We start from the raw sequence: 144179 nt of genomic DNA, 5'->3' as shown, positions 1-144179 counted from the left end.
CCCACAACATAATTTAATATCCACTTGGGGGAGCAGTTAAACGGTTTATTATGAACAATCAAAGCTGACTTTCAAACAAATGTTTTGGCATCCTTACTCCAGTCACACAATCCTTCAGAAATCATTTTAACAATCTTATTTTCTACCAAAAATAAAAACCCATTTATTATTATCATCATTATTGTTATTATTATTATTATTATTATTATTGTTGTTGTTGAAAAGAGCTGAGAATATTTTTCAGGTTTTTTTAGGGGGAATAAATTGAAAGAACTGCATTGTTTTTACATTTGTTAGAGTTATCTCTATTTGTCACATTTATATTATTTACATCAAGCTTTTGAATGGTATAGTATTGTATACTGTTATTGAAACTTCATAATGTTTCACTTGATTATACATTTAGTCAGGAATTATAGTTTGGAAAAAGTATTTGGAAAAAGTCTTAACTAGTAAAATGTTTACACGTTATATGAAAACTAGTACAAATAAATAAAAAGAGACTTACTCATGTTTATGATCTCTGCTGAATAAAGTGCTTCATTCTTTTTTCTGAGGAAATCCATTTCTCAAATTCCTCAACCACATCACATCTTTTTGGAGTGATTTATGTCTTATTCCTCTCATCGCGAAGCAAACAGTAAAATAAAATAAAAACTTGAAGAACAGTCCGGCTGCTCTTTCTTCTGTTATGGGCGTATTCAAGCCGCGCGCTTCAGTTTGAATCTGAATAGCGCGTTAAGCGTGGGGGCGTGGCCACATTAGATATAATGAGCGGAGATATGAAAAATAGACATCGCGTTGTTTTCATATGGATTACTTTATCTCAGAATATTTGTTTTCGGCAGCACTTGTTTAGTTTAAAAGTAGACATTTCAGGCTTTCTATAGATATCTCTCTCATGTCTCTTTGTTGAGTATTCACGGAGTTACAGTTCCTTTTAGTGACTTGTTTGTACATGACGATCAGCGGAGACAAAGACTGCAGACAGCCCACCTTGTTTGTTATCTTTATTTTATAAGTGCACAAAGTTTTTTTGTTATTATGTCTGTATCCAAAAAAAAACTAAACCCTTTACAGATTCGATTGATGTATTGCTCTTATCTGTACGATTAAAACTGAGAGTGTAATTTAAGTTCTTTTCGGGGTTATCAGGAGAAAATGACTCAAAACGCATATATGCGTTAATCGACTCGAAAGGGTTAAGCAAACACTGATCTCCGTGATGGTGGCACTAATAAAACATCATCATCTGATCCTCCGTAACGCACAATAATGGCAGGTGTTCATCACTAATGCACAATCATCATTTAATTAGTCTCTTAATTATCTCATTGACTTTAACTCTTTGAGGACTTGGTATTTAACTTGAGACTCATTTGTGACTTGAAAGGTATGACTCGGTTCCTCCTCTGGTGAAATCAGCTGCTGAGTTCATGGGTGGAACAAAAACATGGCAGGTATTTTACTTTCTGACCCCTGGACTTTACACCTCTGTCTGTAATATATCTGCTTGTTTTACACTTGTTGGCCACCAGGTGGTATTGTGAGCAAATTAAGTTTCCAGAAATTAACCCTTTTGTGAACCACTTGGCTGAAAACCTTAATGCTTCATGAGGCTTCATCATTTAATTAGTCTCTTAATTATCTCATTGACTTTAACTATTTGATGACTTGGGATTTGACTTGAGACTCGTTTGTGACTTGAAAGGAATGACTTGGTTCCTCCTCTGGTGAAAGCAGCTGCTGAGTTCATGGGTGGAACAAAAATATGGCAGGACTTTTACTCCATTCTGGTCCCTGGATTACCCACCTCTGGTCCTTGTTAACCATAAAACCCATGTATGTATTCTGTTTGTTTCCCTGCAGAATGATGATCTCAGTGCAAACAGTTATACAGCTCTTGACCCCAGGTCCAGATCTTCTGATCAGTACAACATACTCACAGTAAGTGAAACATTAAAAACTGCACATGCATTCAAAAACCTTAAACTATATTCAGAGGTGGAGAGTCCAGGGGTCAGAAAGTAAAAGTCCTGCCACATTTTTGCTCCACCCATGAACTCAGCAGCTGATTTCACCAGAGGAGGAAACAAGTCATTCCTTTCAAGTCACAAACTAGTCTCAACTCAAATCCCAAGTCCTCAAAGAGTTAAAGTCAATGAGATAATTAAGAGACTAATTAAATGATGATTGTGCATTGGTGATGAACACCTGATGTTATTGTGCATTACAGAGGATCAGATGCTGATGTTTTATTGGTTAAAATGATGCCACCATCATGGAGATCAGTGTTTGCTTCATTTGGGCTCTTGACCTTTGGTTTCTTATGTTAGATATTTCTCTGTAAAAGTACATGTGCTGTGCAGAAAACCGTTACTAGCTGGTTTTACATGATTAAGTAATTATTAGGCATCAGCCTGTTTATTTCCAAAACAATTTTATGTATTTATTATTTACAAATGTTCAGTTTTTATATAACCCACCTTGTGGAACCGTTGGTTAAATCACTATAGTGAATACATTTCCTAATGTATGTAATAAATATACATTTTTGAAGTCGTTTCCTAATAAGACACACAGACATCATGACCCAGCATATGAATCTCAACAATGGTGACAATCAACAAAACGCTTCAAGCTGAAGTGCATGCTGGGTAACACCATAGTAAAAACTCCAATTATGCACTGTAGCATGAATAATTATTGTAACCACTGTTGAGGATCATATGATAAGTGCTCATGTCTGAAATCCCGAGCCTGTAAAAAATTTACAATACTGTTTGTTTAATAGGACTTTTTTTGTAGTTCAGTAATTGCTGAACATAATTTAACGAACCAAAGAGAGACACCTTCATGAAGTTAATTAAAATGTTTTAGATGAAAAAAGGGCAATTAAATGTTCTACTTCAAGCTTTTAATTCAGCAATGTGTTAACGTTTACTACGTAACACAACCGCAAGTGTTTAAAAGTGAATTACTTTGAATTATTAAAAGGGCCAAGAGCCCAACTAAAGCAAACACTGATCTCCATTATGGTGGACTCACCACAATTATGGGGACAAAGTTTTTTTTTTTTTTTTTCTTTTTTTTTTTCTCAGTTGATTTCATCCAAGGCTGTGCTTAGAGTCAATTGTAGTTCTTGTGTTTCTCTTTTCTTCAGTGATGTTGATTGTTAACAGCAGGTGTTCATCACTAATGCAGAATTATCATTTAATTAGTCACTTAATTATCTCATTGACTTTAACTCTTTGAGGACTTGGGATTTAACTTGAGACTTGTTTGTGACTTGAAAGGAATGACTTGATTCATCCTCTGGTGAAATCAGCTGCTGGTTTCATGGGTGGAATAAACATATGGCAGGACTTTTACTTTCTGACCCCTGGACTCTCCACCTCTGACTATATTCATATGATATAATTAATAATAAATATCTTTTTTTACATAGTCCCCCCTTCCCATACCTGCTGTTCACCAGCTGGGCTCTTCTTAATATGAGAATCAGTCAGTAAGTACTGTATAAGATCCTCAAGTTATTTTAATATCATCATCAATAAAGAAGAAACTGTCATCACTACTAGTAAATAATACTGAACAGCATTTTCATTCAGTTAGACCAGCAAGACCAGAAGAGTAATTTTACTATTAGTAAATACATTTATTTCTGTGCAAGTTTTTAACTTGTCTCATTCCTGTTGCAGCCACACAGCAAGCTGGCATGGTAAGATTAAGCCCAAGTTAAAAAAAAAAAAAAAACTACTCCACTTTTGTGGCATCACAGGACTCCACATCTCCTGATGAAAATGAATGACATTATGTATTCCCATTCTGAAGTGTAATTTCTCATAGCATTTGTATGAATTATGTTCAGCAGTGTTGAAGCAATGTTTCAATTAAGTTATATGTTTTATTGTTGAGAAGAAATTATCTAATTTGCTGTGAGCTGTTGCAAGAAGATTACATACACTGTATTTGTGGCAGTAGATTGACTGTAATGTCCCTTTATTTCCTTTTTTAAATAGAACATAACATGCTCAAAAATGCTCAATTTCCAGCATTCACTTTTGAATATTTGCTTAGCGTGCATATCAATTGTGTCAAAATTTATATGTTTATATGTAAAAGATATAAATAAGAACTTAATTTACAAATAAAACCTAATAATGTATTTAGTATGAACTATATATTTAAATGTCAGGAAATAGAAAAACAAATATATTTATACCCCACATAGCAACATTGTTTAGGCCCAGATCCGGCCCACATCTGGCACCCATGGAAAGATGATCTGGCCCACATGTAGCGTGGAATTATGGCACTTGGGTGGACCGCTCCTGTTTGCCAGATTTGAGCCACAAGCAGGCCATAGCAATGCCACATGTCAGCCAAGAGTAAAGCAATTAACCAGAAATGGACTTTATCTGAGCCACAAAATCTGTGTATATTAAATATGGAGTAATTTCAGCCTTAATAAGCCTGTTAACAAGCAGAATCACTGAAGGAAAGAATAGAACAGAAAAAGAGATGAGCAGAAACACAAGAACTACAACTGACTTCAGCCACAACCTTAGATGAAATCAACTGAAGATAAAAGAAGACATTAAATCGCTCAAGATCTCAGCAGAGGAGGATTAAACAACTCCACAAACAGCTTTACCAGCTTCACTTATTACTAACCAGACTGACTTTATTTATATTAGTCTATCTACTAATCTACAAAAGATTTTATTGAGAATTAACAGGTTTAATGTGTGTCACCATAACAGTGATTAGTGTTTCCATTAGTTGGGCTCTTAACTCTTATTATATATTTTGTCTTTTTTGAATGTGTTTTTGTTAATCACATTAGCAGCTTCAAAGAAAGCTAGAGTAACATGCTATCAAGTGACGGCTGTTATCTGTTGATGGTTTTATAATCATCATGAAGCTCACTGATGTTTTTTTTATCTAACAATTATGTTGTTCCAATGATACATCCATATTACAAACCCTGTGTTTCTGCCGCATGAAATCCAGCAGTATTATAACAATCAGTTAAAATCTTTTAGCAAACATGAGCTTTAAAAAAAAAAAAACCTTAAACTACTCTACCACACACAGATATAAACCATCAGCACATGTATCTCATTAATGGTGACAATCAAAAATCAAGTTTACTCAACAAGATGTGGCACTGAATAAAATGGCCGATTTTGTCAAATACGGTGTCAAATTTCATGTAACCTTCCCTGCACCAGATAGCAGACATGTAATACTTCATCTCTGACTGAAAAAAACGTCATGCTCCTATACAAAATCTTCGAGCTAGAGCGCATTGAATCAGTGCGAATAAAAGCGGAGCTTGTGTAAGAGTGAGCCATTTTATCTGACCAATATTGTCAACGTCAGCGAGTATTGGCATTAGATTATTATTATTATCATTATTATTATCTAATGGCATCAATAAAGCTTCAATAAAGCCCCAATGAGGTGTTGGGACTTCTATTCGCGGACACTGATTCTGAAGGGAATCTGCATTCAGAAGATGACGGTGATACTGAAAGTGAAAGTATAGCCACCAAGCACAGATGGTGAATCCTTTGCCCAATGTAAATAAATGGTCCTTTGCCAAATATCAGAGGTTTGAACAATGTTTGCCGGGGTCGGAGTGTTCATCGCGAAATTAGCAGGCGTGTTATTGTTGCGGGGACGAGGCGGGAGATTTTTACCGCACTAGACATGTATATTTGTCTTCTGACCGCACCTCTCCGCAATCGCGGACACAGTATTGTAGTGGAGACATTGTCTAATGCCACTGGGTATGTTAGACGAGGTTGAAGTATTCATAGGACAGTTAGGAGGCAAGGTGGAGAGTAGCAATGACACTGACAGTAGTCCGAGATGTGCACAATCGGCGCATGCATGAGCAGAGGCAATGTGACACGGGGCATAGCTTTTGAACTAAACAGGTCTTGTCTACTTGTGTTTGTGTGTCATACGAATAATATATACGTGCCCCATACATGGAACCAGAGTGCCTGCTGCATGTAGTAAATTGAAAATCCCAACTGCTACATACATTCGGTTTGTTTCTACCATTTATTAGTAATGATTTACACAGTTTGTTTACTACTTACTATTTACCTGAGCATTCAGTATTGTGCAATATAGCACACAGAAGGTGAGAGACATTTTTTTGGGGAAAGAAGTGATGCATTTTATCATTTAACCCCTTTACGTGCAAACATCGCCGACGGCCCCAGTTTATTATTGTTTCACTTTCACAGCACATTAAACATCACTGTCTTACTTCATCTGGACAAACTGTGCATCAATTGAAAGTTTAAAGACTCTAGTTTCGATATTTGACCAATATTTTGATAAAACATTGTTGCAGTGACAGATATTTAGTGATTTATGTCAGAAGTGCAAAATAATAAATCCGTATTATGCCACATTTTGAATAGAAATTCACCACTCACTCAAATTCAGTCACGTCAGCAGCGGTTTATTTGTGTTCACATAGACTCACTGAACAGCGTCAATAAGGATTTATAGACAAAAGATGCATATCTGCAGAGATATATGGATATATTTACTGATGTTTACTTCATATTTCTTCAGACAGAATCGTCATTTCTATTCATTTTCCACGGATTTACGCGATCTGATGATAAACAGCCTCTCCCAGCGATCTGTGTGTGCGTGCAGTGGTCACAGCTCGTGCTGTGTGTCACTCAGACTCTGATTGGGCCTTCCCAGTGTCAATCTTAGAGTTTCATATATGGACACCGCCACATCGTGTCACATGCTTCCTGCACACTTCCTGGTAGTTATCTGGCCAAAACAACACCGAAACACCTCTGTACACACGAAATATCCAAATAATAAACCCGCGATTACGATAGTAAAGCTTGGTATGAGATTTTCTTGAGATCTGGGGCGTTTTTATAAAAAAAATCGAAAATGTACATGGGAAATGCTAACTTGTGCAGCGATGAAAAAGGCTACAAATAATATATTTTTACAACAGTAAACGACCAAATTCCACCCCTGATCACTAAAGGAAGTTATTATAAACACTCGATCGGGGTTTAAAGTGAGTTTTGAGTAAAAGTGTACTAATAATTTCATAAATTGTCTGATGTAGCTTGATGCTAACGTTAGCTACAATGCTACTAATAGCAGGTGCTTTTCTTCTTCATAATGCATTTTTGTCTCAATAATTCACGTAAGGTCGTAAGAAAATGTTTTGTTGTATTTTTATAGTAAGACTTTTGATAAATAAGGGATAAATGCAAAGAGAGACTGAAGTGAGATCGCTGCTTTGTTGCTTTGTAAAGCCTGAAAAACCACAATCAATGCTAATAAAGGTGGAATAAAAACAAAAGAATAATGATAAAAGAATAATGCGGATAATGTGTCATACCTGGCGGAGGTGTGAAAGACTCGTTTGGTGAGAACAATAGAATCATGAATGGGGAGTTTTGCAAAGCCAACACACACACAAAATACACAGAAGAGTTTACATGTGAGATCTTACAGGGATGACAAGGGCCATAAATCAATCTGATTAGCCTTCTCTAAAAACACACATGACATGGCCTTAGAAAATATTTCATAAAATTCACAGTTTTACAGATTCGATTATGACATTTTTTATGAAGTTTTGGAAGACTTGTGGCCTTAGCTACACTGTGTTTTCAAACTCATTTCCTACATCAGCATTTTTTAAAATACATTTAAAACATATGTTTTTAATATTTTTATTTTTGTTTTTATGTTTGAGCTTATATATCTCTATTATCATAACAGTCTGAGTGATTCTGATTCCTGAACAGTAAACTTTAAAGTGTCAGCTTTGTGAACAAAGGTTGATTTTGTATCTAGTCAGAAAGAATCATGAGCAGAAACCTTTTTATTTAGGGAATGTAATTTTGGTCTCCATGCCAAAAAAGGGGGGTTACTAGTAAGGGGTTAAACATGTGACTTTTCATGAAAATTCTATAATTCAAGATGACCACCCCCATATGACGTCATAATATGCAAATTAGCTGGGAAAATAAAATCCCTACATAAACATTGGGTCATCCTTAATATTTTTAAGATATAGCCTTTTGAAATTAAGATGTCAAAATCGAATGTTTTAGGAAAAAACCTCTGGCACCTAAAGGGTTAAGAGTGCAACTAATGGAAACACTAATCACTGTTATGGTGACACACATTAGATTTAAACCTCTTAATTCTCAATAAAAACTTTTGTAGATGTCTAACAGAAATAAAGTCAGTCTGGTTAGTAACAAGTGAAGTTGGTAAAGCTGTTTGTGGAGTTGTTTAATCCTCCTCTGGTGAGATCTCCAGAGATTTAATGTCTTCTTTTATCTTCAATTGATTTAATCTAAGGTTGTGGCTGAAGTCAGTTGTAGTTCTTTTGTTTCTGCTCATCTCTTTTTCTGTTTTCTTCTTTCCTTTGGTGATTCTGCTTGTTAACAGGCTTATTAAGGCTGAAATTACTTCATATTTAATATACACATATTTTGTGGCTCAGATAAGGTCCCAAGTGCCATCATTCCACACTGCATGTGGGCCAGATCATCTTTCCACGGGTGCCAGATGTGGGCCGTATCTGGGCGGACACAATGTTGCTATGTGGGCTCTGTCAAGCTCTTGAAGTTTGCAGATGACACCACACTCTTCGGCCTCATTCAGGATGGTGACGAGTCTGCTTACAGACAGGAGGCTAAAGAGCTGGCTGTCTGGTGCAGTCTTAACACACTGGAGCTCAAGTCACATTTATTTATATAGCACTTTAAAAAAAAGACAGCACTGTAACCTAAGTGGAGTCATTCAAGACCTGAAGTGTGACAATCATATAAACTCCATTGTGAAAAAGTTCCAGCAGAGGTTGTACTTCCTTCGCCAGCTGAGGAAGTTCAACCTGCTACAGGAGGTTTGCACACATCATACCTGTACATCATAATTGTCTATATTATATTTTGTTTGTGCTGTTTTGTTCATTGTCTATTTTGTCTATTTTTATATGATTCTTACTATTATCTGTGTCCTGTCATTCTATTGCACTGTGGAGCTTCTGTCACTAAAACAATTCCTTGTTTGTGTAAACATACCTGGCAATAAAAGCTCATTCTGATTCTGATTCTTAGATTCTGACTTAGTCTTGTCAATGCTGAAGAAAACGACAGCCCTATGTTATTGCCTCTTTTTATTTGTAATAATTGCGTATGGTTGTCTGAAATCTTAATCCCATGCAAATCGTCCATGTCCATAATTTGTAAGTAAAAATAAGTAAAAATTCCCACACAAATGACCTACCATATTTCACCAAACACCATCTTGTTTGGTCTAGTTGTATTTAAAGATTGACATGACAAGTTATTGCAGCACAAAACCATGAAATGTGTCAAAAAATCTGAAAAAGACCAACTGAAAAAGACCAACTGACCAAGATCAACTTTTATGAGGCTGCCCTTAAAAATGAAGGGAAATCAGTTGGAAGGAAAATAAAAAATAACTTGTCACCATAATTGTGGTCAGTATTTGCTTCATTTGGGCTCTTGAGCCTTTTATCGGTTTTGACAAGCTTGCTTCTAAACAAATGCATTAGTGTTTTACAACAAGCATTTGAGCAATGCAGAAACAAACTAATAAATAACATAAGCTTTTGATGCTTGTTTGTTCATGGTTCAACAGCATTACTATTAAAAAAAGTGATATTTTATTATACTTTTTCACTGTAATACTTCAATATTAAGAGGAAAAGAAAACTGCTTAGGATTATTCATTAAGCCATGATCATTTATCATATGATCCTCAGCAGTGGTGACAAATAATTATACATAATGCAGTGCATTATGGGAGTTTTTCATGTATTGCAACATGAAGCATTTTGTTGATTGTCACCATTGCAGGGATTCATATGCTGGTTCTTGATATCTGTGTGTGTCTAAAAAGCACTGGAGTTCCGTTTTTTTATGTGTTACACAGATTTAAAATATATTCACTGTAAACGTTGAAGTACCTTTTTTGTGTGCTGCAGTTCCACTGGGACAATTGTTCAAACTCAAAAAAAACACACTATTCTCAATATAATCACCAGCTCATTATGCCTATACGTTTATTGTATACCACTGATCTCTCGTCTCTACAGCATCACACATAGGGCTACAGAGAGAGAGCTAGCACAACCAATCCAAACACTGATCTCCATGATGGTGGCATCATTTTAACCAATAAAACATCAACATCTGATCCTCTGTAATTCTCAATAATAGCAGGTGTTCATCACTAATGCACAATCATCATTTAATTAGTTACTTAATTATCTCATTAACTTTAACTCTTTGAGGACTGGGATTTGACTTGAGACTCGTTTGTGACTTCAAAGGAATGACTTGATTCCTCCTCTGCTGAAATCAGCTGCTGAGTTCATGGGTGGAATAAACATATGGCAGGATTTTAACTTTCTGGCCCCTGGAATGTCCACCTCTGACTGAGAGAGAGTTGACAACCTTGCTGTCTCTCACAAGGTTCACATGAACAAGAGAATGACAAAAATGTATCAGTGTTATGTTTTTTTTTTTTTTTTTTACTACCGGTAAAAACTACACAGCAAAATCTCCAGTATTAATTTAACACTCTGAGTGTGGACTCATAGAAACTCTGAAGCAGTGTTAAAGTTAATGAGATAATTAAGAAGTTAATTGAGTTATGATTGACCATTATTGAAGACACCTGATGTTAACAAGCAGAATCACCAAACAAGAAAATCACAATCTGTGTGTCACCATTATAGTGGTGCCCGTAGAACCCCCAAAATCTGGATTCGGTTCATCCCTAATAGTTTTAGAAGAAAATGTTTAGAAAATGAATGAAGATTTAGACATTCAGATGAAGTAGCTGTTATGCTTTCAGAAGTAGAATGCCTACTTCTGTTTCATTAGCATGTTTTAAAGTTGTTGATATTTATTACCAGATTGCTATTAATTAGTCAAAAATTATAAAATGTGCAATAAAGCAATTATTTACTTGGTTCACTGACAACATGCAGATATAATTTTGATTACATTATATGGACTGATGTAAGGTTTCTCATAGTTTAACTTCAGTTTTATGATTTTAGTCTAATGGCATCATTGTGATGATGGCCTTGTTTCCACTATCTGCAGAAGGTGAAGTGTCATAACCATGTTCTATGTTCTTGAGAGTGTAAAAACCACAGTGCTGCTTTCATCCTGATTATTTGTAGTGCTGTCACTGGTCATGAGTGTTGGTGAAACAGGTAAGTAGCTTTATTATCTTTCTTCAGATTAATTATCATCACATATATTTAGTGTATTTGTGGTATAGGCTAGATGTCTTACAGGGATTTTCTCGCAAACTCTAAGGTTCAAGGTCAAAAGTCCAAGTGGTCTTATATGTTGGTTACAAACACTTAGCTCAGAACTATCTTAAATATAAATATCTGTTTAAATTCTGATATCAAAGTGAAAATTCTAGTATCACTTTGTGCTTCAGTTGAGTTGAGTAAAATGTAAAAGCTTGAATTGTGTGTCAATGTGTGTTCTCTTAATATGTTTTCAATTAACTGTGTCTTTTTAACCATGAAAATGTTTCTTTAAGTAAATGTTACTTTAAAAATACATTTTTTGAGACAACATCCTGCTGAATAATATATGATTCTCCAGGAGACCAGGGAGTAAATTTAGCTGCTTTTAAAACTCTCTTTGTCTTTAAGACATTTACCATAAACAGCATAAACCAGTGTTTAAAATTCAAGCTGGTCTTCAGCAAGATTGTTTTATATATATATATATATATATTTTTTTTTTATCTTAGGTCAAGCATAATGAAATTATTATTATTATTATTATTATTATTATGTATTCTTGTTCTTTCTTCTTCGTGTTTTTTTTTTTTTTTTGTGTGTGTGTGTGTGTGGCATGTTTTGTTTGTTGGTCTAAAAAAATGATTGCAAATGTTGATAATGACCAGTGAACAAAGAAAAATTAATATGTGCATGTTTTTTTCTTGTGTTTAAGGCAAAGATCACATTTTATTTTCTACATAAACATTGGGTCATCCTTAATATTTTTAAGATATAGCCTTTTGAAATTAAGATGTCAAAATCGAATGTTTTAGGAGAAAACCTCTGGCACCTAAAGGGTTAAGAGTGCAACTAATGGAAACACTAATCACTGTTATGGTGACACACATTAGATTTAAACCTCTTAATTCTCAATAAAAACTTTTGTAGATGTCTAACAGAAATCAAGTCAGTCTGGTTAGTAATAAGTGAAGCTGGTAAAGCTGTTTGTGGAGTTGTTTAATCCTCCTCTGCTGAGATCTTGAGAGATTTAATGTCTTCTTTTACCTTCAATTGATTTCATCTAAGGTTGTGGCTGAAGTCAGTTGTAGTTCTTGTGTTTCTGCTCATCTCTTTTTCTGTTATCTTCTTTCCTTCAGTGATTCTGCTTGTTAACAGGCTTATTAAAGCTGAAATTACTTCATATTTAATATATACACAGATTTTGTAGCTCAGATAGGGGTCCATTTCTGGTTAATTTCTTTACTCTGGCTGACATGTGGCATTGCTATGGCATGCTTGTGGCTCAAATCTGGCAAACAGGAGAGGTCCGCCCAAGTGCCATCATTCCAAGCTGCATGTGGGCCAGATCATCTTTCCACGGGTGCCAGATGTGGGCCGGATCTGGGCCGAAACAATGTTGCTATGTGGGAGGTGACTTTGATGAAGTTTCACTCTTCTTCTGTGCATTATATTGAATAATAATCAGTGTATGAGAGCAGCACTAGATATAATGTGTGTGTTGTGTTCAGATCTTCAGGTGGAGTCTCCTGAGACAGTGACAGAGGGAGATTCAGTCCGTCTGACATGTAAAAGCAGCTGCGCTCTGACTGACAGAGCAACATTCATCTGGTACAGAAACTCACAGCCATTAACTGAGAGAAGAGACAAAAACAATCAACTCCAGCTGCAGTCAGTCAGAAGAGAGGATGCAGGCAGATACAGCTGTGGTGTACAGGAACACACTTACATCTCTCCTGCTGTTCAGCTCAATGTCACCTGTGAGTACAGATTCATTAGTTTTATGTATTTTATGTAACTTATGTTTATATTTGAAAACATCATGTTTGTTCTCTTTAGATCCACCAAAGAATGTCACAGTATCCATCAGTCCGTCTGGTGAAATAGTGGAGGGAGATTCAATGACTCTGAGCTGCAGCAGCGACTCAAACCCTCCTGCTCTGAACTTCAGATGGTTTAAAGGAGGAACGTTTGTAGGATCTGGAAGAATCTACAACATCTCAAAGATCAGCTCTGATCACAGTGGAGAATACAAGTGCAAGTCCAGAAACAAACATGGATATAAATACTCTGATGCTGTGACTTTAAACATAATGTGTAAGTTAATGATGCTTCATTGACTGGTATCAAACAGATTAGTGGGTCAACAATTTTAAAACATGAATGTAACTCTTCATATGTCTGTTTTAGATGCACCCAGGAATGTCTCAGTGTTCATAAATGGATCTGCTGAAATAGTGGAGGGAGATTCAGTGACTCTGATCTGCAGCAGTGATTCAACCCCTCCTGCTCTGAACTTCATCTGGTTTAAGGAGAATCAAAGCACCTCTGTTGGATCTGGACAGAGTTTCAGTGCACTACAGAGTGGACGCTTCTACTGTGAAGCTCACAATCAACACGGATCTCAGAGATCAGATGCTATTACTGTCACTGTTAAAGGTAGAGCAGCTCATTTAGTTGCATCACTCCAACACTCAAGTGAAGCAAATTAATCTGTTCACGTATTCTTTTTTTTGTCTCTGTTGTAGGAAGTCTGATGATGTTGTACATATCCGTTGTAGTGATTTGTGGAGCTGCAGTTATCATCACAATGTTGCTGATTTGGTAAGACACGTAATATTTGATTGCAGGTACTTAACCTCATTTATAACCATAAGTAAGTAAAAATAAATAACAATAAAATAAAAAAGTAGTTGGAAAGCTTTCAACAAATGTAACATTTATTGGAAGATTTGTTTTTCCGTCTTAGAAATAAAATGAGAATAATTTAAAGGCTGACAAATTAAATATTATCTTATCCTAGAAATGCATTTAAGTCCAATATTGTTCTTTATTCATTCTGTACTCTTTTATGTTACATTTATTCTTGTTAAGGAGAAGCATCGTAAAAAATGGAAAAGACAAACTCAAAACTAAGGTGAGCAAAATGATTTTATCAATAGTCTCATCAGTAAAACTGAAACAATGAATCTCAATTAATGAAATCTTCAAGCAAAAAAAAAAAAAAAGGTGATAAAATAAAATATAAAAGCATATACTTATTAATTATGCATGACCTTCAGTAAACTGTGAATTATCCTACTGGGCAAAGTTACGTCCAGTGGACGTCCACTGAGGAGGCAAAATGAAAGTTTTTAAAACTTTTTTTTTTAAACTGAAAGTGTTCTGTATGTCCAATATAGACGTTCATGGAACCTCTGCACAAGGTTAAAAACTAGTTCAACTGTGGTCAGTGGTCAGTTTTCATTTAAATGATTATTTATACATAATTTATACTGTTTTTGGATCAAATAAATAGTTTAAAATGTGAACACAGAACAGCGTTATTAGTCTTAGAATGTTTAATTACTTTGGCACCAATAGCCTCGTGGGCAACATGCAGACATGTAGAACCATTATGCTTCAGGTTTCCTGAGTTCTAGTCCCAGTTTGTGGACCCTCCTGATCCTCTGCACTTTCACATGGTTTCCTGTCCACTTACAGTCACACCGAAATAAAAGCATAAAATGCTTACAAAAGCAAAATTTAAGTATAAATCCTCTGACAAGAACTGATCGGTGAAAAATTGTGATATTATCTAGATCATGATGACAATCAGACATGTCCTTCAGCTGAAAAAGTACTTTGATCCGAAGAAGTTGAATGTTTAAAAGTGAAATTAATCTGCTCGTGAAGAAAGTGAACATTGAACAAAACTGAGCTCTGATCTAGATAATTATGATGATCCGACAAGTCCCTCAACCACATTACTCTTGCAGGGACCTGGAAATGATTTTGGTGTTCTCTGACAATCTGCATAATGAGCTGCACTTGTTCGTCTGTCAATGAGAGGAGACCATTGCACTCTTGGATAAATGCAATATCTCTTTCTTACATTTGCATTGGCCCAGGTACCAGGATGTTCATTTAGGAAGTTCTGTCAGAGATCTAGAATACATTTGCGAGTGTTCTGCCATTGTCGTGACATGTTGCCAAGTATGGTAAACCATATTTAGAATTTGTACACAAACACACACACGCGCGCGCGCACGCGCGCACGCACGCACGCACGCACGCACGCACACACCTGTTTGTTTTTGTGAAAAATGGTTTTTATACTGTAGAAACTGTATATTCTATCGCCATTCACTAACCCTACCCCTAAACCTAACCCTCACAGGAAACTTTGTGCATTTGTACTTTCTCAAAAAAACTAATTCTGTATGATTTATAAGTGTTTTGAAAAATGGGGACATGGCTTATGTCCTCATAAGTCACCCTCTCCTTGTAATACCTGTGTCATACCCATGTCATTATACAGAGTTGTGTCCTGATATGTCACAAAAACATGCCCACACACACACACACAGTGAACAAAATGAATAGTAGACAGCCATTTCATATAGCAGGTAGATGTTTATTATTGTTGTTTTATTGCCCTAAAAAAGTATTCTTGTAAAACTGGGGTTGAACCATGATATCACAAGGACTATGGACTACTTAATGATGTTCTTACTATGTTTCTGGGTCTGGGAACATGTCAATTGCATTGCACTCTCTATGGAGGGTCAGAAATCTCTCAGATTTTATAAACAATATCTACATTTGTTCTTAAGATGAATGGAGGTCTTACGGGTTTGGAATGATATGAAAGTTAATAATGATAATTGATGACAGAATACATTTTTGGGTGAACAACACTTTAATGTTCAGACTGTATTTCTGTGCCAAATGTAAAAACTTTTGCACAAGTGGTTATTTGTTCTGCCACATTTTTAAGAGAGCGGAAGAAGAACACCAACTTATAAAATAGGTGCCCAAGCACCTTCGCATTGATTGGATTACAGTTATTGACTCGTACTACAAGTGATAAGACGGACCCTAACAAAACACAAAACTAAAGATAAACCAGATAGGAAGGATAACATGTTTTCTCTTGCTGTTGGCTGTCCAGTGCACTTGTTATCACTTTCACTAACACCAAAGCAGGTGAAGCTGAGTTACAATCACTTCTGCTTTCTAATTGGACAGACTGACTTCCCATGAGTTTAATTGACTTAGTGTTAAACTGTGATGATTAAGTGTTCCCTTTAATTTTGAGCAGTGTAGTATGAGTCTGAATGCAGTTGTGAGTTGTTTATTAGGTTACTTGTTTAGTATCTACTAATGTCTCCCTTTCTTCAATGTCAAAGATGAATCGTTCCAGACCTGATGATGACCGATATAAAGTATCTGATGTTGAGACGATTAAAGATATGTACAGAGGTGGAGAGTCCAGGGGTCAGAAAGTAAAAGTCCTGCCATATGTTTATTCCACCCATGAACCCAGCAGCTGATTTCACCAGAGGAGGAATCAAGTCATTCCTTTCAAGTCACAAACAAGTCTCAAGTTAAATCCCAAGTCCTCAAAGAGTTAAAGTCAATGAGATAATTAAGTGACTAATTAAATGATAATTCTGCATTAGTGATGAACACCTGCTGTTAACAATCAACATCACTGAAGAAAAGAGAAACACAAGAACTACAATTGACTTTAAGCACAGCCTTGGATGAAATCAACTGGAAGAAAAAAAAAAAAAAAAAAAAAAAACTTTGTCCCCATAATTGTGGTGAGTCCACCATCATGGAGATCAGTGTTTGCTTTAGTTGGGCTCTTGACCCTTTTAATTATTCAAAGTAATTTGCTTTTAAACACTTGCGGTTGTGTTACGTAGTAAACATTAACACATTGCTGAATTAAAAGCTTGAAGTAGAACATTTAATTGCCCTTTTTTCATCTAAAACATTTTAATTAACTTCATGAAGGTGTCTCTTTGGTTTCTTAAATTATGTTCAGCAATTACTGAACTACAAAAAAAGTCCTATTAAACAAATATTATTGTAATGCTTAAATATTGGGGGAAAAAATTTTTATAGGCTCAGGATTTTAGACATGAGCACTTATCATATGATCCTCAACAGTGGTTACAATAATTATTCATGCTACAGTGCATGATGGGAGTTTTTACTATGGTGTTACCCAGCATGCACTTCAGCTTGAAGCGTTTTGTTGATTGTCACCATTGTTGAGATTCATATGCTGGGTCATGATGTCTGTGCGTCTTATTAGGAAAAGATTTCAAAAATGTATATTTATTACATACATTAGGAAATGTATTCATTATAGTGATTAAACCAACGGTTCCACAAGGTAGGTTATTTAAAAACTGAACATTTGTTAATAACAATATTTTGGAAATAAACAGGCTGATGCCTAATAATTACTTCATCATGTAAAACCAGCTAGTAACGGTTTTCTGCACAGCACTGATCGCACTTTTTTATAACAGCACATGTACTTTTACAGAGAAATATCTAACATAAGAAACCAAAGGTCAAGAGCCCAACTGAAGCAAACACTGATCTCCATGATGGTGGCATAATTTTAACCAATAAAACATCAGCATCTGATCCTCTGTAACGCACAATAACAGCAGGTGTTCATCACCAATGCACAATCATCATTTAATTAGTCTCTTAATTATCTCATTGACTTTAACTCTTTGAGGACTTGGGATTTGAGTTGAGACTAGTTTGTGACTTGAAAGGAATGACTTGTTTCCTCCTCTGGTGAAATCAGCTGCTGAGTTCATGGGTGGAGCAAAAATGTGGCAGGACTTTTACTTTCTGACCCCTGGAGTATCCACCTCTGGATATGTATGAGAATGTAAGTTATTGATAGCTAATCCATTGGTGTGGATGCTAATCTGGTTATTGTTATAAATATCATTATAGTTAACAATCATTGGTAATTTTTTATTCAGTTTGGTCTCTTTTCTGTTTTTTCTTCAATGTCAAAGATAAATCATTCAAGACCTGATGATGACCGATATAAAGTATCTGATGTTGAGATGACTGAAGTTCTGTATGAGAATGTAAGTTATCATTATCTAGTCCATTGGTGTCAATGCTAATATGGTTATTGTTATAGATATCATTATAGTTAACAATCATTGGTAAATTTTTGATTCAGTTTTCCCTCTGTTTTTTTCTTCAATGGGACAGTTGAATCATTCAAGACCTGATGATGACAGATATAATGTATCTGATGCTGAGATGACTGAAGATGTGTATGAGAATGTAAGTTATTGTAAGCTGTGGACACTAATTGGCACTAATAACCGTTGATCAATTTTTGATTCAGTTTTCTCTCTATTCTGTTATTTCTTTAATGGCAAAGATGAATCATTTGAGACCTCATGATGATATACTTAAAGATAATGACATTGAGTCGACTGAACCTGTGTTTGAGAATGTAATGGTAAGCGATTTCACTCTTGATATCAATTGTCTACTGACTAAGTATATGATGCACCAATATAATTCACTGTTTAAGATCAAGTAATCTAGTGAAGTTATTTTATACTGACAAGAAATTTTAAGTGTATTATTAATAATGTAGTAATTTACTTTCTTTCAGAGTAGCAGGCCGTAGTGTTTGGGACACTTGGCAAAACATCTTATATACTTTTTTTTTTCTGTCTCTCTGTGTGTGGAACCCTTATTGATTGACAGTAGTGTCTTGATTTACATGAATGAATTTAGCAGTTTACCCTTCGCAAAAAGCTTGATTAACAGGACCAGTCATAACGCCAAATCCAGTTTTGTCTGACAAACGAATAAGACAGGAGGGTAGATTCACTTTGGTGAAAATTGTGTGTATTGACATCTTTCTGGAGTTGAAAAAAAATATGTTCTGATGTTCATTCATGTTTATTTTGTGCTATAAGTAAATATGAAAAGATTATCGGTACACATGCTGCTTGAACTGTGGCAAAAAAATCTGTTACGGCACATTAAAGGCCCAAAAAATGGTATTTATTGTTTAAATCACTTAAAAATGTAAAATGTAAAATTTGATAGCTGAGCCTTTGTTTCATACCAGAAGTAAACAGCTTTGTCTTGTCTGTCGGCGTGTAGTCAATTCCATTTTTGTCCTGCAATGTATTTTTCACTGCAAGAGAACATGTAGTGTTAGAGCAGCATGGCTTGTCAGACATAGCAACAGTAACTAAGGAGGACCAATTGGTTTTATCCATAATGATTCACAAATGATGAGCATTAAAGATACTGTAATTTTATTTGACTGTACTACATTTAAATTCAATCTGAATTATGAAAACAATCTTAATTTATAACAAAAATAATATAAACATGTATGATCTCATTGTATGTATATCTTTAAAGAATATACTATATACAGTGCATTGCCTTTCTATTAAACTGTACTGTCATACTGCAACTTGTTTCCAGTCTTTCCTATGTATTTACATGCATTTGATCAGCAGAAGTTCTCAGTTGAAACACTGAATCATTTTACAAAGCAATTTGTTTAGTTGATTAATTTCAGAAAAGTTCCTTTCTCATGTCAGTGGTCTTGTCACAATGAATAGAAAAACCAAGCGTTTTTAAGGGATAGTTCACCCAAAAATCATAATTATGTCATTAATAACTCACCCTCGTTCCAAACCAGTGAGACCTCCATTTATCTTCGGAACACAGTTTAAGATATTTAAGATTTAGTCTGAGAGCTCTCAGTCCCTCCATTGAAACTGTGTGAATGGTATACTGTCCATGTCCAGAAAGGTAAGAAAAACATCATCAAAGTAGTACATGTGACATCAAAGGGTCAATTTGAATATTTTGAAGCATCGAAAATACATTTTGTTCCAAAAATAGCAAAAACTACAACTTCCGTGTCTGTTTTGAGAGAGTTCAAAACAAAGCAGTTTGTGATATCTGGTTTGCGAACGAATCATTCGATGTAACCAGATCTTCTTGAACCAGTTCACCAAATCGAACAGAATCATTTTAAATGGTTCGCGTCTTCAATACGCATTAATCCACAAATGACTTAAGCTCTTAACTTTTTTTAATGTGGCTGACACTCCCTCTGAGTTCAAACAAACCAATATCCTGGAGTAATTCATTTACTCAAACAGTACACTGACTGAACTGCTGTGAAGAGAGAATAGAAGATGAACACCGAGCCGAGCAAGATAACAAACAAAAGACTGACTCGTCCTCGGGTCAAGAAACGTTTCTGTCAGACGTGTCCGATTCGAGAACCGAGGAGCTGATGATACTGCGCATGTGTGATTCAGTTTGAAGCAGACTGACACAAAGAGTGTCTGAACCGAATTGATTCTTTTGGTGATTGATTCTGAACTGATTCTATGCTAATGTTATGAGCCCAGGCAAACTGAAGGCTGAATCAAGGGCAATCATCGCCAATGACGGCAATTACGTTGAGCGCAAAAGAACCGGTGAACTGTTTTCTTCAACCGGTTTATTGAATCGAACTGTCCGAAAGAACTACTGGTGATCCTTAAAATCAATGCAACCGGTTGTTGACTCGTGAACAAGTCAATGTTTTGTTCATTATCTGGCTCGGCTCGGTGTTCATCTTCAGTTCTCTCTTCACAGCAGTTCAGTCAGTGTACTGTTTGAGTACATGAATTACTCCGGGATACTGGTTTGTTTGAACTCAGAGGCAGTGTCAGCCACATTAAAAAAGTTAACAGCTTTTCATGTGTGTCTTTTGTGGATTAATGCGTATTGGAGACGCGAACCCTATAAAACGATTCAGTTCGATTTGCTGAACTGGTTAAAAAATATCCGGTTACATCGAATGATTCGTTCGCTAACTGGATATCACAAACTGGTTTGTTTTGAACTCATAGTTTTTGCTATTTTTAGACCAAAATTTATTTTTGATGTTTAAAAAAATTCTGACCCTCTGATGTCACATGGACTATTTTGATGATGTTTTTCTGACCTTTCTTGACATGGACAGTATACCGTACACACAGTTTCAATGGAGGGACTGAGAGCTTTTGGACTAAATCTAAAATATCTTAAAATCTGTTCCGAAGATAAATGGAGGTCTTACTGGTTTGGAACAACATGAGGGTGAGTTATTAATGACATAATTTAGATTTTGGGGTGAACTATTCCTTTAACTCCCTCTCACAGGCACCATAGTTTTGCCCCTACTGGTCGAAAAAGCAACTGCATGTTCAAAAATATAATTGAAAACTAAAGAGCAAAAAGTTGATGCGGAAGCAGGAAAATTAGAATAAACGAATAATGAAGCTGATAATAGAGATGGCTGACTATGACATGATTAATCTGGAGCTGCAAGCATTAACAGATGACCTAGAATCGTAGAAATTTAAAGCTCCAGCCAAAAGAAGAGTTTCAAATATATGTCTTTGATCACACATATTGTTCTCCCATAGCTATAGGTGTTGTTGTTGTTTTTTTGTGGTTTGAAGTTGCTATGTGCTTTGCTTGTTCAGAAAATAGAAAAAGGTAGATGATGCATTTTGCAACAAACTTGCAGAATGGAAACTCTACCTAGCTGTGCTGTTTTTGCTATTCTAACATGCAGGTGTGACCTTGTGGTTAACAAGGCATACTCGCATGCTTGAAAGGTGCTATAGATAGTTTTTATATGACCAGTTATGTGTGGCTAACCCTGCAATTTTTCCACTCTGAACTTTTGACACTCTGTATGGACTCTGATGAAGGTGATGTACGATGTGTGTATGAATACATGTGGTTACCAAATAAGAAGTAATGCAGGGGGGGTTTCATGCAAATTATATGTAAGAGCTATAAAAGTCCCAAGAGTGTTGAGTTCGTGGCCGTAGTCTGTGGTGAAAATTTTTAATCAAATTAATCAGAATTTTCAGTGGATTAATCAGGATTAATCACTATTTGAAATTACACCTGAATCCTAACCATTTTTTTTTCTGAAATGCATACCAAAAGATAAATAACAGGACACAGTTACATAATTTTCATGTATTGATTCATCAATATGTGGTTCTTTTTTCTGAATTTCAAAAGTTTAACATTTACTTAGATCAAATTTACCTGAGCACTATATCAAACCATGCCATTTAACTACAGATATTGTAAGAGTTTTAGGTGAACCGGTGGTTAAATATAGCCACATATCTATGAAATTATGCATAGAGAAACTCGAAAGAATGAACTCAGAAACACAAACATGCGCCACCATCACATAAGCAGCACTCTGGGCACTCTTGTTTTTGGGAGGTGTTCATTTGCTCTGCCACAATACTTTAGGATCGATATTTTCACGTTCTGAAGGCTTCAAGTGCCAGTAAAACCAAGTAAAAATGCATATGCTTTTCCAAACAGCTGTAATTTTCGCTGCATTGCATGTAGGCGTTCTGCGCATGCGCAGTGTGAAACACAGGATGCTATAACAGGAAGAAGCTCCAGCGTATCAACTACCAAAGTCGTCTCTGTTTATCGAGCTTGGCATGAATGTATGTGAGAGTAACTGGGGTAAAACCTTAAGCTTCTTCTGTGTTTCGTCGCGGCGCTCGCCGCAGTTTTTTACTTGTGAATTCAGAGATCGACGAGACTTGAATAATTTGTCACACTGCGCATGCGTGAAATGCGTAAAAAAATTTGACGTAATTAACAACAAACAACTAATTTACATTGTTAGCGCGCTATTTTTGACAGCCCTATTTATGAGTTATTGTCTATTACTAAAACTTTATTACCTGCCATGAATATTTCTACTAAGCTTTAAGGGGATACTCCACCGTGTTTTCATATAAAACTATGTTTTTCCCTTAACTAAGACGAGTTGATACATACCTATCTCGTCTCAGTGCGTGCACTCAATCGCTTTGGCGCGGGGTGACACTTTGAAAGCACTTAGCTTAGCCCATTCATTCAATATTGGCCAAGCAGAGAAGCTACCAAACACCTCCACGTTTTCCCTATTTAAATACAGTTACTCGCGTAGTGTAACTCGACCTAGGACGGTAACACAAAACAAAACGTTGCGCTTTTCTAAGCGTGTAAAATGGATAACTATATTGTGTGGCGGAATACCATGGCAAGTGCTTGTAAGCACTTCGTCTTGGCGCAGTAATATCTTCACTAGAGGGAGCCGGGGCCGGTGAGAGGATTTTTTCTGAGGTGGATCTGGATACTGACCCACTTGAGTGGTGGAAGCAGCATCAGCCCAACTTCACAAGACTCCGTCGTCTGGCAAGAAAATACCTGGCCATTCCAGCAACTAGCGCCCCATCGGAGAGGGTCTTTAGTGTGGGTGGTGGTATTGTCACCTGTAACCAAGCTTGCCTCAAGCCTGCTTTTGTTGATAGGCTCATTTTCCTTGCAAGGAATGTTTAAAATGCAATTACATTTTTTATGGCGAATGGTGTTACTGTTTACATGTTCAATTCAACTAAGAGTTACCTCAGGATTTTTTGTTGTTTATTATACAGTATAAATAATTTGGATGTTTAACAATCTTTGTTGCACACTGCACATTGACTTTTCAGTTAGATAAAGGGTTTGCCTTTGCAATTTCATGTTGATGCACTTTAATTAAATATGATAAATATATATTTTTTTAAATATATGTACAGTTTGCAATTATTTTGTTTTAAATGGGGGCGGGGGGAAAAAAATCAAATCGAATCGTAAATCGAGTTTTTTATAAAAAAAAATTGCAGATTTTTTAGGGGGAAAAATCGCCCAGCCCTAGGTCCCTGACACATCACTTAATCCTCCACGTGTCATCTTTCAACGTAACCTACGCACACCCTCACCCTCCCGGCAATCTGCAATGGTTTCATCTTCACTTCCTTCCCCTAAACTGTTAGCATCCTATTCCATCTAATCTCCTTCAAGCAATTTCTCCTGCAATTGCACCTGCACTCACTCACATCATCAACACATCCCTCCACACTGGTGTTTTTCCCTCATCATTTAGACAGGCTCGTATAACTCCACTACTTAAGAAACCCACCTTCAACCCATCTCTTTAAGAGATCTACAGACCAGTTTCCCTTCTTCCTTTCATTGCAAAAAAACACTTGAACGAGCTGTGTTCAACCAAGTCTCTACATTTCTCACACACAACAACCTCCTTGACAGCAACCAATCTGGCTTCAGAAGTGGACATTCAACTGAGACTGCCTTGCTCTAAGTTGTTGAAGCTCTAAGACTGGCAAGAGAAGAATCCAAATCTTCAGTACTTATCCTGCTTGATCTGTCCGCTGCTTTTGACACGTTTAACCACCAGAGGGCATCTCAGGAACCACACTTCAATGGTTTGAGTCTTACATATCAGATAGGTCCTTCAAAGTATCTTGGAGAGGTGAGGTGTCCAAGTCACAACATCTAGTTTAGTGATATCCGGTTCGTGAACGAATCACTCGATGTAACCGGATCTTCTTGAACCAGTTGACCAAATTGAACTGAGTCGTTTGAAACGGTTCGCATCTCCAGTAAGCATTAATCCACAAATGACTTAAGCTGTTAACTGTTTTAATGTGGCTGACACTCCCTCTGAGTTCAAACAAACCAATATCCCGGAGTAATTCATTTACTCAAACAGTACACTGACTGAACTGCTGTGAAGAGAGAACTGAAGATGAACACCGAGCCGAGCCAGATAACGAACAAAAGATTGACTTGTTCTCGAGTCAAGAACAGGTAGCATCGGTTGTCGTATCACCAGTAGTGATGGGAAGTTCGGTTCTTTTCGGCGAACCGGTTCTTTTGTATGAGGTTCCATGTGCGCCAAAATTATGTTGACATGCTGTGTGTCTATGCTATGTGTCGTCTCAACTTACTCCTGTCATCTGTCCTTTTCGTTTGACTGTGTCGTCTTGCGTGTCAATGGTGCATGTGTCATGACTATGTGTTTTTTCATTCTGTTGTTACTATGCGTCGTTTCCCTCTGTCGTTACTATGTGTCGTCTTCCATGTCTATGCTATGCGTTGTTTCCCTCTGTCATTACTATGTGTTGTCTTCCATGTCTATGCTATGCATCGTTTCCCTCTGTCGTTACTATGTGTCGACATGGAAGACGACACGTACTAGTACAGTGTACATTTTAGGAGATCCTCAGACCTCAGTCATTAAATGAAAAGGCGTCATGCCTCAGACTAAAAGGATTCAGTCATCGGACAAAACGGCATCGCGCCTCTGACTGAAAAGCTTTAGGTCTCAGGAAAAACGAAGTCAGGTGTCAGGTCTCATACAATTAGGCAACACACAAAACTGAATCAGGTGGAGTATCGTGATCTGGCTATATATATATACATAGGGCCTGAAATTAACACCCGACCACGCGCCAAATGCGGGTGAATTTTGCAATTGGCGTGTAAAACTGTCAATCTACCTGCCACATTGGCGGGTAGCCAATGAGAATTGAGTGATTAATTAGTTGTTATTTTTTGCGTCTGTTGTTTTTTTTTTTTTTTAAGTCCGCCATTTCGTTGGATTTTAGCTCAAAATGTGGCGGCACATTACTGGGGTAAAGAGGCCAGCTGAAACGAACAACCAACAAAAAGATGAGGATGAGTCAAAGAAAAGTAAAAGACAACGTTTTAATTCAAAGTGGACAATTGGCGACAATGGCAAGGTTCATGAGTGGCTGATTTATGACAGCAGTACAGACGAAATCTACTGCAGTGACTGCCGTATGTATGGCTCAGAGAAAGCGAAGTCAAATCCTTTTGTAATCGGGACTAAAAACTTAAAATTAGAAGCAATTAAGGACCACGAGTCATCAAAAAGCCACCTACACACAATAAGTTGCAAAATAGCAAAGACTGCGCTTCCGGAGGAGACCGCTGTGGTCAAGGCACTGACGTCCATGAAAGCAGCGCAGTTTGAGAGGATGCAACTCCTGTTTCGGAAGGAAAAGCTAGTTGCTTGTGGGACAGATGGAGCGGCCGTTATGACAGGATCCAAGACAGGAGTTGTCAGCAGGCTTCGTGGGGAAAGGACGTACATTTTAGGAGTCCACTGCATGGCACACCGCCTTGAGTTGGCATTTAAAGATGTAATGAAGACCAACAGTCATTGTAGGAAAGTTGAGGACCTCTTGACTGGCCTGTTCACCCTTTATCACAGGAGCCCACTGAACAGAGCCAAATTAAAGGACAGTTTCTCAGTGCTAGGGATAAAACCACTGATGCCCACCAGAGTAGGAGGTACAAGGTGGGTGACTCACCTATTGAGGGCCTTGGACCATTTCTTAAGGGGGTTTAAGGGGATTGTTCAGCACCTTGAGCAGGTAAGTAGTAGCTTATATGTAATGTTATATATTATTTATCTGTCAACATTTTGATTTTAACATGTCAAATGCAGTTCTTCCATTTCCAGTTTAATTAATTTTGTTCTTGTTTTCTAAAGATGCAGTCACCAGACGATGAAGGGGTAAATGCTGCTCAACAGAGCAAGGCACGAGGGTTCTACAAGCTGGTGACAGATGGAGATGCTCTTAAGTTCAGCAGTTTCCTGCATGATACATTGAATCATCTTAGCAACCTGTCAGTGAAATTGCAGCAGTCATGCTTAACAGTAGCTGACGTCCACAGTTGCCTGACTTCCACCCAGGCTGTGATCCTCAAATATAAATATGGGTAATATAATTATATTATGATTATATGATTTAATAATTATATTTATTACTGTTTATAGTTTAAAAAGTGTTTTTAATCTTTGCTTCAGCTTGAAAAGTGGTTTTCTCATTCCTAAAACCTAGTCCAATTTTACCTCCTAATATGTGACTTCCCTCTTGTCATGACTCTGTCTTGACACACATGTATTAAATTAATTTATTCTGATAAAGGCAAAACGCTCTTTACTCACATAGCATGTATCCAATGAACCACTCATTGTGATTTTATTGTAATGATTAAAACTGTAAAGTCTTGATGTACAAATCCTTTTGAAAAAAGTAAACTAAAACTTAAAACTTTGACTACAGACCTGGACCGATGCTGAGGAAGGTGTTGGATTCCAACACTTACATGGGTGTTAACCTGAGACATAATGACACCAGCCACATGATGGCTAACAAAGACAAACTTCTGGACAAGCTGTCCGACAGCATGGACAACAGATTTGGGGATGTGGGGTCTGGAATCCTGAGCGATACAAAGATAGTTAGCTTCCAACAATGGCCTGATCCAGAAAACAGTGCAGGTTAGCATCTCAAAGCAACTTGCAATAACTTAATGTACAATTTTTTTCTAATGCCAGAGAGCAGTATGATTTTCTATTATTAAAGAACACAACTTTAAAAATGGTCAAAATGTTAACCTCAAAACAACATACACTTCTACTACAAACTTTTAAAATAATCTTTTTATATAATTTCAGACTTTGGTGATTCAGAAGTGGACAGGCTCACAAGTCACTTCAAGCCGATATTGATCTCTTCTGGAGTTGATGTCGATCTGATTGCAGACCAGTGGACCATCATCAAGTCCTGCCTCTACAAGGAGCCACAGACACTGGAGAAAATCACCTGGGCTGAAGTTAATAGGATGCTGAGGGAGACATGCCCTGACTTCCTGGACCTTGTGGATCTGGTGTTATGCATGCCTGCATCAACAGCAGACTGTGAGCGTGGGTTTAATGTAATGAAGATGGTGAAGTCTGATTGGCGGTCCAGTCTCAAATGTGAGACACTGTCTGACCTGCTCTTTGTCCATCTGTCCTCCCCCTCAATCAAAGACTTTGACCCTAGCACAGCAGTTGAGATGTGGCATGCCAGCAGCATACGGTCAAGGAGACCAGACCTCATGCAAGATGCAGCTGCAGCAGGGGTGGAGGAAGAGGAGTGCATCTGCTCCTTTTTTGTGGACTCAGATTAGCAGCAGTCAGTATATATGACTATGACATATGAATATGTAGTGTGACACAGCCAATCAATTAATTAAAAAGGTTCAAAAAAATTATAGTCTAAGAGTTAATATTACTTATAATGATTTTGTTAATAACTGTGGTCAAAAATTAAAATGACTGATGCCTTGGAGCAGCGCACACACTCGCAAAGCTTGACCGTTAGTAACTACTCGAGCATGCATTAACCATAATGCATACAAAGACTTTGCAAGTATGACGTAAATTTTAGGATTACAATATTTCGTGGACCTACTACTTTCTATGACCTAATCTATGTTGCATGTAAAAATAAAATATGTAATGTAATAATTAGGGTTGAGCCTGAAGCCCAATACCTTATTCGGAATGGCACGGATAATGGCTTCAAAACAAATAACGGACAAGAAATAATTCTGCCTGAATACTCGGCTGAAGCTGGCACAGTCCAGAGTTTGCTAGATAACAGCTGAGCCAGGGGATCAGCGCAATATTATAAAACAGACCTCTAAAGTCATGAGTGTGAAGTGAATGAATGTAAACTTTATGAATGAAAAGAGCACAAATCAAACTCCCTCTCCGTGCGTCTCTCAGAAATCTGAGCTTTGCAAGAGTAATTTCACCTATAATAATGCATCATATACATTATATTATTTGTATATATTTAAAAGGCAATGATTTAAACCTTAGGCTACGATATGATTGGTACTGATCTGGTTTGTTCCAGTGATGATACCATACCTTTTGTGGTATTTTCACCGTTGCTGGTGACCATGTTCCAACACTTTTACTTTCTTTGGTAAATGAAACTGTGTCTGTGATTTTAATTTAAATGTCATCAAAGTGCCACAAAAAGCAGCACAAATGATTGGTGAGTGATCCAGTCTTCTGAAATAACTGACTGCTTTGTGTGAAGAACATCTTGGTCAAAGTTAGGTGATTAGAGTTATGGTTAAATTATGACGTTATACTCTTCCATTGTCCTCAACTATCATTAAAGATGTTTTTTTATTTTTTATTTTCATTATTATTATTTTTATAGACACACGATGTTTGCATGCTTAAGTCACACACTTTAACTTCCTTCAACATATTCTGAGAACTGCTTTAGGTTGAGGCCCTGATGTGTAAGACAGACCACATTTTTTTCTCAGTTCCTTTATAGACCGTTTCATCAGGCGCATGCACCTGGCCCTAAGTTAACTTACTGTCTGTGTCGTGTATATCGGTCTGGCTGCGGTGCCTTCTACAAACGCAGTTAAAGTAGACTGAAGCTGGGCTCAGGTGGTTGTGATGTGGGATGTGTTTCACATACATTTATTTATTTGAGACTCGCCATGATTTTAAAACTGATCGATTTTCCAAAAGGCTTCATTGAATAAATGTGAGCACGTACTGCACGTTTAATAATAATAATAATAATTCCTTAAATTTATAGGTTTAAATATCAAAATGAGGAACAGGTGTTTTTATATCACTGTATTTCTGAAGGAAGACTTGCATGTTATATGCCTGATAACGCAGCGTTTGTGAGCGTAGCTCTGCTTTGTTTACAGCTGTTACTGGGGAAACCTCTATTTCTATCCTCTATTTTATCTCCTGCTGGCAAATAATGATTTTGCATTTTCATTTTCATTTTCAGTCTACTGGAAGTTAAGTTAGGGCCACAAAAGCACGCATGCGCAGTAACGTTTATTTATGTTGTTACCGTTGAAACCGTCTATAGCGCTTATGGTATGCATGTTTGCTGAGACTCAAGTGCACTGAGAGTGTCAGATCACACGCAATCTGAGTCCTTTCTTCTTCCAGGTGATTGTACTGCTGAGGAATTGCATGGGTTACAAAATGTTACAAAATAAAATGATGTTAATGATTTTCTCAGTTGATTATAAAATTCAGAAGCTCCTCTATCATGTCAATAGTTTTATTATAATCAATCAATAAAACAGCTATTATATAGACTTTCCTGAGATATTGGTTCAAAGAAGTGTGTTTTGTACAATTTTACCAACTTTTTTATATGTAAGACTTAATTACAAGCACCACAATTACAAAATTTTGTCATCTGATACATAGAACTCCTGAACAGACGTTTCTATGTTTATTTTAAAATAAAGCTCTGTCAACGCTTGCATTTTTACAACATTATAAATTAGTCAGAAGTTACACACACACACACACACACACACACATGTTTGTTTTTGTGAAAAGTGGGGACATCCCATAGGCGTAATGGTTTTTATACTGTAGAAACTGTATATTCTATCGCCCTTCACCAACCCTACCCCTAAACCTAACCCTCACAGGAAACTTTGTGCATTTTTACTTTCTCAAAAAAACGTATTCTGTATGATTTATAAGTGTTTTGAAAAATGGGGACATGGGTTATGTCCTCATAAGTCACCCTCTCCTTGTAATACCTGTGTCATACCCATGTCATTATACAGAGTTGTGTCCTGATTTGTCACAAAAACATGCCCACACACATACACACACACACACACACACACTTGTGGTCTTCACACCCGCTTGAACACTTGGGCCAAATACAGGAAACATGTCATGCAAGTAAGTGTAAGTGTACTGTGGGTATCTTTAGAGCAACTAAACTAACATAGATGACTTAATATAAAAAATAATAATAATAATTAAATAAATAGGAAGGAGCTGTTCATCAGCATGTTTTAAAGCTGTTCCTTTTTTAACTACGAAATTACTATTAATTAGGCATAGGTTTGAAAACATTATTTGGCCTGATGCAAGGTTTCTCATTTTAAGGACTGATGTAATATTTAACTTCTGTTTTATGCCTTTAGTCTAATAGCATCACTGTGATGATGGCCAATTGTTGCAAGAAGGTGAAGTGTCCTAACCACATATTAAAATATAATATGTGTGCATCACGTGAGAATGTGAAAACCACGGTGCTGCTTTCATCCTGATCATTTGTAGTGCTATCACTGGTCATGAGTGTTGGTGAAACAGGTAAGAGCTTCTTTTATTATCTTTCTTCAGATTTATTATCATCACATATCTTTTGTGTGTTTGTGTTAAAGGATATAACTCACTCTAAGGTTTAACGTCAAAAGGCAAAGTGATTTTGTATTAAACACCTATAGTTTAGAACTTTCTTAAATTTAAATATTTTTGCTGTTGTTTATTTTTTTGGTTTGTTTGTGTGTTTGTAAACTCTGACATCAAAGCAAAACTTCCATTATCCCTGTGTTGTAACTTCTGTTGGGTTTCATAAGAACACAGCAGAACCGGAGTGACTTCCATTAAGACATTAGTTAAGTATGTAATGAATCTAGATCAAAACTGAAAGCTTGAACTGTGGTTTTATGACAGTGAGAACTCTTAATATGTTTTTAACAGTAAAAAAATATAAAAAAAGAAAAAGGAGAAGCTGTCACAGATATGGAGTTTGGTGATATGGACACAATGCGCGCGTGTGTGTGTGTGTATATATATATATATATTGTGACATGCGTCCCGAGCGCTCGTCAGCGTCGCCCTGGCAACACACCGGAATCACCGGCACGAGCTCATCACGGGCTGAGCGGTCGCACCTGCAGCTGATCAAGCAGTGCCTACTTAGGCAGAGGAGGAAGACAGAGTGGTGAGGAATGTCTCCTGACAAAGACGCTAACCCTTACCTCCTCTTTTCCAGAGAGCAGCGTGTGACCGTCAGCCCCCACCAAGGAGAGCACCGCACGGGATCCACCACTCAGGACACAGCGAGCACGAGGGACTTAAAGCGCCACGGAGAGCACCGCCTTCACCCAGAGCACTTTTATTTAATAAATCCACCCTTCGGGGACTTTTCTCTTCCATCGGTTGTCGTGTAGTTCCTCACCCCGCCACACTGGTGGAGAATGCGGGCAAGAGTGTGAGCTGGACACCGACAACCGACCCCTGAGGAGACCCTTAAAGCCACCCGTTTGTTTTTTTTTCTGTTTCCTTTTTGTTCCCCCTGTCATTTGTTCTGCTCTGTTTTCACAGGCGGCCGCTCCTCCCCCGGCATGGAAGAACTGCTGAAGCACCTCACCGAGGTGAGCATCCGCCAGCAACAGATAGTGGAGCACATGGCCTCGCGTCAAGGAGACGCCGAACGTGAGCTCGCCGCCCTCCGCGCCGCCGCCCACCGCACGCCGCTGCCTGACCCCCGTGTCCAAGCCGTCCAGCTGATGCCAAAAATGACGTCACATGACGACGTGGAGATGTATCTTCGGATGTTTGAGGCCACCGCAGTCCGGGAGGCGTGGCCAGAGGACGAGTGGGCCCGTCTCCTTGCGCCGCTGCTGACCGGGGAAGCGCAGCGGGCGTATTTCACCATGACGGCCGAGAGAAGCCGGGACTATGGAGAGGTGAAGAAGGAGATCCTAGGCCGAGTAGGCCTGTCCCCAATCTGTGCGGCGCAGCAGTTCCATGACTGGGAATATCGAGCTCGACAGCCCGCTCGCGCCCAGGCGGCCGAACTATCCCGGTTGGCCCAACATTGGCTGTTGGCCGGGGGTCCCTCCGCACACCAGGTAGCTGAGCGTGTGGTGATCGACCGACTCCTCCGCGCCCTTCCCCGCGCGTTGAGGCAGGCGGCTGGCATGAGGAATCCCACCGATCTCGACGGGCTCGTGGAGGCCATTGAGCTGGCGGAGGCCGCCCAACACCGGGAGATAGGGGAGCGAGCGCCGCCTTTTCCCCGAAGGGTGGTCCAGGAGCGACGCTCGCCGGAGGGCACCCAGCGACCCGTGAGCAGGCCTGCGGTTCCCGGCCCCCAGGACGAGCCAATGCCCACCGAGCCGCCGCGTTCCCCAGGACGGACATGGCTAGCAGGCTGTTCAGTCCACGGTCCAGCGCCGAAGGCACCACGGGCCAGGGTGCGCATCAACGGCCGGCCATTCGTCGCCGTCCTCGACTCGGGCAGCGGGGTAAGCCTGATACAACCGACTGTCCTTCCACCCCGAACAGGTTCCAGGGCCCGGCTGGCGATAACGTGCGTGCACGGGGATACCAGGCAGGTGCCGGCCCGGAGAGTGACCATCACCGCGACACCTGGTTCCTGGCCCGTCGAAGTGGGAATCTTAAGGAACCTACCGGTACCCGTTCTCCTCGGCCGGGATTGGCCGGGGTTCGATCAGCTCCTCACCTCCAGCACACAGCCTGCTAGCCCGGCCGGGAACCGCCGACGCCGGAGGCCAGCAAGGCGCCCTCGACGAGGCCCCGCGCTGCTAACGTCAGACAGCCCTCGAGGAGGTGAGTCCCCCGCCCAAAACTCTAACCTGTACTTCGATGTCTTCCAGCAGATAGCGGGAGGGGGGACGCTCGCCAAAGAGCAGCGTGGGGACGAGCGCCTCAAGCATTGCTGGTCTCAAGTGCGGGTGGCGGAAGGGGAGGATCTACAACCGGCTCCCCACCCCACACCCCACTTCATCATCCAAAACGGCCTGCTCTATTATGTCGGCCAGCGGAGGGGGGAGGAAAAGACGCTGTTGGTGGTACCGCGGAGCAAAGTCCCGGCGGTCTTGGAACTCGCCCACGCCCACCCGATGGCTGGCCACCTCGGCGCCCACAACACTGTGCAACGGATCCGGGACCGCTTCCACTGGCCAGGACTGGAGGCGGATGTCAAGCGGTACTGCCAAGCGTGCCCGACGTGCCAACGGACCTCGCCACATACTCCTCCCCCTAGCCCGCTGATCCCGCTGCCGATCATTGAGGTGCCCTTCGAGCGCATCGGGATGGACCTGGTGGGGCCGCTGCCGAAGTCCGCCCGGGGGCAGGAACACATCCTGGTGATCGTGGATTACGCCACCCGCTACCCAGAGGCCATTCCCCTCCGCAAGGCCACCGCCAAAAACATCGCACAGGAGCTCTTCCTACTGAGTAGTCGGGTTGGCCTGCCAGCGGAGATCCTGACCGACCAGGGCACCCCTTTCATGTCCCGGATCATGGCTGACCTCTGTAAACTCCTCAAAGTCCGACAGATCCGGACCAGCGTATACCACCCGCAAACCGATGGGCTCGTGGAACGCTTCAACCAGACCCTGAAACAGATGCTGCGGCGTGTCGTGGCCGAGGACCGACGCGACTGGGACCAGATGATCCCGTATGTGCTGTTCGGGATCCGGGAGGTGCCCCAGGCATCCACCGGCTTCACGCCCTTCGAGCTCCTCTTCGGCCGCCAACCCCGAGGGCTCCTAGATGTCGCCCGGGAAGCCTGGGAACAACAGCCTGCGGTATGTCGGACCACCGTCGAGCACGTCAAGGCCATGAGGGAGCGGATCGACAGGGTCATGCCATTGGTCCGGGAGCATCTGACCAAGGCCCAGCAAGACCAGCAGCGCCTCTTCAATCGGGCTGCCCAACCCCGGGAGTTCCAGCCGGGAGATCACGTCATGGTGCTGGTCCCCACCTCAGCCTGTAAGTTCCTGGCCCGCTGGCAGGGCCCGTATACGGTCACCGAACGGGTGGGACCCGTCACCTACAAAGTGCGCCAACCTGGCCGTCGAAGGGAAGAGCAGCTCTATCATATAAACCTGTTGAAGCGCTGGGTGGGGACCGGGCCCCAGCTCTCGGCCCTCGCCGCCACCTCTCCCGTGGTTGTGGACATGGATCCCCACCTCTCCGCAGCCCAGAAGACGGAACTGCAGCACCTGGTCGGTCAGTTCTCGGATGTGTTCTCCCCTCTGCCAGGGCGGACGACCGTCATCCAGCACGAAATCCGAACACCACCAGGAGTCATCGTCCGGCAGCGGCCCTATCGTGTCCCGGAGGCTCGGCGACACGCAATCGAGACAGAGGTACAGGAGATGTTGAAGCTAGGGGTAATTGAGCCCTCGCGGAGTCCATGGTCCAGCCCCATCGTCATGGTCCCGAAGCCCGACGGCACCCTACGGTTCTGCAACGACTTCCGCCGCCTAAATGAGGTCTCTGAATTCGATGGCTATCCCATGCCCCGCGTCGATGAGCTCCTGGATCGACTAGGAAGGGCCCGGTTCATATCAACTCTCGACCTCACAAAAGGGTATTGGCAAGTTCCCCTATCCAAGGATGCCAAGCCTAAGACGGCCTTCTCGACCCCCAGTGGCCACTGGCAGTACCGGGTCCTTCCCTTCGGCCTGCACGGGGCCCCCGCCACATTCCAGAGGCTCATGGATGTCCTGCTGAGGCCCCATATGGCCTACGCCGCGGCCTACATCGACGACGTGGTCATCCATTCAGAGACCTGGGGGGAACATTTAGAGCGGCTCCGGAGGGTGCTGCTGGACCTCCGCCGGGCGGGGCTCACCGCCAACCCCCGGAAATGTCACCTGGCTCTCTCCGAAGCCAAGTACCTGGGCTTCTGCGTGGGACGTGGCCTCATCCGCCCCCAGGAAAAGAAGGTGACAGCTATCCTCTCGGCACCGCGGCCCTCTACCAAGACCCAGGTACGAGCCTTTTTGGGGTTGGCAGGATACTACCGGTGTTTTATCCCTAACTTCTCCTCCTTAGCCTCTCCCCTGACAGATCTGACCAGGAAGGGGCAACCGGAGAAGATAGCCTGGAATCTGGAAGCGGAAGAGGCATTCCAGCAGGTGAAGTCAGCCCTCACCACGGAGCCAGTCCTGCGAGCCCCCGACTTCAACTGCCCCTTCCTGGTACAAACCGACGCCTCGGACACCGGGTTGGGAGCCGTTCTCTCCCAGGTCCAGGACGGCGAGGAACACCCGGTGATCTTTATTAGCCGGAAGCTGACCCCGACCGAACAACGGTATGCCGCCGTGGAGAAGGAAGCGCTGGCCGTCAAGTGGGCAGTCCTGGAGCTCCGCTATTACCTCCTCGGACGCCGGTTCACCCTGCTGACAGATCATGCGCCACTACAGTGGATGGCCCGCGCAAAGGACACCAACCCCAGGGTAACCCGCTGGTTCCTTGCGCTCCAGGACTTCCACTTCACCATACAACATCGGGCGGGGACGGCCAACGCCAACGCGGACGGTCTCTCCAGGATAGGGGCAGCTTTCGCAGGTCTGTCAGGCTCCACTCCCCACCCTCCCCATATCTCCCCATTGTACCGCAGGCGCAGGTCGACGCTTAGGGGGGGGGAGTGTGACATGCGTCCCGAGCGCTCGTCAGCGTCGCCCTGGCAACACACCGGAATCACCGGCACGAGCTCATCACGGGCTGAGCGGTCGCACCTGCAGCTGATCAAGCAGTGCCTACTTAGGCAGAGGAGGAAGACAGAGTGGTGAGGAATGTCTCCTGACAAAGACGCTAACCCTTACCTCCTCTTTTCCAGAGAGCAGCGTGTGACCGTCAGCCCCCACCAAGGAGAGCACCGCACGGGATCCACCACTCAGGACACAGCGAGCACGAGGGACTTAAAGCGCCACGGAGAGCACCGCCTTCACCCAGAGCACTTTTATTTAATAAATCCACCCTTCGGGGACTTTTCTCTTCCATCGGTTGTCGTGTAGTTCCTCACCCCGCCACAATATATATATATATATATATATATATATATATATATATATATATATATATATATAATATTTTGTGGTGGGCATAGACTAATTTTAATATAGATTAATCTCACTGTAGTCTTGGAATTAATCTAGATTAAAATGCATTACAAACTGCTTGAGAAAGCTGTAAACGAATTCCACATTGCACAAGGTGCAAATAACCTTACGCCTTTTTCACACATACTGTACTCCGTCTGCAGTGCGTATGCGTTGCATACTTTTTTACGCACCCATGTTAACGGATTCCAGCGTTCACACGGTTGCGGTCTGTCAGTGCGTTCCAGCAGTGATCGTTCAAGTACCGAGTAGCGGACTGCAAACGTGTCCTGTGTGAAAGCACAATGAGTATGAGTCGGTGCTTCAGCACCACATACGAAACACACACGAACTCCATACGCACTGCAGATGGATTATGTGTGAAACAGGCGTGCGTCTTGTCGAGGAAGCTTCTTTAAAAAAAATAAGAATAATTTCCCTGAATCAAACCAGGCGGCTTCAGCTGCATCCATGTTAGCATATCACGTTTGATGTGGTAATTTCACAGTAGGCATACACACAGGCTCGAAGACTCATTCTCGCTCCCTACAGTGTAATTCGGCATACATCCACGCTAAAATTTCAAGGTCAAAGTCATCATAGCTTGCCTAGTATAGACCCAGCTCTCAACACAACTTTGAGAATAGATTAACGGCGATATTATTTTTATCGCCTGATAAGAATCTCCCGTTAACGCAACATGTTAACGCCGATAACAGCCCACCACTAATACATATATAGAATCTGGCAGCTTAGTGAGTAATCTAAATACTGCTGCGGTTTAAACTATATTTGTCTTTAAAACTTAATTTGTTTAAAAATCAAGCTGGTCTTCAGCTGGAAAGACATTTAATTTTGGTCAAACTTTATAAAGTAAATTATTTTATTATATTTATCTGATTTTATTTTTTTTTGGTGGTGGGGTGCGGGAGATTGCATGCAATGGCATGTATCACATGTTGGTCTAAGAGAACTGACCAGTGAGTAGGAAACAAAAAATAAATGTGTTTTTGTCTCATGTATGTGGCCGTGTGAACCTTCACACTATGACAAAGACTCCAGCACAGCCATACATCTAACAGGGGTTCTTTATTTCCGACTGAGTTAAGAGAAAACACAGCATTAAATGACTGTGAAATTTCCCCCTGCGTAGTATATTATAATAAACCAAGTTTACAAGAAATATAAAAAGAGATCAAATTAACACAAGCTCCAAATGCACTGTAAATATTTTGTTACAATGGCCTATTCAGTTTAAAGACAAATAAATAAAACAAATAAAACAGTAGCCCAACTATTGAACACTCCCTTTGGGTGAAATTCGGCTGATTAGAAAGGGTTAATACACATTTCTCCTTAAATCACATTCCTTCTCAAGATTATAAAGATCCCAAATCAACAGAGAAAATAAATGAAAACACACAAAAATAGCCCTGTATGAAATATACCCCTATAAAACAACGGTAGTGGCCTTTGGATGCTATTTCTGTGACACGCTGTAACATGAAACGAGGCGCTGACACACGTGTATCTGTTCTCCCCTGCTCAATCTCCGCCACATTAGATATGCATATATCCACCCGGAAATATCTTGCAGACAGACACCAAATACATGATGCACAAGGTGGTAAGCAAAACACAAGCAGGACTTTCCCCCCTTCCTTAAGAAAGGCTGATGTTTGCTTTTAATCTTATGCACAACTGCTCATGTGCTCAGCTGCAGACAGCTATGAACAAGCACAACCCACACATGTAGTACACTCTTCCTCTGTGTGCACTCTACTATGCATCACGTAAACACGAGTAACCCCTCGTGGCGGGTAGGTATGAATGGAGAATATTATGCCCCGGTTACATGTATAAGGAAAAGAAATGCTGGCATTTTATCCTCTCTCTGTATTTGTTGTACAGTGTTGAGAATGGTAGTAAAATAAAGACAGAGAGAGAATAAAATGCCAGCATTTGTCTGTTGATTTGCACTGAACAGGAAGAAGAAGGTGAGATCCTGCAAGCTTAACAGTTTAACCACAGAGTGTTAAACACTGAGTCTGACTAAACCTCAACAGACATCAGCATCTAGACTGACAATGATAATTATATTGTTCTATAAAAATTACAAATGAAGATAACTTTAAAATGATCTTCGAATATATAAATCATGAATGAAACTGGTTCATGACAGCTTAAATATGCCAGTGTTGATTTTTTTTTTTTTTTTTGTAGGCATGCTATGCTGATGTCAATCAGAATGGCTCCTCCTCTTTCTCTGATCTTTCTGATCTTGATTCACGGTGAGTCTCTGCAACACTTTAGAAACACTGAAGCATTTCCCCACCATCTTTCAGCTGCTGATATTTTGTTCACTATATGAATTCTGTGTTTCAGGGGTTTCTAGTGCTGAATGGGGTGTGAGTTACATACATCCACACATCTGTGCACTAAAGCACTCAGCAGTGATAATGAGCTGCACTTATACATACCCTGCTGGATATGAGATCAGGAAAGTGTTCTGGACTAAAAACCATGTAAAGGTTGGTAAAGAGTATCCAGATCTGTCTGAGGATCCTGAATACAGTCAGAGGCTTCAGTATTTGGGAGATGAACAGAAGAACTGCACCATCAGACTGAGTCACGTGACACAGAAGGATTCACACATGTACTGTTTCAGATTCACAACTAATGTAACAGATGGAAAATGGAAAGGTTATCCAGGAGTGACTCTTACTGTCACAGGTACATTTGATGAAGTTCAGAGTGCGAATTACCCCACCATAATTGAGGGGTACTGCTCCTTCACTTCTTCTATGACCATCATTACATTACTCCTATATTACTTTTTAGTTACTTTCAAGAAAATAACTACAAAGTAGAACTTAAAATTCTAAAATGACAAAATAGTCAATGGTAACATCTCTTCGACGACATACTCTGCCACAAGTTCAAGTGGAATGATGGCAGGCCGAGAGAAATGTAATTTCTGCTGCTTTGGCTTATCACTCTCATCCTCTGTTATTTTTCTCTTCTCAGCAAGTGTAACTTAGTGGTCGCATGGTACCGTTCGAGATTTTTTTTTTTCAATTTCTAGTGCTATTTCGCGACGTCGATGGTTTTACAAAAAGGTTGCATTTGATTATTACGTTTTTTTTGTCCTTATCTCTGACAAATTCAAAGTAATGAGCATACGTCCACCTCGTGAATGTACAGTCGTCTTCTGCCATCTTCATTAGCCGCTTTTCCACTGGCAAGCGCGACTCGCAAGCACAGCAGGGGCAGAAATCATGCCTCGCGCCACTCCTGTAAAACCCGCCTTCACTGTCACGCAATAACAAAATTACACCAACAAGAGGGAGATTAATGAAATCTTGCGGTCTCGCAAAGGTTTTTTTTTTTTTTTTTTTAACACAAGCTTTGCTGAAAATGTACTGAGTAAAATATTACTGAAAATTAATTAGTAATGCCTTACACTACTGCGTTACTGGAAAAAGTAATAAATTACTGTAATGCATTACTTTTGTAACCCGTTACTCCCAGCACTGATGACCATCATGGTCCACTACCATATGAATCCCCACCGTGATCGGCAAGTGCAACATGTGTTGTGCAACACACATACAAGGTCTAAACATGTGACGAACTGATAATCAGTAGGGATTTATTATACAGTATATGAGAGGGTTGGGTCTTACCTCCATAAGACCTGCTTACTCTTTTAACACCCAAAAAGTGCTTGATGTCTGTATGCCCTTTCCTTTTCCTCATATTGTCTCTGTGAATAAAATCAAATCTTATTTTCATTAAGAAAGTATTAGGGTTCTCAGATGAAATTTCATTTATCGAACTAAAAATATGAAATAATAGAATGTAAAAACAATTCTAACCAATTAAAAACAAATTCAAATACTAGCATGTAACGTTACCATTTAGCCTAGGCTACTTGGCTCTTTTTATGTCTCCACAGGTTTCACTGATGTTATGTTTGTTTTTAAATTCAGTTTAGTTTTAATTAGTTTTTAAAGTGGGGCTCAATTGCTTCTCGGGTCGACATTAACACACTGACAAAATTATATTCAGAATGTAAAATATTTTTCATACCACTTTTTAATGTGTGATTGTGTAAAGGTGTTCACGAGGTAGAGATACCAACTTTTCGCGAACTTGCTTTCAACGTCGAACAAACACACGTTCTCAAGGAGACGCGGTGTGCACGTAGGGAAGGGGCTGTGTGTGTGTATGTGCCCGTGCGCGTGAGTGACAGAGAGATGGAGGGAGAAGAGGGAAAGGAACGTTGCGTGTTTTAAATAGCGTTAAAAAAATTAAGACCATGACAAAGATGAAAACTAAGGACATTTACTATATAATTTTATTTTTTTAATTTATTTTAGTTAGTTTTGGCAAATATACATTACAGTATTAGTTAGTTTTCCAATGTGTGGTGTTTTTTTTTTTTTTTTTTTTTTGTAATAGATATGCCTGGTCTTTATTTCAGTTAACGATAATGTTTTTATCTGATACTTCTGTCCCTGTAATTCGAACTATGATGAGGTTTCACTCTATGTAATCTGTATAATTTATATAAATAACCAGTGTATGACAGCAGCACTAGATATAATGTGTGAGTTGTGTTCAGATCTTCAGGTGGAGTCTCCTGAGACACTGAAAGAGGGAGATTCAGTCCGTATAACATGTAAAAGCAGCTGCGCTCTGACTGACAGAGCAACATTCATCTGGTACAGAAACTCACAGCCATTAACTGAGAGAAGAGACAGAAACAATCAACTCCTGCTGCAGTCAGTCAGAAGAGAGGATGCAGGCAGATACAGCTGTGGTGTACAGGGACACACTTACATCTCTCCTGCTGTTCAGCTCAGTGTCACCTGTGAGTACAGATTCATTAGTTCTCTTTAATAACTTATGTTTATGTTTGAAACAGGTCATGTTTGTTCTCTTTAGATCCACCAAAGAGTGTCTCAGTGTCCTTCAGTCCGTCTGGTGTAATAGTGGAGGGAAATTCAGTGACTCTGATCTGCAGCAGTGATTCAAACCCTCCTGCAGAAATCAGCTGGTTTAAAGGAGGAACGTTTGTAGGATCTGGAAGAATATACAGAATCTTAAACATCAGCTCTAATCACAGTGGAGAATACAAGTGCAAATCCAGAAATAAACATGGAGATAAATACTCTGAAACTGTGACTTTAAATGTCATGTGTGAGTTAATGGCGGTTCAGTAACATTTATTTATTTATTTATTTATTTTTAATTGCTAATTTTATGAATGTTCTAGATCCTCCCAGGAATGTTTCAGTGTTCATAAATGGATCTGCTGAAATAGTGGAAGGAGATTCAGTGACTCTGATCTGCAGCAGTGATTCAAACCCTCCTGCTCTGAACTTCAGCTGGTTTCAGGAGAGTCAAAGCTCCTCTGTTGGATCTGGACAGAGTTTCAGTGCACTACAGAGTGGACGCTTCTTCTGTGAGGCTCACAATCAACACGGATCTCAGAGATCAGATGCTGTTACTGTCACTGTTAAAGGTAGAGCATCTAATTTACTCTTTCTAAAGTGAAGCAAATGGATCTGTTCAGGTGTTTTAGTCTCGTCTCTGTTGCAGGACGTCTGGTGATATTGTACATATCCATTGGAGTGGTTTGTGGAGCTTTAGTTATCATCACAGTGCTGATAATTTGGTAAGATGTGTGCAGTATTTGATTGACGGTACTTAACCTCATTTATAACCCTTAGTAAAATAAAAAATGAAGTTAGTTTAGCTTTCTACAAATCTTTGAAATAAAATGTGAATAATGCTCCACATAGTTGACCAAAGAAATATGATCCCATCATAGAAATGCATTTCCTGTATTGTGAGTCAAATATTGTTATAATACAATACAGTAATTTTGTACTCTTTTATTTAACACATTTGTTGCCTTTAAGGAGAAGCAGGGGGAAAAGGATAAAAGACAATCTTGAAACTCAGGTGAGCAAATTTACTTCAATTGTCAATAGTCTCATTACTAAATGAACTGCACTGCTCAAAAAAAAAAAAAAAAACAATAAAAAAAAACACCTGTGTGTGTGTGTGTGTGTGTGTGTGTGTGTGTGTGTGTGTGTATATATATATATATATATATATATATATATATATATATATATATATATATATATATATATAAATATATATATATATATATATATTTATTAGGGGTGTAACGGTACGTGTATTCGTACCGGACCGTTTCGGTCTATATGTACACAAATACATATTAATAATATGTACACAAATACATATTAATTCATGACACTTTGATGTTTGAAAGTCTATAGGTTGACATAAATTCAGAAATAAATGTAATTTAAAAAATAAATGTCCTTTATCAGTAGGCTTTATATTTATGCTCAACATGAAGTATAGATATTGTTGTCTTGAAGACAAGAGCCTGGTCTGTTGGCTGTCTCCCTCTATGTCACCTACAGCAGCAGCATGCTGGGATTGGTAATGCTGCACTGTAATCATAGTTATTTATTTATATTTTTCATTATATTTTATTATATGATATTGGTTTGAGACTGAGAGTATTTTATTAAGTGGAGAACTAGCAGTATTTTATTTCTTATTCTTTTTTTTATTTTATATATATTTTATTAAAATTAAAAAAAAAAAAAGTGTATAGTAATAACCAACCTGAAGTTTAATGTTTGCATTTCTTTCCCTTACTGTACCGAAAATGAACCGAACCGTGACTTTAAAACCGAGGTACGTACCGAACCATGATTTTTGCGTACCGTTACACCCCTAATAGCTGGTGTGTACTTGTATTGTGAGCTCATCATGTGACCATTTCACTGAGGAACAGGATATAGTATGTTCCCCTGGTGACCTATATTTGAACTGGCTCTCAACCTGCTCAACATTTTGAATTCACTATAAGCTCACATAGTATCAAAGTATGAGATTTGTGTGATGTCACTGTGTTCATGCATGATCTCACGTGTTGACTGGATTTTATTAAAAAAACTAGCAATTGTTCATATCTCCAGTTCACTAGATGGTGCTGTCATGAACCTATGCAGGTACCCTCAGGTCACTGTTGTTATAAAAGACACCAGGGGTGCTTTTCAGTATACCTCCTCATTTCCTCGCTCCTCCATTCTATGACCTGGAAACCAGTTCAGCTCAGCCATATTTTAGGACATCTTAAAGGGTTAGTTCATCGAAAAAAATCTGAATTATGTTATTAATAACTTACCCTCATGTTGTTCCAAACCCGTGAGACCTCTGTTTATGTTTGGAACACTGTTTAAGATATTTTAGATTTAGTCCGAGAGCTCTCAGTCCCAGCTCTCAGTTATCTGGCTCGGCTCGGTGTTCATCTTCAGTTCTCTCTTCACTGCAGTTCAGTCAATGTACTGTTTGAGTAAATAAATTACTCTGGGATATTGGTTTGTTTGAACTCAGAGGGAGCGTCAGCCACATTAAAAAAGTTAACAGCTTAAGTCATTTGTGGATTAATGCGTATTGGAGACGAGAACCATTTAAAACGATTCAGTTCGATTTGGTGAACTGGTTCAAAAAGATCTGGTTACATCGAATGATTCGTTCGTGAACCGAATATCACAAACTGCTTTGTTTTGAACTCTCTCACAACAGACACAGAAAAGAAGACGATGCTGAATAAAGTAGTAGTTTTTGCTATTTTTGGACCAAAATGTAATTTCGATGCTTCAAAAAATTCTAACTCACCCTCTGATGTCACATGGACTACTTTGAAGATGTTTTTCTTACCTTTCTGGACATGGACAGTAGACCGTACACACAGCTTCAATGGAGGGACTGAGAGCTTTTGGACTAAATCTAAAATATTTTAAACTGTGTTCTCAAGATAAACTGAGGTCTCACGGGTTTGGAACAATATGAGGGTCTGTTATTAATAACATAATTTAGATTTTTTTGATGAACTAACCCTTTAATTATCTAATAGCACTGTGAAGAGGCGAGAATCAAGGAGTGAGGAGGCTTCCTGAGGAGTCATGAGGCAGGATACACAGTTGTTTCCTATGCTGAAGTCTTTTTTCGGCGAAAAAAAACCCTGATGCACATATGAATTCATCTCCCCCTTCACATGTGTCATAATAATGTGCATTTATATTTTACCTTTGCAATTTAAATAAACCATCAAAATCGTATATTTCAACAGGGCATATTGCTTCATTGATAATTATTATGAATGTCTTAAATAACAAACTTTAACAACATAAGGGCAGATCACTTTAGCGCAGCTGATGATGCTCTGATGTCAAGAAAATGTCAATGTTCTTCCTTTGATTCCTCCATCCCCATTTCCTTTTCTTGCATCCTTCCCTCATATCCTAAGGGTGGGTTGAGCTAAGACAAGGAAAGTTAGTGAGGAAAGGAAATGAAGATGAACAATTAAGAAATGAGAAGCACCGCAAGTTTGGTTTAAATACACTAAAGCATTGCAGGGATATAGTCTTGTGTTAATTTGGCCATGCTCTCCATCAAATTTGTTCAAGTTATTCAACTCTGGCTTGATTAACCAATTTGCATTCTTTTTTTTATTTTTGGCAGCATTGCTTGAATATGAGCTGAGCCAATTTAGGTAAAATCTGACAAAACTTGTAGGACAAGTTTGAAAAATCTGATTTTTCGAATAAATCTAAGTTGTGAAAAAATCTTGAAGCAAAAAAAAAAGGAAAATAATGGTATGCATTCAACTCCGCATGAGCCATGGAATCGGAAGGAAAAAATTGCTTCTAAACTGTTTTTTTTTTTTTTTTTTTTTTTTTTTTTTTGCATAAACATCAGTGCAAATTCGAGCTGTTGGTGGCACTAGAGCAGCGGTTCTCAATTCCATTGCTCACGCCCCACTGCTCTGCATATTTTGCACATCTTTCTTTGTTAACACACCTGATTCAGATAATCAGCTCATTAGAATTGAGCTCCGTGCATGAACTGTGTTCCCATTGTTCATTGTTCCCTACTCCCTGAGCAGGGGAAATCTGTTGAAGTCTACTTCACTTCTGAACATTTATTCACTGATTTGTGTTGTGCAGCATCTTTACACAAGGACAGCTGTGACATCATATACCTCTATAAATCAATACAATATGAATTTACATCTCGCACACTTCCTAGAAATGTTTAATGTTCTAGGAACGTTTTCAGCAGCTAGTTTTATTTTAGTTCCCATAATGTTCTACTAAAAGTTTGGATAACATTCTCTAAAAACATTCTAAAAATGTCTATTGATAACATTGTTACAACATTATTCTCTAACATTCTAATAAAGCTTCCCATCACACTAGATGTGGACTGACATGGCTCAGAAGTCAAATGTTGGTTGAAAGTTAAAACCCAACTTCTGTTTGGTGTCAAACTCTAGCGTAAATACTCAAAAAAAAAAAAGTATTACCAACTTCACTTATTATAAACAAAATTTATTTCTGTCATAAATGTAAAATGATTCATGCCGCAGTGCATTCTGGGTGACATGAATGAGTTTTGTGTGATGTACCCAGAATACATTGCAGCATGAAGCATGTCACCATTTTTGAGATTCATACACTGAATCCTGATGTTTGTGTGACAAAATAAAAAAAAGTGTATATTTTTTCAAAGCATTGAAGTAATCTGCTTTAAATTCAGCTTTGTCTCAGGCTGTTTAGCCGTTAAGTTGCTTTAATAAATAATATGTAAGTAACACTGTACATTAGATTTGGTGAAAAGGATAAACAGACCACATGTGTGATGATGTGTTACTCATCAGCAAGCAACCAGCACCATCAAACAACATGTTATCTTGCCACAACAAAGATTCCAGCAGCTAAAGAACAACACTGATAAGTCAAGTATCAAATTGCACAACTAAAGCCAACACTTACCACCATTATGGTGACATTAAACTAAACTATTACTTTAAACAAGGCAAGGCAAGGCAAGGCATCTGCTTGAATCTTAATTAGAATGTTAGGGGATAATGTTCTAATAATGATAATAATAAACATTTTTGGAATGTTTTTGGAGAACGTTATCCTATCTTTTGAGAGAACGTTCTGGGAACAAAAATAAAACTACCCACTAAAAACATTGTTAGAACAATCATGGTAATGTTCTGAGAACATTTTTAGAACACAAAAATTCTAGCTGTGAATGCACTTTGATTGGAACATATAAGTTTGCTTCGAACTGGAATCATGGCAGAATATCCTGTGATATCCACTTCGCAGGGCACTTGCGTTCGAATAGAACAAATGTCTTAAGCACTAAGAGAAATGTTCAAAATGTGCAGAGCAGTGGGGCACGAGGACTGGAATTTAGAACCACTGCACTAGAGAGTTTAAGTTAGAGACTACAAAATTGCTATGGTTAATCTTCAGCTGTCCTCTATCTCTCTACTTGAGTAAAAGTCTTAAAGTATATGATATTTATTTTATGCATTTAGTAGACGCAATTTATTTTATTTAGAACTGTTCCCTCTCATCCTGCCAGACTTTACTGGTTCTGCTTCCAGCCCTGGCATCTCATTTCTGTTGGGACCTCGATACTTTACTCCAGCTCCTCTCTGCACGCTAAACGTTCTCTTTCAGGAGTTCAATGGGCCTTCAACATTGTGTTCCCAATGACACTCCGATTGTTGTGACATTTTGATACTGCATCCCCAATGACGCTCTGATTGGTGTGACTTTGACACTGCATCACAGGTACCCGCTGATGTGCTCTTGGTGTGATCCTTCATTTTGTTTTCCCTGTTTGCCCAGTGAGGGCGTAATAAAAACATTATGCTTATTTAACTGCTTGATTGAGTCCGAGATTCCGGATTCTCCATTTGTTTTTCTTTTCTAGTCATATTTGATCTTGTGAGATCTTATGTCACTGTGAAATTGTTCCTACAATCAGCAAATGTGTGATTTTTCAGTCTGCTCAATTTGTCTAGTGCGCGCATTCAGAAGATTACTTGGCATTTGTGGTGGGAGGAGCAAACGACAGACACAGTGGGTCTGCTGTCAGGCCTCAGAGTGGCTTTTATTAACAGAAAATAAACAAAAAGAGGGAATAAAAGTGTCCACAGGGGGAGAGTGTACAAAACAACAGGGAATCTGGTGTCCATGTTGTGCTGTGGGGTTCGTGTAGGAAGGGCAGTGTTCATGGAGGAAGGGTCCAGGTAAGTGGTGGAGTCTGGTGGCCGCACGCGCTCCCCTCTTCTGTTCGGGGCGCAAGGGGCAGCAGCTTCGTTTAGCGGCTTCATTCTCCTCACTGGCCGCGAGGCTTGCACGGGATAGACGGCATGACCTCCTGGGCTGATGGCCATGTAAAGGGGTGCGGTTCTCATCCGGACCGCGGGTCCAGCCGTTCACATCTCACGGGTGGCACGGGAGTCCCTCAGCGCACCCTTCCTGGACCCATAAGGACTCCAGTGTGCATAGATGGGGAAGAGACTGGTCTCCCGAGGAGAGGCACGTTGGTCTTTTCAACAGCGGCGGTCATGATGCTCCATTTCCATCAGGTGTGCCCCATCACACTCCGCAAGCCCTGGATGGGGTGCCGATGATAATTAGGGGTGAGACAATTGACTCGTCACACCTTACTAAGGCTAAAAATTGGTTGAAACTGTCTTCATATCTGTAGTCTCCCATGGCTTTAAAATGGGTTAAGATTTGAATATCATCTAGTGCGTGCCCAGCGTAATTAGACAGATTGACATCCCTGAAGTTTTACTGACTTGGTGTTATACTGTGGTTTCAGGAATTCACGCTTACACACAGTATAATTAGCTGAAGTATGATAATGTGTATCTGGCGTGCTGTCCGGGGAAGGGCTCAAAGCTCGGTAATAGCCAGAAACTAGAGAACCCCAAAATGAACTCGAAGAGAGGAGTTGGGGTGGGTGGAGGTGTCATGAGTCTGGGCCCTGCATTTTGTCCTCTCTCCACCAGAGGTCGACATCTCCCTGACTCCATTCCCAAAACTCTACAAAGCTGATCACATACTCACACACACACACACACACACAGATGTTCTCCATTGTCACAGAGCATATATTCTCCTCTCACTCACAATTGTGCCTGGCTGTATTAATTGTGTATTTGTATTTTGAGTGTTACTTGTATTTCTTGGTTTATGCTTGTGATCTAGTCGGGCTGGAATCGTTCCTTAATTTGTTTTGCCTTGTTGGCCTTTTCAGTTTATTAAAGAGTTATTTTCCTGCACTTGGAACCAGACCCTGTTTTTTCCACGGCGCTCACTTAACGCAGTAGAAGAGATGTTGCTAAACCGTCAATGGATAAGTCAGCTGTATTTATACTATGGTGTTGATTAACTTGATTGTGCTTCACCGGTTTTGATTAGGCTGACACGCTCCTCCCAAACCTTGTTAAAAAAAACATCAAGTGTTCCCTTCATTTTTGAGCAGTGTAGTATCTAACACACTGAAAGTCCTAATGCATTTGTGAGTTGTTTATTAGCAATGGTTACATATTTAATCTTTACTAATATGTCTGCTTCTTCAAAGTCAAAGATGGATCATTCCAGACCTGAGGATGACAGATACAAAGCATCTGATGTTGATACGACTGAACGTTTGTATGAGAATGTCATAGTAAGTTATCATTATAGTCAGTTCATTGGTGTGGACACAAATAAGGTTATTGTTATAGATGATATTATAGTTATCAACTATTTGTCATTGTTTTCTCTATTCTCTCTCTTTTCCATCTTTAATGGCAAAGATTAATTATTCCAGAGCTCATGATGACAGACTTAACGACTATGATGTTGAGTCGACTGAACCTGTGTATGAGAATGTAATGGTAAGTGATTTCACTCTTGATATCAAACGTCTACTGACTAAGTATATGGTGCACAGCATACAATTCACTGTTTAAGATCAAGTTATTCAAGTCCTTTTATACTGACCAGAAATTTGAAGTGTATAATTTAGTCATGAAGTTATTCACAAAATCACTTTCTTTCTTTTAGCGTGACAGGCCATAGTGTTTGGGACGTGTGGCAAAACATTTTACAGCCTTTTTCTGTTTCTCTGTGGGAGCAGCCTGAATGATTGACAGTGTCTTGATTTACAGAAATGAATTTAGAAACGGTTTCTATCACAGAGTGACTTACAAATGATAAGCCTTACGTGCTGAAATTTTATTTGACTGTATTTTAAGCATAAACCTATTATTATACGAATTAGAATGAAAACCATCTTAAATTACAACACAAAAACTACATATGAAACTAATATAATCATGTAAGGTCTCATTGGATGTTAAATTTAACATCTAACATTTTATGTAAAATTTGCCTTTTCTGTGTTTTTAAAGATATTGTATATTGCATTTTTATTAAAGTGTATTGTCATAACGCAGGTTGTGTCTTTACTTTTTATTTACAAGTGTTTGACCAGCAGAGGTCCTCTGCAGGCTGTGTTCAGAACAGTGAATCATTTTACAAAGCAAATGATTCAGTTGATTTAAATGTGGTGAGAGGTGTCAGGCACTGGAGGCAATTGTGTGAAACACAAAAAATTATACTAACATTTGATTATGCCACCCGGTATATACCAGGAACTACCAGCCCCAGAGCAGGGGGCTCACAGGTTCGTTCCCAAAAAGGGGTGAGCAGACAGACATATAGTAGTTTTATTCAAACACAAAAAAAAAAAAAAAAATGTAAACCATGATTACATTAATAGTAAGGGCGCAAATTTCACATGATCACAAAGAAACGCTTTACAAAAATTAAATAAAAGAAATACAAAAAAAAAAGACAAATACAAAAGAAAGCCTAAGGAGGGAGATGGCCTGCTGTAACCCTCAATTCACACACCACACTTAATACCCACACACACCCACTCTAGTGACATCAGTACAAAGAAACACGGCACTCAACGTGAACACCTTTAGACAGCAGCTAAAACCTTCCTGTACACACTTCCCCCCTCACGCTGTTTACGAAAAAAAAAAAAGAAAAAAAAGAACAAACAATAAACACTAACGATTAGCTGGTACTATCTAGCCCCGAATACACAAACAAATCTCACCTTGTAACTCAAAATTAATTTAAACCTAAATAAATTACATTACATTCAATACACACAAAAATAAGCACAAGGAAAAAAAATATGTAACTATGTTGGCAGTTACATGGTTAGGGACTTGGACTAGTTACCTAAAGGTCGCCAGTTCGAGTCTCTGTGCTGGCAGGAGTTGTAGTTGGAGGGGAGTGAATGAACAGCACTCTCTTCCGCCCTCAGTACCCATGACTGAAGTGCCCTTGAGCAAGGCACTGAACCCCCAGTTGCTCCCCAGGCACTGGATATATAGTTGCCCACTGCTCCTGGTGTGTATTCACTCCTCACTGCTGTGAGTGTGTGCACTTGGATGGGTTAAATGCAGAGCACCAATTCCAAGTATGGGTTACCATACTTGGCAAATGTCATGATTTTCACTTTCAATATAAATTACAATTTGCAGCGAGAGAAAAACAGAATCAAAAGAATGAAAAAAGGGCCACGATTGCCACACACTCGAAGCAAGCCAGCAAGAAAACAGCTTCCAAAACGCTTCCACTTTTGTTCTTACTCTTCGGCGAGCAGTCATCCGGGCCCGTAGATATAAAACACACAGTTCACTTGTACAAAATGATGACCGGAATAAGACCAGGCAAGGCAGCAGTGCGTTAAATCAACAGACGCGCACCTCATCCCATAATATAGAGCTGAAACCCTTGATCATGTTACTTAACCTGTCAAACATGTCAATCACGTGTTTTGTTGTGAAACATAGTTTGCAGACAGGACAGAGTTGTCAGTGATTGTTCCTCTTGAAAAGTCATGCAATATGTAACCCTCTGTCCATCATGCAGAGTGATCACAGCAGTGTCTGAACGATACCCCAGATAGTCATGCAGTCTGAAAGGAGCTGTGATCTGACTAAGAAAATCAAGCAGTGTGAACTCTGCATAAGGTACCTCACAAAACTGATTTTGGACAAACTAATGAGGCAATAGTTTAATGATCTACAAAAAAAGAGAGAAATCATTGGTGACAAAGTGAATTTTTAATTAGTACAATACTAATTTCTCACTGGAAATGACTTAAAAAGTGGTAAAAGTTTGTCAAAATGTACATTTTGCACACCCTGTATGTGAAGTGCTGGGAGTGTTTCAGGAAACTCCTGATATATATCGACTTGATGTGGGGCACCAAAGGGTAACCTGACACATCTGTTTGAACTGTGAAAAAGGGAATAAAAAAAAGTGGCACATTGATTGTTCATATATATATTTTTTTTTTCAAAGGCCCGTTCGGAGAGCGAGGAGTGAGGAGCTGCGCTAATGTTGTTTTGTTTGTGAAAACCTTTAGTTTAGAGATTTCAGATATGCATATAAAAACAAAGTTTTTCAGGAGTTTTTAAGGGCTATTTCACCCCAAAATTAAAATTATGTCATTAATATCTCACCCTTATGTTGTTCCAAACCCGCTAGACCTTAGTTCACCATCGGAAAACATCGGAAAAAAGATATCTGAGAGCTCTCTGACCACACATAGACAGCAATTGCCCTAACTTTTTTTAAATCCTAGAAAATTAATGGTCAGAGAGCTCTCTGATTTCATCAAAACTATCTTAATTTGTGTTTTTTTTAGATAAACGAAGATCTTACGAGTTTGGAACAACATGAGGGTGAGAAATTAATGACAGAAATTTTATTTTGGGGTAAACTAACCCTTTAAAAGTTTAACACTTTTTTTTCTTTCTTTAGATAGTTGTGTTTTCTAAAGTTGTAAATGTACAAGTCCTAATAGTCATGTTTAAATTATTATTAAACATGGCTTAATAAAGTAAAGCATAAACTACTGATTTCTGTTGATTGAATACCTTTACCATTTAGTGGATTACATGGAATGTTTGTATTTAGAAGGAGTGTCAGCCACATTAAAAAAGTTAACAGCTTAAGTCATTTGTGGACTAATGCGTATTAAAGACGAGAACCGTTTAAAACGATTCAGTTTGATTTGGTGAACTGGTTCAGGAAGATCCGGTTACATCGAGTGATTCGTTCGCGAACCGGATATCACAAACTGCTTTGTTTTGAACTCTCTCACAATAGACACGGAAGAGAAGACAACGCTGAATAAAGTCATTGTTTTTGCTATTTTTGGTGCTTTGATGCTTCAAAAAATTCTAACTGACCCTCTGATGTCACATGGACTACTTTGATGATGCTTTTCTTACCTTTCTGGACATGGACAGTATACCGTACACACAGTTTCAATGGAGGGACTGAGAGCTCTCAGACTAAATCTAAAATATCTTAAACTGTGTTCTGAAGATAAATGGAGGTCTTACGGGTTTGGAACGACATTAGGGTGAGTTATTAATGACATAATTTAGATTTTTGGGTGAACTATCCCTTTAACCTCTATATAATCTGCAACATTTCAGAACAGTATATTTGATAATAGCATGGACTGCTCTGTTACTAAATTGTCTTATACTGTATAAATTCACCTTGTTTCAAGTATTTCTTTTGTATTTACAGGCGTTTGACCAGCAGATGTCTTCAAACTGCCCTGTCCAAAAAAAGAAAACTTTTGAGAACAAATTGATTTGAATGTGCAGAATTGTTTTCACATCACTACTGTTATCATAATAAAATAATAAAACCAAAAGAGTCAAGACTGAACAAAAACAAAGGAGTGAAGATCTTTTTTTTTATCCATACCTGACCACTTGTATCAAGTTTGAACCTGACCATTTCTGTAATCTACAGTACGCATTACCTACATCTCCAATCACCTGTGAGCAGAATAGGATTAAGGAGAAAAACACAAGAGCTTGAAGGGAGAGCTGTATCATAACCACATTATGCATACGTGGTCTTATGGAAGTATGGGCTCATAAAATATATTTCAACCTAATGAGGATTTGTATATACTGTACTACACATAGCAAGGTTTATTATTATTATTATTATATAAATAAACAGAAAACAGAATAGAAAAAGAATAGAGCAAGTCTGTGTAAGAGGCCTTTTTATTAATAGTATAATAAATAAAAAAAAGATTAGAAAGGTAGTGTTATTTTGTTGTTGTTGTTTTGGTTTTAAGAAAACAAGTAGCAAATGAATAGAATCCAAGTCTAAAAAAAAAAAAGTTGTCTAAAGAATAAAATTAGAGTATTAGAATAAAGAGTGCTAGAGTTATAAGGCCAAATAAAGGAAAAAGAGAATAAAAAAATAAGTATAGGCCTTCTTGTTTTAATTATAGCCTTTGATAAATATAAAAAAATTACCTTACTGTAAAGTCATCCCACTCCACTATTATGTCTCCTACTACCATAGACTGGATTGCAGTGTCACATGCCTTCATGCTGAACATTGATGAAAAAAAAAGAAGATCCCAAAGTCATGTTTTCGTGAAAATAATTGCCCACCTCTGAATGTTCTTCAGCCAAACAGATTCAAGCATTCAACAGCCCTGTAGTATATAAATGTAACGCACAATGATCATGGTTTTGACTCTGTATGCTATATAAATAAATTTGATTCACTGACCAGTCAAACTGTGATTGACTGATAAATACCAATTTTGACAGAATTGTTGTTACTTCTTTTGTTCCTCTGCTTGTGTGGGCAGGACTCAAGAAAGAGGAAGAAACATTTGACTAATCATTTTAAAATAAACAATGTAAAGCACGAGAAATATGTCAGTTGAATGCTTGCTGGAGATCAGACACACCGCAACACAGTAAGAGTCAGTCTGCTTAATATATGAATATATAGTCTGATGAATGCTGTTTTGAAGAACAATTATAAATATTTTCAAAGTTCAAGCTTTATGTTTTTGAGGCTAAAAATGGTGTGTTTCTCATGATGTGTGTGTTCTTTTGTAGTGATATTAGTCAGAATGGCTTCTCCTCTTCGTCTGGTGTTTCTGCTTGTGATTCACAGTGAGTTGCTCCTGTTGGACAATTGATAAACAGTATGATGTTGCTAATGAAAAAAAACTTTCTTTATGACTTCACTTAATTGGGGGTCTGCAAATCATACGAGTGTTTTTTTTTTTTTTTTTTTTTTGGTATTAATCAAAAATGCAATATCATGCAAACTTCAGAATCAGAGCTGAAACAAAACAAAAAAAGCCTGAAGTTGGCCTAAAATAATTGTAGTTTATGAATGCATAAAGTTTTGAGACAACATGAGGACGTATTACAGAATAATTTTGGGGCGAAGTCCCTTTAATGTGTGTTTCAGGAGTTTCTGGCCAGTATTGGGGTGTGTGTTACCGTCCTTCACACATCTGTGCACTAAAGGGATCAACAGTGACAGTCTACTGCAATTATACATACCCTACTGCACTGAAAAAAGTAATAAGTAAATTTACTTAATTTTTATTTGGCAAGTCTTTGCACAAGCATTTTTCAAGTTAATTTAACACATTTGGAAATTAAGTAAATCTACTTAACTAAGTTAAGTAAATAATAAGTACATTTTATTGAGTAAAATTTAATTAAATAATATTAAATTAATTCATTTAGCAGACACTTTTATCCAAAGCAACTTACAGTGCATTCAGGCTAACAATTTTCACCTATCATGTGTTCCTGGGGAATCGAACCCCCCAACCTTGCACTTGCTAATGCAATGTTCTACCACTGAGCTACAGGAACACTTCAAGATCTTGTGAAAAATAAGTGAAAATTTCACTTACTTACTTTTTTATTTTGGAAAAGTTTTTACAAAGAACCTGAAACAGATATTCTAGAAATTTCTAAATGTAAAATATTTTTTTTTTTTTCTAAACAGTTTTATCAAATGAGGGTAAATAAGTCTCTCACTTCTGTCCCTTTAAACCAGTTTACAGCAAAGACAGCACGAAGGACTGGATGCACATGATAAATATTCTGCAATTAAGAAAACAGACAAAAGAAATAGCACTGTAAAATCCAATAAGTAAACTTTACTCAAACCGTTTGAGTAAATGGATTGCCTTGATTTAAACCATGTAAGTTTTAAAACTTTGCATTTAAGTAATTTAGTGATTAACTAAGTGCTGATTGAGAATTAGTGATGAACAGCTGTTAACAAACAGAATCACTGAAGAAAAGAGAAACACAAGAACTACTACAACTGACTTCAGACACAGACTTAGATGAAATCAACTGAAATAAAATACATGAAATCTCTCAAGATCTGATTAAACAACCCCACAAACAGCATCACCAGCTCCACTTATTAATAACCAGACTGACTTTATTTCTGTCAGACGTCTACAGAAGATCTTATTGAGAATGAACTAAGGTTTAGATGTTGATTTATTGTTTCATTTGAAGTAACCATGTTAGAGATCAGTGTTTGCTTTAGTTGGGCTCTTGACCCTTGACTTCTGTCTTAGTCTTTTCTCTGGCTGTTATAACCATGTGTTTCTAAAACATATTTGTTATAACTCAAAAGCCCAGAAGAAATGCCATCAGGTGTTAACCTGTATCTAGGTGTAGATTGTTATACTTTATATTGGTGAATGAGGGGGTGAATGGGAAAGTGCGTGGTTTACATCAGCTGTTGAATTTGTAGAAAGGTTATGAGAGGATTCCAGTTTTTTTTTAAAGGCAGATATATTGTTCTTTTTATGAGCTATGGTTTTTTCTGTCAAAATGAATTATGTGATTAAGTTAGTCCAATGGGAAAAATTACAAGAAGACTTTGTACTTCCAAGATGGATTGTTCTAAAAAGTTTGCTTGTTCTGTGGTTAATGAGGGAAGGTCCAGATTGTTAAGAAAAGAGTCAATTTCAGATTGTAGAGGTTGGGTGCCGTTAGTGTACAAAGAACTGTAGAAATGGCGAAAAGAGTTATTGATTTATTGAGGATCCTGCGTAGTTTTGCCTGAAGTGTCCAAAATAGATGGGATAAGTGATTTTTGTATTGTAACATGTTTGCCAAATACTTGCCTGCTTTATTGCTGAGGTGAAACTGATCATATTTGAGTTGCTCTATACAGAACTGTGTTTTTTTGTTTATGATACTATCTAATTGAGTCCTAAGTTGCTTGAGTTCAGTTTGTACTTCTTCAGATGGGGCGGTAAACTGTGGATTGCTAAGCAGTTTTATTTTCTGCTCAAGAGTGTTTTCCAATTGCTGTTGCTGTTTTTTCTTGTGTGATGAATATGATATAATTATGCCTCTCATGACTGCTTTGCCCGATTCCCAAAGTGTTGATGGTGAGATTTCTGGAGAGTCGTTCCTCTCCAGAAAGGATGCCCACTCTCTTCTTATAAGGGTGGTAAAATTGGGGTCTTCTAGTAGAGAATTGTTAAGGCGCCATCTTGTAGAGATTTTATTTTGTGCTGGGATGTTTAATGTTAAAGATACAGGGGCATGGTCACTGATAATAATTGAATGGATAGTATTTTCTAATATCTGTTGAATTAAGGAGTTGCTAACCAAAAAAAATATATATTCTAGAGGAAGAATGCTAGGCTGAAGAGGCATATGAATATTCTCTTAGCAGTGAGTTTCTTGCTCTCCAACTATCGCCAAGGCCATAATCCATCATGTATTGTTTAATTACTTCTGATGAGTGACAAGTTCGTCTGTTACTGTGATTATGTGTACGGTCAAATGATGGGTTGAGAACAGTATTGAAATCTCCGGCTACTATGAGATTTGTGGAATTGTACAGTAGAGGGAAGAGATTATAAAAGAAAGATGGGTCATCATTGTTTGAAGCGTAAATGTTTGCTAGCGTAAAAGTTAAGTGATTGATTGATATATTGATGATAATAAATCTACCATCTGGATCTGAAATTGAGGAATTAAGAGTGAAGCTGATGCTTTTATTTATCAAGATAGAAACGCCTCTTTGCTTGCTATTAAATGTAGATGAGAATATTTTGTCGAATTGTTTGAAATGGAGATGTTGTAGTTCTGTATCCGTTAAGTGTGTTTCTTTTAAGAAGCAAATATCTGTCCTTAATTTAACGAGGTGGTTAATTACTTTAATTTTTTTTAGGGGTGGTGTGAAAGCCACATACATTCCATGTTATCAGTTTAAGTGTTTGCATGATTAAATATAAATACTAATAGTATATAAGATGTGCTATTTGTACCTAAGATAGGTACCCATGATATGTAGTAGGAGGGGGAGGGGGAGGGGTGAGAGTAGTTTCCAGGCTTGCTGACTGGCTCGTTCGAACAGACACAAAGCATAGATGTACAGAACACAAATATAAACGCTGGTATACACATAAATAGACAGGACACATACACAAATAGCCGACATACACTATGTGGGAGACATAGAGAATGGCGAGTAACATGAAAAAAAAAAAAAAAAAAACTAGGAGATAATAACACAATGCATGTGTTGCTGGATGCAGATATGGCGTTGTGGGAATAGAAGAGAATAAAGAGGAGAAGAGAAAAAAAAAAAGAGAAAAAAAGAAAGAAAAAAAAGAAGAAGAGACATCAGGGTCTATAATCAGAGTTCAGTAATAACTATTGGCATGATGAATGATATATGTAACAGGTTATGGCAGTATGGCTATAAAGAATGCATTTGGAACAGTCAGTGTTAAAATGGAAAGTGAAAGTTTAGGTAGGATACAGCCACGTAGTGATGTTTGGATCACGGTAGAGTGTTCCATCCACGTAAAGTTTGTCTACCGATAATGTAGCTCGCTTTCCTTCTTCGCGGAAACGCTTCATCATCTGGACTAGTTTTCGTCTGCGATCTTGAGTTTGTTTGGGGAACTGATCGTACATCCCATACGTGGTGTTCTTCAGTTGATTTCCTCTGCTTTTAACGAGTTCTTTGTGCTTATATTTTTCAAATTTAACGATTATTGGAGGTGGTTTTTTGGGGTCTTTGGATGGAAGACGATGAACTCGGTGGAAAGTTATTTCCTCAACTGTTGCTGCAGGCAGTTTGAGCGAGTCGTGCATGAACTCTCGTATTGCCTTCTCTGGATCATCTGATGTGTTTTGTGGAGGTATGTTTATTCCAGAAAATATGAGATTATCACGCATGCTCCGGCACTGGATGTCCAATATGGTTTCTTGCATAATTTGATTTTCTTTGGTGAGTTTTGTGACTTGAGTGGAGAGGTGTGATGCGTTTTTTTTTTTAGTTCGATGTTATCTAGCATTAGAATTTTGATTTGATATTGGGGAAAATTCGAGACTAGCTTTCAGATCACGGATGTCTATATGGAGAAGTTCTAGTATGGCAAGTTTGGAGTTTCAGTGGATGAATCCCATTTGCGTATTTTCCTGTTTGGTTCTGACATAATGTCCAGATTATAGAAATAGCTGTCAATGAAGTTGAACAGGTTATCCGGGTCTTGACAAGATTGGTTATCCAGTATGGTGAAGGTTGTTTTGATAAATGAGTGAAGTTGATAGTAATCCAGTGTTTGCGTTGCGTTGCGTTCAGAGCGCTGCCATGTTGCTTCTCACCCACAGTCTCGCGATAGTCTCAGTCTCGACTCATACCTCCTCAGTCAGATCTCAGAGACTTATTTACCCTCATTTGATAAAACTGTTTTGAAAAAAAATATTTTACATGTAGAAATTTCTAGAATATCTGTTTCGGGTTTTTTTGTTAGTGTAAAAACTTTTCCAAAATAAAAAAGTAAGTAAGTGAAATTTTCACTTATTTTTCACAAGATCTTGAAGTGTTCCTGTAGCTCAGTGGTAGAACATTGCATTAGCAAGTGCAAGGTTGGGGGTTCGATTCCCCGGGAACACATGATAGGTGAAAATTGTTAGCCTGAATGCATTGTAAGTTGCTTTGGATAAAAGTGTCTGCTAAATGCATTAATTTAATATTATTTAATTAAATTTTACTCAATAAAATGTACATATTATTTACTTAACTTAGTTAAGTAGATTTAATTAATTTCCAAATGTGTTAAATTTACTTGAAAAATGCTTGTGCAAAAACTTTACTTATTACTTTTTTCAGTGTGGATATCGGATCAGGAAAGTGTTCTGGACCAAAACAAATGAATATGAAGACTCATATGAAGCTGAGTATACAGATCTGTCTGAGGACCCTGAATACAGTCAGAGGCTTCAGTATTTGGGAGATAAACAGCAGAACTGCACCATCAGACTGAGTCATGTGACACAGAAGGATTCACAAAATTACTATTTCAGATTCATCACTAATAAACATCGTGAGGAATTGTTTGGTAATCCAGGAGTGTCTCTTACTGTCACAGGTGACTTTGATGAGGTTTCACTCTTCTTCTGTGCATTATGTTGAATAATAATCAGTGTATGACAGCAGCACTAGATATAATGTGTGTGTTGTGTTCAGATCTTCAGGTGGAGTCTCCTGAGACAGTGACAGAGGGAGATTCAGTCCGTCTGACATGTAACAGCAGCTGCGCTCTGACTGACAGAGCAACATTCATCTGGTACAGAAACTCACAGCCATTAACTGAGAGAAGAGACAGAAACAATCAACTCCTGCTGCAGTCAGTCAGAAGAGAGGATGCAGGCAGATACAGCTGTGGTGTGCAGGGACACACTTACATCTCTCCTGCTGTTCAGCTCAATGTCACCTGTGAGTACAGATTCAGTCACTTTGTCTTTCTTTCTTTCTTTCTTTTTAATTTGTAGAGTTTGTGTCTGTAACTAAACTTAAATGTTGACTGTTTAAGATCCTCCAAAGTGTGTCTCAGTGTCCATCAGTCCATCTGGTGAAATAGTGGAGGGAGATTCAGTGACTCTGATCTGCAGCAGTGATTCAAACCCTCCTGCAGAAATCAGCTGGTTTAAAGGAAGAACATTTGTAGGATCTGGAAAAATCTACAGCATCTTAAAGATCAGCTCTGATCACAGTGGAGAATACAAGTGCAAGTCCAGTAATGAACATGGAGAGAAACACTCTGATGCTGTGACTTTAAACGTCATGTGTGAGTTAATGATGCTTCAATAAATATGTATTTAATCCTCTAAAAATTGTCATCCCAAATCTGTTGTTACTGATAATGAACCTGCATCAGATGCTCCAAAGAGTGTCTCAGTGTCCATCATTCAGTTTGGTCAGATTTTGGAAGGAGATTCAGTCACTCTGATCTGCAGCAGTGATTCAAACCCTCCTGCTCTGAACTTCAGCTGGTTTAAGGAGAATCAAATCTCCTCTGTTGGATCTGGACATAGTTTCAGTGCACTACAGAGTGGACACTTCTACTGTGAAGCTCACAATCAACACGGATCTCAGAGATCAGATGCTGTTACTGTCACAGGTGAAGGTTTGATTAAAGGGGTCATAAGGCGTTGCTAAAAATAACATTGTTTTGTGTGTTTGGTGTAATGCAATGTGTTTATGCCATTTAAGGTTCCAAAACAAATGATTTTCCACATACTGTACATCATTGTTGCTCCTTAATGCCCCACCTTTCTGAAACTTGATTTTTACAAGGCTCATCGTTCTGAAAAGCGAGGTGTGCTCCAATTGACCAGCTATCCAGTGCATTGTGATTGGCTGAATGCCTCAAGCGTGTGATGGAAATGTTACACCCCTTACCATACTGTGATGCTGTGTCCCAGTGCGAGGAGACAAATCCGATGAAACCCATTATAAACAAGCCATTTGTTGCACCAAGTGGGGACATAATTACTGATTACAATGACTTATACTGTCTTTTTATGCATTGCGTTGTTTATCATGCTGCGTAAATATAAAACTCTGTCTGCATTTGTGATCCAAGAAGCAACAAACAACAATCGCTACCCTACACTGCTCAAAACTCACATTTGAATCATCAGTCACAAATTATTTAAATATGAAAACATACTTACAGGCTGTGAGTCAGAACAGACGGAATTGTAGTCTACTCTCCAGGTTCAAGAAACAGTCCTCTGTAAAATGTGTTGCACACACATGAATATTTGGTTTGAACTGATCTGGAACAGTGTTGTAAATACAACTTAACCAATGCTTTCTAGTTGTGTCCTCTTTTGGAAGCCCGAACAAAGTAGTTTTGCTTTCACAACAAAACATAGCATCTCCACGACAACAATACTACAGAGAATCAAAGTTACTCCTTTACATGAATATTTAAGCAACGTTATGCAAATCTATCCACATAGTGATGTAGTGGGGGTGTGTTTAAACAAGGTGTTTTAGGAGGGTGTGGACGAGTCTTAACTTTTCTAAATAATATCTCTTTAGGTTTGAGACTTTAGTCTTTGCAACTTTAGTGATCTTATCTATTCACAAACAGCTTCTAACACTCTCAAGAGAAATGTAAACTTAAAATCGCATCATATGTTTTCTTTAACACACTACTGTGTCTTCACATCATTCATCAGTTTGTTAATTATGACGATCTTCCTCTTTCAGTTCATCATGGTGCTGCTGGGAATCTAGTGTTTGTGATCACATTGACATCTGGAGGAGTGTTTATCATCATCATTATAATATTTATAATGTAAATAACACAATGAGGAGTATATAAACATTATTTACTTTCAAACTAATGCAGAAGGATATTTGATTACTAATTATATATATGAAACGATTAACTGTTTGTTCCTTTTTTGACAGTCAGAGGAAAAAGATGAACAGAAGATCTGCTGTACACGAGTATGTGGTGAGATGATTAATGCACCACACACACACACACACACACACACACACAAATATATAAATAAATAAACAAATAAATAAATGTAAAACAATATAAATTATATTTCATATAATTATATATAAATTATATTTCTTTATTTGTATAAAGATGTGTGTATTATCTCTCTTTACCTGTAGAACATTGATCCCAGTAAAAGCACATATATGACTCTAGATATCAAGTCCAGTTCTTCTGATGTGTACAACACACTCACAGTAAGTAAAATCTCAAAAACTACAGCACAAAACCCGAACCCAAATAACTCCCCCTATCCCTAATTTGGGATAAATAGATTAGAAGTGAGGAGTTGGGGTGGAGGAGGGATGCCAAAAAACTGTCGTGGGACAGGAGGTAGGAAGACTGGATATATATACGCTTGTGGAGCATAGCCCGAACCCAAATAACTCCCCAAAAGAAGCTTAAACCCACAGGACATCAGCCAGAGAGCTAAATTTAGTTGCCCCCCAAAATATGTGTGTTGGGAAGAGAGCCCGAGCAGTGTTCGACGAGAGCTGCGGCTCGCAACGTCTTACCGGCGAGCCCTCCGTGCCGCTTATGAGAGGAGCACGGTGCCAGATATCAAGAAATGATGGACTCTTGCTGCCTCCGAAGGGAGCTGCGGCTCTGCTGCATCGGAAGGGAGAGTCCCTCTTGCGGCTGAGTACGAGGCGCGGTTTGTTGCATCTGATGGAGGCGACTGAAGGGAGCAAGCGGCTGTACCCCATCGGGAGGGACATCCCTGGCCGCCATCAAGTATGCAACATAACTTGGACGGGGGGTTCACACTGCGACCGAAGGGAGCCGTGGGTCTGCTGCACCAGAAGGGAGAGCCCTGTCAGATGCTGAATAGGCAATGAGATTCGATCCGCGGTTTGGCGCGTCGGATGAAGGGCTCCTAATGCAACCGAAGGGAGCCAGCGGCTGTACCCCATCGGGAGGGAGATCCCTAGCCACCATTGAGCATGCAACATAACTCAGATGGGGGGTTCACACTGCACCCGAAGGGAGCTGTGGGTCTGCTGCACTGGAAGAGGAGCCCTAGTCCGATGCTGAGAAGGCAAAGAGACGTGACTGTTGGAGGGACTCCCGCTGAATCCGAAGGGAGCTGCGGCTCTGCTGCACTGGAAGGGGGAGTCCCCAATTGCGGGTTTATGTGAGGCACGTTTTTTTTGCCTCGGAGGGTTCTCCCAGCCTCTGTAGGGGGTTCACAACTCTGCAGCGGGAGTGCTGCCCCGGAGGGGAGAGCCCTGATTGACGATAACTGGAATGCTACTGTTGGAGGGATTCTTGCTGCGTCCGAAGGGAGCTGCGGCTCTGCTGCACCGGAAAGGCGAGTCCTCCTTACTATGTGAGGCATGGCTTGATGCGTCTGATGGAGGGCTCTCACTGCGACCGAAGGGAGCCAGCAGCTCTGTTCCACCGTGAGGGAAAACCCTGTCTGCCCTTGAGCATGCAACATAACTCAGATGGGGGGGGTCTGCTGCACCGGAAAGGAGAGCCCCGTCAGATGCAGAAAAGGCAAGAAGATTCGAGGCATGGTTTGATGCATCGGATGTAGGGCTCCTGCTGCGACTGAAGGGAGCCGTGGGTCTGCTGCACCGGAAAGGAGAGCCCCGTCAGATGCAGAAAAGGCAAGAAGATTCGAGGCATGGTTTGATGCATCGGATGTAGGGCTCCTGCTGCGACCGAAGGGAGCCAGTGGCTCTGTTCCCCCGGGAGGGAGATCCCTGTCCGCCATTGAGCATGCAACATAACTCAGACGGGGGGGTTCACCCTGCGACCGAAGGGAGCCGTGTGTCTGCTGCACCGGTAGGGGAGCCCCGTCCGATGCGGAGTAGGCAAGAAAACGCGACTGATGGAGGGACTCTCGCTGCATCCGAAGGGAGCTGTGGCTTTGCTGCACCGGAAGGGAGAGTCCCCCTTGCGACTGTATACGAGGCGTAATTTGATGCATCGGATGGAGGGCTGTCACGACGACCGAAGGGGGCCTGTGGCTCTGCTGCACCGGGAGGGAGAGCCCTGTCCGATGCTGAAATAGGCAAGGAGATTGTAACGATGGCTGGAGGGCCCTTACTTTGGCCGAAGAAACGATAACTGAGAGGCTTCGATTAATCAAGTACACAACATGATATAAGGAGGAATTTATTTATTTCTTTTTTAATTAATCAAAATGGGTAATTGCACTTACATCAAATTCACGATATGGACTAATATCTCTAAATATTAAGCTGGAACAGTCTATTTAAATGTAAATCCTGCATGTTCTGTGTGTCTCTGTTAATGAATCGAGCAGAAGCGCGACTTCCTTTATCACACACGCTGAAGCGCGCGTGACGCTCGCAGTAATTTCTGCGTCTGCGGTCTCACTAAATAAGGACTTGAACACATGAACAACATCTCCAGAACTGCTCTGACAGTCAGTTCAAGAGCATTTGACCATTTGATTTAAGTAAAACTAGCGTCACATCACATACACAGAATTGAAAAAGTACATCAACCCATCGAAATAAAAATCCGGTGTCCTGACATTTTTTTCTACATGTCAGATTTACTGTGCATGCGCACATCAATATAATAAAACAAAAACACATTTTATCCTATTACTCGATGGAATTTTTTTTTTTTTTTTTTTTTTTAAGAATACTCGATTACTTATATATTTTTAAACCAAAGTCGTTGATGAAGGGAGGGTCCAGCACAAATTTAGATTGAGCGTTCCGGAGTTGGACATAAAAGCGAGCCTGATGAAGTTGAATTGGAGAATGGACATAAAATTATTATTATTATTATTATTATTTTTATTTTTTATTTTTTTTTTATTTTTTTTTTGAGTCTCCTGCTTGAGCGAGAACTGCTGCAACAGTAGGGAAGGATGGAAAGGGCTCCTGCGGGAGCAGACACTGCTGCGGCAGTGGTGAAATATAGGTAGAAGCTCTTGCGGGAGCAGACACTGCTGCGGCAGTGGTGAAATATAGGTAGAGGCTCCTGCGGGAGCAGACACTGCTGCGGCAGTGGTGAAATATAGGTAGAGGCTCCTGCGGGAGCAGACACTGCTGCGGGAGTGGTGAAATATACGTAGAGGCTCCTGCGGGAGCGGACACTGCTTTGGCAGTGAGGAAAAAACAGAAAATGCTCCTGCGGGAGCGGACAATGCTGCGGCGGTGGGGAGATACAGAGAAGGCTCCTGCGGAAGGATGGCTGAAGTGAGGATTGACCATACAGATAGATAGGGCATGTTAGGAGAGTTAGCTATGGTAGATAAGGAGTTTTATTGAAAGGGGATGGGCTGGCGTTAGAGGGGTTGGCTGAAGAGGGTTCGAGATCAGCTGCTGTAGCTGTGGTTCGTGGGAAGGGGCTGGGGTGTGTGATGTCTTGAAGAACCTGTGCCTGCACTGCTAGCAGAGGCAGCCTTATGTTAATGGCTGCTACATGAGCTGGAGAACGCTGAAAAGAAAAGGGGGTTAGATGTAACAGGATGGAAATACTGGGATGTGCAGGCCCGTGTTGCAAGTAAAAGTAGCTTCATGCTTGCTTCGGCTGCTGTAGTTGTTGGCTGATTTGACAATTGATCAAACCTTGACTGAATTAATACAATCCTGTTGGAAAATTCAAGCCGTTTCTAAAGATATTTACTTTGCATGCTTTTCATATTACAGTCCTAAAAAGACAATAGAAAATTTACTCACACAGGCTGTTCTGCAGCCAAACACGATGCAGTTGCATTATTATTATTTTTTTTAATTCTGAGTAATCATGCCAGTAAATGGTGAAATATGTCCCTAAATAATTGATCCTGCCAGAATAATTGCATGAAACTTATGTCTGTATCATCTCAGTGAGGTTTAAACAAGCACAGTAAAGCAAATGTAATGTCTTTAGACATTTCGGTGTGGATGAAAAGTGGCATCGTCATCCGACAGAGTTAAGTCATAACATCTTCATAAACGCGTTCTATATATAAAGTATATTTAAATTGTTCAGATGATCAAAGCACGAGGTTTTCTTGCATAATTAGCATTTTAATAGTTTGGTCAGACAGTTCATATATTGGTCTATATTCACGTTCATATATTGGTCTATATTCACGTTCTTAAATCGGGGATTAAACGTGGAATTATCTTTTGTATGCTAAATATGTTAACAGTCATATGTGCAAAGTACCTATAACTGCACTTCACATTTTGCAAGATTGACATGCTAAATAGCCAACTGACCCGGTTTACTCAATTTTGTTAAGATAAGATATGTACCAGTTCATTGCGTTTACGAACGACATGTATCTGTTTAATCACCTCGACATGTATACCAGTTTAGTCTTTTCGTTCTCAAATGAGAGCTCTCGATCTCTTTGAGACTCATATGAAACTTGCTCATTGTGGATGACAACTCTGGAAAATTCTTCATAGATGAGTATAAACTGAGAACGATTCTTTCGCCTAAAAGATTTATTCAAAAAGCGATTCTTTCATGAACGACATATCACTACAACGCACAGTCTTCGCCGCTAGTGGAGGTAGCATCGAACTGCGCCACGGCCATATGGATATATATACACTTGTGTGCCAAATTGGATGATTATCTGATCGTGCTTCTCCCAAACTTTGTTAATAAAACCACATATTGTGAGTAGTGAATAGGAAACAAAACAAAAATAAATTAATTTGTTTTTATCTTACTTATAAGGAAAAGAAATGCTGGCATTTTACAGTATTGAGAATGATAGTAAAAAAGAGATAGAGAGAGAATAAAATGTCAGTATTTGTCTATTAATTTGCACTGGGCAGAAAGAGCAAGGTGGGATCAGACAAAGTGTGTTTCTAAACCAGTCACACTGAGTCTGACTAAACAAAAAACAACAGCAACTAGATTGACAGTGATAATTATATTGTTCTTTAAAAATTACAAATGAAGATAACTTTAAAATAAAATGACCTTCAAAGAAATAGATAAATAAAACTGGTTCATTACAGCTTAAATATGCCTCTATTGATTTTTTGTTGTTGTAGGCATGCTATGCTGCTGTCAGTCAGAATGGCTCCTCCACTTACTCTGATCTTTCTGACCTTGATTCATGGTGAGTCTCTGTAACACTTTAGAAACACTTAAGATAATGCATTTCCCCACCAACTTTCAGCTGCTCATATTTTGTGAACTTTATGAATTCTGTGTTTCAGGGGTTTCTAGTGCTGATTGGGGTGTGAATTACAGACATTCACACATCTGTGCACTAAAGCACTCAGCAGTGATAATGAGATGCACTTATACATACCCTACTGGATATGAGATCAGGGACGTGTTCTGGACCAAAAATCCTGTAAAGGTTGAAAAGCTTCCAGATCTGTCTGAGGACCCTGAATACAGTCAGAGGCTTCAGTATCTGGGAGATAAACAGAATAACTGCACCATCAGATTGAGTCATGTGACACAGAAGGATTCACAGATGTACTATTTCAGATTCACAACTAATGTAACAGATGGAAAATGGGTCGGTGATCCAGGAGTGACTCTTACTGTCACAGGTGAAGTTTCCCTCTTCTTCTGTGTATTATGTTGGATAAGAATCAGTGTATGACAGCAGCACTAGATATGTGTGTTGTGTTCAGATCTTCAGGTGGAGTCTCCTGAGACAGTGACAGAGGGAGATTCAGTCCGTCTGACATGTAAAAGCAGCTGCACTCTGACTGACAGAGCAACATTCATCTGGTACAGAAACTCACAGCCATTAACTGAAAAAAGAGACAGAAAAAATCAACTCCTGCTGCAGTCAGTCAGAAGAGAGGATGCAGGCAGATACAGCTGTGCTCTACAGGAACACACTTACATCTCTCCTGCTGTTCAGCTCAGTGTTACGTGTGAGTAGGGACTCATTAGTATATTAATTGTTGAGTTTATGTTTGGGGGAAAAATTTATAATAACTTTTGTCTTTTTTAGATCCACCAAAGAGTGTCTCAGTGTCCATCAGTCCATCTGGTGAAATAGTGGAGGGAGATTCAGTGACTCTGATCTGCAGCAGTTATTCAAATCCTCCTGCAGAAATGAGCTGGTTTAAAGGAGGAACGTTTGTAGGATCTGGAAGAATCTACAGCATCTCAAAGATCAGCTCTAATCACAGTGGAGAATACAAGTGCAAGTCCAGCAATAAACATGGAGAGAAATATTCCGATACTGTGACTTTAAATGTCATGTGTGAGTTAATGATGCTTCAATAAATGTGCTATTCAATCCTCTAAAAATTGTGTGTCATCCCAAATCTATTGTTACTGATAATGGTACTGTGTCTGTATTTTTCTGCATTAGACCCTCCAAAGAGTGCCTCAGTGTCCATCATTCAGTTTGGTCAGTTTTTGGAAGGATATTCAGTGACGCTGATCTGCAGCAGTGACTCAAACCCTCCTGCTCTGAACTTCAGCTGGTTTAAGGAGAATCAAATCTCATCTGTTGGATCTGGACAGAGTTTCATTGCACTACAGAGTGAACGCTTCTACTGTGAGGCTCACAATCAACACGGATCTCAGAGATCAGATGCTGTTACGGTCACAGGTGAAGGTTTAATTAAAGGGGTCATATGTCATTGCTAAAAATAACATTATTGTATTTGGTGTAATGCAATGTGTGTATGTGGTTTAAGGTTCGAAAACACACTATTTTCCTACGCATTAATGTATATCATTGTTGCTCCTCAATGCCCCACCTTCCTGAAAACTTGATTTTTACAAGGCTCATCGTTCTGAAAAGCGAGGTGTGCTCAAATTGACCAGCTATCCAGTGCATTGTGATTGGCTGAATGCCTCAAGCGTGTGATGGAAATGTTATGTCCCTTACCATACTGTGATGCTGTGTCCCAGTGCGAGGAGACAAAACCAATTAAACCCATTAAAAACAAGGCATTTGTTGCATCCAGTGGGGACATAATTACTAATTATAATGACTTTTACTGTCTTTTTACACATTGCGTTGTGTAATGTGCTGTGTAAACATAAAACTCTGTCTGCATTTGTGATCTGAGCAGCGACAAACAACAAGTGTTACTCCACACTGCTCAAAACTCACATTTGAATCATCAGTCACAAATTATTTAAATATGGAAACAAACTTACAGGCTGTGAGTCAGAACAGACAGAATTGTAGTCTAAACTGTAAAAAAATTCACTTTATTTACTCAATAAAATTGTTTCAAATTGTATATCCAATATTGATTACATTTAACACATTAGAATTAATTAGAAATAATCAAATTAGATGCTTACAAGCAAACATTCAAAATGAGTAGAATTACATGAAAAAAATAAGTACAATTTACACAAAAAGTGTATTTATATTACACTTTTTATATATAGTTTATAGTTATTTAAAAACTGAACATATGTTAAAATAAATATAACTGTTTTGGAAATAAACAGACTGATACCTAATAATTACTTCATCATATAAAACCAGCTAGTAGCAGTTTTCTGCACAGCACTAATTGCACTACTTCATAACAGCACATGTACCTTTACAGAGAAACATCTGACACAAGAAGCCAAAGGTCAAGAGCCCAACTGAAGCAAACACTGATCTCCATGATGGTGATATCATTTTAACCAATGAAACATTGACATCTGATCCTCTGTAATTTCCAATAACAGCAGGTGTTCATCACTAATGCACAATAATAATTTAATTAGTATCTTAAGTATCTCATTGACTTTAACTCTTTGATGACTTGGGATTTGACATGAGACTCGTTTTTGACCTGAAAGGGATGACTTGGTTCCTCTGATGAAATCAGATTCTGAGTTCATGGGTGGAACAAAAGTATGGCAGGAATTTTACTTTCTGACGCCTGGACATTACACCTCTGTCTGTAATATATCTTCTTGTTTTACACTCATTGACCACCAGGTGGTATTGTGAGCAAATGAAGTTTCCAGAAATTAACCCTTTTGTGAACCACTTGGCTAAAAAATCTTAATGCTTCATGAGGCTTCATCTTGCCATCACTACTCTTCATCAAAGTGATTTCGCCATCATATGGACAACGTTTAAAGCATAACCAATAATTTAAAAAAAAAAAAAAAATATATATATATATATATATATATATATATATATATATATATATATATATATATATATATATACAAATGGAAGGTTGTAAATTAACTAATTACCCTAGCCCAGTGGTGTCACATCATGTGACAAAAAAATGAACAACCCGAAGACCCGAAAATTGAACTGATCAATTCTCTTTCCGGCTCAATACTGCATTGGCTTTAGCGTATGGGTCATTCACGTGATTAAGGAATGACTCAAACCGAAAAGACTCATGAAATGAACTAATCAATTCTTTTTCCGGCTCAGACTGCATTGGGTTAGCGTATGGGGCTGTCACATGATTAAGGAACGAGTCAAAAACCCGATGGACCCGAACTGTGAACTAATCAATTATCTTTCCTGCAGCATTGGCTGCATCTGAAAACTGAATAATACTGCCTTCGGAGGACGCATTCCAAGGTAGGAAGGCATCAAGGCACGTCCGAATTAAAAATTAGCTTCACTTCCTGTCTCCTGAGATGCCTTCATCTGGCCGATTTCTGAAGTCATCATAGATGTATCCTTCGCTGCCTTTAATATCCCCAAATCCTGTGCGTTCCATTCCGTGAGAGTTAAGCCAAAAAATAAAACTGGCGTCTGAAAGTTGCGTTCAGTGGTCAGTTTGTGTGTAAATGTATGTTGCTGATCAACGTTTTTCACTTGTTATGCCATTTCTAGCGATAAATTAATATTGCAGTAATGAAATATACACCTAGTTATCACCAAAGCTCTCTATATTTTACTGTAGATCATTAAACCATTACGCTTCCTCAGAAGCCTGTCCGAAATCCGTTTCATGAGGTGCCTTTGTGCAAAAAATGCTGCCTGCAAAGTCATTGCCTGATTAGACAGCAAGGAAGCAAGTCACCTGCCTAAGTTTTCGGATGCAGCCCTTGTGTTTAGCGTATGGGGCTGTCACGTGATAAAGGAACAAGTCAAAAACCCGATAGACCCAAACTGTGAACTAATCAATTCTCTCTCCGGCTCAAGACAGCATTGACTGACACATGTGAATTACTATTTGCTGAACATAACCTATAGAACATTGTGCATGCGCGACTGAACAAATCAACCCCCGAGACGAATCGTTCTTTCCGAGTCTCATAATGAATGAATCGTTCAAGAACGACACATCACTAGAAGAGATGTTAAGGTGGTGTTTGTTTTGGTTTTACATAATTATCGTTTGACCTGAGTGTTATAAACACAGCCTGTTCTCTGAGATAAATTAAGATTTATTAAAGCAGCCCCTGTAATTCAACAATAGAACACCTGGAATTTTATGTAAAACCAAGAGTTTAAGAACTCTGACCTTAAACTGTACAACCCCAGAATGTCTGTTGTAGGTAAGACACAACCAACTCAGAAATTCAGATCAAATAATGTCAAAACAAACAAACACCACCTGATCTTACTTTTTATTAGCTTGTTTAGAATTTTAAGGGTCAAGAGCCCAACTACAGCAAACACTGACCACAATAATGGTAATTAGATTATTCTCCTTCAGTGATTCTATTTGTTAACATCAGGTTTCTTCAAAACCTCTGTTTTGGGGGCTTGAAAACATAACCTTTTGAACACAATGGCTTTATCATCTTCATTTAATCAACAAAAACATGAATTTGTGAATTACATTTTTGCACTGTGTTTCTTAGTCACCAACTACTGGCCTGGTATGCATAACATAGTATTCATTAGAATAGTGTTTCGTTTCCTTTTCTCAAATAATATATATATTTTTTAATTGTACCTTTATTTTTTTGTGCTATTTGACTCATTTTGAATGGTTAAACATCTCATTTGATTAATTCTAATGAATTATAATGTATTAAATCTATTTTATTAATAATATTGCTTGTAATCTGTTGCCACAATTGTATTAATTAAATATAGTATATTATTTTTAACAGTATACTTCAACTACGCACACATTTCCTATCATGTATGCCTATGAAAGAAAATCGAACCAATCAGAGTAGGTATGTGGTGGGTTGACGTGCAACTCCGCCTCTATATGCAGGCTGCAGCCAGGTGCTTCTCGTCTTGTCTAACATAACCAATATTTTTGTATACATTTTACTTATTTTCTTTCTTCATGTTATTTTACTCATTTTGAATGATTGCTTTTAAGCATCTCATTTGATTAATTCTAATTAATTCTAATGTGTTAAATTGAATTAATAATATTGCTTGTAATCTGTTGCCACAATTTTATTGAGCAAATATAGAGTATCACTTTTTACAGTGTATACTCTCCAGGTTCAGGAAACAGTCCTCTGTAAAATGTGCTCCACACACACATGTATATTTGATTTGAACTGTTCAGGAACAGTGTTGTAAATACAACTTAACCAATGCTTTCTAGTTGTGTCCTCTTTTGGAAGCCTAAACCAAGTTTCACTTTCATAACGAAACACAGCATTTCCACGACAACAATACTACAGAGAATCAAAGTTACTCCTTCTTTACGTAAATATTTGGGCAATGTTATGCAAATCTACCCACACAGTGATGTAGAAATGTGGGGCGTGAGGCATTTTAGGATAGCATGGACAAGTCTTAAATTTATAAAGAATATCTCTTTGGGTTTTTGACTTTAGTCTTTGCAACTTTAGGGATCTTATGTATTCACAAACAGCTTCTAACACTCGCAAGAGAAATGAAAACTTAAAATCATATAATATGACTCCTTTAACACACTCATGTATCTTCACATCTTTCATCAGTTTGTTAATTATTGATGATCTTCCTCTTTCAGTTCATCATGGTGCTGCTGGGAATCTAGTGTTTGTGATCACAGTGGCATCTGGATGAGTATTCATCATCATCATTATAATATGTATAATGTAAATAACATAATGAGGAGTATATAAACATTATTTACTTTCAAACTAATGCAGAAGGATATTTGATTACAAATTATATATTTATGAAACCATTAACTGTTTGTTTCCTTTATGACAGTCAGAGGAAAAGCATGAACAGAAAATTTGCTGTACACGAGTATGAGGTGAGATGATTAATGCACCACACACACACACACACACACATACACACTCACCAAAATAAAAAATAAAAAAACAATATGTATATATATTCTCCCTCATTCCGTGTAGAACAATGATCCCAGTATAAGCACATATATGACTCTAGATCTCAAGTCCAGTTCTTCTGATGTGTACAACACACTCACAGTAAGTAAAATCTCAAAAACTACAGCACAATCATGCATGTGCAAAATAATTTGTGCATTAAAAAGTGATTTAATCTATTAAATAATCAATTTGTCCTTCACATAGTCTGTCCATCCCAGAGCTGCTGTTCATCAGTTGGGCTCTTCTGAATATCAGAATCAGACAGTAAGTATACGATCCAGAGGTCTTCTCAATTTATCATCAGTAGTCAATGGATATTAAATAGTATTTTCATTTTGTTCTATTATGGATTATATGAGTTATTGGTATTTGTGCTGCAGCAGTATGTCTTTAATACTTACAGGCAGAGAATCAGTGTATATATATTTCCAGTATCTAGTTGCTTTACTTACTTCCAGTGTGCAAGAGAAACTTTTAGAAATCTCTTGAAAACACTATTTTGGAGGTTTTGAAACAAAAATGGTGTTTATACATTTATCTGGATCAATGTAGACATAGTCTGAGGCTGTCAACACCAGACGTGAGAAAGCATTTTTTATTTATTTAAATGTATTATTTTTTTTCAGTGTTGGGAAATCATTGGAATCACATTTGATAAATGTGCGGTGCTGTAGAGCTGAGGAAAACACTGTAATGTCAAGATGACATTAAATCAAAATACGATACATTCAGTTCCTTGTTCTGACTCTTGTTCATTTATTTAACAGGTATGCAGCAGCAACCAAAACATCCTGTATTAACTGTATTAGTCACACACAACACTGACAGGAATTTCACAGTTCATGCATTACCATAAATACTATAATACTCTCCGACTGTCATTACAAACACAGGCATAGTTTTGAAGATTCTGATTAGTGACATATGTTGAGACACTGTCAGTGGGCTCTGATTCATTGCAGAGGTTGGTATTCTGGATGGGGTTATTTCCTGTGCCACCCACCTCTACTGCCCACTAGATCCTGTCAGTTCTCTTTTGCCAGTAAACTGAAGTTTAAAATAAAATATCTCAAGGGTGTTTAAGAATAAGATATCCATCTGTGGTCAAAGTGATGAAAATATAATCTTACTCAATACATGTTTCAAATTCTTCTGAAAATGTTTCCAGGAAGAAATGATGGACAATGTAAAACATCATCAACAACAACAACAACAAAAACTATTGTATTTTTGTTTTATTTATACCTGAACATCTCTTCTATGCAAAAACAAGTGAAACTGTGAAAATGCCCTACTAGGCTTAATGCAAAAAAAAAAATAAAAAAATCCATGAATCACTGATTAATCTTTTTTTTTTTTTAAGCATTTTGGGTTTATTATAAATAAATTCCATTGGATCATGGTATGATGTCTATATTTTCTTGTGTGGGCAGCACCCACGAAATAGGAAGAAACATTTCAGTCTGCATGGGCATCAGAGGTGTAAAGTCCAGAGGTCAGAAAGTAAAATTCCTGCCATATTTTTGTTCCAGTCATGAACTCAGCATCTGATTCATCAGAGAGGAACCAAGTCATACCTTTCAAGTCAGAAACGAGTCTCAAGTTAAATCCCAAGTCCTAAAAGAGTTAAAGTTAATGAGATAATTAAGTGACTAATTAAATGATGATTGTGCAGTAGTGATAAACACCTGCTGTTATTTAGAATTACAGATGATCAGATGATTTATTGGTTAAAATTATGCCACCATCATGGAGATCAGTGTTTGCTTCAGTTGGGCTCTTGACCCTTTTAATAATATTAACTAATTTGCTGTTAAGCATTTGCGATTGTGTTACATAGTAAACATTAACACACTGCTGAATAGAAAACTTGAGATAGCAAATTAATTTATCTTAATTTATTCTAAAACATTGAAATGCACATCATGAAAGTGCCTTTCTTTGTTTTGTTAAGTGATGTTCAGCTATTGCTGAACTAAATAAATGTTACTGTATTATTACTGCCTAAATATTGGGGGGAAAAGGCTGGGTCATGATGTCTGTGTGTCTTATTAGAAGAAGGGTTCAAAAATAAATATTCATTACATACATAAAATTTCAAATTAATTCATTATAAATATTAAACCAGCAGTTCATTTGTATGTGGCAGTTCCACAAGGTAGATTATTTAAAAACTGAACATATGCTAAATGAAATAAAGCTGTTTTGGAAATAAACAGGGTGGTGCTTAATAATTACTTTATCATGTAAATCCAGCTAGTAGTGGCTTTCTGCACAGCACTGATCACACTGCTTTATAACAGCACATTAACTTTTACAGAGATACACGTAACACAAGAAGCCAAAGGTCAAGAGCCCAAATGAAGCAAACACTGATCTCCATGATGGTGGCATCATTTTAACCAATAAAACATCAGCATCTGATCCTCTGTAACGCACAATAACAGCAGGTGTTCATCACTAATGCACAAAAAGTTTCTTAATTATCTCATTGACTTTAACTCTTTGAGGACTTGGGATTTAACTTGAGACTAGTTTGTGACTTGAAAGGAATGACTTGGTTCCTCTGATGAAATCAGCTGCTGAGTTCATCGGTGGAATAAACATATGGCAGGAGTTTTACTTTCTGACCCCTGGAGTTAACACCTCTGATGGGCATTTTTAAAACAAACTGTGTTAATTGTGAAATCAATTTAAAACCTGCTGGACATCAGACTTAAGTGGGAATGTGTAAATATTAATATGTGAATAATATATGGTTAATATTTCAGTTTCCATTTCAGATGCTTTATTTCTATAGGGGCCATTCACAATGTCACGTGGAGTAACATAAACAATATACAGAAGGAACATCACATATTGCATGCAATGTGCATATTCAATATTATCTGCTTTAGGCAGATGCCAAAAAAATAAAAAAATAAAGATAACTTGATTTTAGTTTAATTAATACTGTTGTACACCCCACAGACTCATTTAAAGGAAATATTCTCATTGAAACCTGATTTATGGAGATGTTATTGAAGCTAAAGATAGTCATTTTCTCTTGATGTGTGTGGTCTCGTAGTGATGTCAGTCAGAATAGCTCTTTCTCTTGTTTTGGTGTTTATGTTCATGATTCACAGTGAGTCATTGGCTAATTAACAAACATTATAGTCACTTATTAAATAAACCTGTTCTTTTAAATTTCTTTACCTGGGGATCTGAAAATCATTGTTGAATTGGCCAGTATAAATCAAGACTGTTTCATGTATACTTTAGAGCTAAAGTTAAAAAATGACTCTGGGCCCTTAGCCATGAACTATGTTGTTCCATTATAAGACTGTTGAATTCTAGTATAAATGACATAACTTTGTGTTTGCTATTGATGTGCGTATCATGTTATGCAGCTTATTATGTATTGTTCAAAGCATATTACCCTTAAAAGGGACAATTACACATCACCAATTAATCTGTGTTTTTGTTAACTAAACCAACACCTCTGTTAATCTCAAAAAGAACTTTTTTTACATTTATGACAAAAATAAATCTTTATAATAAGTGCAGTTGGTAATACTGTTTTTGGAGTTATTTACGATAGAGTTTGACACCAATCAGAGGTTGTGTTTTCACTTGCAACCAACATTTGACTTCTGAGCAATGTCAGTCCACATCTAATGTGATGGGAAGCTTTATTAGAATGTTAGAGAATAATGTTGTAACAATGTTATCAATAGACATTTTTAGAATGTTTTTAGATAATGTTATCCTAAATTTTAGCAGAAAATTCTGGGAACTAAAATAAAAACTAGCTGCTGAAAACGTTCCTAGAACAAAAATTTCTAGGTGGGTACTTCAGTATGTATTTTTTCCTCTTGAAAAATTACACGCTTGTATCATCTGCTCATCGGTTCTCAAATCAGACACATCCAAAAGAAACGGCTTTCAAATCAGTGTGCTGGTGATCAGAATACCGATGCAACCGATTCTTTACTCGAGAACGAGAACCGCTCCAGCAGTGGGCGTGTACCTTCGTTATCTGGCTCGGCTCGGTGTTCATCTTCAGTTCTCTCTTCACAGCAGTTCAGTAAGCAGAGGTGGATAGTCCAGGGGCCAAAGAGTAAAAGTCCTGCTATATTTTTGTTCCACCCATGAACTCAGCAGATGATTTCACCAGAGGAGTCATTCCTTCCAAGTCAAAAACTAGTCTTGAGTCAAATCCCAAGTCCTTAAAGAGTTAAAGTTAATGATCTATTTAAGTAACTAAATAAATTATGATTGTGCATTAATGATTAACACCTGCTGTTATTGATAATTACAGAGGATCAGATGTTGATGTTGTATTGGTTAAAATGATGCCACCATCATGGAGATCAGTGTTTGGTTTAGTTGTTCTCTTGATCCTTGACTTGTTGTGCTAGATCACTCTCTTCAGCTATGCATGTAGTGTTGTGGCGAAGAGAGAGCTGTATATATGAACAACACATAGTCACAATGGGCTGGTTTAATTATGTCTCAAATAATGTTGTTGCTTTTTTTTATCACATGTTTTGAGTTAGCCCAGTGAAACTACAGCATACACAAAAAAACATTGTTCTAATAATTACAGGGAGTGCATTTTAAATTGGTGTAACACATGAAGAATTTTGAACTCCAGTGCTTTTTAGATACACACACAGATATCAAGAACCAGCATATGAATCTCTACAATGGTTAAAGTCAACAAAATGCTTTATGTTGCAATACATGAAAGACTAACAAAATGCACTGCAGTATAAATAATTATTTTCACCACTGTTGAGGATCATATGATAAATGGTCATGGCTAAATGCCTAAACCCAAACTGCGGTTTTAAATTTTTTTTTTTCATTCTTTAATATTTGAAGTATTATGGTGGCATTTGCATAATGGGATTTGTTTCTTTTTTTTGTGAGAGTGCTTACAGTTCTCTTTAACCACTAAGCCACAAATTATTTTATTTTAGAGTATAATCAAGCTTTGTATCAGCATTGCATAAATGTTTGCTGTAAAACAATAACACAATTGCTTTAAATTGCTTAAAGGCTCAAGAGCTCAACTGAAGCAAATGCTCACCACAATTATAGTGGCACAGATTTTTTTTTTTTTTTTTTCAGTTGATTTCATCCAAGGCTGTGCTTAAAGTAATTTGTAGTTCTTGTGTTTATCTTTCTTCAGTGATGTTGATTGTTAGAAGCAGGTGTTCATCACTAATACACAATCTTCATTTAATTAGTCACTTAATTATCTCATTAACTTTAACTCTTAAAGGACTTTGGATTTGACTCAAGACTAGTTTGTGACTTGAAAGGAATGACTTGTTTCCTCTGGTGAAATCAGCTGCTGAGTTCATGGGTGGAGCAAAAATATGGCAGGACTTTTACTCTTTGGCCCCTGGACTACCCACCTCTGGTAACATCCATCTTTCAGTCTCCAGCAATGACACAGTCTTGAATAGTGATGGGAAGATGAAGCCTCATGAAGCTTTAAGCTTTTCAGCCAAGTGGTTCACAAAAGGATTAATTTCTGGAAACTTAATCTGCTCACAATACCACCTGGTGGCCAACAAAAGCAGAGTGTAAAACAAGCAGATATATTACAGAAAGAGGTGTGAAGTCCAGGGGTCAGAAAGTAAAAGTCATACCATATTTTTGTTCCACCCATGAACTCAGCAGCTGATTTCACCAGAGGAGGAACCAAGTCATTCCTTTCAAGTCACAAACTAGTCTAGTCAAATCCCAAGTCATCAAAGAGTTAAAGTCAATGATATAATAAAGAGACTAATTAAATGATGATTGTGCATTATTGATGAACACCTGCCATTATTGTACGTTACAGAGGATCAGATGCTGATGTTTTATTGGTTAAAATGATGCCACCATCATGGAGATCAGTGTTTGCTTCAGTTGGGCTCTTGACCTTTGGCTTCTTGTGTTAGATATTTCTCTGCAAAAGTACATGTGCTGTTATAAAGCAGTGCAATCAGTGCAGAAAACTTCCCAAAAAATAAAATAATTTCATTTAAAATATGTCCAGTTTTTAAATAACCTAAATTGTGGAACTACTACATACAAATGAACTGTTGGTTTATTGATGATAATTAATTTGAAATATAATGTATGTAATACATATACATTTTTGAAACCTTTTCCTAATAAGACGCACAGACATCATGACCCAGCATATGAATCTCAACAATGGTGACAACCAACAAAACGCTTCAAGCTGAAGTGCATGCTGGGTAAAACCATAGTAAAAAAAAAAAAAAAAAAACTCCCATCATGCACTGTAGCATGAATAATTATTATAACCACTGTTGAGGATCATATGATAAGTGCTCATGTCTAAAATCCTGAGTCTGTAGAATTTTTAACCCCCCAATATTTAAGCATTACAATAATATTTGTTTAATAGGACTTCTGTTGTAGTTCAGTAAACGTTGAACATCAAATGTTTTACATGATAAAAAGGCAAATTAATTTGCTATTTCAAGCTTTTAATACAGCAATGTGTTAATATTTACTATGTAACAAAACTGCAAGTGTTTAAAAGCAAATTACTTTGAAATACTAAAAGGGTCAAGAGCCCAAATAAAGCAAACACTGATCTCCATGATGGTGGCATCATTTTAACCAATAAATCATCCGATCCTCTGTAATTCTCAATAAGTGTTAATCACTAATGCACAATCATCATTTAATAAGTCATTTAATTATCTCACTAACTTTAACTCTTTTAGGACTTGGGATTTAACTTGAGACTTGTTTGTGACTTGAAAGGACTGACTTGGTTCCTCCTCTGGTGAAATCAGCTGCTGAATTCATGGGTGGAACAAAAATATGGCCTGAATTTTACTTTCTGACCCCTGGACTTTACAGCTCTGTCTGTAATATATCTGCTTGTTTTACACTTGTTGGCCACCACGTCGTATTGTGAGCAAATTAAGTTTCCGGAAATTAACCCTTTTGTGAACCACTTGGCTGAAAAGCTTAAAGCTTCATGAGGCTTCATCTTCCCATCACTAGTCTTGGACAAGTCCCTTATTTCAACCTTTGCAACGTGTGACAACGTGCCCTCTTTCTGAAGCTTCATTTCCTCTTTCTCCATCCACCCAAGAACTTCCATCTCTGACTATTATATCTGACACACACACACACACACACACACACATATATATATATATATATATATATATATATATATATATATATATTTGTAGTGTTCCTGTAGCTCAATTGGTAGAGCATTGCGCAATGTTGGGGGTTGGATTCCCTGAGAACACATGATAGGTAAAAATTGATAGCCTGAATGCACTGTAAGTCGCTTTTGGAATATTTTAGTGCTTCTTATCCATCAGTATGTTATAAAGCTGTTCCTTTTTTATTTATTTACCAAATTGCTATTAGGGAAAAATGATCAAATGCAAAATAAATTAATCATTTTCTTGGTTCATTGGGAACATATTCATAGGTTGGAAAACATTACATGGCCTGATGCAAGGTTTTTCATTTTAAGGACTGATGTAAGATTATACTTCTGTCTTATGTCTTCAGTCTAATGACATCACTGTGATGATGGCCAATTGTTGCCACCATCTGCAGAAGGTGAAGTGGCATAACCACATAGTAAAACGATAATGTACATGCATTACATGAGAGTGTGAAAACCACAGTGCTGCTTTCATCCTGATCATTTGTAGTGCTATCACTTGGTGAAATAGGTAAGAGATTCTTTTATTATCTTTCTTCAGATGCATTATCATCACATATCTTTTGTGAGTTTGTGTTAAAGAATTTATAATTCACACTAAGGTTTAATGTCAAAAGGCAAAGTGGTTTTGTATTAAACACACAAAAGTTCAGAACTTTCTTAAATGTAAATATTTGTATTATTGTTTGTTTGATTATTTTGTTTGTCTGTAAACTCTGACATAAAAATTACATTATCACTGTGTATTGTAACTTCTGTTGGGTTTCATAAGAACACGGGAGAACCGCAGTGACTTTCATTAAGACATTAGTTAAGTATTTAATGAATGCAGATCTAAACTGAAAGCTTGAACTGTTTTTATGACAGTGAGAACTCAGTGTTTTCAATTAGCTGTCTTTAACAGTGAAAATATGCATTGTGTATTGAGTGTGAACAAATGTGGGGATATATATATATATATATATATATATATATATATATATATATATATATATATATATATATATATATATATATATATATATATATATACACTGCGGTTAAAACTATCTTTATCTCTAAATCTTTAAAACTTTACAGAGTAAATTGATTTATTTGTATTATTATTATTATCATTATTATTATGTTAGTTCTTTTTTGTTTGTTTGTGATGTTGGGGGGCGGTGGGTTACATTCAATGGCATGTTTTGTATGTTGGTCTAAGAGAACTGACCACACAAATAACAGCATTTTACTGGCAGCAGGACTTTTACTCAAATTACCGCAGCTCATTGTCAGCTATAACACACATGTATGCGCTGAAATACTTAACACAGGGATCACCACTGTATCAGTGTCCCCCCATTTACAATCATTACATAAAGCAGCAGAAAATCATCATAGACTGAATCACAGGCTCTACTCTCCAGCACAATGGTGAACCACAAAATTACATTAAACTAAAAGATCTCTCTTGTGCAAATGTTCAGTATTTACTCTCATTATCAGTGTATGACTTTGCATAAAGTTTTATGCAAAGTCACAGCAACAAACTGTATAAAAACAGTTTATTACTGTTAAATTATGTTTCATGCTATTTTTTTCTTCATCTTAAATCTTTAATCCTTTAAACCCCACAATAAAATACTGTTTTAAATGAACACTTATAATATGTGCACACTACAGAGTGTTTGAGTAACACTGAATCAGTGAAGTTAATGAGATAATTCTGTGATTAATTGATTATTGAGCATCAGTGATGAACACCTGCTATTAACAAACAGAATCACTGAAGGAAAGAGAAAAACGAGAACTACAACTGACTTCAGCCACAGCCTGTTAATAAAATTATATTAACTGAAATAAAATAATTCATCAAATCTCTCAAGATCTGATTTAACAACTCCTAAAACAGCTTCAAAAGATTCACATTAGTAACCAGACTGTAAGAATGAGTCTTTGGAACTTGTTATAGCAAAAATAATAATAATAAAAAAAAAAGTCAGCCTAAAAAAAATCAGTGGACAGTTCAGGGGCATAATACACACCTCCATAAAGTTGGCACCCCATAAAAGGAAATAATCTCCGAAACTATGTCATTAGTTTTTGCTACGTTTGTGCTGTTTTGTGCCATAAAAATGAATGTTTGTGCTGGTTTTGTTGTTGAGATATTGAACATTATTTTTTTGGTTGTGTTACATCACTCTCCACCCCAAGTTGTTCAATTTGCTCCAAGCCGGTGTCATTCGTTTGTGCTCGGTATGTGGTTTGTGCCGTTAAAACAAACAGTCTATCTATTTTCCGTTCACAGGTATAACCATTTTAATTCAGGAGCTGTGACGTCACTCTCCACCCAACCTCATCTAAATTGCACCAAACTGGTGTCTTTCATTTGTGCTTGATTTGTGCCAGTTTTTTTTTCGTTGAAAGAAACACTGCAACCAGGGTCGGATCTAGAAAAATATTGATGGGGTGGCGAGAAGAGGGCAGGAATTTTTTAGGGGTGGCAACATATGGCAGACGTATATATACTGAATTTAGTCACAGTTATAACAGTTTGATGATAAATAGTATATGTGCAAACTAAAAAAGGGGACAGGCTATCATTTACAAACGTAATCTCATGCAATCAATGTCTTGCATTTGAAACAGTTCATAAAAGGAATAAGTGACCATACCCAATAAGCACCACCACATTCACTAATGCATACAGTATGCATCGACATGTAATTAAGAGCGTTATAAAAGGTTCAGTGTTATCAATATGTCAATTTATTATAGGAAACACAAGACTTTAACAGACAATGACATTTACAACTGGAGAGACTCAACCAAATCAGCAAAATTGAATGGCATAGTTTTGGAGAATATTTCCAAAACTTAAAGCTCAAAAGTCAAGGGTCAGGAACACAACTAAAGCAAACACTGATCTCCACAATGGTAACATCAAACGAAACAGTAAAAATAGTGATGGCAAGATGAAGCCTCATGAAACTTTAAGCTTTCCAGCCAAGATATTCACAAAATGGTTAATTTTTGGAGGCTTCGTTTGCTCACAATACCACCTGGTTATGGGATTATTTTCCCGCCAAATGTATTGCATTCACAGAGTGAAAAATAACAAGCAAAGATCAAATATTTAAAAACACGTGTAAAATAATAACGCACAAAACCGAAAAACAAATGCAGTTTTTTTAAATAACAAAAAGCGCAGTCATGGATCGAAAAATAATAAGCGTAAATCAAAAATGTAAATGCATTTAAAATTATATTGCACAAAACTGAAACATGAATTCAACATTTTTCAAATCTCAAACAAAATCAGGTTTCCTGCTCATGTCATTTTTCTGTGTGTGCTTGTGGTCTTTTCCCCTTTGCTCTTGTTTCCACGTTCTGCATTTGCGTTTCTAAAAGTTGCAGTTTGAGTTTCATGTAAATCAGGGCAGGCTTCAGCGTCACCATTGGCTGCAAGTTCTAGATTGACAGCTGCTCCTCTAGCCAATCAGTTCAAGGGGGAGTGACGTCACTCCAATGCAACTCTTGGCTGCTGTGGCAGATGTGTGAAGTAGGGGGTGACGGTGACACGGGAATGGATTTTCAAATATCCCCCGTCCCACAAATATCACACACACTTCAGTAGCGCACATTTCTGTAGGTTAACATTAGATTGAGCTGCCATGTAAAGTTATTACTACATATGTATTTTCGATGAAAAGCTATATTTGAGGTCTATGAATGATAGGTGGGCTTTTGGATGTACTGCCCGATGTAGGCTACTGTATTACCACATAGACCAGTCGTTAATGATCTGTCCTTCACCAGCCACATTAAAGCAAACAGGAGAGCATAAAGACACAGGGCGAGTACAATTGAGTTCAAAATTAAAATACAAGCCTACAATTTATAATATTTAAAAGGTAGGCTATATTTGTGTGGAAAGTCGGGGATCAAAGTGTTATTACGATTCCAGTTCCCGGCAACATTTTTTTCCCATCCCGTGATAGTGATTTTGTTTAAAATCAATGTCAGCCTCTGGTGTGAAGATGGATAGCCAGTGTCAGGCAAATACTGGACGATCTCAGGTAATTGGTCTTAAATATTTCGTTAGCAGGTGATAGAAACGTTCCCTTTGTGTGATATTTAATGCGTATCTTGCCAGTAAAGCCGGTTGTGTAATCAGCGGTAAATCTCCATCACCTGCACGCTTTCACGTTGAGCAGCATTAAGCGTGTTCAACTTGAAGCAGCTGCACATGATCACTGTATGACATCAAAGTACCGCGCGAGCGATCCGAATGCATTGGATCCATGTGCTCTCTTATCGCTCGTGCTATACTTTAATGTCATCATTGTGATCAGTGATCATTCTGTGCAGCTGCTTCATGACTAACGCTAATGCTTCTCCACGTGAAAGCGCGCAGGTAATGGAGATTTACCGCTGATTGCACAACTGGCTTTACTGACAAGATAAATAAAATATTGCGTGTGATTTATCGTGCAGCCCTACTGCCTAAAAGACATTCTCTGGTATTGCTTACTAAACCAAACTAACAAGACACGTGTTAACAGGCTAGATATCGGCCTACTCGGACTACACAGAGCTTGCAGAAAGTATCATAATACACAAAGGGAATGTTTCTGTCACCCACTAACAAAATATTTATGGCTAATTACCTGAGATCATCCGGGATTTTTCTGCTGACGCTGGTTATCCACCTTCACACACACCTGCCCAGCAGCCACGAGCCACACTGGAGTGACGTCAACTCCCCCTTCAACTGATTGGCTAGAGGAGCAGCTGTCAATCTAGAACTTGCAGCCAATGATAAAACTAAAGCCCGCACTGATTTACATGAAACTCAAACTGCAACTTTTAGAAACGCATGCGCAGAATGTGGAAACAAGAGCAAAGGGGAAAAGACCACAAGCACACACATAAAAATAACATGAGCAGGAAACCTGATTTTTTTTGCGATTTGGAAAAATTTTGAATTCATGTTTCAGTTTTCTGCAATCCATGACTGTGCTGTTCGTTATTTTTTGGGGGGTTTTGTGAGTTATTATTTTACACGTGTTTTTACATATTTTATATATGCTTATTATTTTTCGCTCTGTGACTGCAATACATTTGGCGGGAAAATAATCCCATACCTGGTGGCCAAAGAGGGACCAATATGCAGATAATATTACAGACAGAGGTGGATAGTCCAGGGGTCAGAAAGTAAAATTCCTGACATATGTTTATTCCACCCATGAACTTAGCAGCTAATTTCATTAGAGAAGAAATCAAGTCACAAATGAGTTTCAAGTAAAATCCCAAGTCATAGTTAATAAGATAATTAAGTGACTAATTAAATGAAATTTAGCTCTATATGTGTTGTTGTAGAGAAGGGAGCTCAGTAATATACAATAAACGTACAGGCACAATGAGCCGGTGTGATTGTATTCAGGATAAGGTTGTTGTTTTTTTAAGTTTACATTTTAAATAATCGGCCCAGTGAAACCACACGCAAAGAAAAGTACTGCTATAATATTTACAAGAAACATATCTGTGGGTTACAAATATGAACTTCAGTGCTTTTTAGACACAGATATCAAGAACCAGTATATAAATCTCAACAAAGGTGAAAATCAACATAATTTTAACCAATAAAACATCAACATCTGATCCTCTGTAATGCAAAATAACAGCAGGTGTTCATCACCAATGCACAATCATCATTTAATTAGTCTCTTAATTATCTCATTGACTTTAACTCTTTGAGGACTTGGATTTAACTTGAGACTAGTTTGTGACTTGGAAGGAATGACTTGGCTCCTCCTCTGGTGAAATCAGCTGCTGAGTTCTTGGGTGGAACAAAAATATGGCAGGACTTTTACTTTCTGACCCCTAGAACCCCCTTCCTCAAATCTTACCTTGGAGGTCCAATGCACTGCAGAGTTTAGCTCCAACCCTGATTAAAGTCACCTGTCTACCATTTTCGAATGATCCCAAAGACATTGATTGACACTGATTAGCATGCTCAGGTGTGTTTGATTAGGGTTAGCGCTAAACTCTGCAGGAAAGTGCATCTCGAGGTCCAGATTTGAGGATCCCTGCCCTAGAATTTACACCTCTGTCTGTAATATATCTGCTTGTTTTAGACTCGTTTGCCTTACACCCTTACATCTAATCTGAAGGCAAATAGTAGGCATATTTTGGCGTGCTGTCCTGGGGGAGGAGTCCGGGCCCGGACCATAGCCCGAACCCAAATAACTCCCCCTATCCCTAATTTGGGATAAATAGATTAGAAGTGAGGAGTTGGGGTGGAGGAGGGATGCCAAAAAACTGTCGTGGGACAGGAGGTAGGAAGACTGGATATATATACGCTTGTGGAGCATAGCCCGAACCCAAATAACTCCCCAAAAGAAGCTTAAACCCACAGGACATCAGCCAGAGAGCTAAATTTAGTTGCCCCCCAAAATATGTGTGTTGGGAAGAGAGCCCGAGCAGTGTTCGACGAGAGCTGCGGCTCGCAACGTCTTACCGGCGAGCCCTCCGTGCCGCTTATGAGAGGAGCACGGTGCCAGATATCAAGAAATGATGGACTCTTGCTGCCTCCGAAGGGAGCTGCGGCTCTGCTGCACCGGAAGGGAGAGTCCCTCTTGCGGCTGAGTACGAGGCGCGGTTTGTTGCATCTGATGGAGGGCTCTCACTGCGACTGAAGGGAGCAAGCGGCTGTACCCCATCGGGAGGGACATCCCTGGCCGCCATCAAGTATGCAACATAACTTGGACGGGGGGTTCACACTGCGACCGAAGGGAGCCGTGGGTCTGCTGCACCAGAAGGGAGAGCCCTGTCAGATGCTGAATAGGCAATGAGATTCGATCCGCGGTTTGGCGCGTCGGATGAAGGGCTCCTAATGCAACCGAAGGGAGCCAGCGGCTGTACCCCATCGGGAGGGAGATCCCTAGCCACCATTGAGCATGCAACATAACTCAGATGGGGGGTTCACACTGCACCCGAAGGGAGCTGTGGGTCTGCTGCACTGGAAGAGGAGCCCTAGTCCGATGCTGAGAAGGCAAAGAGACGTGACTGTTGGAGGGACTCCCGCTGAATCCGAAGGGAGCTGCGGCTCTGCTGCACTGGAAGGGGGAGTCCCCAATTGCGGGTTTATGTGAGGCACGTTTTTTTTGCCTCGGAGGGTTCTCCCAGCCTCTGTAGGGGGTTCACAACTCTGCAGCGGGAGTGCTGCCCCGGAGGGGAGAGCCCTGATTGACGATAACTGGAATGCTACTGTTGGAGGGATTCTTGCTGCGTCCGAAGGGAGCTGCGGCTCTGCTGCACCGGAAAGGCGAGTCCTCCTTACTATGTGAGGCATGGCTTGATGCGTCTGATGGAGGGCTCTCACTGCGACCGAAGGGAGCCAGCAGCTCTGTTCCACCGTGAGGGAAAACCCTGTCTGCCCTTGAGCATGCAACATAACTCAGATGGGGGGGGTCTGCTGCACCGGAAAGGAGAGCCCCGTCAGATGCAGAAAAGGCAAGAAGATTCGAGGCATGGTTTGATGCATCGGATGTAGGGCTCCTGCTGCGACTGAAGGGAGCCGTGGGTCTGCTGCACCGGAAAGGAGAGCCCCGTCAGATGCAGAAAAGGCAAGAAGATTCGAGGCATGGTTTGATGCATCGGATGTAGGGCTCCTGCTGCGACCGAAGGGAGCCAGTGGCTCTGTTCCCCCGGGAGGGAGATCCCTGTCCGCCATTGAGCATGCAACATAACTCAGACGGGGGGGTTCACCCTGCGACCGAAGGGAGCCGTGTGTCTGCTGCACCGGTAGGGGAGCCCCGTCCGATGCGGAGTAGGCAAGAAAACGCGACTGATGGAGGGACTCTCGCTGCATCCGAAGGGAGCTGTGGCTTTGCTGCACCGGAAGGGAGAGTCCCCCTTGCGACTGTATACGAGGCGTAATTTGATGCATCGGATGGAGGGCTGTCACGACGACCGAAGGGGGCCTGTGGCTCTGCTGCACCGGGAGGGAGAGCCCTGTCCGATGCTGAAATAGGCAAGGAGATTGTAACGATGGCTGGAGGGCCCTTACTTTGGCCGAAGAAACGATAACTGAGAGGCTTCGATTAATCAAGTACACAACATGATATAAGGAGGAATTTATTTATTTCTTTTTTAATTAATCAAAATGGGTAATTGCACTTACATCAAATTCACGATATGGACTAATATATCTAAATATTAAGCTGGAACAGTCTATTTAAATGTAAATCCTGCATGTTCTGTGTGTCTCTGTTAATGAATCGAGCAGAAGCGCGACTTCCTTTATCACACACGCTGAAGCGCGCGTGACGCTCGCAGTAATTTCTGCGTCTGCGGTCTCACTAAATAAGGACTTGAACACATGAACAACATCTCCAGAACTGCTCTGACAGTCAGTTCAAGAGCATTTGACCATTTGATTTAAGTAAAACTAGCGTCACATCACATACACAGAATTGAAAAAGTACATCAACCCATCGAAATAAAAATCCGGTGTCCTGACATTTTTTTCTACATGTCAGATTTACTGTGCATGCGCACATCAATATAATAAAACAAAAACACATTTTATCCTATTACTCGATGGAATTTTTTTTTTTTTTTTTTTTTTAAGAATACTCGATTACTTATATTTTTTTAAACCAAAGTCGTTGATGAAGGGAGGGTCCAGCACAAATTTAGATTGAGCGTTCCGGAGTTGGACATAAAAGCGAGCCTGATGAAGTTGAATTGGAGAATGGACATAAAATTATTATTATTATTATTATTATTTTTATTTTTTATTATTTTTTTATTTTTTTTTTGAGTCTCCTGCTTGAGCGAGAACTGCTGCAACAGTAGGGAAGGATGGAAAGGGCTCCTGCGGGAGCAGACACTGCTGCGGCAGTGGTGAAATATAGGTAGAAGCTCTTGCGGGAGCAGACACTGCTGCGGCAGTGGTGAAATATAGGTAGAGGCTCCTGCGGGAGCAGACACTGCTGCGGCAGTGGTGAAATATAGGTAGAGGCTCCTGCGGGAGCAGACACTGCTGCGGGAGTGGTGAAATATACGTAGAGGCTCCTGCGGGAGCGGACACTGCTTTGGCAGTGAGGAAAAAACAGAAAATGCTCCTGCGGGAGCGGACAATGCTGCGGCGGTGGGGAGATACAGAGAAGGCTCCTGCGGAAGGATGGCTGAAGTGAGGATTGACCATACAGATAGATAGGGCATGTTAGGAGAGTTAGCTATGGTAGATAAGGAGTTTTATTGAAAGGGGATGGGCTGGCGTTAGAGGGGTTGGCTGAAGAGGGTTCGAGATCAGCTGCTGTAGCTGTGGTTCGTGGGAAGGGGCTGGGGTGTGTGATGTCTTGAAGAACCTGTGCCTGCACTGCTAGCAGAGGCAGCCTTATGTTAATGGCTGCTACATGAGCTGGAGAACGCTGAAAAGAAAAGGGGGTTAGATGTAACAGGATGGAAATACTGGGATGTGCAGGCCCGTGTTGCAAGTAAAAGTAGCTTCATGCTTGCTTCGGCTGCTGTAGTTGTTGGCTGATTTGACAATTGATCAAACCTTGACTGAATTAATACAATCCTGTTGGAAAATTCAAGCCGTTTCTAAAGATATTTACTTTGCATGCTTTTCATATTACAGTCCTAAAAAGACAATAGAAAATTTACTCACACAGGCTGTTCTGCAGCCAAACACGATGCAGTTGCATTATTATTATTTTTTTTAATTCTGAGTAATCATGCCAGTAAATGGTGAAATATGTCCCTAAATAATTGATCCTGCCAGAATAATTGCATGAAACTTATGTCTGTATCATCTCAGTGAGGTTTAAACAAGCACAGTAAAGCAAATGTAATGTCTTTAGACATTTCGGTGTGGATGAAAAGTGGCATCGTCATCCGACAGAGTTAAGTCATAACATCTTCATAAACGCGTTCTATATATAAAGTATATTTAAATTGTTCAGATGATCAAAGCACGAGGTTTTCTTGCATAATTAGCATTTTAATAGTTTGGTCAGACAGTTCATATATTGGTCTATATTCACGTTCATATATTGGTCTATATTCACGTTCTTAAATCGGGGATTAAACGTGGAATTATCTTTTGTATGCTAAATATGTTAACAGTCATATGTGCAAAGTACCTATAACTGCACTTCACATTTTGCAAGATTGACATGCTAAATAGCCAACTGACCCGGTTTACTCAATTTTGTTAAGATAAGATATGTACCAGTTCATTGCGTTTACGAACGACATGTATCTGTTTAATCACCTCGACATGTATACCAGTTTAGTCTTTTCGTTCTCAAATGAGAGCTCTCGATCTCTTTGAGACTCATATGAAACTTGCTCATTGTGGATGACAACTCTGGAAAATTCTTCATAGATGAGTATAAACTGAGAACGATTCTTTCGCCTAAAAGATTTATTCAAAAAGCGATTCTTTCATGAACGACATATCACTACAACGCACAGTCTTCGCCGCTAGTGGAGGTAGCATCGAACTGCGCCACGGCCGAAAAAGCGAGAGAGGCTTGCTTCGGTGAGAACTGGAGCACGGCTGCGATCCAGCATTATAAGAGAGCCCGGTCCTGGTGGGACAATCGTGTTGTCAAATGAGGCGAGCTCGGGGATTTGCACAATCTTTTGGCCACAACATGTGGCTTGGCAAGAAGAGCAGCTGACGCGATGACGCTTGTTGGTGTTCAGCGGATCGATATCTTTGTCGGAAGGAAGATTGGGCCTGTGATAAGATGACAGACAGAGCGAACTGAATGCTGACAAACCGTCCATGCCGAAAAACTGTCGTTGGACAGGAGGTAGGAAGACTGGATATATATACACTTGTGTGCCAAATTGGATGATTATCTGATCGTGCTTCTCCCAAACTTTGTTAATAAAACCACATATTGTGAGTAGTGAATAGGAAACAAAACAAAAATAAATTAATTTGTTTTTATCTTACTTATAAGGAAAAGAAATGCTGGCATTTTACAGTATTGAGAATGATAGTAAAAAAGAGATAGAGAGAGAATAAAATGTCAGTATTTGTCTATTAATTTGCACTGGGCAGAAAGAGCAAGGTGGGATCAGACAAAGTGTGTTTCTAAACCAGTCACACTGAGTCTGACTAAACAAAAAACAACAGCAACTAGATTGACAGTGATAATTATATTGTTCTTTAAAAATTACAAATGAAGATAACTTTAAAATAAAATGATCTTCAAAGAAATAGATAAATAAAACTGGTTCATTACAGCTTAAATATGCCTCTATTGATTTTTTGTTGTTGTAGGCATGCTATGCTGCTGTCAGTCAGAATGGCTCCTCCACTTACTCTGATCTTTCTGACCTTGATTCATGGTGAGTCTCTGTAACACTTTAGAAACACTTAAGATAATGCATTTCCCCACCAACTTTCAGCTGCTCATATTTTGTTCACTTTATGAATTCTGTGTTTCAGGGGTTTCTAGTGCTGATTGGGGTGTGAATTACAGACATTCACACATCTGTGCACTAAAGCACTCAGCAGTGATAATGAGATGCACTTATACATACCCTACTGGATATGAGATCAGGGACGTGTTCTGGACCAAAAATCCTGTAAAGGTTGAAAAGCTTCCAGATCTGTCTGAGGACCCTGAATACAGTCAGAGGCTTCAGTATCTGGGAGATAAACAGAATAACTGGACCATCAGATTGAGTCATGTGACACAGAAGGATTCACAGATGTACTATTTCAGATTCACAACTAATGTAACAGATGGAAAATGGGTCGGTGATCCAGGAGTGACTCTTACTGTCACAGGTGAAGTTTCCCTCTTCTTCTGTGTATTATGCTGGATAATAATCAGTGTATGACAGCAGCACTAGATATAATGTGTGTTGTGTTCAGATCTTCAGGTGGAGTCTCCTGAAAGAGTGACAGAGGGAGATTCAGTCCATCTGACATGTAAAAGCAGCTGTGATCTGACTGAAAGAGCAACATTCATCTGGTACAGAAACTCACAGCCATTAACTGAAAAAAGAGACAGAAAAAATCAACTCCAGCTGCAGTCAGTCAGAAGAGAGGATGCAGGCAGATACAGCTGTGCTCTACAGGGACACACTTACATCTCTCCTGCTGTTCAGCTCAGTGTCACATGTGAGTATGGATTCATTAGTATATTAATTGTTGAGTTTATGTTTGGGGGAAAAAATTTATAATAACTTTTTTTCTTTTTTAGATCCACCAAAGAGTGCCTCAGTGTCCATCAGTCCATCTGGTGAAATAGTGGAGGGAGATTCAGTTACTCTGATCTGCAGCAGTTATTCAAATCCTCCTGTAGAAATGAGCTGGTTTAAAGGAGGAACGTTTGTAGGATCTGGAAGAATCTACAGCATCTCAAAGATCAGCTCTAATCACAGTGGAGAATACAAGTGCAAGTCCAGTAATGAACATGGAGAGAAATACTCTGATGCTGTGACTTTAAACGTCATGTGTGAGTTAATGATGCTTCAATAAATGTGCTATTCAATCCTCTAAAAATTGTGTGTCATCCCAAATCTATTGTTACTGACAATGGTACTGTGTCTGTATTTTTCTGCATTAGATCCTCCAAAGAGTGCCTCAGTGTCCATCATTCAGTCTGGTCAGTTTTTGGAAGGAGATTCAGTGACTCTGATCTGCAGCAGTGACTCAAACCCTCCTGCTCTGAACTTCAGCTGGTTTAAGGAGAATCAGATCTCCTCTGTTGGATCTGGACAGAGTTTCATTGCACTACAGAGTGAACGCTTCTACTGTGAGGCTCACAATCAACATGGATCTCAGAGATCAGATGCTGTTACGGTCACAGGTGAAGGTTTAATTAAAGGGGTCATATGACATTGCTAAAAATAAAATTATTTGTATTTGGTGTAATGCAATGTGTGTATGTGGTTTAAGGTTCGAAAACACACTATTTTCCTGTGCATTAATGTATATCATTGTTGCTCCTCAATGCCCCACCTTTCTGAAACTTGATTTTTACAAGGCTCATCGTTCTGAAAAGCGAGGTGTGCTCAAATTGACCAGCTATCCAGTGATTGGCTGAATGCCTCAAGCATGTGATGGAAATGTTATGCCCCTTACCATACTGTGATGCTGTGTCCCAGTGCGAGGAGACAAAACCAATGAAACCCATTAAAAACAAGGCATTTGTTGCATCCAGTGGGGACATAATTACTAATTATAATGACTTTTACTGTCTTTTTACACATTGCGTTGTGTAATGTGCCGTGTAAACATAAAACTCTGTCTGCATTTGTGATCTGAGCAGCGACAAACAACAAGTGTTACTCCACACTGCTCAAAACTCACAAATTATTTAAATATGGAAACATACTTACAGGCTGTGAGTCAGAACAGACAGAATTGTAGTCTAAACTGTAAAAAAATATTAACTTTATTTACTCAATAAAATTGTTTCAAATTGTATATCCAATATTGATTACATTTAACACATTAGAATTAATTAGAAATAATCAAATTAGATGCTTACAAGCAAACATTCAAAATGAGTAGAATTACATGAAAAAAAAAAATAAGTACAATTTACACAAAAAGTGTATTTATATTACACTTTTTACATATAGTTTATAGTTATTTAAAAACTGAACATATGTTAAAAGAAATATAACTGTTTTGGAAATAAACAGACTGATGCCTAATAATCACTTCATCATGTAAAACCAGCTAGAAGCAGTTTTCTGCGCAGCACTAATTGCACTACTTAATAACAGCATGTGCACTTTTACAGAGAAACATCTGACACAAGAAGCCAAAGGTCAAGAGACCAACTGAAGTAAACACTAATCTCCGTGATGGTGATCATTTTAACCAATGAAACATTGACATCTGATCCTCTGTAATTTCCAATAACAGCAGGTGTTCATCACTAATGCACAATAATAATTTAATTAGTATCTTAAGTATCTCATTGACTTTAACTCTTTGATGACTTGGGATTTGACATGAGACTTGTTTTTGACCTGAAAGGGATGACTTGGTTCCTCTGATGAAATCAGATTCTGAGTTCATGGGTGGAACTAAAGTATGGCAGGAATTTTACTTTCTGACCCCTGGACATTACACCTCTGCTTGTAATATATCTTCTTGTTTTACACTCATTGACCACCAGGTGGTATTGTGAACAAATTAAGTTTCCAGAAATTAACCCTTTTGTGAACCACTTGGCTGAAAATCTTAGTGCTTCATGAGGCTTCATCTTGCCATCACTACGCTTAACCAGTGCAGTCTTAGCCGGAAAGAGAATTTATTAGTTCATCTCATGAATCTTCAGGTCGAGTCGTTCCTTAAACACGTGACAGACCCATTCGCTAGTTCTGACATTTCTGTCACTGTGTTTTTGTTACTGTTTCTTCAGGATCTGTGGTGTGTTATTATTTTATAAATAAATAAAGCCCTGTTATAAATAAAATATTGATGAATTTGTCTTTTTGACTGTCTATCAGTAAATAAAACTAAGATATATAATAATATAATAATCCAAGCCTAAAATACAAAGTATTTATAGCATAGTTTGTTCATTTTTAAACCAATTTTGAGTTTCCTGGTATAATAATTGCTTTTCCTAGGAAAACTTGCCATTTCGTTCTAATATATGTACAAGAAGATTGCTCAAAAAGGACATAATGACATAAATTAAAAGCAAATAACATTTTGAATCCTAAACAAGTAACACTGCAGTTATGTAGTCTAATCTGAAGGGTGAACTCAAAATACATAAATCATACAACAAGGTCATTTTTGAAGATTAGAAAATATCTTCATTAGTGATGGCAAGATAACTTTATGCTTTTCAACCAAGTGGTTCACAAAAGGGTTAATTTCTGGAAACTTAATTTGCTCACAATACCACATGGTGGCCAACAAGTGTAAATCAAGCAGATATATTACAGACAGAGGTGTAAAGTCCAGGGGTCAGAAAGAAAAAGTCCTGCCATATTTTCATTCCACTCATGAACTCAGCAGCTGATTTCATCAGAGGAACCAAGATTTTTTTCAAGTCACAAACGAGTCTCAAGTTAAATCCAAAGTCCTCAAAGAGTTAAAGTTAATGAGATAATTAAGTAACTAATTAAATGATTATTGTGCATTAGTGATTAACACTTGCTGTTATTGAGAATTACAGAGGATCGGATGATTTATTGGTTAAAATGATACCACCACCATCATGGAGATCAGTGTTTTCTTTAGTTGGGTTCTTGACCCTTTTAATAATTCAAAGTAATTTGATTTTAAACACTTGCGGTTGTGTTACATAGTAAACATTAACACACTGCTTAATTAAAAGCTGGAAATAGTAAATGTAATTGTTCTCTTTTCTTCTAAAACATTGTAATGAACATCATGAAGGTGTCTCTCTTTGGTTTGTTAAATTATGTTCAGCTATTACTGAACTACAAAAAAGTCAGATTAAATATTATTGTAACGCTTAAATATTGGGGGGGGGAAGTTGTACAGGCTCAGGATTTTAGACATGAGCACTTATCATATGATCTTGAACAGTGGTGAAAATAATTATTCATGCTACAGTGCATGATGGGAGTTTTTACTATGGTATAACCCAGCATGCAGCATTTTGTTGTCACCATTGTTGAGATTCATATGATGGGTCATGATGTCTGTGTCTGTCTTTATACTACATTTCAAATTCATTATAACTATTAAGCAAACAGTTCATTTGCATGTGGCAGTTCCACAAGGTAGGTTATTTAAAAACAGAACATATGTTAAGTGAAATAAAATAGTTTTGGAAATTAACAGACTGATGCCTAATAATTATTTCATCATGTAAAACCAGCTAGTAGCAGTTTTCTGCACAGCACTGATTGCATTGCTTTATAACAGCATGTGTACTTTTACAGATAAATATCTAACACAAGATGCCAAAGGTCAAGAGCCCAACTTGATCTCCACACTGAAACACTGATCTCCATGATGGTGGCATCATTTTAACCAATAAAACATCATCATCTGATCCTCTGTAACGCAAAATAATGGCAGGTGTTCATCGCTAATGCACAATCATCATTTAATTAGTCTCTTAATTATCTCATTAACTTAAACTCTTTGAGAACTTGGGATTTGGCGTGATACTAGTTTGTGACTTGAAAGGAATGACTTGGTTCCTCCTCTGGTGAAATCAGATGCTGAGTTCATGGGTGGAACAAAAACATGGCAGGTCTTTTACTTTCTGACCCCTGGACATTACACCTCTGTCTGTAATATATATTCTTGTTTTACACTCGCTGGCCACCAGGTGGTATTGTGAGCAAATTATGTTTCTAGAAATTAACCCTTTTGTGAACCACTTGGCTAAAAAATCTTAATGTTTCATGAGGCTTCATCTTGCCATCACTACTCTTCATCAAAGTGATTTTGCCATCATATGGACAACGTTTAAAGCATAACCAATAATTATATTGAAAAAAAAAAAAAAAAAAAAAATATATATATATATATAATGTTTATTATATAGTACTATAAGTACCATTCAACCATTTTAAGGAAGGTTGTAAATTAACTAATTACTCTAGCCCAGTGTTGTCACATCATGTGACAAAAAAATGAACAACCCGAAGACCCGAAAATTGAACTGATCTATTCTCTTTCCGGCTCAATACTGCATTGGCTTTAGCGTATGGGTCTTTCACGTGATTAAGGAATGACTTGAACCGAAAAGACTCATGAAATGAACTAATCAATTCTCTTTCCGGCTCAGACTGCATTGGGTTAGCGTATGGGGCTGTCACATGATTAAGGAACGAGTCAAAAACCAGATGGATCCGAACTGTGAACTAATCAATTATCTTTCCTGCAGCATTGGCTGCATATGAAAACTGAATAATACTGCCTTCGGAGGATGCATTCCAAGGTAGGAAGGCATCAAGGCACGTCCGAATTAAAAGTTAGCTTCACTAGATGCCTTCATCTGGCCGATTTCTGAAGGCATCATAGATGTATCCTTCGCTGCTTTTAATATCCCCAAATCCTGTGCGTTCCATTCCGTGAGAGTTAAGCCAAAAAATAAAACTGCCGTCTGAAAGTTGCCTTCGGTGGTCAGTTTGTGTGTAAATGTATGTTGCTGATCAACGTTTTTCACTTGTTATGCCATTTCTAGCGAGAAATTAATATTGCAGTAATGAAATATACACCTAGTTATCACCAAAGCTCTCTATATTTTACTGTAGATCATTAAACCATTACGCTTCCTCAGAAGCCTGTCCGAAATCCGTTTCATGAGGTGCCTTTGTGCAAAAATGCTGCCTGCAAAGTCATTGCCTGATTAGACAGCAAGGCAGCAAGTCACCTGCCTAAGTTTTCGGATGCAGCCCTTGTGTTTAGCGTATGGGGCTATCACGTGATAGAGGAACAAGTCAAAAACCCGATAGACCCGAACTGTGAACTAATCATTTCTCTCTCCGGCTCAAGACAGCATTTACTGACACATGTGAATTACTATTTGATGAACATAACCTATAGAACATTGTGCATGCGCGACTGAACGAATCAACCCCCGAGACGAATCGTTCTTTCCGAGTCACATAATGAATGAATCGTTCAAGAACGACACATCACTAGAAGAGATGTTAAGGTGGTGTTTGTTTTGGTTTTACATAATTATCGTTTGACCTGAGTGTTATAAACACAGCCTGTTCTCTGAGATAAATTAAGATTCATTAAAGCAGCCCCTATAATTCAACAATAGAACACCTGGAATTTCATGTAAAACCAAGAGTTTAAGAACTCTGACCTTAAACTGTACAACCCTAGGATGTCTGTTGTAGGTAAAACACAACCAACTCAGAAATTCAGATCAAATAATATAAAAACAAACAAACACCCCCTGATCTTACTTTTTATTAGCTTGTTTAGAATTTTAAGGGTCAAGAGCCCAACTACAGCAAACACTGACCACAATAATGGTAATTAGATTATTCTCCTTCAGTGATTCTATTTGTTAACATCAGGTTTCTTCAAAACCTCTGTTTTGGGGGCTTGAAAACATAACCTTTTGAACACAATGGCTTTATCATCTTCATTTAATCAACAAAAACATGAATTTGTGAATTACATTTTTGCGCTGTGTTTCTTAGTCACCAACTACTGGCCTGGTATGCATAACATAGTATTCATTAGAATAGTGTTTCGTTTCCTTTTCTCAAATAATATATATTTTTTTTAATTGTACCTTTATTTTTTGTGCTATTTGACTCATTTTGAATGGTTAAACATCTCATTTGATTAATTCTAATGAATTATAATGTATTAAATCTATTTTATTAATAATATTGCTTGTAATCTGTTGCCACAATTGTATTAATTAAATATAGTATATTATTTTTAACAGTATACTTCAACTACGCACACATTTCCTATCATGTATGCCTATGAAAGAAAATCGAACCAATCAGAGTAGGTATGTGGTGGGTTGACGTGCAACTCCGCCTCTATATGCAGACTGCAGCCAGGTGCTTCTCGTCTTGTCTAACATAACCAATATTTTTGTATACATTTTACTTATTTTCTTTCTTCATGTTATTTTACTCATTTTGAATGATTGCTTTTAAGCATCTCATTTGATTAATTCTAATTAATTCTAATGTGTTAAATTGAATTAATAATATTGCTTGTAATCTGTTGCCACAATTTTATTGAGCAAATATAGAGCATCACTTTTTACAGTGTATACTCTCCAGGTTCAGGAAACAGTCCTCTGTAAAATGTGCTCCACACACACATGTATATTTGATTTGAACTGTTCAGGAACAGTGTTGTAAATACAACTTAACCAATGATTTCTAGTTGTGTACTCTTTTGGAAGCCTAAACCAAGTTTCACTTTCATAACGAAACACAGCATTTCCACGACAACAATACTACAGAGAATCAAAGTTACTCCTTCTTTACGTAAATATTTGGGCAATGTTATGCAAATCTACCCACACAGTGATGTAGAAATGTGGGGCGTGAGGCATTTTAGGAAAGCATGGACGAGTCTTAAATTTATAAAGAATATCTCTTTGGGTTTTTGACTTTAGTCTTTGCAACTTTAGGGATCTTATGTTTTCACAAACAGCTTCTAACACTCCCAAGAGAAATGAAAACTTAAAATCATATAATATGACTCCTTTAACACACTCATGTATCTTCACATCTTTCATCAGTTTGTTAATTATGATGATCTTCCTCTTTCAGTTCATCATGGTGCTGCTGGGAATCTAGTGTTTGTGATCACAGTGGCATCTGGATGAGTATTCATCATCATCATTATAATATGTATAATGTAAATAACATAATGAGGAGTATATAAACATTATTTACTTTCAAACTAATGCAGAAGGATATTTGATTACAAATTATATATTTATGAAACCATTAACTGTTTGTTTCCTTTATGACAGTCAGAGGAAAAGCATGAACAGAAAATTTGCTGTACACGAGTATGAGGTGAGATGATTAATGCACCACACACACACACACACACATACACACTCACCAAAATAAAAATAAAAAAACAATATGTATATATATTCTCCCTCATTCCGTGTAGAACAATGATCCCAGTATAAGCACATATATGACTCTAGATCTCAAGTCCAGTTCTTCTGATGTGTACAACACACTCACAGTAAGTAAAATCTCAAAAACTACAGCACAATCATGCATGTGCAAAATAATTTGTGCATTAAAAAGTGATTTAATCTATTAAATAATCAATTTGTCTTTCACATAGTCTGTCCATCCCAGAGCTGCTGTTCATCAGTTGGGCTCTTCTGAATATCAGAATCAGACAGTAAGTATACGATCCAGAGGTCACCTCAATTTATCATCAGTAGTCAATGGATATTAAATAGTCTTTTCCTTCTGTTCTATTATGGATTATATGAGTTATTGGTATTTGTGCTGCAACAGTATGTCTTAAATACTTACAGCAGAGAATCAGTGTATATATTTCCAGTAGCTAGTTGCTTTACTTACTTCCAGTGTGCAAGAGAAACTTTGAGAAATCTCTTGAAAACACTAGTTTGGACATTTTTAAATGAAAATGGTGTTTATAAATTTATCTGGATCAATGTAGATGTAGTCTGAGGCTGTCAACACCAGACGTGAGAAAGCAATTTGTATTTATTATTTAAATGTATTATTTTTTTTCAGTGTTAGGTCATCACTAGAATCACATTTGATAAATGATATGTAAAAATTGATAGCCTGAATGCACTGTAAGTCGCTTTGGATAAAAGCGTCTGCTAAATGCATAAATTAAATGTGTGGTGCTGTAGAGCTGAGGAAAACACTGTAATATCAAGATGACATTAACTCAAAAGACGATACATGCGGTTCCTTGTTCTGACTCTTGTTCGTTTATTTAACAGGTATGCAGCAGCAACCAAAACATCTTGTATCAACTGTATTAGTCACACACAACACTGACAGGAATTTCACAGTTCATGCATTACCATAAATACTATAATACTCTCTGACTGTCATTACAAACACAGGCATAGTTTTGAAGATTCTGATTAGTGACATATGTTGAGACACTGTCAGTGGGCTCTGATTCATTGCAGAGGTTGGTATTCTGGATGGGGTTATTTCCTGTGCCACCCACCTCTGCTGCCCACTAGATCCTGTCAGTTCTCTTTTGTCCTTTTTTCTCTCAAGAGTGTTGAAGAATAAGCTGTCTGCCTGTGGTCAATGTGATGAAATATAATCTTACTCAATATACGTTTTAAATTCTTCTGAACATGTTTCCAGGAACCCAGTTTTATAATTTTTTGTTTCCTTTATATCTTTGCAATGCAAAAACAAGTAAAACTGTGAAAATGTCAATCTGTGATTCAATGATCAATCTTTCTTTTTTTTAAGCATTTTATATTTAATTATAAATAAATGCCTTTGGATCATTGTATGATGTCTATAGCTTCTTGTGTGGGCAGCACCCACGGAAAGTAAGAAACATTTCTGTCTGCATGGGCATTTTAAAATACTGTGTTAATCATGTGAAATCAATTTAACACCTGCTGGACATCAGACTCTTCAGAACACATTAACAGTTAATCTGTTAATATTAATATGTGAATAATATATGGTTAATATTTCAGTTTCCATTTCAGACACTTTATTTATTCCATAAGTGCCATTCACAAGGCATGTGGACTGACTTAATATCACTGGTGTCAAAAGTATTTACATTCATTACTCAAGTAGAAGTATATATACTAGGGTTTAAAAAGACTTTTGAAGAAGTTGAAGTATAAACTCAAGCTTTTTACTCAAGTAAAAGTGTAAAAGTACTGGTTTCAAAACAACTTAAAGTATAAAAGTAAAAGTAATGTATGAAAAAAAAAATCCATTGAGAACAAAAGCTTGGGCCGCACGACTGGGGCCTATTGTGCACTACCCCACCTCCTCAAAAAAACATTTTTTTTCTAAAGGCCATAGGCCATAATGACTATAATGTTATTTTAAAATGTCCATTTTGAAAAATTTGGGATGCACAAGGTTACCTGTTTCAGCCGCATATATGCCCATTGAAAATGAACGCACTTTAGTACAATGCAAATACATTAAAGAACTAGAGATATGATGACTAGTTGCCTATAAGTATTGTTATGGTGCAAAAAGTCAAACTTCATCAATAACCTTTAATGGAATGTAAATGTACATCCAAGCTTAGCCGCAGGAATCTGCGAGGGCAAAGGACAAGGACATTTTTGTACCCAGGGCAGGCTTAGTAACAGTTACCCTTATATGGTTGTCTATTTACAATAAACATTAGTGCATTCAAAATGAATGATTAATCCAAGTGATTAATCAAAAAATAAAAATGTAAAATAACGCATAATCCTGATACCTTCTTGATTTATACCTTCCTGTATTCGCTACACACATCTGCTGTGTCCGGTGTGTAACGAGTTACAAAGTTGGTATAGCCTACTTATCACAACATTGTCAATTAGTGGCCAAAGAGTGTAAAACAAGCAGATATATTACAGTCTGTAATATATCTGCATATTGGTTGGTCCCTCTTTGACCACCAGGTGGTATTGTGAGCAAATGAAGCCTCCAAAAATGAACCCTTTTGTAAAACTCTTGGCTGGAAATAGTGATGGCAAGATGAAGCCTCATGAGCCAAGTGGTTCACAAAAGGGTTAATTTCTGGAAACTTAATTTGCTCACAATACCATCTGGTGGCCAACAAATGTAAAACAAGCAGATATATTACAGACAGAGGTGTAAAGTCCAGGGGTCAGTAAGTAAAGTTCCTGCCATATTTTTGCTCCACCGATGAACTCAGCAGCTGATTTCACCAGAGGAGGAACCAAGTCATTCCTTCCAATCACAATTGCAGAATTGCAGAGAATAGTTGAGTCTCAGGTTCAGGAATCTAAAAAAAAAAAAAAAAAAAAAAAAAATACACACAAAAAAATGTTAAACAGCACCTACATCACCACATGTTGTTTAGGAGGGTTTCAAGAAAAATTATCCTAGCTCATCCAAAAACAAACTCCTGCATATTCAGTTATCAGACACGACTGGAACTTCAAATGGGACTTGCTTCTATGGTGAGATAAAACTAAAAAAAATGCTTTTTAGAAGCAAACACTCAAGATGGGTTTGGTGAACATAGAGATAAAAGTACCCCATGTGTACAATGAAATATACTGCTGTATTTTTTATGTTGTGGGCCTATATTTGTCATGGAGGTCCTAGACATCTTGTTTAGACACATGTCATTTTTGATTCTATCAAATACCAACAGATAAAAAATCAGTAAGAGACAGACTCTTATAATGGGCCATGTTTAGATCTTCCAACAGTAATCCAAAAACAAACCTCAAAAACAACACAGAAGTGGGTCACTGAGCACAAAACCAAGCTTCTGCTATAGCCATTCCAGTCCTCTGACCTGAACCCTACAGAAAATGAGAGGAGTGAACTGAAGAGAAGAAGCACCAACATGGAGCTGGGAATCTAAAGGGTCTGGAGTGATTCTGGATGAAGGAATGGTCTCTCATCTCTTGCCCGGTGTTCTCTAACCTTATCAGGCATTATAGGAGAAAATTTTGACCTGTTAAACTGTCAAAAGGAGGATTCAAAAAGTATAGAATAAAAGGGGGCCGTTAATTGTGGCCAATGTGTATTAGAGAAAAACATTTATTTCATAATGATATTCCCCCCATTTGAAATTCTTATTATCCAATGAATAAAGAATTCTTAATTTAGACACACAGACATCAAGAATCAGCGTGAGCATCACAAAAGCATGTTGTAGCCAATAAAAACTCATCCATGCCTCTCATCATGCATTGCGACATGAATAAATTATGAATTGTCTTTGTAACTACTTTTATTCTTACTATTTTCTTTTATTTTTGCTGTTTTTATGTGACACTTTAGTAGCTTGATTTATGATGTTCAGAGGTGATCTGTTTATCTGAATATGCTGTTTATCACAGTTGTTGAGATTCATAAGCTGATTCTTGATGTCTGTGTGTTCCTAAAGAAAAGATTCCTTAAAAAAAAAAAAAAAAAATTCTAAAGACCCTTACAAAATGTATAAACATTTACAACCAATAAAGGGATAATAACTCAGAGAAAATACTCTAAATGAGTTCAGTGATTTGAGAAGCACCCAGCTGCAGCCTGCAGATTCATAGACATACATGAAAAGAAATCCAATAGTTGGTGTAGGACGGAGTATGTTGTTTAAAAAGCTAAAAGCGCTGTACAGTTTTACAAAGGCTTCATTATAATGCACAGAAGATTAAAGAAAGATAGAAAAATTATGAATTTTATATATTTTTTTGAAAATTTGATTATTTCAAGTCATTACAGTATGAGAAAGGAAATGAAAAAGATGTATCAATATTGTTTTAATTTGTATCTTGACAAGACAATAACACTGTAAAGCCCGACAAGAAACTTAACTCAAACCGTTTGAGTAAACAGATATCCTTAAAAACCTGACAAATTAGTGTACTCAAACCGTTTGAGGAAACCGATTGCCTTAAACCATTTAAGTACTCTGAACTTAATTCAGTTGAGTTCACTGAAAGAAAATGTACATTGCAATTAAATAATGAAGTGATTAAATGAGTGATAATTGAGCATTAGTGATGAACACCTGCTGTTAACAAAACAGAATTAATGAAGAAAAGAGAGAAAGGAACTTCAGCTGACTTCAGACACAGTGGGGGAAGTCGTGGCCTAATGGTTAGAGGGTTGGACTCCCAATCGAAGGGTTGTGAGTTCGAGTCTCGGGCTGGCAGGAATTGTGGGTGGGGGTAGTGCATGAACAGCTCTCTCTCCACCTTCAATACCACGACTTAGGTGCCCTTGAGCAAGGCATCGAACCCCCAACTGCTCCCCGGGCGCTGCAGCATAAATGGCTGCCCACTGCTCTGGGTGTGTGCTCACAGTGTGTGTGTGTGTTCACTGCTCTGTGTGTGTGCATTTTGGATGGGTTAAATGCAGAGCACAAATTCTGAGTATGGGTCACCATACTTGGCTGAATGTCACTTTCACTTTCACTTTCACAGCCTCACGAAAACCTGACAAGTTATGTTAACTCAAACCGTTTGAGGAAACCGATTGCCTTAAACAATTTAAGTTTTAAAACTAACAGTTATGAGCAGAGGTGGGAAGTCCAGGGGCCAAATTCAAGAACCGAGGAGCTGATGATACTGTGCATGTGTGATTCAGCGTGAAGCAGACCGACACACAGAGCGTCTGAACCGAACTGATTCTTTTGGTGATTGATTCTGAACTGATTCTGTGCTAATGTTATGGGTGCGGGTAAACCGAAGGCTTGAATCAAGGGCAATCATCGCCAATGATCTCATTACATCGAACGCAAAAGAACCGGTGAACCGTTTTCTTCAACCGGTTTATTGAATCGAACTGTCCGAAAGAACTACTGGTGATCCTAAAACCGATTAGTCAATCTTTCGTTCATTATCAGGCTCAGCTCCAGATCAGCTGTATGTCATGTGGGTTAACTGAGACCTGTTCTGAGGAGCATCACTTTATTGACAGCTACACTGCACAATTCAATGGAAACCCTTAAATCAGATTACCTCATAAAGACTGTAACTTTAATGTTTGATCTTCAGAGAAAAGTTGTTCTACTTGAATCACGTGACTGTACCAGACTGCTGCAGATTAATTTAGGCATCGAAAGTGTTGCCATAGAAATGCACAGTTCCCGGTCCAAGGACATGAACAGATCGAACAAGTTGAACATGGTGTGAACACAGCATATGATTTTTAGTATTTGACAACAGCATTATCTAACTGACTTGATAATGTCTTTATCAATCTGTTTATTACTTTGTTAGGATGCAGCTGACAAGACAGACTCCAGTAAGAATCCACATCTAACCCATCTAGAGCTTGAGCTAAAACTTTGTAATGGATGAACCGACTGAAAAATAGAATTTAAATTAATTGACTTTCTCCAACAAGAAAAATATAATTTTGTGCTAAGTTTTATAAAATAGTTTTCGTAGGCATAGAAAATATTGTAAAGGCCAAGTTGTTTATTTTTCATTGGCTCAAGTTATAAAATATAGATATCATTTTTCTTTTTTTAATTGGATTAATGAAACATATTTTTCAGTGCATGATTGCTGGATTAGCTGGGCAATCTGTGGCAGTTGTGGCCTAATAGTTAGAGAGTTGTACTTGTTGTACTGCTGTGTGTGTGCACTTGGATGGGTTAAATGCAAAGCACCAATTCTGAGTATGGGTTACAGTACTTGGCAAATGTCAAGACTTTCACTTTCAGCTGGCTAGCAAGGTAAGTTTCAGTTAAGTTTGCACCAATCCTGGGTTTTAGGTACCATGGAAGTGGCTTGGCTTTTAACAGCATTCATTGCCATGTTGACTTGTACTCCATGCTCATTAAAAGTGTAGCTGTTTTATTGTCTGCTTCTCTGAAATAATGACAGAACTGTATAGAAGTGCACCACAAAAAAAAAGGAGGCTAAGCATGCACTATGCATAGATAATATAAACCTGTGTCTAAAGAGCTGCTGATGGTCGCTAACTAATGATTAATGGACAGCTGCTGAAAGACACTGCAATGAGTAAATACAACTTCATCTGCTTCTGAGATATATTTGACTAACGGAGGCGATTCTGAAGTCATCAGGACGGTTTGGTTCCTCTAAATGTGATGAAGTTCACTAGAGGTGGTCATTTGGTCAAATTATTTTGTTACTATTCTCTATAAACCGGTTTCTCTGACTTCTCTGTGTGTGTAAGAGAGAAGCAATCAGTGTTATTGAGATTTTACATTAACAAAACTATTTATCTATCTTGCTTTATGTTAGTTTGGTTGTATAAACATGAATGAACTTGAATGTATTCTATAACTATTGAAACTAAACAGTTCAGTAGTTTTAACCCTGAAAACCTCATCATTGTTTGCTTGATAGCAAAGTCATATAATATCTCTGTTATGTTCTGTGTGTGAAAGAACAGATGAAAGCAGTCTTACCTGTCCACAGGTGAATGATGCTCTCAGGTGTGTGGGATGAAGTCCCAAAAGTCATCAGACTGAAGTATCTGCTGAGGGCGGGGCTTAAACGCAAACACCATCATCGGCAGATGTTCAGATCTATCTTTCTGTCTATATGTCTGTCTGTCTGTCCATTTGCCTAAAAGAAGATCTCCTTGAAAGGTGTTTTTTTTTTTTTTTTTTTTTTATGCCACAAACCAAGGGACTTACTCGGAAAGAGGAAGTTAAATCATACTGGTTTACCATGATGTGATGCAGACTGTGTGTGTGTGTGTGTCCTGATCTCATTATTTATCATTCAGGCTGGAGCACGGTAAGACAGACTTTTGATATGTATATGTTGTTGTTGTTGTTTTTTTTGGTCCCAAAGTCTCTGTTTTTGTTATTTTTTTCAACCACATTATCAGTTGTTCGTATGATACTGTACAATTATCCAGTAAAAATCAGTGTCTGAGCCAGGTTTTATGTAGGTAAAATCTTCAGTCAAGATGAAATGTAAATGATAAAAAAGCATAAAAAAATAAATTAACTGATCATTGTTCACTTCTTGATTGATGGCAAATATTTACTTCACTATTTGTGGCCCTGGACCACAAAATTAGTCTTAAGTGTCAATTGTTTGACATTTAGATGGTGTGTTAGGAGGACATTATTAGGCTCGAGATACAACTATTTTAGAATCTAGAATATGATGGTGCAAAAAATATCTAAATATTAGTTACTATAAATCACCTTTAAAATTGTCCAAATTAAGTTCTTAGCTATGCATATTACTAATCAAAAATTTAGCTTTAATATATATATGGTAGGAAATGTACAATATATTTTAATGGAACATGATCTTTACTTAATATCCTAATGATTTTTGGCATGAATGAAAAATCAATAATTTTGACCGATACATTGTTTTTTTTTTTTTTTGGCTTTTGCTAAAAATATACCCCAGAGACTTAAGACTGGTTTTGTGCTCCAGGGGCATGTTTGGTTAGTTTATTAAAGTTGTAAACATAAAAAACGTAATGTTTATATTTTCATTCTCTATGATTGAAGATCCAGAAAAAATAAAAGTGCCTGTATTTAAAGTAACGTATACATTTTATCGTCCGAAATTTAATGGATACAGGCGGCTGGGTTGATCCTTCCTGAACACAAACGGTTTTTCCAGCCATGATGGAAATTATGCCATAAATGATCTAATTTTAAATTTCTACTGCATATTTGTTGCAGTTGTATTGCTGAAAATTGTCGGAATGGCTGCTACTATTTTGATCTTCCTGCTCATGATTCATGGTGAGTCACTGCAACTGCTCACTCTGTAGACATTGCGTAGATTCATTTTGCAATCATTGATTTAAAAAAAAAATATATATAGATATATATATATATATATATATATATATATATATATATATATATATATATATATATATATATATATACATTTCTTTTTTTTCTTTTTTTCTTTTTTCAAGTATTTCATGTGAACCTGAGGATAAAATACACATTAAATTATATATTTTGATTATATATTAAAGCCTTAAATTAATATAAGCTGTGCTCTTTATGAATTATTTGTTTCAGGGGTTTCTAGTGCTGGTTGGGGTGTGAATTACAGACATTCACACATCTGTGCACTAAAGAACTCATCAGTGACATTCTACTGCACTTATACATACCCTACTGGAGATGAGATCAAGAAAGTGTTCTGGACCAAAACACTTTTTAAAGATGGAAATAAAGAATCAAGTGAAGAAGAAGTGGAACATACAGATCTGTCTGAGGACCCTGAATACAGTCAGAGGCTTCAGTATTTGGGAGATAAACAGAAGAACTGCACCATCAGACTGAGTCATGTGACACAGAAGGATTCACACATGTACTATTTCAGATTCATCACTGATGATGATGAAAGCCAGGGACAGACAAGTGATCCAGGAGTCTCTCTTACTGTCACAGGTGACTTTGATGAGGTTTCACTCTTCTTCTGTGCATTATGTTGAATAATAATCAGTGTATGACAGCAGCACTAGATATAATGTGTGTGTTGTGTTCAGATCTTCAGGTGGAGTCTCCTGAGACAGTGACAGAGGGAGATTCAGTCAGTCTGACATGTAACAGCAGCTGCGCTCTGACTGACAGAGCAACATTCATCTGGTACAGAAACTCACAGCCATTAACTGAGAGAAGAGACAGAAACAATAAACTCCTGCTGCAGTCAGTCAGAAGAGAGGATGCAGGCAGATACAGCTGTGCTCTACAGGAACACACTTACATCTCTCCTGCTGTTCAGCTCAATGTCATGTGTGAGTATGGATTCATTAGTACTTAAACACACACACACACACACACACACACACACACTGTAAAAATTGTGCCGTTAAATAACAGTAATTTATTGACAGCAGGGGTGCCAGTAAAGTACTGTTAATTTACAGTTTTCAACCATTAATTTACCACTCTTTTTTTTTTTTTTACAATATTTTACCGTAAATTCTACCATGGAAATTAACTCCACTCCCACTGCTTCAAACAGTTCAAGTTTAAAAGCTAGCATTCCTACGATGTTAGTACTATGAACATATTTCATTTGAGTCCACTGAGAAGGAATATTTCTTAATATAAAAATGCAAACACTTAATGTGTAGTAGTAAAGAAACTAAATGCATGACTTTAACTCAAATCACTGCAGCTCATTGTCATCTACACCACACATGTATGTGCTGAAGTACTTAACACAGAGATCATCACTGTATCAGCGACTCCACATTTACTGTCTTTATATAAAGCAGCAGAAGATCAGAATTTGTGGCTCATCATTGACTGAAGCACAGGCTCTACTCTCCAGCACAATGGTGAACCACAAAACTACATTAAACTAACAGATCTCTCTTGTGCAAACACACATTAATACAGTCGAGTTCAGTATTTACTCTCATTATCAGTGTATGACTTTGCATACCTTTTTTTTCTATGGATGTTCACAAATATTTTAGTTTTTTTTTTTCTTTTTTTTTTTTCATTTGTTAAATCTGACATTTACATTTTACAGTATATTACTGTTTTTTCCTTGACTTAACGGCAACAAACTGTAGAAAAACACTTTTTTTGCTGGCAACCATTAATTTACGGCAAGAAACAGTAGAAAAACAGTTATTTACTGGCAGCAGGGGTGCCAGTAAATAACTGTTTTTCTACAGTTTGTTTCCTGTAAATTAATTACAGTTTATTACTGTTAAATTATGTTTCATGCTGTTTTTTCTTCCTCTTAAATCTTTAACCCTTTAAACCCCACAACAAAATCCTCAGTTTTAAATGAACACTTATAATGTGTACACACTACAGAGTGTTTGAGTAACACTGAATCAGTGAAGTTAATGAGATGATTCTGTGATTAATTGATGATTGAGCATTAGTGATGAACACCTGCTATTAACAAACAGAATTACTAAAGGAAAAAGAAACACAAGGAATACAACTGACTTGAGCCACTGCCTTAGATGAAATCAACTGAAATAAAATAATTCATAAAATCTCTCAAGATCTGATTAAACAACTCCTATAACAGCTTCACCAGATTCACATTACTGACCAGACTGACTTTATTTCTGTCGGATGTCTACAGAACATCTTATTGAGAGTTAAATAGGTTTAGGTGTTTTTTTTTTTTTTTTTTTTTTTCACTACCATGATGGAGATCAGTGTTTACTTTAGTTGGGCTCTTGAACGTGACTTTTCAACAACTTCGTTTTTTTTTTACATGCTGTAACAATGCATTTTTGGAACCTGTTATAGCGGAAAAAAAGTCAACAGAAGGAAAAAAAATCTGGTATTGTTGTTCATAGATTGACAACAACAAACACTCTATTATTTCTGATCCAATCCCAATCCCTTCTCTTACTGATACTACAGCAAAAAAAGAAACACTGCTGTGCCTTAAGTTAAGACTGTTAAGAAAATTTCACTCATAAAAAAAACCTTTGCTGAAATTTAGACAGAAACATCAATAATCAGCGTATGAATCACAACAATGGTGACAATCCACAAAATAAATAAACAGATAAGTTCTGAACTTCACAAAATATGCTACTAAAACTTAAGACAAAATCAAAATTATAAGCACATAACAATTCAAGAAAACAAGTGAACAATTCAGCATCATAATTTATTCACGCCGCAATGCATGCTGGGAGTCATGGATGAGTTTTATCCTGTGCTGGTACCCAGCATGCATTGCATCATAAACCTTTTGATTATCACCATTGTTGAGATTCATATGCTGATTGTTGATTTCTCTCTTTGAGTATTGCGGACACCGCTTCCCAAAATATTTAAAACTCAAACTGTTGTTAAAAAATATGTTCAGATTATCTCATTACGGTTCATTCTCATAAAATTAAAGAAACAAAAACATTTGTGTAATTCACTCAAATATTTCAACACCAAACTAATATTTGACTACTATAGCAACACTTAAAGTCAGTCTAGTAGATCATGCCTGACAGAAACAGCCATAATCACTTTATTATCAAAATTAACATTGCTGTAACAGATGTACCACAAAGATACAAATACAGCAATGAAACAAAATTTAAAGTACAAAAGTCAAGGGTCAGGAGCCCAACTAAAGCAAACACTGATCTCCACAATGGTGACACTAAACGAAACTAACATTATCATCTTCATCTCTGTAATTCTCAATAAGATCTTTTGATCTCTGATCGGAAAGAAATAAAGTCAGTCTGGTTAGTAATGAGTGAAGTTGGTAAAGCTGTTGATTGTATAAATCTTCAGTTGATTTCATCTAAGGCTGTGGCTGAAGTCAGTTGTAGCTCTTGTGTTTGTTTTGTTTCTCATTTCTTCAGTGATTCTGCTTGTTAACAGCAGCTGTTGATCAGTGTCTGAATTCACTCATTAATTTTCAATCTCTCTGTCAGGTGGACTATATTAGTAAACTCATGTAGGGAATAGTGAATGAGGGTGTTGAAACACAGCCGCTGAGTGTCGACTTTGAACGTTGTTAATTTACGATATATAGCAGCAGGCTACCTTCTTGAAAACGATGAATATTACCCAGAATGCACTGTTTTAATGAAAAACAGTATGTTACTGTCGAAATTTGATTGTTTTTTTACAGCGATTTTTAACAGTGCACACACAAAACCACCAACTGGATATTGTGTTCAAAAAAGATTATTTAAACTGTGCCCTCTTTAGATCCACCAAAGATTGTATCAGTGTCCATCAGTTCATCTGGTGAAATAGTGGAGGGAGATTCAGTGACTCTGATCTGCAGCAGTGATTCAAACCCTCCTGCAGAAATCAGATGGTTTAAGGGAAGAAAGATTGTAGGATCTGGAAGAATCTACAGCATCTCAAAAATCAGCTCTGATCACAGTGGAGAATACAAGTGCAAGTCCAGAAATAAACATGGAGAGAAATACTCTGAAGCTGTGACTTTAAATGTTATGTGTGAGTTAAAGATAGTTCAGTAACAGTGACATTTAATCCTTTGTCACCTCAGTTTTATCATTATTGATAATGATATTTATATTTTAGACCCTCCAAAAACAATCTCAGTGTTCATAAATGGATCTGCTGAAATAGTGGAGGGAGATTCAGTGACTCTGATCTGCAGCAGTGACTCAAACCCTCCTGCTCTGAACTTCAGCTGGTTTAAGGAGAATCAAAGCTCCTCTGTTGGATCTGGACAGAGTTTCAGTGCACTACAGAGTGGACGCTTCTACTGTGAAGCTCACAATCAACACGGATCTCAGAGATCAGATGCTGTTACTGTCACTGTTAAAGGTAGAGCAGCTCATTTACTTACATTAATCCTTCTGAATTGAGTCAAACTGATCAATTCTCTCAATCTTTCATCTCGTCTCAGTACTATACTGGAAAATATCTCAGACAGCCATTGTAGTACCACTTTGTGGAATTGTAGCTGCTGTCATCATTGGATTACTAACCTGGTGAGAGTCAGAGTTTTCTTTTTCATGTTAGTTATGTGGTTTAATTTTGTGTGATCTTAATATATATGATAATTTTATTTTATTTATTTATTTATTTTTTTCGAGCAGCTGTGTAAAAAGAAACATCCTGCAGTCTGAGGTCAGTCAGTTTCACTACAATATGGGCTCAAATACACACTTTGCCCAATAGGGGCGCTGAAGGGAAATATAATGTAATTAAAAATGAATGAGGAAAATATAGCAAATGACTCATTTACAAATAACTCATAGAGATTACATCATGATTCAGATAAATTATTGACATGTTTGTAATCATTAAAGCACTGGATTTTCGTTAAATCACTCAAATGCACAACTAAACACCAACATAGGTTTACTGATGGTTTTTATAATGTATGCCATTCTTACTTTACTTGTATATGTTTTCATTTTATTACTCTGATTTTCCACTCTTCTGTCGTTGACTGCTGATGGCAAAACTACTGGATATTTTTCCTATTCTTTTCAGTCCCTCAAGAACAATTATGATGACATAGGCACACTATCTGATTCTAGTCTGTTCTCATATGTGTATGAGAATGTGGAGGTGAGTGTACAGCTTCTTATTCAAGCCAAGACAATATCACTATATTTCAAGACCAGTTGTTTTGTCCTTTTTCTCCTGGTTCTCATATCTCTCTCTCTCTCTCTCTCTCTCTCTCTCTCTCTCTCTCTCCTCCTCCTCCTCTCATGAAGGCTGTTCATCCTTACAGTAAAACACTTGATCCTAAAATAAACATCCCTCTGTATGAGAATGTTACAATTTATGAGAATCTTCCAATTGTGAGTCAATAGAAAATATTATCATGCTATTAAATATCTTACTCTGTAATCTACACTAATGAGCCATTACATTAGAACCATCTCTAGTGAGGAGGTGTTGATTCAACGAGGTGGTGATAGATTTCCTAGGGCAGTGGTTCCCAACCTGGGAATATGCTTGTGGTAGGGCTTGGTGCTAACGTAAATGGCAATTAGAGTGATATAATTTTACTCTATAAAATAATAAGAGTTTGATAAATGTTTTATATAATGTTTAAGTGCAAATGCAGGTCAAAACAGCGCTATTCATTTGAAACTTGCCACATGGACCATTTATCCTCTCGTCCACCCTTACAATAATTAACAATAGTTTTATTACAAATAAAACCAAAAAACCATGGTGACTAGTTAAACCATGTTAACCACATATTAACCATAGTTTTGAAATACTGTAACTGTAGTTTAACCATGATATTTGTAACCCTGGAGCACAAAACCTTAAGTCGCTGGGGTATATTTGTAGCAACAACAAAAAATACATTTAATGGGTCAAATCTTGGCCAAATATTGTCCTATTCTAACAAACCGTGCATAAAATGGAAAGCTTACTTATTCAGCTTCCTGATGATGTAAAAATGGACCCTTATAACTGGTTTTGTGGTCCAGGGTCACATTTGTGATGAAACTGTAAGTTATAATACATAATAATATATAAAAATAATTAATAAGCCAAAAAAAAAAAAAAACATGGTAACTACAGTTTTACTTTAAAACATGGTTAATTTTTGTAAGGGTCAAAGTTCAAATGGCAGTGCAGCTGATACATTAACTCACAAGATGAAACAGCACTGACAAACAAAAAACTGTGTGGTACAATACAAGGCTTTCCCATCTACAATCACAATCATTTACCATGGATTTACTAAGAATTTGCCATTCACAGCTACCTTGCACAACCTTGCACCCCAAAGAGATGGGGAAGGTGTGGCCTAATGGTTAGAGAGTTGGACTTATAATGCAGAGGTTGTGAGTTTGAGTCTTGGGCCAGCAGGGATTGTAGGTGGGGGGCTGTGAATATACTCTATCAATACCACTGAGATGCCCTTGAGCAAGGTACTGATCCCCCAAATTGCTCCCTGGGTGCCGCAGCATAAATGGCTGCCCACTGCTCCAGGGGTGTGTTTGTGTGCACACACTTGTGATTGGTTAAATGCAGAGCACAAATTCTGAGACTGGGTCAACATTCTTGGCCATGTCACTTTTTCAATTTAAGAGTCCATATTAATTAATCTGTTTCAAATAAATTCACAAAACAACACAAAGTGGAGTCTTAAATCAGTGAGGGTGATTTACAAAATCCTATTTCTTCTTAAAAAGAGAAAAATAAAATATTGGGTTCATACAATCCTGAGATTGAGAGAGGAAGGTATTAAAGAACAGCAGGATTATCACAGGCGATTCAAAGTTTACTTCAGGATGTCAGTGGCTCAGTTTGATGCTTTGCTACCGATACTGTAGCCAGATATTAAAAAGAAGACAACCAATTTCTCTGAACTCAGTGTGCAAGGATCTTCTCAGTGTGAGAAGTGGATCAACTTGTCAGACGCCACTTTGGATTTTGACTTTCGCTTGTATGGTGGCTCTGGATTGTCATATATACAGTCTCCAAAATGCTTCAAGAGACAGATTGGATGATGATGAGATCATTTCTCGGGCTGTTGTCTGACTCCTTGTGCAAACAAAAATCTCACTGGATTATTACAATTAACAGCAAAATGAATGGTTGAAAATGTAAAATGATATTTGCTATGACACACTACAACAAAATACTTAAAACCATTTGTAGCTTGTATATATATATATATATATATATATATATATATATATATATATATATATATATATATATATATATATACATATACATATGGACATAATGTAATGGCTCATCAGTGTACACCACTGCAGTATTCTGACTGACTATAATAATTACATGATTGATATTATAGTCTGATTGACTATAATAATAATCTCTTTTTTGTCTCATTGGTGCAGCCTAACAGGAATATGCTGTAGTGGACGATGGGACACACCAAAATATGTTACAGCCTTAATGCGTTTCTGTGTGGTGGAACCCTGGATGATTGACAGGAGTGTCTGATGATGCTTTACTGGAGAATTATGAACTAATTTACGACAATGGATGCATGTGGAAGTCAAAAGCTTGTTGCCAGCTAATAATATCATCATGGGAATATGTTGTTGCTTTAAGCAGTGTATCTTGTTTGACTTTACTTACTTATAAATAATATATATATATATATATATAATTATATATATATATATATATATATATATATATATATATTTTTTTTTTTTTACATTTAACTTTTTTGATTCATCTTTCATTCAATAAATTATTGGTCTTGATACTTGTAGTGTTATTTAACATTTAAATCACATTTCACACAAAAATGTGTTCAAAATGTGAATTCGTCCAGTGCAATGCTCTATTGTCACAATCCAATTGATGCCAGTGACTAAAATAAAGTATTGTTCTATGCTTTATTCTTGTTTGATATGCAATTTCACTCTGAAATACATCACAATATGGAATTGAAGCTAGTCAATCAGGGTATCTTCCGTCCATTTCAAATCCGTTTTCAATTAAAAAACAGAAAACGAAAGACTCAAGAGGATTCAAGTGAGAGAACATGAATTCAATAACGAGAAATAGAAAAAAGGCTCGTTTATTCGTTATTCCATCTAGGTTAACAAACGGAAAACGAGTTTTTGACTTGATTTCTCATTTTGTCGTTTGGGGATTAAAAAACGGTTTATGGCTTCAATATTTAATTTGCACTTGTGGGCGGAGCTGAAACGCTCCTTTCATCTGATTGGTCGAATCGCTCCGCCTTCAGCTCGGTCTCTACATTCTTTCAGGCAGAATAAGAGTCTTATAGGAGTAATGTCTGAAACCACCGCTTACTGTTAATTAACATAATATTTGAGTCAGATGTTGCTGGACACATAATTAGTGCTGCTGTGGCTTGCAAGTCACCCCTTTAAATTATTTCTAGGTTATAGTATTGTATGAATATTGTCCCACTGTAAATACAGTGCAAATAGTTCTGTCTCCTTGGATAAAAGTGAAGTGGAAATAAAAATCAATAATAGACTGAACAGTTCCATGATAATATGTCTGTAACATTTACCACTCTCATCTTTTAAGTCTAAAGGCACTAGGTAGGTGTATGCGACATTAATAATTAATTGTGGAAATTAATATAGTAAAATTTATTAAATAAATTAGAATTTTTAATTTTATTACATACTAAATTGAATGATGTTTCTCTTTTAGTCTTCTTTGTTGGCCTTGAGAAAGCCAACATATATTTGAACATAATTATTATTATCTATTATGAGAATAATTGAATGTAATGTTTCACCAAATTCAGCTCAGATCTTCAGACTCGTCTGACTCGTTGCTGTAACTGGTCAGACTTTGTCCTTCTCAAAAAATCCTAGTGACTTTCATTATCTGAGCAATGAAGGTCTTACACTTAATGTCCACTAGAGGGGGACAGGATTTCTATTTACGTAAGTTTAAATGACAAATAAAAACAATACCATGAATATGCCATATCTGTGTAACACAGGTTCTTCAATGATAAATGGGGTGGGAGGGGGGTATACCTTATCTCAATGATAGCAGGAGTGTGGTGGGGTGCGAGGTCTGTTTTGACCAATGGATGGAGACCTCAAGGCAGTGGCCTAAATGCTGATCTGAAGATTTTGTCTTTACAGTTTACATTGTACTTACTGAAGTACACCTCTGCATGTAGACACCCAACTGTACAAAGTCATTTATAGATTTAAAACCCAGTCCTGGTTTTAAATCATGTTCTGCAGAGTTCAGTTCCAACACACTTGCTTGGAAATTGCTACTGATCCTGAAGACCTTGCTTAGCTTAGGTGTGTTTATTTGGGGTAGCTAAACTTTGAGGACACTGGCCATCCAGGAGGAGGACTGAGAGTCCTAACATTAGCTCTTTACATTCACTGCATGTGATTTATCAACACAGAGTACATCTTAAAATGTACAGCTCATGAAAAATAAAAGTTCTAGATGGACAAACATTGAATGCATAAACCAGTGTGAATAAAAATATCTTTAAATACATTTGGAGGTAGGTTGAAAAAGCCAGAATGGGAAGTTTTAAGTACAGCTTGAAGTGTGAAGTTTATTCTTGTACACAGATATGGCATATTCATGGTAGTACACATGAAATTCATGTATTTATTTGTCATTTAAACTTACGTAAATAGAAATCCTGTCTCCCCCTCAAGTGGACATTAAGTGTAAGACCTTCATTGCTCAGATAATGAAAGTCACTAGGATTTTTTGAGAAGGACAAAGTCTTACCAGTTACAGCAACGAGTCAGACGAGTCTGAAGATCTGAGCTGAATTTGGTGAAACATTAAAATTTTTGTCGTTGTCAATTACTCTCATAATAAATGATAATAATGTTCAAATATATGTCGGCTTTCTCAAGGCCAACAAAGAAGACTAAAAGAAAAACATCATTCAATTTAGTATGTAATAAAACTAATATTACTAATTTATTTCATAAATTGAACTATATTAATTTTCCCATTTAATTATTAATGTCGCATACACCTACCTAGTGCCTTTAGACTTAAAAGACGATAGTGGTAAATGTTACAGACATATTATCATGGAACTGTTCAGTTCAGTCTATTACTAATTTTATTTCCACTTCACTTTTATCCAAGAAAACAGAACTAACTGCACTGTATTTACAGTGGGACAATATTCATACAATACTATAACCTAGAAATTATTTAAAGGGGTCACTTGCAAGTCACAGCAGCACAAATTATGTGTCCAGCTACATCTGACTCAAATATTATGTTAATTAACAGTGAGCGGTGGTTTCAGACATTACTCCTATAAGACTCTTATTCTGAAAGAATGAAAGACCAAGTTGAAGGCAGAACGGTTCGACCAATCAGACGAAACCAGCGTTTCAGCTCCGCCCACAAGTGCGAATGAAATATTGAAGCCATAAACTTTTTTTTAATCCCCAAACGACAAAATGAGAAATCAAGTCAAAAACTCGTTTTCCGTTTTCTGTTTTTTTAATTGAAAACGGATTTGGAATGGACGGAAGATACCCTGATTCTAGTTGCACCTTCATTTTAAAATGAATTCAAAATGTAAAAAAAAAAATAGGTAATCACTGGATCTTTACCTTTTGCTGGTCAAGATGAATCAAATTCCCTGTCAAAGAAAGCTGTTTACACTGCTGCCATATTTGTAAAAATCTCAAAAGCTGCTGGTCTCATAAATGTTGTTTCTTACACTTAAATAGTGTTTAAAAAATCATTTATTTTAGGATTGTTCCACCAGTACATTTGTACAGTCCTGAATATGCAACTGTTTTTATGAAAACCAGAGCTTCTAACAATATGGCTATAGTGATGCAATGAGTTTGCCAACTTCTGAGCGGCTCTTTTGTTTAGAAGGCGGGACTTCCATTAGCTGCCATACTGAGATAAAAGGCCTCATGTTTTATTCCGACAGTTCCTCTTCCTGAGTATGGTGCTCTTTAGTTTCACACAGTTCACCAAAGAATGATGCGGCTTTAAAAATGTTCACACTTACCTCAGTAAAAAGGAAACTGTATGGGTGACAATATACAGAGAAAGATGACACTTCTGAGAACAAAACCACTAACAGGCTAAAAGTGTATAGACACTATCTAGCTTCATTATCAGTGCATTGTAAGTTCTTTGTTTATTTAATTTACATTACTTTGAGTTTTATCAAATGCACAGTTATGCAGAATATTGCATATTTTAGTCACAACCAATGTAATGCTTTCCAGTGTTTTACAGTCTGGTGCACACCATGATAGCTAGTCTACTTATTCAAAATAAAGTCAGTTATTAAAACAGTTTTTTTTTTTTTCTTTTTTCACTGTCTCTTAAGAGCAGGTTCATTGTTATCGTTGTTTGCATGCAACTGATTAACTGGTTATATTTCCAAGTGTGAAAACATTATGAGTATCTTTATGGACTAACATCAAGTTTCTTAGATGCTGAACTCTGTTTCTGGTTTTAGCTGAGGTGTTAAATTTAGTCATGTGGCATTTAGAGTGTGAAATCACCAACGCTAGTTTTATCCGGATCATTTATACTGCTATCACCGGTCATGAGTGTTGATGAAACGGGTAAGAACGTGTTTTTTTATCATTCTGTCAAATATCTTACGTAATGGAGATTGTTTGGGGCTAGTTGTAACAGAGCTGCAGTGGTGGAGCTAGAGTTGTAAATTTGGGTTGGCAAAGGCTACGTTAGGGGTTTCATAGATCATAACAGGAAAGCAGTGTTTTACCCCAACCTGCCATAAAAAAGCATGAGTAAATCATATGATTGCATACTTCACATTATCCCACATTAGTTACATACATACTGTAGCTTCAAACGTTAGGCTGATGAAACATGTGGCAACTTTTGGAGCAATTTTGGGCAACTTTTTTTGATCAATGTTGCTTGGGCACTTTCCCATTAAGAAAAGGTAACAAATTTCTATCTGGATATACATGTAGGTCATATATCTCTGATCTCCTTCTGTTCCACTGTAATGCCTCCAGGGAACTTCGATCAACTAGTAGTCCTCAGTTCACTGTTCCAAGGACATGCTTGAAATCAAAAGGAGGTCGATCCTTGAACAAGTTGCCAGGGTATATAAGAACTGCAAAAACATATGCTGATTTTAAGTCTCTTCTTAAAACTTATTTATTTACTGTTGCATATGGACATAAGTAAGCAGAGTGGCATAACTGTAGTTTACTAGGGTATATGTTGCTGTATTCTCTGTTCACTTGTATTTTGGTATATGCTTACATTTTACAACAACTGTTGTTTCTAAATTTCTAAATTTAAATATGACTGACTGGATCATTTAGATTTAGTTCATGAACCTGTGTCTCACCTGGTTTCCCTTTGCCGGTAACATTAATCAAAGTTGCCCTGCAACATTACTCAAAATTTTGAAAATGTTATTCAGGAAACCTAAAACTTCAACTTCAAACAGAGCAGATAGCTTCAGCCTGGAGTGAGAATTAAGAAATAATTAACAAGCTTGCATATAATTGTTGTCTCCATTTTTCTAAACTAAATTATGCAGGGAATCCTATTGTTAATTTTGAAAGTAACAACTGATTTGCATACAAATATCATATATACACACTCACCTATAGGATTATTAGGAACACCTGTTCAATTTCTCATTAATGCAATTAACTCATCAACCAATCACATGGCAGTTGCTTCAATGTATTTAGGGGTGTGGTCCTGGTCAAGACAATCTCCTGAACTCCAAACTGAATGTCAGAATGGGAAAGAAAGGTGATTTAAGCAATTTTGAGTGTGGCATGGTTGTTGGTGCCAGACAGGCCGGTCTGAGTATTTCACAATCTGCTCAGTTACTGGGATTTTAACGCACAACCATTTCTAGGGTTTTACAAAGAATGGTGTGAAAAGGGAAAAACACCCAGTATGCGGAAGTCCTGAGGGCGAAAATGTCTTGTTGATGCTAGAGGTCAGAGGATAATGGGCCGACTGATTCAAGCTGATAGAAGAGCAACTTTGACTGAAATAACCACTCGTTACAACCGAGGTATGCAGCAAAGCATTTGTGAAGCCACAAAACACACAACCTTGAGGCGGATGGGCTACAACAGCAAAAGACCCCACCGGGTACCACTCATCTCCACTACAAATAGGAAAGAGAGGCTACAATTTGCACGAGCTTGCCAAAATTGGACCGTTGAAGACTGGAAAAATGTTGCCTGGTCTGATGAGTCTCGATCTCTGTTGAGACATTCAGATGGTAGAGTCAGAATGTGGCGTAAACAGAATGAGGACATGGATCCATCATGCCTTGTTACCACTGTGCAGGCTGCTGGTGTTGGTGTAATGGTGTGGGGGATGTTTTCTTTGCACACTTTAGGCCCCTTAGTGGCAATTGGGCATCGTTTAAATGCCACAGCCTACCTGAGAATTGTTTCTGACCATGTCCATCCCTTTATGACCACCATGTACCCATCCTCTGATGGCTACTTCCAGCAGGATAATGCACCATGTCACAAAGCTCGAATAATTTCAAATTGGTTTCTTGAACATGACAATGAGTTCACTGTACTAAAATGGCCCCCACAGTCACCAGATCTCAACCCAATAGAGCATCTTTAGGATGTGGTGGAACAGGAGCTTCATGCCCTGGATGTGCATCCCACAAATCACCATCAACTGCAAGATGCTATCCTATCAATATGGGCCAACATTTCTAAAGATTGCTTTCAGCACCTTGTTGAATCAAATGCCACAAAGAATTAAGGCAGTTCTGGAGGCGAAAGGGGGTCAAACACAGTATTAGTATGATGTTCCTAATAATCCTTTAGGTGAGTATGTATATATATATATATATATATATATATATATATATATATATATATATATATATATATATATATATATATATACTAGGGCTGGCAATGTAACACATTAATCAGATTAATTAATTATAGAGAAAAATAACTTAGAAGCAAACTTGTCAAAACCGTTAAAAGGCTCAAGAGCCCACATGAAGCAAATACTGACCACAATTATGTTGACAAAGTTATTTTTTTATTTTCCTCCCAACTGATTTCATCCACGGCTGTGCTTAAAGTCAGGAGGAGAAGAACAGAAGCAGTTAATATGCCTATGAGAGTTTAGGTAGGATAACTGTATTGCATGACTGCATTTAACAGCTAATAGAAAGTTTTGCTGTCCCTCTTAAAAACGTTTATTTACCGCACTGCATAAGAAAAATACATAATAACTGTAATAAATTCTCAGCCAAGCGGGGCGAAGGGCGGATTATTCGAAATCGTGGGGGATAAGTCAGTACTGTCATGAGACGAGACCTCCGAAAGCTCCTATAACTGACGAGCTGGGACGTGAAAACTGCACACACAGTGAAAATACCGCCAAATCCAGGACTGGCAGCCGGTGAGAACTTGAATAAGAAGACGCCGATATAGCGGTTGATACAGGACCAGTTTGTGGCGCAGGAAATCTCTCTGTGCTCCGCCCAGCGTGGAGAAATTCCATGACCTACTTTTCTTTAACTGATATTTACTCAACGGTTTCGTGTTAAATGTGTTTCTGTGTACCAAATATCTACGTTATTATGACACTGGCATGTTAATTTGCTTATATTTGTTTGTATTTTACCAAATAAGGGGTTACACTCTAAAACATCAAGAGTACAAAACATACACACACACACACACAGAGACACAAACGCAAACACAGACTTACTGACAACACTCTCACATATAAACTTGTGTGACTGTAATGGCAAAATTGAGCCATAACTCAAATAAGACATCGAAATAATATATACATATATATATATATATATATATATAGTGCAAATACATTAAAGAGTCGTGTTCAATTTCTGTAAGAAATAAGATTAAATAGCAACAAATAAGAACCTGATCATGTGATATTAAGTTGAAATAGCCTGTTCTGAGGAAATTTCAGTCAGATAATGTTATACGCACAAAGAAAATTTTGGATTTGGTACTTGTTGAAGTCACTAACAATAAAACTTACAATAAAACCAGTAGATTTGCAAACTATGAAAGACAGGAATTTGGACAAACGGCTTGCCTGACATCACTTTTCCTCTAGATATTTGTTATGATTTACGGAGTATACAAGTTCATGCTGCCTTGAAATTTAAGCTTGGTCAACTTGAAATATGAAGTTAGTGAAAACTAAACTTAAGATTTTAAGGCAGAAACAGTAACTCTTTTTTATACTCTGCGACTGCGCTAATGAGTTGGAGACTGAAGTTTTCATTATATTTAAGAAGAGGTCATGGTTGCATCGTTGCATGGCATAATTTTGGTCATTATTTGTATTTATGGAGTGCCAACATCACAGAGATGTGCTGCCTAAAGCTTCCTGCTAAGGAATAGCTGTGGTAATATTCAACAGACTTTCATACCCAAGACTTGGCAATTGTGAAATTGTGTATCTATACAGAAAGAGGTATTTAAATGTGTGACAACTAGCCCCAGTGTATACACTGTAGACACTAGCAATGCACTGAACTCAGTTAAGGAGCTTTATAACAGTTTCTGAACATGAAATGACAAATTTGTTTCATGCTGACTTTAAAGCTGAAAAACATGTGCATTTATTGTAGGTGTTGCTATGATGATGTCAGTCAGAATGGCTCCTCCTCTTTCTCTGATCTTTCTGCTCGTGATTCACAGTGAGTCTCTGCAACAGAAACACTTTTTTTTTTTTTGCACACTGCATTTTAATGCACAAGCTGCTGCTAATTTATTCAGTGTGGTTTTTATTAAGGGGCTTATAGTGAGAAAGAGCATGTGGATTACATCCCTCTACACATCTGCGCTCTAAAGAACTCGTCAGTGATAATGAGCTGCAGTTTTACATACCCTACTGGACGTGAGATCATTAAAGTGTTCTGGACCAAAACAAAAGATAAAAATGCTGATTATGAGTATCCAAATCTTGCTGATGACTCTGAATACAGTCAGAGGCTTCAGTATCTGGGAGATAAACAGAAGAACTGCACCATCAGACTGAGTCATGTGACACAGAAGGATTCACACATGTACTATTTCAGATTCATCACTGATCTAACTAATGTGAAATGGCTTGGTGTTCCAGGAGTGACTCTGACTGTCACAGGTGACTTTGATGAGGTTTCACTCTTCTTCTGTGCATTATGTTGAATAATAACCAGTGTATGACAGCAGTACTAGATATAATGTGTGTGTTGTGTTCAGATCTTCAGGTGGAGTCTCCTGAGACAGTGACAGAGGGAGAATCAGTCCGTATGTCATGTAAAAGCAGCTGCGCTCTGACTGACAGAGCAACATTCATCTGGTACAGAAACTCACAGCCATTAACTGAGAGAAGAGACAGAAACAATCAACTCCAGCTGCAGTCAGTCAGAAGAGAGGATGCAGGCAGATACAGCTGTGGTGTACAGGAACACACTTACATCTCTCCTGCTGTTCAGCTCAATGTCACCTGTGAGTACAGATTCATTAGTTCTCTTTAATAACTTATTAAGTTCATGTTTGGAGCTACACTTCATATTTTTGTCCTCTTAAGACCCACCAAAGAATGTCACAGTGTTCATAAATGGATCTGGTGAAATAGTGGAAGGAGATTCAGTGACTCTGATCTGCAACAGTGACTCAAACCCTCCTGCTCTGAACTTCAGCTGGTTTAAAGGAGAAATGTTTGTAGGATCTGGAAGAATCTACAGCATCTCAAACATCAGTTCTGATGATAGTAAAAAATACAAGTGCAAGTCCATCAATGAACATGGAGAGAAACACTCTGATGCTGTGAATTTAAATGTCATGTGTGAGTTAATCATAAAAAAGATAATTCTCTGTTTGACCCAGCCCTCTTTAGTTTATATTTTAGGTTTGTGTCAGCATCTTAATTAATTTGGTGATTGTTATTAGACCCTCCCAGAAGTGTCACAGTGTCCATCATTCAGTCTGGTCAGTTTTTGGAAGGAGATTCGGTGACTCTGATCTGCAGCAGTGACTCAAACCCTCCTGCTCTGAACTTCAGCTGGTTTAAGGAGAATCAAAGCTCCTCTGTTGGATCTGGACAGAGTTTCAGTGCACTACAGAGTGGACGCTTCTACTGTGAAGCTCACAATCAACACGGATCTCAGAGATCAGATGCTGTTACTGTCACTGTTAAAGGTAGAGCATCTAATTTACTCTTTCTTAAGTAAGCAAATCAATCTGTTCTAGTGTTTTACTCTTGTCTCTGTTGCAGGACATCTGATGACATTACACATATCTATGGTTTGTGTAGCTTGTGGAGCTGCAGTTTTCATCATCATGATGCTGATTTTGTACGATATGTTTGTATGGTAATATGCAATGTCTGTAAATGATTGAAAGAGAGCTACTTACTCAGGTATTGAATAAGGAAGGCTGAAGCTCTGTTCATTGCTGGGGTAAACAATCTGGTTACTTAAAATAACCTTGGCTCCCCTACGGTTATTGGAATGAGAACTGTGTTTACCACACTATGGGGAAACTCAGTTTTCTCTGAATACTGGATTATAACTCTTCTGTTTAAATTAGATTAAGCCTTAAAGTTTTGCATAATTAAGGACATGGCCACTTGAGTGACAGGTCTATTGCCTGCTTGTTGAGATAAGTGGGCGTGGTTTTAGAAAGTAGGCACTTCAGCTCCACCCACATCCAGCCTGGACGCACAGTGGCACATTGCCAAAATGGTAACGACCAGCTCCGCCCACTTTGGCCTGCAAATATGCCCTTCAAAACCTCTGTGTGACGTCATGTACACTATGTCCATGTTTTAGGGTGCCTTCACATCTGTAGACCGGTTCATTTGCTCCAAACCAAGAGCAAACAATTATGTATTGTAGCATTTTTCAGCTTTTTTGGTTCCTTTTCACACCACACTGATTGCTTCGGTCCGAACCAGTTGAAACGAACCAAAATGCAGTCACATGACAACATCCACATCACTCATTGGCCATGACTTATTTTCTAAACTTCTTTTCAATTGGTCAGAATTTCTAATGCACTGCAAACAGCGAGTGGGCATCGCTCGTAACTTCAAGCGGAGGCGTGCATTAATTCTTCTTAACTCTGACATGCTCATGGTCATCTGACCAAATTTCTATGAGGCTCCGCTGCCATGCTAAAGTGCAAACTGTCAACAAAGACTTCCTCCTCCCATAATGCACAGCGCAGCTGACTTCGTTTGAAAGCGTACCGAGACCACCTCTTCAAGCAGGTCTCGGTACGGTTGTTTGAGCACACCTGAGTGCGATTCCTGCTTTCACTCCTGCCCAAACGAACCGCACCACAGCAACGTGAGACTTCTCTTCTCTCATTAGTCCATCAGTCTCTCCCTGGGCTTGCCAAGTATACCACATACTCACAGTGCTCATCAAAGGTGTGCAGGAATGGCCTGCATGTGCCACATTTGCAAATGGCACTAGAAATATGATACACAAATATGAACAAATCAGGCTCCATTATTCACAGAAAACTGATTTTCCGATTTTTAAATGTAATGTGAGTGAACTGTACAAAAAGGGAACCGTGTAGATGCACCAGATTTCATCACATTCAAAACAGCCCACCCAATAAAGAAATGTCACTGGTTCAAAATCATAACTTAAGACAAGTTCTGATTGGCTGTAATTGTGTTGGTCTTTGCAGATGGTTAAAAAACAGAAATTGTGCACACAATGCTCAGGTGAGAAAAAAAATAAATATGTAGATGACTTTATCTGTTGAGTTGTTTGTAGACGTTACTTATATTCTCTCTATTGTTTGTTTGTTTGTTTTAACGGCAAAGATGTATCATGGTGGACAAGCTTGTGATGCTGAAATAACTAATCCTCTGTATGAGAATGTAACTGTAAGTATTTTAGCTAAAGATTTCCTATAAAACACTATACTATCCTCAACGTTGGCCAAAAATACATTAAACACTCTTCAATGTCAGTGTAAAAATATAAAATGTCTAACAAATATAGACATTTAAATGATACAGTGCTGAATATATGTACTTTGTCTCTTCCTTCACAAAGGCTGCTCAACATGGCTCTAATACCTGTAAACCTGAACCGAACTCTTCTGTGTATGAAAATATTCCAGTAAGTACATAGAGACAATCTAGTATATACAATCTAGTAGCCTTTACTAATGACTGTTCTCATTATTTTAATGTCATATTTTTTTTCTTTCTTACTTTTTTATTTTTTTATGAAGACGAAGAAGATGAAGTAGTGTTTTGGAACCACAGAAAGTTGTACAACTTTTATAAATCTCTTTGTGGGTATAGACCTGGAGATTTCATGATATGTTTGAAGTAATTTGAAGATCATATGAGTTCAAATAGCAGTTAAAAGTTAATGAATTGTAAAAGTGTCTAATCACTTAACCCTCTGGTATTGTTCATTTTGGAGTCGCACTTATGTTGTCCGTGGTCAAAAGTAAACAGACACCCGAAATGTAACAACAATTTCTTTTTTTTTTTTCAGTAAAATCAATTTAATATATTTTTGTTCAATTTAGTTTTTTTATGTTGATGTTGACATGAACACAGAGAAATACATTTTATTACACATAACATCAAAGTAAAAAAAAAAAAAATATATATATATATATATATATATATATATATATATTAAACCTCTTTTGCAGAAACATGCTTTGTGTTACAGTCACATAGTTCATATACTGTATGTTTGTCTGTGGGGTGGGAGGGTGCTGTGTGTCTATTTTGCACTCTTGATATTATAGAGCAGGGATCCTCAAATCTGGACCTCGAGATCCACTTTCCTGCAGAGTTTAGCGCTCACCCTAATCAAACACACCTGAGCATGATAATCAGTGTCTATCAATGTCTTTGGGATCATTCGAAAATGGCAGACAGGTGACTTTAATCAGGGTTGGAGCTAAACTCTGCAGTGCATTGGACCTCCAGGGTAAGATTTGACGAAGGGGGTTATAGAGTGTCACTCCTTCATTGCTGTGAACATTTTGTTTTCCACGTAATAAATGATTTCTATTTCTGTATACATAATTTCTATATTTGTATATTGTATACACACACACAAAAAAAAATAATAATAAAAAGAATCTTTGTATTTTTGCATATTTCCCTTTTTTTTTGTAATGGAGGAAATTTTTCCGTAAACAACACAAGTGTTAATTTTTTTTTTTTTTTTTTTTTTTTTTTTTTTTTTTTTTTAATACCACAATTTAACTTTTTCTAATCAGGTCCATGATTTTGTGTTTGTGTGTGTGTGTGTGTGCGGGGGGGGGGGGGGGGGGGGGATACATAGTGACTGCCATAAAAGTAATCGAGTTTCATACCATTCCAATGAAGTAGCCATTTTCAAAATTATTATTATTATTATTATTATTTATGCTTTATATCATGTTTAAAGCCTTGTTCATTTAGATTTTTTGTAATATTTGTGCTCTATAGTATCACTTCATGTTTTGCATTAAAGGCCGCCTGTAGCTGATCCGTTGCGCACTTTTCTATCAGAACAGTATAACAAATATTAAACAGCATTACATTTAGAAACTTCTGGAGAAAAAAAAAAAGATTGTTTTATTATTATAAGTATATAATTATATAACTAATATATTTAACACTCTTTTAGTGTTCAGGTCATTTTGACCCAGAGAGAATTGTCTTTCTCCTGAAAAGTGAATTAATGTTATCCAATCGAAACAAGAATTACTGACTTTGTTCACACAGGGTATAACTACTTCATCGCAAAAATTGTTAATTTAAATAATAAATATATTTTTAAAAATTAAAACTTCATATATTCCTGGTCAAAAATGACCATCCTACAAAAAATAGCTTATAAATATCTTGTTATGCAGTATTATCACTTAACATTGGTATCGGTCTTTTTGTCAGTTTGTTTTCTTTCAATTATCTGTGGAACAAATGTTTTCTAGGCCTCATTAATCTTAGCTGACGTACTTCAGGTTTTGAGTGGAAAAAAAAAACTTATTTGTGGATAATTTTGTCAATATTAATTAAAATATAAAAAAAATAAAATCTGCACAGTTTTTCACACTAGCATACTCCAATGTTTAACCAAGAATCATGCTATAAAAAGCTTTTATTTTATACACAAAAAAAAAAAAAAAGCTTATAAATCTAATTTTATGATAAATTAGCAACAAATATCAGAATCGATCTCTTTGTCTGCTTGTAGTCTTTCAATTACAACTGGTTTTGTGTTTATTTATGGAACAAATGTTTTGTAGGCCTCATTAATCTGAGTTTACATACCTCAGTTTCTGAGTGAAAATTTTTTTATTTATGGATAATTTTGATAATATTAAATATTTATTTATTTATTCATACCTAGCTCACAGAGAAAACTGTATTAATGTTTCATTTAGAGACTCGTGATGGATTCAAGAACAAGGCCACTGACAGAATAAAAAGCTTTTATGTTCTTAAATGGTGAATCACAGCATATTGCAGTCACTGCATTACCATCCTGATATCCTGATATCGATGCATTACCATCCTGTGTTTCAAAATCCCGGGTCCAGTAGTTCTCAAACCATAATGGCTGGTCTACAAATTCAAAATATAGTTATTCAAGCAATGTTTTTTTGTCTCTCAGGCACAGGATCCTTGTCATCTCCAACTGCATGCAATTGATTCCATTAAGATATTTCCAAGTTTGAAAACACAACAGGAGCAGCTTTATGAGCTAAAATAAAATGTATCTCAGTTTAACTTTCATTGGCCTTCATGTCATTTGCTAAAACACTTCTTCTGCTTTATCACTACTAGTTAAGGTGCAGTGATGGGAATAACGGTGTTATAAATAATGGCGTTACTAACGGCATTACTTTTTCCAGTAACGAGTAATCTAATTGATTACTCTTCTCATCTTAATAACGCCGTTACCGTTACTGCCAAAAAATGCGGCGCGTTACTATAACTGATGATGAAGCGGTTTTTTTTTTTTTTTTTTTTTTTTTTTCAGACCAACTAGATCTCTGAGCGAGAGGCAAATACTTTTTTTTACTGTTCTTCCTTGGTTAGTGGGCAGAGCACGAGACAAGTGCATAAATGCTGACGATTGGCTGAGGTAGAGTAAAATTTCATTGTAAGCCAATCAGAGGTAGAGTTGGGCGGGTGTTCGAAAGCACGCATAGTAGTGATGGGAATTCGGCTCTTTTGACTCAGCTCACTGAAAAGAGCCAGCTCTTTGGCTCACAAACGGCTCTTTAAATGACTTTGACTATAATATTTCAATTTTTATTACATAATTATTTAATTTCTATAGGCTAAATTTAAAAAAATAGAGTCGGCTCTTCAGATATGCGAGCCAGCTCCCGAAGTTCAACTAAAAGAGCCGGCTCTTAGAGTCGGCTCATTCGCGAATCGCGAATGACACATCAAAAGCTCATTCGCGAACGAGTCGATCCATCATCACTAATGCTCATTCGCGAACGACCCATCATCACTAACGCTCATGAATCGGGAACAACCCATCATAACGCATAGTCGGACAGGACAGGACACACAAGGAACAACACAAGCCAGTCAGTCAACGAGAGACAGGTATGGCGACGAGCCCAAATAATCCAAAAGTAGCCTTCTCTAAATGGAAGTATATACATTACTTTTTCCTTCAAGAAATTAAAGAAACAATAAAAGGAAATATCAAAAGTTCCCAAAAATCTATCGTGTTATTTGCATTGATCCACTATATAAACATAATATCTACATACATGGCATTTGATTGGAGGCTAGTCTCACTTTGTCCCACAGCAACATTTTTTTTTCAGATGTGTGTACAATGTTTCATGTTTCTGTTAATAATGTATTGTATTAAGTGTCCATTTCATTATAATATTCAGATTTATCATAAATAATTGAACATGCACATGTATTTTAAGTTCCTTTAAAGAGGGGTAGAGGTGGGGTCACATTTGAGCATTTAAAATTAAATTTTACTTGAAAGTAACGCAATAGTTACTTTCTTAAGTAACTAGTTACATTTGTAACTGAGTAACTAATTTAGTTACTTTTTGGAAGAAGTAACTAGTAACTGTAACTAATTACTTTTTAAAAGTAACTTGCCCAACACTGTTAAGGTGTCAGAATCATATTGAAATAGAATGTGTTAATCACGAGACATTTAGAGTGTGAAAACACCAGTGCTGGTTGCTGGTATCGGTTTGATCATTTTTGTAGTACTGTGTTGGTGAAATGGGTAAGTGCTCTGTCAAATACCTGATGTATTGGAGATTGATTTGGGGCTAGTTGTCACAGGACTGTCTGTCAATAGCTGTACGTTTTAAAGTCAACAGCAAACATACTTGTTTTCAGTTGCAGAGGTTCTGTAAGTATATCCAGTACAAATAATCCTCTTTAACAACAGATAATTATATAATGATAGATACAGATTCATTGTATAGTTTATCCAACACGTTAAAGCGTATATCTCTACAGAGGGAAAGGTACTGTTTTATGTTGATTTATGTGTCAATTAGGAATCAAAACTGGAGTGAAATTCTCTTTTTGGGCTGTTCTTTGCTCAATCTTAGAACAGATGGTGTTTTGATTCACCCTGACAAGAAAGAAGAAGATAAGGGCACCAATTACATCCCAGCTAACCACAAACTAGAACATTGGAATATAAAGATATAATCAAGCTACAGTGGGTTTTTACATAATCTAGTCTTCATCTGTACGTCCAAGTATAGTAATATGACAATGGTATTTTACAGTCAGGTAAAACTTAATTGTCTCTGAATCATAGACCATATATGATAAACTTTCTTAACATACCAACTTGTCTATAGGCAGTGAAGTATTGCAATATTTACATTTTTGCCTTATAAAACATAATAAAAAGACACACAAAAAAAGTTCAAAATTTCAAATGCAGAAATACAGTAATCCGCTGTAAGCTTGTTGTAGTTGTAGCCCTAGTGATGGAGGGAGGGCAGTGGGCAGCTGGTGGTCTTCTGGACTGTACTGATAACCCTTGGGACAGCAGCTTTTCTTGCTGTACCGACATCCATGCTTTTGTTTTGTTTTTTTACACCTCTGACACCTGCCAGAAACAATCCATGGAGAGCCAAGTGTCCCGGATATCTCCTTTGCTATATTAAGTAAGTGCAAAAAAAAATCACTCAAGGTCTGCTTAAGATGTAGTTCTATGCACTGTAAAAAAAATATATATATATTGTAACCCAGGTCATTAACTCGGGTCACTAATATTTATAATTATTATTCTTTTATTTATATCACTATAAAATTAATAGTAAGAAAAGAAGGGCATGAAGTAAAATGTATTTATTTCATTACAAATAATCCCAAAATCGTGTCAACAGAGATGAGAGAGAGTGAGAGAGATTGCGAACGACACGAGACACGACAGTGATAGTAGATTAAATGATTTGAGAATCGCTTTTTAATAATCCAGCTATACATCATTCAAAAGTGAGAAGTAGATTTATGTTCAAGCTTTGAGAAGTTCATTGTGAACTTGATGCGACGAGAAGTTAACACTAGGATCAATCTTGCGATCTTTTTCCTTGAAACTATTTTTTTTTTTCCTTTTGTTCTCTGATTTATATTTCTTCTTGGTGAGTACAAATTTCTTTATAAGAAATGTATTTTGGAAATGTGGATACTGTTTTTGTAATCTCAATGTGTAAAATACATTTGAAAAATGATGTGATGTAAAGAAATAGTTTGAAAATGCTTTAAGTGTTTCTGATATAATATGTGAGTGCATATAGTTATGTTTAAATGTTTGAAAGACATACTTTTTGTTGAAATGATATTTTTCTCTATTGTAAAATTGGTGCCATGCGGTGCTAGCTTTGCTAATACTGCATATAGACTCTAGTGTGTTGATTAAGCACAGTGGGACTAGCATGTATTTGTTTCTTGTATCCAAATAATTGAAACAGACATTTTAGTAATTTGAAACTGTTTATTTGAATGAGTTTAACTGATGATTGTTTTGGCTTTGTTTTTGCAAGGCCAGGTTTTTTTGTGGTTCTTGTTTTATTTCTCTCTTTTGTGAGCTTCTGAATTGCTGCTGTGATCTTGAATTCTGTCCTGGCTGTGGATCCTTATCCCTGATTTGGACTGGCGAGCCATCCCATATTCTTGTACCTGGAAACAGAGCAAAAGAGTTGTGAGAGCTGCAAGAAAGAGTTTTCTGATTGGTAGGACAGACTGCACACATTACGGGTTTTCTTTCTTTTTCCAAGTTTTTCCTGGATTTCCCTGAGGACAAAGTTTTTTTTCTTCATGGACTGTACTCATTAATTCATTTTTGATGAACATTCCTATTTCTTTTTTTTTTGGAATTTGAAATTGAGATATTGAACTTGAAATTGAGACACTGAGGTCAAATTTCAGAAACTGACGTTTGGAATTGTTGACTGTTTCTGTGTTTTTTCATTTATTTCAAATACTGTGTGTTATTGTTATCCATTTGTTTTATTTTTTTTGTTTTATTTCATTCTGCCAATTTCGAAAAATACAACATATGCAAGACAACAAACAAAGAGAAAACAAATACACTTACCTTTTAATTAGCTACATTCCAGTATTCCGAGTGGTTCATTTATTTTATTAATTTTTACTATCATCTTTGCTAATAATTGCTTCTGTGAGTCGATCCGAAAATCTTCTGTTTCTGGTCCATGGTTTATATTTTGTAGGATCTAGTATTGAGCCGTGTGGTACAATATATATATGTTTTGTCAACTTAAAAAAAATAAGGCAACTTATTGCAAGCACTTTTTTGAGTAAACTTGACAAACGGGGACTATTATCTATAAGCATACACAATTTTAAAGTGAAAAAAGGGAAAAGTGACATGACATTCAGCCAAGTATGGTTACCCATAGTCAGAATTCATGAATCAAATATCAACATTTAAACCTCTGTTAATTTTCAATAAGAGCTTCTCTAGATGTCTGACAGAAATAAAGTCACAGAACCTTGTAAGGAGGATCTGTGAACGTCTATATCGGATGTACAGAACACATAAAAACATTTTTAAAAAGACGTCATAAAAACATTCTGTCTCCTCAGTGGACGTCTTTTCAACGTCTGCAAAGACATAAAAAGATGTTCACTGGACGTAACTTTGCCCAGTGGATTAGGTTGATGTTAAAATACGCAATATAGTAATTTTCACGTAATAGTTCCTTTAAAAAACAAACAAAAATGTTAAATACATGTGACTTCATGCCACAAGACTGCTAACGTATTACGGTATAATTTTCACTGGATTTATTTAACATGCATTATGTACCATGTGTTGAGTTCAGTGTAAAATGCATTGAGTAAAGAAGTTAATATACAAGACTTGGTATGTCCTTGTGCTTTGGACACAAACTTTCAATAATAAGAAAAGGTTATTTGACCCGTGTTATGGTCTTTTATTTATTTAGACTATTTGAATAATATGAAGTCGTGGCCTGGTGGTTAGAGAGTTTGACTCACAACCCTAGGGTTGTGGGTCCCAAACTTGGACCAGCAATACCATGATTTAGGTGCCCTTGAGCAAGGCACTGAACCCCCAACTGCTCCCCTGGTGCCACAGCATAAATGAAGAACACTGCTCTGTGTTCATGGTGTGTGTGTGTGTGTGTTTGCACTTTGGATAGGATAAATATAGAGCTTGAATTCTGAGTATAAATCACCATACTTGGCTGAATGTCACTTTTCACTTTAAAATTGTGTATGCTTATAGATAATAGGCCTTGTGTTCAGTAAACAAAAAATATTTTGTTCTGACATTTTTTAGGTTAACATGACTATTTATGTTGTGACAACTTGTGATATAAAGTTATTTTAAGTTGGGTGGACTTTAGTCCCCGTTTGGTAAGTTTACAAAAAAAAAGTGCTTGTAATAAGTTGCCTTATTTTTTGTTGACGCAACTTTTTTTTTTTTTTTTTCTTTTACAGTGTGATCATAAGTCTTAGTTACTTTATGTGGGATTTGCACAGCTAAACATAACTTTGGTGGAAAAAACATATAGAAAAGAATGCACATAAAAAGCAATTAAATTGAGAGCGTGGAGTCGCTCCGTCTATGCTTTCTGCCAACGAGCTTGCAAAAGCAAAACTAAATAAATAATAATTTAAAAAACTATTGTTCAGATAGAAAGAGTGATAGCTACACTTTTTGGACAAAACTTTTTCTTGGACATATACAATCCATGTGACTGCTCCTTTAATAAGAAATATAATACAATACATATACACGCATGCAATTGGTTGACTTGTTATTTAAAGTGTTGATGGACAGAGGGACGAAGGAATTCTTAAACGGGTTAAGTCTAACCTGGGGAAGTCTAAAGCGCCTTCCTGAGGGAAGAAACCGATACTCAGTCAATGAGATAATTAAATGATGATTGTGCATTAGTGATGAACACCTGCCATTATTGTGTGTTGCAGAGGATCAGATGATGATGTTTTATTGATTAAAATGATGCCACCATCATGGAGATCAGTGTTTGCTTCAGTTGGGCTCTTGACCTTTTGCTTCTTGTGTTAGAGATTCCTCTGCAAAAGTATATGTGCTGTGCAGAAAACTGCTACTAGCTGGTTTTACGTGAAGTAATTATTAGGCATCAGCCTGTTTATTTCCAAAACAATTTTATTTAACTTAAAATATGTTCAGTGTTTAAATAACCTACCTTGTGGAACTGCCACATGCAAATTAACTGTTGGTTTAATAGTTATAATGAATTAATTTGAAATCAAATGTATTTAATGAATATACATTTTTGAAAACTCGTCCAAATCAAGTCACAAACGAGTCTCAAGTTAAATCCCAAGCCACCATTATGGAGATTAGTGTTTACTCTTTGAGGACTTGGGATTTGATTAGACTAGTTTGTGACTTGAAAGGAATGACTCAGTTCCTCCTCTGATGAAATCAGCTGCTGAGTTCATGAGTGGAACAAAAATATGGCAGAACGTTTACTTTCTAACCCCTGAACTTTACACCTAGCCTGTTTTACTCACTCTCAAGGCATCCTAGATATATTTGACTTTCGTTTTTCAGATGAAACCAGTCAGACTTATAAAAAAATTGTCCTTGCTATTACAAGTGTTTTCGTTGCAGTCAGAGGGTCTATCTGTTGAACAGTCTGTTGAAGATGTCAAATAAAGCGCACACATTCATAATAAAATGTCTCACATGGCTCTGGAAAGTGAATACAGGCCTTCTGTAGCGAATCCACGTAATAAACACTTTTTTTTTCTCACTTCCAGTGTCTGTCATACATGTAAACCATGATGTAGACTTAGACGTAGTAACATGTAAAGCATGAAAAGTAATTGCCTTAGTACTGAGTTTTGTGTCACTCAAAATGTAAACTAAGTTGTTATTAACTAAGCAAACACTGATCTCCATGATGGTGGCATCATTTTAACCACTAAATCATCAACATCTGATCCTCTGTAACTCTCAATAACAGCAGGTGTTCATCACTAACGTATCTCCATTTAATTAGTCACTTAATTATCTCATTAACTTTGATGCTTTGAGGACTTGGGAATTTTTAAATAGCAGAAATGTAAGGAGGATACTGACAAAAGGAGGGGAGCAAAGATACCAAAATTCAAGGAAAAAGTCTGGGAGGATAATAAGAAACCAGAGCATGTTCAAAACAAACAAACAAAACAAAAAAATCCCCAAGGTATACTGTTCCACATTTGGTGGAAAGGTGAGTTGGCTTTCCTGTTGGATGATGGGAAGAAATGGAACGTGTCTTGCCTCGTTAGAGATATGAAGGAGGTGCTGATAAGTTTGGAGTCAACCTTACAGCCTCAGGCTCATGAGAAGGAACACATCCTGGACGAAATGCAGAAGCTCATAAACAACCAGCTTGGTTTAGGGGAAAAATACCAGACACAGTAATGCTGAAATAGTTCAGAGTTCAAAATATCTTTATTGTCCTTTTGGTTATTTGCTGTGATTAGTGTACAGCTTACAGAGACATTCTTTAAATAAAGTATTATTTTGTGTAAAGAGTTACAGGAGAGCATATCAGTAATTGTTCAGTTAATTTTCTTGTTTTGTATAATCTGGTGAAATATTTTCTTCTAGTAATTCAGTAATTCTTTGTTACATAAGGTGTTCCTGATAGAATAAGATATTGTCTTGTAATGTGTCACGGAGCAACCCCATGATCATAAATGGACTGTATGCATGTACACCATATCTAGCACACACACATACACTGCACTCATCATTAACATGGTCTGTCAGCCGGCACTGACATCAAGTATACACAGACCTGTATAATACCTGTGATTGTTCAAATGTTTTGTGTATGATGCGTTTAAGAGATGTGAGGTACGATGTGTATGTTCATTCATTTTGATTATAAAGAACCGCAATACACATGTTTGATTTAAAGTCTTTATTTAAGATTAAGTCACACAGTAGAATGGATATAACTTACCTCATTGTAATACACCAGTGGCCAAACCCGAAATGTTTTAAACCTAAACTATTTAAACATGGTGGACACGCCGTCTGTTTGGGAGAAACCAAGTTTGGGTATGACGTCACTTGGGGGGGGGGGGGGGGGGGGGGTTTCAATGGACCTGTAAAACAAGGGTTATATTTGTTCATTCATAAGTTGTTTTTTATATTGTGATTTGTGGAGTTAGTATTTTGAATAGATGCTGTTTTATATAAATAATAGGACCAAAAGTGCATATGTAAGGAAGTAAACTTACCTGTAGATTGGTACATCCTGGGGTGTGGCTTAGACTATAAAAAGGCTGCCAGAGTTGTACATGTTGCTGATCACTTGCCGTGGATCAGGGTCAGGTTGGTTGGTGTTAAGGGAAAAAGCAATAGAAGCTTATGTTAAAGTAACTTTTGTTGTTGTGTCTATGATCCAACAAAGAGACTTGTACATATTGTCTTCATGTCTTTTTTTTTTTTTTTTTTTTGTGGGATCTACACTATCTGCACAATAAACTCACCTCCACTGGAATTTCCTGTCGCTGTGGTCTTATTATGCCTCCGATTGTGAGTGCCATCCCTAATATTATGTTTCAAAACAGTACCTCATATGAATAATATGCTTCAAAGAAAAGGAGAAATGTTTTGTCTGCAAAGGTATTGTGTAGCCACTAGATGGCAGTGTGTAACATAAAAGGAGAAGAGTAAAGGAATGGGAAGGTAATGATAGGAAACCATGTCTGTGTTTGCTTTATTTTGTTGCAAAAGTACAGATATTACAAGTATTATTGAAAAAATAAGAACAATTATGTATGTTTACTAGGTGTTGTCCTATAAAAAATTAAAATAAGATACTAAAACAAACTTCGAAGCAATAAAAATGAGCTACTGTACATTTGTTGTATGGTGTCAGTGGGAATGGCTTCCCCTCTTCCTCTGATCTTTCTGCTCATGGTTCACAGTGAGTCATCTGAACACCTCAGAGACTCTCAAGAGATGTTTCATGCAGCTTTTTGTTCCCGCATCTTTGATGCATAAGCTGCTGCTAATTCGTTTTTTATGAATTTTGTGTTTCAGGGGTTTCTAGTACAGATAATTGGTGTGTGAATTAAAGTCCTTCCCACATCTGTGCACTAAAGAAAGAACTCATCAGTGATAATGAGCTGCAATTACACATACCCTACTGGATATCAGGTCAGGAAAGTGTTCTGGAGCAATTACCCTATAGAACATGTAGAGGCTCCAGATCTGTCTGAGGATCCTGAATACAGTCTGAGACTTCAGTTTCTGGGAGATAAACAGCAGAACTGCACCATCAGACTGAGTCATGTGACACAGAAGGATTCACACATGTACTATTTCAGATTCATAACCGATAAACCTGATGGAAAATGGATCGGTTATCCAGGAGTGACTCTGACTGTCACAGGTGACTTTGATGAGGTTTCACTCTTCTTCTGTGCATTATGTTGAATAATAATCAAAGTTTATAACAGCAGCACTAGATATAATGTGTGTGTTGTGTTCTTTAATGTCTAGGTGTTTTTACAAATGTTAATTCTGATTTGGATATATTATTATTTCTTTTTTTTTTTCATCTTACAAATACAATTATAAACCATAAGACTGCTCTACAAGCACATATTATTTCTATACTCTATTATTGAGCATATACTGTACATTATATTTTAAGGAGGAGCAGGATGAAGAAGAGGACACACAGGAGTCTCAGGTGAGGAAAATGAGTTTGCATATAAGTAGTTTAGTGATGAGGAAAACTGACTAGTAACTAAAAGATTGAAGGTCTGCATGTAGTTGTGAATAGTGAGCATTAGTTACTTGTCTATTCTTCTTCTTATTTTTTCCCCTTTCTTTCTACTTTAATGCCAAATATGTCAAGCTCTTGATGTTAAGTTGACTGAATCTGTATATGAAAATGTAACAGTAAGTTATTGTTATTGTTATTGTCTGGATTTTACTGTTGTTTATATATATATATATATATATATATATATATATATATATATATATATATATATATATATATATATATATATATATATATATATATATATTAGGGCTGTCACTTTTTCATTCAAAAATCGTTTGCACAATCGATCGGACCAACCAAAATTTGAAATGAAATGAAAATAGGGAATCGATTTTAACCAAATATGTACACTATTAATTTTAAGAGAATTAAAGAAATTATAGATGTAACAAAACTCACAAACAAGCAGAAAAAGAAAATAAAGAATTCCAAAAGTGCAGTAGGCATTGCGAAAGGTAGACAAAAAATACCCAGCATTTTTGCGTGCCTATAGTTTCATGGTTTCAATCGCTGTATCTACTGTTTTCAAAGAAAATGGAGGACAACAGCATGATGAGTTATGTAAAGGAGCCACCATTGCCAGCTGACAGCGACAGCAACCCGCTTTTGTGGTGGGAGATTGGCAGTACGAAATACCCCCACCTTGCACAGCTGGCAATGAAGTAGTTGTCCCTGTGACATCAGTACGAGTCCGTCTTCTCAACAGCTGGACATATAGTGATTAAAAAAGCTCTGCCTTTGGACCCCAAAAATGTTGACTGACTTGTTTAACGTTACCTGTCCAATAGGGCTGGGCGATATATCTAACGATATGATCATGCGCATCTAATCAGTAAAGCTGCTTCCGTGATCACCGCTAAAGTCGCCATCACCTGCTTATAATTGGAGTGGCATTTAATAGACAGCAGAGGTGGGACTTTCAAGTCACAAGCAAGTCTTCAAGTCATATCCAAGTCCTCAAAGGGTTAAAGTTAATGAGATAATTAAGTGACTAATTAAATGATGATTGTACATTAGTGATGAACATCTGCTGTTAACAATCAACATCACTGAAGTAAAGAGAAACACAAGAACTACAACTGCATTTAGCCACAGCCTTCAACTGATAAAAAAAAAAAAAAAAACACTATGTCACCATAATTGTGGTCAGGGTTTGCTTTAGGTAGTCTCTTGACCCTTTTACTAATTCAAAGCAATTTGATTCAAAACAACTTCAACATTGTTTTTGCAACAAACATGTATGCATTGCTGAATCAAACCTTGTAGTGACAGATGATCTTATGCTTTTTCTGCTTATAACTCATGTTGACTTGGACATCATGAGATAGTCTTCTTTGGATTGTTGACTGACATTCAGCTTTTACCAGAGTTGGGATTTTCAAATCACAAGCAAGTCTTCAAGTCATATCCCAAGTCCTCAAAGGGTTAAAGTTAATGACATAATTAAGTGACTAATTAAATGATGATTGTGCATTAATGATGAACACCTGTTGTTCTTGAGAATTACAGAGGATCAGATGTTGATGTTTTATTGGTTAAAGTGATGCAACCATAATGGAGATCGGTGTTTGCTTTAGTTGGGCTCTTGACCCTTGACTGTCATGTTAGATCTCTTTATGTAGCATTGCATGAGGTGCTGTAAAGCAGAGAGAAGAAATTCTGTATGTGATAGGTGGTCAGATTACAATCAAGTTAACATTAGCTCTATTTAAGTTTAGCATAATCAACCCAGTAAAACTACACTATGGAAAAAAAATTAAAGTAAGTGAATTTTAAATCTACTAAGTACATACAAAATTTGAAAAACTATATTCTGTAAACACACACAGACATCAAGAACCAGCATATGACTCTCAACAGTGGTGACAATCAACAAAATGTTGCATGCTGGGTAAAACCTTAGTAAAAACTCCCGTCATGCACTGCAGTATGAAAAATTGTCACCACTGTTGAGGATCGTGTGATAAGTGTGTTTGTCTAAAAACCTGAACTGATTGTCTCCTTTTGTGTCTTTCAACATTTAGATTTTTTTTTTTTTTTTACTTCAGTTCAGTAATAGCTGAGTGTCAGTCTACTATCCAAAGATAAACACAATTTCATGATGTTCAGTCATCATGAGCTATAATCAGAAAACACATAAGATCATTTGTTACTGCAAGGTTCGACTCAGCAATGCATACATGTTTGTTGCGAAAACAATATTGCAATTGTTTTGAATTAAATTGGTTTGAATTAGTAAAAGGGTCAAGACTACTTAAAGCAAACCTTGACCACAATTATGGTGACATAGTGTTTGTTTTTTTTCGTTTACTTTTTTTTCAGTTGAAGGCTGTGGCTAAATTCAGTTGTAGTTCTTGTGTTTCTCTTTACTTCAGTGATGTTGATTGTTGACAGCAGGTGTTCATCACTAATGCACAATCATCATTTAATTAGTCACTTAATTATCTCTTTAGCTTTAACCCTTTGAGGACTTGAATATGACTTGAAGACTTGCTTGTGACTTGAAAGTCCCACCTCTGATAGACAGAGCCGTAGATTGCTGACAAGCCACGCCATATCGCGTTCATTATCGCGATATGGCGTGGCTTGTCAGCGATCTACGGCTCTGTCTATTAAATGCCACTCCAATTATAAGCAGGTGATGGAGATTTTAGCGGTGATCACGGAAGCAGCTTTACTGATTAGATGCGCATGATCATATCGTTAGATATAGCGCCCAGCCCTACTGTCCAATAGTTTGTAATGGTTTAGCCTTTTTGCGCATCTCATTATGCCTGCCTAGTGCCGCCTAGCCCAGTTGTCAGTTACGTTCAATAGAAAACACACATGGCCTGTTCTCAACTTCAAGTAAGTCCATTTAAAGTTTCATTTTTGAACAGTTTTTTGAAATGGATTGAATCATTATTTAAAATAAATGTGGATATTTTTGAATTGGCTAAATCAAAAATGCAGCCGGGCTGAAGCCTGCAGTAATGTTTTTGATTCATGTTTTTCATTTATGTTATGGCAGCAGTCCACTCTGCATATATTTTTTTCAATAATGTTGCACTCCTGTTGCTGTTTATTATTCTGCACAAAACTTCATGACAATAAATAAAAAATATTGCTGACTTGTGCATTTCCAGCGCTCTCTTTACGTTCGTCCGTTATTTGGCGTTGAAAATGGAAACGTTTTTTTTTTTAGACATGGGAAATTGATTTTACAATCGATTCAATGAACACTTATGTCTTAAAAATCGAAAATGCTTTTTTCACAAAAGTGACAGCCCTAATATATATATATATATATATATATATATATATATATATATATATATATATATATATATATATATATATATATATATATATAACATGTTTTTCGCTACCTGGTTTTAACAGTATATTCTGATGGAGTTCAAAATATTATTATCCAGAATGTTATCTTTCTTTAATGTCAACAAAATGAAAAATTATTTTTGAATCTGACTTTTGTGCTGGTTAATGTAATTATTCAAGGTACTGATGCTTGCCTACAAGATGACCACTGGTGCTGCACCAATATACCTAAACTCACTAGTTCATACTCTTACAGCCTCCAGAGGCTTGCATCTCAAAGAGGTTTGAAATCACTCTCTCTGACCTTTCCTGGAATGTGCCCAGCTGGTGGAATGACCTCCCAATCTCAAGTCTTTAGTCATTTTCAAAAAAACATCTAAAGACACATCTCTTTTGCCAGCACTTGACAGTCTAATACTAGCACTCTCATTTGTGACTCACTTTTGATAAAGGCATCTGCTAAATGATTAAATGTAAATTCATGTATTTATTCAATCCTATTTATTTAAAAATGCACTATATAAACACAAAAGGGACTGCATAAAAATGCAAATCATGCAACACCACTAACACCACCACACAATCTGTGAGAAACACAATGAGTGTGTTTCACTTATTCTACTACTACAATTCATGTACAGGAGGACGCTTTTGAAAAATATTTAAATGTCAATTTTTTTTAGACCAGGGAGGTCAAACTCGGTTCCTGGGGGCCACAGCCTTGCAGAGTTTAGATTCAACCCTAATTAAACACACCTGATCCAGCTAATCAAGTCATTTAGGCTTATTTGAAAACATGGTATGTGTGTCTCCAGGGCTGCAGCCCTCCAGGAACTATGTTTGATGCCCGTTTTAGACTGACATCACTAGTGAAGTCATTAAATATCAACCAGAAATTGGAAGAGTGTAATCAATGTATTAATGAAT

General features: G+C 37.7%; 4 protein-coding genes and 1 long non-coding RNA gene across 5 annotated transcripts; all 5 read left to right on the top strand.

Moving 5' to 3' along the window:
* The first annotated feature begins 26007 nt into the window (after positions 1 to 26007).
* LOC113101019 (uncharacterized) lies at positions 26008 to 28018 on the top strand. The gene is made up of 4 exons (XM_026265512.1): positions 26008 to 26196; positions 26550 to 26686; positions 27127 to 27344; positions 27522 to 28018. Exons 1-4 carry the CDS (start codon positions 26008 to 26010, stop codon positions 28016 to 28018), a joined length of 1041 nt encoding a protein of 346 aa, XP_026121297.1.
* A 10777-nt stretch (positions 28019 to 38795) lies between these two features.
* On the top strand, positions 38796 to 62811 carry LOC113101018 (B-cell receptor CD22-like). Its single transcript, XM_026265511.1, has 8 exons — positions 38796 to 38856; positions 38951 to 39298; positions 41193 to 41441; positions 41516 to 41770; positions 41847 to 42095; positions 60248 to 60502; positions 60593 to 60841; positions 62708 to 62811. The coding sequence occupies exons 1-8, from the start codon at positions 38796 to 38798 to the stop codon at positions 62809 to 62811; spliced, it is 1770 nt and encodes a 589-aa protein (XP_026121296.1).
* A 4423-nt stretch (positions 62812 to 67234) lies between these two features.
* Positions 67235 to 99898, top strand: LOC113101017 (B-cell receptor CD22-like). The gene is made up of 9 exons (XM_026265510.1): positions 67235 to 67295; positions 67396 to 67740; positions 67825 to 68073; positions 68154 to 68408; positions 68520 to 68755; positions 84623 to 84635; positions 92828 to 93082; positions 93194 to 93436; positions 99843 to 99898. Exons 1-9 carry the CDS (start codon positions 67235 to 67237, stop codon positions 99896 to 99898), a joined length of 1713 nt encoding a protein of 570 aa, XP_026121295.1.
* Positions 99899 to 100061: 163 nt separating this feature from the next.
* On the top strand, positions 100062 to 125972 carry LOC113101016 (B-cell receptor CD22-like). Its single transcript, XM_026265509.1, has 13 exons — positions 100062 to 100094; positions 100198 to 100275; positions 100381 to 100440; positions 105764 to 105895; positions 105989 to 106013; positions 108400 to 108462; positions 108754 to 109128; positions 109227 to 109475; positions 112387 to 112641; positions 112729 to 112977; positions 125185 to 125442; positions 125547 to 125795; positions 125872 to 125972. The coding sequence occupies exons 1-13, from the start codon at positions 100062 to 100064 to the stop codon at positions 125970 to 125972; spliced, it is 2127 nt and encodes a 708-aa protein (XP_026121294.1).
* A 1472-nt stretch (positions 125973 to 127444) lies between these two features.
* LOC113101021 (uncharacterized) lies at positions 127445 to 128127 on the top strand. The gene is made up of 3 exons (XR_003289879.1): positions 127445 to 127500; positions 127673 to 127738; positions 127854 to 128127. It is a non-coding gene; the product is annotated as an uncharacterized LOC113101021 (long non-coding RNA).
* Positions 128128 to 144179: the final 16052 nt, after the last annotated feature.

This window comes from Carassius auratus, unplaced genomic scaffold, assembly GCF_003368295.1.
Source record: "Carassius auratus strain Wakin unplaced genomic scaffold, ASM336829v1 scaf_tig00217448, whole genome shotgun sequence".
In the NCBI taxonomy this organism is placed as follows: domain Eukaryota; kingdom Metazoa; phylum Chordata; class Actinopteri; order Cypriniformes; family Cyprinidae; genus Carassius; species Carassius auratus.
The sequence above is the reverse complement of the archived record's forward strand: the minus strand, read 5'-3'. Positions and strand labels throughout refer to the sequence as shown.

Excerpts from the sequence above, each read along its gene's own strand:
- LOC113101017 (XM_026265510.1), top strand. The coding sequence starts at position 67,235 with ATGCTGCTGTCAGTCAGAATGGCTCCTCCACTTACTCTGATCTTTCTG. Across the intron at positions 68,409-68,519 it reads TGTGACTTTAAATGTCATGT|ACCCTCCAAAGAGTGCCTCA; the intron begins GTGAGTTAATGA and ends TTTCTGCATTAG. Across the intron at positions 93,083-93,193 it reads TGTGACTTTAAACGTCATGT|ATCCTCCAAAGAGTGCCTCA; the intron begins GTGAGTTAATGA and ends TTTCTGCATTAG.
- LOC113101016 (XM_026265509.1), top strand. The coding sequence starts at position 100,062 with ATGAACAGAAAATTTGCTGTACACGAGTATGAG. Across the intron at positions 112,642-112,728 it reads TGTGACTTTAAATGTTATGT|ACCCTCCAAAAACAATCTCA; the intron begins GTGAGTTAAAGA and ends TTTATATTTTAG. Across the intron at positions 112,978-125,184 it reads TGTTACTGTCACTGTTAAAG|ACCCACCAAAGAATGTCACA; the intron begins GTAGAGCAGCTC and ends TGTCCTCTTAAG.
- LOC113101019 (XM_026265512.1), top strand. The coding sequence starts at position 26,008 with ATGAAAGCAGCGCAGTTTGAGAGGATGCAACTCCTGTTTCGGAAGGAA. Across the intron at positions 26,197-26,549 it reads TTGAGTTGGCATTTAAAGAT|ATGCAGTCACCAGACGATGA; the intron begins GTAATGAAGACC and ends TGTTTTCTAAAG. Across the intron at positions 26,687-27,126 it reads TTGAATCATCTTAGCAACCT|ACCTGGACCGATGCTGAGGA; the intron begins GTCAGTGAAATT and ends CTTTGACTACAG.
- LOC113101018 (XM_026265511.1), top strand. The coding sequence starts at position 38,796 with ATGCTGATGTCAATCAGAATGGCTCCTCCTCTTTCTCTGATCTTTCTG. Across the intron at positions 38,857-38,950 it reads CTTTCTGATCTTGATTCACG|GGGTTTCTAGTGCTGAATGG; the intron begins GTGAGTCTCTGC and ends TCTGTGTTTCAG. Across the intron at positions 41,771-41,846 it reads TGTGACTTTAAATGTCATGT|ATCCTCCCAGGAATGTTTCA; the intron begins GTGAGTTAATGG and ends TGAATGTTCTAG.